We start from the raw sequence: 144,179 nt of genomic DNA on the forward strand, positions 1-144,179 counted from the left end.
TACAACTGCACTCTTCCCATTGCAGCCAATGGGAACACAGCGTACAACTGCACTCTGCCCATTGCAGCCAATGGGAGCACAGAATAGAGGGGTTTGCAGCCTGGTCCCATGCAAGCAAGGATAATGGCCAAAAGGCTAAAATCAGATTTACCTCCGGTTTTGTACGGTCTATTTGAAGTTTTATGTGAGTGCTTGCCATTACATATGCCGACACATTGGAAATGTGGTCCAACAAACTAATAATTTATTAAACCCTTTGATATACATTTGCACCTGCAATGTGTAGGAAACTCGCCATCTGCAGTGCAAAGCAAAACCTAATCACCATAGTCACATTTTTTATATTTTGTGGAAACCCTTTGAAATGAGAACATTCATTTGCAACCTTTTATTTTTATTTTTTTATTTTTTTTAACTAGGAAAAATAAATGACCAACGAAGAAAATCTTTGCTTTTTAATAATGGAATATAAAATGGTTTGTGAATCTTGACCTCATATTTTGTTACCATAAAATATATCGCTCCCTGTCCTTTTATATTCTCCTTCGATATCCTGCGTGTGTATCCTCTCCGGATTGGTAAAAACCTGCCAGATATAGCAACCTCTTTATACTATTTGTCAACATGGTCTTAATAAAAGAAGGCATTACACACCGTCTCATTCATTTTAAGACTTTTAACTTTTTTTTTTTTTTAATACAACAAACTATTGAAAAGGGAATAAAACCTAAAATAATGAACAAAACAACCCCCCAAATAATATAAAATAAAATATTAGGTGGGTTACTGTTGCATCACTACATTCTGCAGCCAGTTTCCCGTATAAAAGAATCGATAATTAGTAAAGAAATGAAGAGAACGGTTTATGTGGCTCAGCTTGTAAAACAGAAATGGTCTGTGTAAAGTTTGGGATTGTGGAGTTTCACGTAGGAATAATATATATTGTTCTTGTGATAAAGTAAAAGCACTCAAAGATGGAACATCTCCAAATCAAGGCTGCTGTCCACCAAACAGGCTTTCAGGATCTCCCTGACAGCAAAGCGGAATTCCATGCAGCATGCTTGAACTGTTGGTCAATGATAAAAGTTTTTACATTCACATGCAAGGCTTGACGGCCCTGTGCGTCAGCTTCTGGAAGGCCCCATTGACGTGACGACCGGTGGCTCTCACTAGCTGATACTTCGTGCTCCCACGTCTCCTCATAGCCGTCTATGACCTTCGCCCTGTGGTTTAATGGGCAGCAGAACAGGCGAGTAGAGAGGCACTGCATGCGCGAGAACAGCATGTTGTTGGATGCTCACGTGAAGTCACGAGCAGCTGCTCAAACGCCTGCGTAAGAGTGCGACGGGCTTCGTCTTCTCATCCTCCTGGTCACTTTCACACTGCCGCTAAAAGGAGGGGGGGAGAGTTGACAAGTGACTAGATACATGTAAAGTAACATAAGCACACACAGATGTTTGGGGTTTTAGATAAGTAAAATGTTTGACGGGGTTAGATAAATATTAGGGTAGATGTCACACTCCGCTACCTGTTGCGGTCTACACTCTCTCAGTAGTGACTGTTTCATAATCTATTAGAATTCCATTGTATGGAACTGCTCATTTCAGAAAGCAAGGGACTCACGAGGCCATCAAAGAGCCGACTATTCGGAGTTTCGAGTCTCTGCGGCACTAACACCACAACCAAGATGGCCCCAAGAAATACCAGCTGTAAGTGCGCAACGTATCGCCTCCTGTCATTACATTACGCATTGTGCGAATAATATAGGGCTGAGTGGGTGAATGTCTCGTCACGCACATCAATAGGAGGAGTAATGCCATCTTCAGGTTTAGTATAGCTTTTCACTGGTACTTTTACCTACATAGGAACTCTCGGGCAGGTAAGGAGGTTGGGGGATCAGGGAGCAGCTCAGTGTGGGGGTGAACCTAGAGAAAGGGTTGTAAAGATGTGTAGTCAGTTTAGATTTAGCAAAAGATTTTTACAAAATTGGGGGAAGAGGTAAGAAATATTCATGCATATAGATTACATACTAGGACGGTTAGAGAAAGCGATTGCAATCTGGAATATTAATAAATTAATTCAGGCTATTAAGCCATGTCTCTGGGAGGCTGAAATAGGCTCTCAACGAGTAGGAGAAAAGGTTTCTGGGAGTTCTGCCTTATCAAAAAGGGGAGAGACTTCATCCACAAAAGCCCTACATTTTGATGGAACCACATTAGGAAGAAGATCCATCGGGTAAAAGTTGATTGATCCAATATTGTGGATTTATTTTACATAGCTAAACAAGAAAAGTAATCAAAACATGACCTCTCCCCGTGGCTAGAGAGTCTGCCGAAACTGATTATCTGCAAGCCGAACCCCAATGTCAGACAAATAATCAATCTACGGATTGATACGAACAGGGCTTATTATGCAGTCCTTCTAGTAATTATCATCATAACATCACAACATGCTCTTACCAGTTCCTCTTCATCTTTGCTGGGGTTACACAGCAACTTCATTCGGCAGAGTCGGTTACACGCAGACACCATATTGTATGACAGCTGGGAGATAAAGAAAGATATGTCATATGGCAGACACGTGGCAAGTACCCAGGATAGACTCCAAGCAGATATTCACAATAAATCCCAATAGAACCAAGTGTTCCCATAACGGGGTACCATGGGGGTGAACAATTTGGGGCTTCCCCAATACTGATGAATTCACAAAGTGCTCACATGTGGCTCCTGCTCGATCACAGGTTCTTGGCACAACGAGTAATATTCATTTATAAGGATATTGTTATTTAGTTGGTATTTTTTCCCTCCATTGATGAGCAGTGCAGTAAACTCTGTAACGTACTAACCTTCCATTTTCTCCGGGCGTTGAATTTTTTGAAGTTTTTCATGTTGATGGAGGATCGACTCCTGTTCATAGCTTGCTTTCTTGTCAATGGCTGAAAAGACGTAAAAAATTAATTAAAAAAAAATCAATAATCCAAAAAGCAATAATTCAGAATTTTGACCCTTTTTAATTTTTTATTTTGTGATGGTAAATCGGATACTACTTAGGACAGATTTTCTTTTTATATAATAATATTAAAGGATCATTATAGTGTCAGGAAAACAAACCTTTTTTGCTGGCACTGTCATCTTTGGGGGACCCCCGCCCGTGGTGCTGAAGGGGTTGAAGCCCCTTCAGCAGCTTACCTTAATCCAGCGCCGGGCTCCCTCGGCGCTGGAGACCTCTCCTCCCCCACCAACGTCAGCTCCCGAGCGGCTCATTTTAACAGTCCATAGGAAAGCATTATCAATGCATCACTACAAACCGCTGTGCCTACCCCTACCCTCTACGACATGGCAGACAATAACTCCGCATTGGTAAGTTAGCGGAAAGTCCGAACCCTCATCAGGGAGATAACATTATCACACAAAGTACACACACCAAGCATACCGCTAATGGATTCAAAAGAAAAATAGGAAGGCTCTAACTTCCGAAGCAATATTGACATTCCCTTACTGAATGATAAGGCAGAATAGTTCCAAAAGCCACCAATATGGCGATACGTCACTGGATTTCACTTCAGCCTTCCGATCACATATTGCAACCAATGACCTACTGCAATCCCACGCATTTCGAATAACAGACGTAAACAGAGTGGAAGATACATGTTATTTGATAGCAAGGATTAGTCGCTCACCTTGATCCACGGGTGAATGAGACATTCCACCGCCGTCAGCCGATCACTGCAACAAAGTCAAAATAAAGATAGCAATTAGCAAATAACACCGCTGATTGCAAAGCACCGTTACAGCAAGCTCCAGATAAGGCAGAATCATAAACATCTATCCAACTCCTCCTGTACAGGTCTCTACCATCTCTGCTCATCTATAAAAAAAAAACAGTCCTGATTACCTTCAAACTTCCTCTACCATCAGGATACGTCCCTCTGGTCTTTAGAACAGCAAAAGGATGGGGAAGAACTTGCAGAAGGATTTACTAAACTCTACAGGGTCCTCCCATTTCTCTAGGGACAGATTTATGGGACATTCTTTTATTATCAAGTAAGACTTTTGGACAGTAACACAAATCTCAAATGCCAGCACTGAGCTTTTATTAGATAATTTTTGGAAGGATAGTAATCCTGGATGTTACCACAGGATTAGGGAAGACCGATAAAGACATACTGAATTTAATACAATTTGTTTGACTAGACGTGAAACACCATAGCGACCCTGAAACGCTAGTCCGATCCCTGATGCTTTCCACCCCCGCGATAAGGATACACACCTGGGCTCTTTTAGCAGAAGTTGCCGTATGAAATCTTTGGCCATCTCGCTGGTGTCTTTGAAGAAACGGTCATCAAACTCATAGTTTCCCGTCACGACATTCGTTAGTGTCTCCGCGTCGGTCTCACCTTGGAAGGGAGATAAACCGCTGAGTCTGCAGTGAATAAAGGTGAAATGTAAGCAGACAATACAGCAGGACCCAATTAACTGCAACAAAATGGTGGATGTTTTCATCCTGGAGCAAGCTTCATTTTCAGAGACTTTACAGGAATCGAAGGCTTTCTCAATGATAGAAACCGTCTATCTAGCCATCACGATCAATTTAAAAAGAATGGCAAATATTTATAGGGGAAAAAATCGAAACATAAAAAAAATTTCGGCTGTACTTTCAACGCACTGTAGTAACGCAGGCCTACGCTTGTGGGAAGAGAGAACTGGCCAAGCTAAGCCCCGCTGCGGGCAACACCGTGATAAAATACAGCAATTTACTAAGTGTTTATAAACTGGAGAACACAAAACATTACACTGAATAGAGGAGAGTATTTTAATGAAAATTGGTGAAGAGTTACTCACAGGATGTAGGTGATCACACCGATACTCCTAGAACAGAAAAACACAAACGAATGAACAGAATGACAAATCTCATTGTGTAACACAGCTATATAGTATCCATGTACGGACCGGGCATTGTGTAACACAGCTATATAGTATCCATGTACAGACCGGGCATTGTGTAACACAGCTATATAGTATCCATGTACAGACCGGGCATTGTGTAACACAGCTATATAGTATCCATGTACGGACCTGGCATTGCTATATAGTATCCATGTACGGACCGGGCATTGTGTAACACAGCTATATAGTATCCATGTACGGACCGGGCATTGCGTAACACAGCTATATAGTATCCATGTACGGACCGGGCATTGCGTAACACAGCTATATAGTATCCATGTACGGACCGGGCATTGTGTAACACAGCTATATAGTATCCATGTACGGACCGGGCATTGCTATATAGTATCCATGTACGGACCGGGCATTGCGTAACACAGCTATATAGTATCCATGTACGGACCGGGCATTGTGTAACACAGCTATATAGTATCCATGTACTTACCGGGCATTGTGTAACACAGCTATATAGTATCCATGTACGGACCGGGCATTGCTATATAGTATCCATGTACGGACCGGGCATTGTGTAACACAGCTATATAGTATCCATGTACGGACCGGGCATTGCTATATAGTATCCATGTACAGACCGGGCATTGTGTAACACAGCTATATAGTATCCATGTACGGACTGGGCATTGTGTAACACAGCTATATAGTATCCATGTACAGACCGGGCATTGCTATATAATATCCCTGTACGGACCGGGCATTGTGTAACACAGCTATATAGTATCCATGTACAGACCGGGCATTGTGTAACACAGCTATATAGTATCCATGTACGGACCGGGCATTGTGTAACATTGCTATATAGTATCCATGTACGGACCGGGCATTGTGTAACACAGTTATATAGTATCCATGTATGGACCGGGCATTGTGTAACACAGCTATATAGTATCCATGTACGGACTGGGCATTGCTATATAGTATCCATGTACGGACCGGGCATTGTGTAACACAGCTATATAGTATCCATGTACGGACCGGGCATTGTGTAACACAGCTATATAGTATCCATGTATGGACCGGGCATTGAGTAACACAGCTATATAGTATCCATGTACAGACCGGGCATTGTGTAACACAGCTATATAGTATCCATGTACGGACCGGGCATTGCTATATAGTATCCATGTACGGACCGGGCATTGTGTAACACAGCTATATAGTATCCATGTACGGACCGGGCATTGCTATATAGTATCCATGTACGGACCGGGCATTGTGTAACACAGCTATATAGTATCCATGTACAGACCGGGCATTGTGTAACACAGCTATATAGTATCCATGTACAGACCGGGCATTGCTATATAGTATCCATGTACGGACCGGGCATTGCTATATAGTATCCATGTACGGACTGGGCATTGTGTAACACAGCTATATAGTATCCATGTACGGACCGGGCATTGCGTAACACAGCTATATAGTATCCATGTACGGACCGGGCATTGCGTAACACAGCTATATAGTATCAATGTACGGACCGGGCATTGCTATATAGTATCCATGTACGGGCCGGGCATTGTGTAACACAGCTATATAGTATCCATGTACGGACCGGGCATTGCTATATAGTATCCATGTACGGACCGGGCATTGCTATATAGTATCCATGTACGGACCGGGCATTGCGTAACACAGCTATATAGTATCCATGTACGGACCGGGCATTGTGTAACACAGCTATATAGTATCCATGTACTTACCGGGCATTGTGTAACACAGCTATATAGTATCCATGTACGGACTGGGCATTGTGTAACACAGCTATATAGTATCCATGTACGGACTGGGCATTGCTATATAATATCCCTGTACGGACCGGGCATTGTGTAACACAGCTATATAGTATCCATGTACGGACTGGGCATTGCTATATAGTATCCATGTACAGACCGGGCATTGCTATATAGTATCCATGTACGGACCGGGCATTGCGTAACACAGCTATATAGTATCCATGTACGGACTGGGCATTGCTAGTATCCATGTACGGACCGGGCATCCATGTACGGACCGGGCATCCATGTACGGACCGGGCATTGCGTAACACAGCTATATAGTATCCATGTATGGACTGGGCATTGCTATATAGTATCCATGTACGGACCGGGCATTGCTATATAGTATCCATGTACGGACTGGGCATTGCTATATAGTATCCATGTACGGACTGGGCATTGCTATATAGTATCCATGTACGGACTGGGCATTGCTATATAGTATCCATGTACGGACCGGGCATTGCTATATAGTATCCATGTACGGACCGGGTATTGCTATATAGTATCCATGTACGGACTGGGCATTGCTATATAGTATCCATGTACGGACCGGGCATTGCTATATAGTATCCATGTACGGACTGGGCATTGCTATATAGTATCCATGTACGGACTGGGCATTGCTATATAGTATCCATGTACGGACCGGGCATTGCTATATAGTATCCATGTACGGACTGGGCATTGCTATATAGTATCCATGTACAGACCGGGCATTGCTATATAGTATCCATGTACGGACCGGGCATTGCTATATAGTATCCATGTACGGACTGGGCATTGCTATATAGTATCCACGTACGGACCGGGCATTGCTATATAGTATCCATGTACGGACCGGGTATTGCTATATAGTATCCATGTACGGACTGGGCATTGCTATATAGTATCCATGTACGGACCGGGCATTGCTATATAGTATCCATGTACGGACCGGGCATTGCTATATAGTATCCATGTACGGACCGGGTATTGCTATATAGTATCCATGTACGGACTGGGCATTGCTATATAGTATCCATGTACGGACCGGGCATTGCTATATAGTATCCATGTACGGACTGGGCATTGCTATATAGTATCCACGTAAAGCACAATGCTGAATGACAATCTTGAAACAAAATAAACAGATACAAAAATTAAACTACAATTTTGTTTCCAGTATTTAACAAAATCCTCCTGGTCCCATGTAGCTGGCCCCTATTTGTGTTTAAACAATATAGCTCTTTCCTTTAACACACTTCTCATAATGATGTCAGACATTTTGCACAATCCCCAGGCAAGATACAAAAAAACTGTACTTAACAAAAGTTTGGAAACTCTGTTTAATGCCCCAATGATGGTGGACAATCAGCCGGGAGATCTGTAGGGGCAGCAGCGCAGCATTTTATTAGCCGATCAGAAATATAATGTTGAGCTGTGTCCTGCACTAGTGCCAATTTTCACCACGTGCCACTTTACAGGGATACAGGTAAGGATGTGAATTCATTACACAGATACGGAGCCAGGTCATCGGACGTACTTACCACATGTCTGTCGGGGATCCCAGCGGCTCATAGTTTATAACTTCGGGAGCTGCAGCAGAGAGAGACATGATGGTTTGTTAGTGAAGCTGTGTGACGTCACGGGACATGCTGTATGGGGGAAACATTCAGAGGAGCAAGATTGAACTTGTTTTAAACATTTAGCTGTGGGATCATTGCTGCATTCCTGGTTCGGAATCTGGACACGGAATCTGGACACGGCTCTACACACACAATCTGATAGCTTATTGGATTTTCACACAGTCCAGATATTTGTAATAACCCACAGTGAAGGAAGTGGGGGAGATGGAGAGCGGAGAGATCCACGCTTGGAACGCAATGAAAGACTGTAACCAGCTGTATAGAACATGCTTACCGATATACTGGGGGGTCCCACACAAGCTTTTAAATACGGCTCCGTCCTCAATCTTCTGGGCCAAGCCGAAATCAATGATCTTAACTTTGTGGTGTGGCGTATCTTTTTCTAGTAACATCATATTTTCAGGCTGAGAAGGGTGGAAAATAAAACAAGACATTTTATAAAATATATTTTTATGCATTTATTTCAGTGGGTCGTGGAAATTCACTATGCCGTCAGTCATTCTCATCAACCCTCTCCACGCTACCGATTCCTGCACCAGTTGTACGGCCAGTGTGAGAGGTAGCAAGGTGCATGCTGGGAGTTATTTTGTACGTGGTTTAAATGATGTCAAATCGGTTTTGTGTAGCAGGACGTGCTGACTTCATGCTGTCTTGCGGCTGCCATTGCTTTATTCCTGCTCGCATACTTTAACGTTTACTGACCAGGTGCATTCTAAAGAGTTTGATTTCAACGCGGCTTTCAGTGATACGGCAAATATCCAGCTTTTAAACACATTGCACATTCTATAATATTATAGGAACTATATTTCTCCATCACTGGGTGACTGTAAGATGGTGCACATCTTATTGTAACCAGCAGGTGGCAGCATACATTGTGAAATGGTAAATCTCCATGTGACTACAATAACCGAGCCGAGAACACCCAGCATCCTCAGCCTGGGATCACGTGTCTGGTTTAGGAAAAGACGATCACTGTCTCTTTAAATGTAATATGAAGCCACATATTGTGTCGGTATACAGAGAGCAACGCCAGCAGTAACAGCAGCTGGTTACAATTACCTACATATACAGGTAGGTAGCCTCAGGCACAAACACTGCCAGCTCCCTCTGTATCTTCACAATGGTTAATGAGCAGAGTGTGGGTCGGACGGGACCGAGCATGGACTCTAGAATACCCACCTACCTTCCAGCATACCCCCCTCTATAAAACCCACCTACCTTCAAGCATACCCCCTCTATAAAACCCACCTACCTTCCAGCATACCCCCCTCTATAAAACCCACCTACCTTCCAGCATACCCCCCTCTATAAAACCCACCTACCTTCCAGCATACCCCCCTCTATAAAACCCACCTACCTTCCAGCATACCCCCTCTATAAAACCCACCTACCTTCCAGCATACCCCCTCTATAAAACCCACCTACCTTCCAGCATACCCCCCTCTATAAAACCCACCTACCTTCCAGCATACCCCCCTCTAAAAAAACCACCTACCTTCCAGCATACCCCCCTCTATAAAACCCACCTACCTTCCAGCATACCCCCTCTATAAAACCCACCTACTTTCCAGCATACCCCCTCTATAAAACCCACCTACCTTCCAGCATACCCCCTCTATAAAACCCACCTACCTTCCAGCATACCCCCCCTCTATAAAACCCACCTACCTTCCAGCATACCCCCTCTAAAAAACCCACCTACCTTCCAGCATACCCCCTCTATAAAACCCACCTACCTTCCAGCATACCCCCTCTATAAAACCCACCTACCTTCCAGCATACCCCCCTCTATAAAACCCACCTACCTTCCAGCATACCCCCTCTATAAAACCCACCTACCTTCCAGCATACCCCTCTCTATAAAACCCACCTACCTTCCAGCATACCCCCTCTATAAAACCCACCTACCTTCCAGCATACCCCCTCTATAAAACCCACCTACCTTCCAGCATACCCCCCTCTATAAAACCCACCTACCTTCCAGCATACCCCCCTCTATAAAACCCACCTACCTTCCAGCATACCCCCCTCTATAAAACCCACCTACCTTCCAGCATACCCCCCTCTATAAAACCCACCTACCTTCCAGCATACCCCCCTCTATAAAACCCACCTACCTTCCAGCATACCCCCCTCTATAAAACCCACCTACCTTCCAGCATACCCCCTCTATAAAACCCACCTACCTTCCAGCATACCCCCCTCTATAAAACCCACCTACCTTCCAGCATACCCCCCTCTATAAAACCCACCTACCTTCCAGCATACCCCCTCTATAAAACCCACCTACCTTCCAGCATACCCCCTCTATAAAACCCACCTACCTTCCAGCATACCCCCTCTATAAAACCCACCTACCTTCCAGCATACCCCCTCTATAAAACCCACCTACCTTCCAGCATACCCACTCTATAAAACCTACCTTCCAGCATACCCCCCTCTATAAAACCCACCTACCTTCCAGCATACCCCCCTCTATAAAACCCACCTACCTTCCAGCATACCCCCCCTCTATAATACCAACCTTACAGCTAACCCCTGAGAGGTAAAGCTCGAGGAAGCTGCCTAACCCAGAGATGACCTACCTTTAGGTCAAAGTGCGCAATGTGACGGCTGTGCATGTAGGCGACTCCTCTCAGGATTTGCTCCAGAAATTCAATGGCTTCCTCTTCAGAAAGGGCCTCTTTCTCTGCTATAAAGTCAAAGAGTTCTCCACCTCGAATTCTGAGTAACAGAGGACACACATTAAGCAGAGTACCACCAGCAAGCATGGACCTACCTACAGCCAGTATCACGGCATCCTGCTACAATGAACACTACGTACAGAAACACCAGCATTCCGGAATCGCTCGTATTATACGGGTCCAATAACTGGCCGTAATAAAGGGCTAATGGGGCGATTCCAGCTACAATAAATTAAACCATAACCAGGATGTATAAAAATCAGCATTTATAGAATTCTTTTAATAGAGTAACACACTCACAGCATCGTCTGGGGAAACGTGACAGATTGCTCCTGTGTGAGTTACCCGTTTAACGGATTTTAAAGGAATTAAATATATGTTGATTTTTATACCTGTGGGCGAGAGGTTTTCATTAGTAGTGCAGGAAAAGCAGCATTTAGCAGAACGAGAAGCGCTGGGATCTGTTACACCTGAGGACAAGCATCTTAATGGACATTCCAGGCTCAGTGTCTGAAACTGGACACTTTGTGGTCAAAGGTTAGAAAGCCAAACCCTAGGCCATCAGTGTACTGGGGCAGGGCATTGAGACGTGATGGAATATCCAACATGCTTTTAAATATACCGCTATTTCAGTCAGGTACGATATGTTTCCCCGTAGATAGAATATGATCAGACCTTTTTTAGAGGGGAGGGGAGGGGAGGGGGGGGGGGAGAAAATGAAAAATTTAGGACACAAGAAAGACACTTAATCTGTCCTTAAATCCATCACTTTTTATACCTTTCTCATTTGAAATTGCTTCCATTACAAACTATTCTTCTTCTCAAATTCCGAGTAAATACGAGGCCACCCACCTCACACCCAGCTGTGTATACAGAAACAGGCATTCTTTTATTTTATCTCCGAGCGGGCCAAATGCAGACGAGAAATCTCAAACTACAGTTCTCCATTATTAGCCTTTGATTAGCACCTCGGAATGCACAGCTGGACCTTTATACCAGACTAGATACAAGTAAACAGCTTTTATCGCCCTATCCTCACACAGATCCGGCATAAAACATGTGCCAAAATTAATCCAAATTCATCTGTAGTCCATTAGGACTAATCTCAGCACTAACACGTTTGCATTGTGTTTGTAAATGTCACTTGGAGACAAGGCGGCTGAACGAGTCTTGCAGTCCTCACAAACTGGGTTAATAGTCTGGACTCTTCATGTCAAAGCAAATTCTGAACCATACGCTCTGTCACAAAGACTATACTGTATTCAAAGATCAATCCTTCACAAAATTATGGGTGATCACAATATGCGTCTGTCGACATATAAATGATAGTAAGAGATGATGGAGAGGAAAGAAACGGTAACAAAAAATGTTTACCCCTCTCCCCCCCAATCACGACCATATCCCCAGCAGCCCCATCCGGGGTTAAACCGTGCTGTACTAAGCAGAGATCCAGACAGGGCCAGGTCATGCCTCCTACACTAACTATTACCCACAGCGTGGTCTCCAGAAGTATTGGATACTCACAGCTCCAGAATTAGCACCATCTCGGCTCTGCTTGCGAAGACGTCGTGCAGCTTCATGATGTTGGGGTGTTCGAGCTGCTGCAGGATAAAGACTTCTCTCTCAACCTGCTCACGATCCAAACCGAGACGACTGCCTTTGCACTTGCGTGTCTTGATGAACTTGCCGGCATAGAAAGTCCCAGAACTCTTCTCTCTACATCTCTTCACCTCGCCAAAGTGGCCACTGTTGAAGGGGAAAGTTGAGAAGATTATGAAGATTATTTATCTATATAACTAATAGAACAGAAGAGTTGGACAGAATTATCGAACTTTCTTAATAAAATGCACCAATAGTGACATTCATTACTTACACTTTTAAATTGGATCTGCCAATATCATGAGATGTTTTATCAAAATCTACAACCAACTTTTCTCCATCGCCTGGTGTTCCGATTCACCCAGTTATTAAAGGACCACTCTAGGCACCCAGACCACTTCAGCTTAATGGTCCAGCTAGGGTTAACTAATTGTTTTATAAACATAGCAGTTTCAGAGAAACTGCTATGTTTATCAATTAGTTAAGCCTTCCCCTATTTCCTCTAGTGGCTGTCTCATTGACAGCCGCTAGAGGCGCTTGCGTGATTCTCACTGTGAAAATCACAGTGAGAGCACGCAAGCGTCCATAGGAAAGCATTATGAATGCTTTCCTATGTGACCGGCTGAATGCGCGCGCAGCTCTTGCCGCGTCTGCGCATTCAGCCGACGGGGAGGATCGGAGGCGGAGAGGAGGAGGAGAGCTCCCCGCCCAGCGCTGGAAAAAGGTAAGTTTTAACCCTTTTCCCCTTTCCAGAGCCAGGCGGGAGGGGGACCCTGAGGGTGGGGGCACCCTCAGGGCACTCTAGTGCCAGGAAAACGAGTATGCTTTCCTGGCACTAGAGTGGTCCTTTAAAACCGTGACCGCTCTAATAACTTGTCTTGTAATAACTCATCTTTAATGTGTTCTAGAACAGAACACATTCACTGAAACGGTTACTACTCCTGTGAGATACCCACAGCGACTGCCAAGCCCTATAGCCATACTGAGTAGTGGCACATCACAAATACATACAGCCAGCGCACACACACAAAGCATGTCTCAGTCTTTCACAGCTATTTAAAAAATCATCTGTCTCATGTATGGGGCCACAAGAAAATCTCCTTAAAAAGTTCAGCCTGACACCATCACTGTAAGTCTTAACACTTTGTAAGTGGGCAGACTCACCGGCTGACGGAACCCCACTCACCCGGCCACCTAGTCTTCAATGACACTGGGTTAATATTACCATCCTTTGCTTGTGGCTCCCCCTAGCTGCCCAGTATCATACACCACCCATTGTTAGGGTAAATGCTCTTGTAGAAAAAGTACTTGAGGTAAAGTGACAATTGGCACAAAAAAGATTCTATTTATAGAAAATAGAGGCTTTTAAGATGTTTTCGTTACTGACTCTTGGAAGGAGGCTGTGCTATTAATGTCCCCAAGATCCAAGATTAGGCAATCTAACAAGTCCTTCCAGATTTGCAGGTACTCCGTGAGCTCCAGAGTAATTCAATGAATAACCAGTTACTCAGCTAGCCTTGTGTATAGTCACCACAAAGCCTTTTTCAATTAAGAATAATCTCCCCTGGAGAACTGGTTGGGCAAGATAACCATTACTCAACAGAAACTGTAGTTCGTTAAAACGAATTCTCTGAATCGTACAAATGTGAATACACCTAGTCAGCATATATAAATAGAACCTTTATAATTATTATAATATTTAGATAGCGCCAACAAATTATGTAGCGCTGTACAATGGGTGGACTAACACACATGTAACTGTAACAAGTTTGACGCACAGTAACAGAGGGATTGAGGGCCTGCTCAGTGAGTTTACATGTTAGAGGGAGTGGGGTATAGTGACAGTAACAGAGGGATTGAGGGCCTGCTCAGTGAGTTTACATGCTAGAGGGAGTGGGGTATAGTGACACAGTAACAGAGGGATTGAGGGCCCTGCTCAGTGAGTTTACATGTTAGAGGGAGTGGGGTATAGTGACACAGTAACAGAGGGATTGAGGGCCTGCTCAGTGAGTTTACATGTTAGAGGGAGTGGGGTATAGTGACACAGTAACAGAGGGATTGAGGCCCTGCTCAGTGAGTTTACATGTTAGAGGGAGTGGGGTATAGTGACACAGTAACATAGGGATTGAGGCCCTGCTCAGTGAGTTTACATGCTAGAGGGAGTGGGGTATAGTGACACAGTAACAGAGGGATTGAGGGCCCCGCTCAGTGAGGTCACATGCTAGAGGGAGTGGGGTATAGTGACACAGTAACAGAGGGATTGAGGGCCCTGCTCAGTGAGTTTACATGTTAGAGGGAGTGGGGTATAGTGACACAGTAACAGAGGGATTGAGGGCCTGCTCAGTGAGTTTACATGTTAGAGGGAGTGGGGTATAGTGACACAGTAACAGAGGGATTGAGGGCATGCTCAGTGAGCTTACAGGTTAGAGGGAGTGGGGTTTAGTGACACAGTAACAGAGGGATTGAGAGCCCTGCTCAGTGAGCTTACATGTTAGAGGGAGTGGGGTAAAGTGACAGTAACAGAGGGATTGAGGCCCTGCTCAGTGACCTTACATGTTAGAGGGAGTGGGGTATAGTGACACAGTAACAGAGGGATTGAGGTCCCTGCTCAGTGAGTTTACATGTTAGAGGGAGTGGGGTATAGTGACACAGTAACAGAGGGATTGAGGGCCTGCTCAGTGAGTTTACATGTTAGAGGGAGTGGGGTATAGTGACACAGTAACAGAGGGATTGAGGGCATGCTCAGTGAGCTTACAGGTTAGAGGGAGTGGGGTTTAGTGACACAGTAACAGAGGGATTGAGAGCCCTGCTCAGTGAGCTTACATGTTAGAGGGAGTGGGGTAAAGTGACAGTAACAGAGGGATTGAGGCCCTGCTCAGTGACCTTACATGTTAGAGGGAGTGGGGTATAGTGACACAGTAACAGAGGGATTGAGGTCCCTGCTCAGTGAGTTTACATGTTAGAGGGAGTGGGGTATAGTGACACAGTAACAGAGGGATTGAGGGCCCTGCTCAGTGAGTTTACATGTTAGAGGGAGTAGGGTATAGTGACACCGTAACAGAGGGATTGAGGCCCTGCTCAGTGAGTTTACATGTTAGAGGGAGTGGGGTATAGTGACACAGTAACAGAGGGATTGAGGGCCCTGCTCAGTGAGTTACATGTTAGAGGGAGTGGGGTATAGTGACACAGTAACAGAGGGATTGAGGGCCCTGCTCAGTGAGTTTACATGTTAGAGGGAGTGGGGTATAGTGACAGTAACAGAGGGGTTGAGGGCCATGCTCAGTGAGTTTACATGTTAGAGGGAGTGGGGTATAGTGACACAGTAACAGAGGGATTGAGGGCCTGCTCAGTGAGTTTACATGTTAGAGGGAGTGGGGTATAGTGACACAGTAACAGAGGGATTGAGGGCCCTGCTCAGTGAGTTTACATGTTAGAGGGAGTGGGGTATAGTGACACAGTAACAGAGGGATTGAGGCCCTGCTCAGTGAGTTTACATGTTAGAGGGAGTGGGGTATAGTGACACAGTAACAGAGGGATTGAGGGCCCTGCTCAGTGAGTTTACATGTTAGAGGGAGTGGGGTATAGTGACACAGTAACAGAGGGATTGAGGGCCCTGCTCAGTGAGTTTACATGTTAGAGGGAGTGGGGTATAGTGACACAGTAACAGAGGGATTGAGGCCCTGCTCAGTGAGTTTACATGTTAGAGGGAGTGGGGTATAGTGACAGTAACAGAGGGATTGAGGGCCTGCTCAGTGAGTTTACATATTAGAGGGAGTGGGGTATAGTGACACAGTAACAGAGGGATTGAGGGCCCTGCTCAGTGAGTTTACATGTTAGAGGGAGTGGGGTATAGTGACACAGTAACAGAGGGATTGAGGGCCTGCTCAGTGAGTTTACATGTTAGAGGGAGTGGGGTATAGTGACAGTAACAGAGGGATTGAGGGCCCTTCTCTGTGAGTTTACATGCTAGAGGGATTGAGGTATAGTGACACAGTAACAGAGAGGTTGAGGGCCCTGCTCAGTGAGTTTACATGCTAGAGGGAGTGGGGTATAGTGACACAGTAACAGAGGGATTGAGGGCCTGCTCAGTGAGCTTACATGTTACAGGGAGTGGGGTATAGTGACACAGTAACAGAGGGATTGAGGGCCTGCTCAGTGAGTTTACATGCTATAGGGAGTGGGGTATAGTGACACTGTAACAGAGGGATTGAGGGCCCTGCTCAGTGAGTTTACATGCTAGAGGGAGTGTGGTATAGTGACACAGTAACAGAGGGATTGAGGGCCCTGCTCAGTGAGTTTACATGTTAGAGGGAGTGGGGTATAGTGACACAGTAACAGAGGGATTGAGAGTCCTGCTCAGTGAGTTTACATGTTAGAGGGAGTGGGGTATAGTGACACTGTAACAGAGGGATTGAGGGCCCTGCTCAGTGAGTTTACATGCTAGAGGGAGTGTGGTATAGTGACACAGTAACAGAGGGATTGAGGGCCCTGCTCAGTGAGTTTACATGTTAGAGGGAGTGGGGTATAGTGACAGTAACAAAGGGATTGAGGTCCTGCTCAGTGAGTTTACATGCTAGAGGGAGTGGGGTATAGTGACAGTAACAGAGGGATTGAGGGCCCTGCTCAGTGAGTTTACATGCTAGAGGGAGTGGGGTATAGTGACACAGTAACAGAGGGATTGAGGGCCTGCTCAGTGAGTTTACATGTTAGAGGGAGTGGGGTATAGTGACACAGTAACAGAGGGATTGAGGCCCTGCTCAGTGAGTTTACATGTTAGAGGGAGTGGGGTATAGTGACACAGTAACAGAGGGATTGAGGGCCCTGCTCAGTGAGTTTACATGTTAGAGGGAGTGGGGTATAGTGACAGTAACAGAGGGGTTGAGGGCCATGCTCAGTGAGTTTACATGTTAGAGGGAGTGGGGTATAGTGACACAGTAACAGAGGGATTGGGGGCCCTGCTCAGTGAGTTTACATGTTAGAGGGAGTGGGGTATAGTGACACAGTAACAGAGGGATTGAGGGCCTGCTCAGTGAGTTTACATGTTAGAGGGAGTGGGGTATAGTGACACAGTAACAGAGGGATTGAGGCCCTGCTCAGTGAGTTTACATGTTAGAGGGAGTGGGGTATAGTGACACAGTAACAGAGGGATTGAGGGCCCTGCTCAGTGAGTTTACATGTTAGAGGGAGTGGGGTATAGTGACACAGTAACAGAGGGATTGAGGGCCCTGCTCAGTGAGTTTACATGTTAGAGGGAGTGGGGTATAGTGACACAGTAACAGAGGGATTGAGGCCCTGCTCAGTGAGTTTACATGTTAGAGGGAGTGGGGTATAGTGACAGTAACAGAGGGATTGAGGGCCTGCTCAGTGAGTTTACATATTAGAGGGAGTGGGGTATAGTGACACAGTAACAGAGGGATTGAGGGCCCTGCTCAGTGAGTTTACATGTTAGAGGGAGTGGGGTATAGTGACACAGTAACAGAGGGATTGAGGGCCTGCTCAGTGAGTTTACATGTTAGAGGGAGTGGGGTATAGTGACAGTAACAGAGGGATTGAGGGCCCTTCTCTGTGAGTTTACATGCTAGAGGGATTGTGGTATAGTGACACAGTAACAGAGAGGTTGAGGGCCCTACTCAGTGAGTTTACATGCTAGAGGGAGTGGGGTATAGTGACACAGTAACAGAGGGATTGAGGGCCTGCTCAGTGAGCTTACATGTTACAGGGAGTGGGGTATAGTGACACAGTAACAGAGGGATTGAGGGCCTGCTCAGTGAGTTTACATGTTAGAGGGAGTGGGGTATAGTGACAGTAACAGAGGGATTGAGGGCCTGCTCAGTGAGTTTACATGCTATAGGGAGTGGGGTATAGTGACACTGTAACAGAGGGATTGAGGGCCCTGCTCAGTGAGTTTACATGCTAGAGGGAGTGTGGTATAGTGACACAGTAACAGAGGGATTGAGGGCCCTGCTCAGTGAGTTTACATGTTAGAGGGAGTTGGGTATAGTGACACAGTAACAGAGGGATTGAGAGTCCTGCTCAGTGAGTTTACATGTTAGAGGGAGTGGGGTATAGTGACACTGTAACAGAGGGATTGAGGGCCCTGCTCAGTGAGTTTACATGCTAGAGGGAGTGTGGTATAGTGACACAGTAACAGAGGGATTGAGGGCCCTGCTCAGTGAGTTTACATGTTAGAGGGAGTGGGGTATAGTGACAGTAACAAAGGGATTGAGGTCCTGCTCAGTGAGTTTACATGCTAGAGGGAGTGGGGTATAGTGACACAGTAACAGAGGGATTGAGGGCCCTGCTCAGTGAGTTTACATGCTAGAGGGAGTGTGGTATAGTGACACAGTAACAGAGGGATTGAGGGCCCTGCTCAGTGAGTTTACATGTTAGAGGGAGTGGGGTATAGTGACAGTAACAGAGGGATTGAGGTCCTGCTCAGTGAGTTTACATGCTAGAGGGAGTGGGGTATAGTGACACAGTAACAGAGGGATTGAGGTCCTGCTCAGTGAGATTACATGCTAAAGGGAGTGTGGTATAGTGACACAGTAACAGAGGGATTGAGGGTCCTGCTCAGTGAGTTTACATGTTAGAGGGAGTGGGGTATAGTGACACAGTAACAGAGGGATTGAGGCCCTGCTCAGTGAGTTTACATGCTAGAGGGAGTGGGGTATAGTGACAGTAACAGAGGGATTGAGGCCCTGCTCAGTGAATTTACATGCTAGAGGGAGTGGGGTATAGTGACACAGTAACAGAGGGATTGAGGGCCTGCTCAGTGAGTTTACATGCTAGAGGGAGTGGGGTATAGTGACACAGTAACAGAGGGATTGAGGCCATGCTCAGTGAGGTTACATGTTAGAGGGAGTGGGGTATAGTGACAGTAACAGAGGGATTGAGAGCCCTGCTCAGTGAGTTTACATGTTAGAGGGAGTGGGGTATAGTGACAGTAACAGAGGGATTGGGGGCCCTGCTCAGTGAGTTTACATGTTAGAGGGAGTGGGGTATAGTGACAGTAACAGAGGGATTGAGGGCCCTGCTCAGTGAGTTTACATGTTAGAGGGAGTGGGGTATAGTGACAGTAACAGAGGGATTGGGGGCCCTGCTCAGTGAGTTTACATGTTAGAGGGAGTGGGGTATAGTGACAGTAACAGAGGGATTGAGGGCCTGCTCAGTGAGTTTACATGTTAGAGGGAGTGGGGTATAGTGACACAGTAACAAGGGATTGAGAGCCCTGCTCAGTGAGTTTACATGCTAGAGGGAGTGGGGTATATATTACACCATTTAGGTTCTGTTATTTACTCTAGTTACCAGAGGTCCTGTGTGGGTGGACAAGGCTAACTCTTCACTTATAGGAGGTCCTAGAACCCCCAATATGTTAGGGGGGTGGCAATTCATACTTTAGGTAAAAAGTTCATTATCACCGAAAAGTAGCTTTGTGCCGCGGCAAAATAATGGATTAAGTGACATGTTATTTTCTATAAACCAGAATAATACACATTTATTATATCCAGAAAGGTTTGTGACCCGACCTGCCCAGTTTTTCCAGCAGTTCGTAGAGATCTTCCACATTCTCGTGCTTGAATGAAGTCATGTTTGGATTGAATACTTCGTCCTCTAAATTCAGTAGCTCCTCTTCTCCTTTACAACATCTGATATCATCCTGGGAAGACTTGGACAGAAAGCAGACATAAGCATTTATTAAACCGGAGCAAAGGCAGCTTTGATCACCAAATATCTTGCGTACAAACGGTCAACCTTAACAGAACCAACATTCTACATGATCGAAAAAACATTTAAAATCACACTGCCATAATCTATTCTATTCAATGCTAACCACGTGGCCGGGCTGTGGCGGTTGTAGCCGACATAAAATGTTACGTCCCGTGCCATGTTTTTACTAGTCTAAATGCATTGTTGTGCTTTTACTTATATAAAAGAAAAATGTAATTAAAATGTTAGAGATCATTTAAAATATCCATTTATGACAAATGCTTCGCTTATTCGGGAAGAGGGTGAAAGTAAAGTTCTTACAAGGTAATAAATGTCAGAAAAGGGAAGTCGATGTAAATATGGGAGAATTAAAGGTTTAGGAGGAACAGGAAGGAAATAGGAAATATACTAACAAAGCTACAGATGTAATAAAAACGAATACATTCTATGCAGGACACTGGCGAAAGGCACATCAAGTATGAAAAATACCCTTCTACGTCTGGTACAAGATTAGCCCACTTAAAGGAGAATTTAACTGGTTTTATTGTATTATTTTAAATGGCTATAGCTTAGTACTTCTCAACTCTGTCCATAAAGTCCCGTTCTCAATGTCCCCGGTGGAACAGAACAAGGAAATCCCCAAATTCTGCATTAACGAGGGTAAGGGCTGGGTTGGGAACCACTGGTCAAAATGTATGAACGGCTAACGTTTGTCACCTTAACAGGGTTATTCACCAATATGTGAATTCAAACTGGCCGAAGTGAAAAAATTCTTGAAGTCAGATACACTTTAATTTTCTAGGTACTCGGGCATTACATTTGAAATTCATTTTGATTTCCCACTTTGCTGCAAGTGTGGACTACAATTTACAATAAGGTTTTTGAACATCTTATGGACTCGTCCTCTAAACCGCCAGTCCATCAGTGCTCTAAACAATCATGGTTGGGACATCTCAGACACTTTATCACGTTTGGCCCCAACATATCCAATACTATCTGGACCTTTCCAGAAGGGTAAAGTTAATTTAGTGGATTACTCCTTTCTCTGCAGACGTTGCTTAGTCTCTCCTCATGTTGATTATACAAGCTGCGAAGGGTAAAAAGCCCAGCTCGCCTTCCAGCTTTGAGTTAGATCTATATATTCTAGTTACAAGCTTCCGATACCTTCTACAGGGGGTAAAACCCAATCTGGACATCTTCCTAGCTTCCGTTACCTTCTACTGGGGGTAAAACCCAATCTGGACATCTTACTAGCTTCCGATACCTTCTACTGGGGGTAAAACCCAATCTGGACATCTTCCTAGCTTCCGATACCTTCTACTGGGGGTAAAACCCAATCTGGACATCTTCCTAGCTTCCGCTACCTTCTACTGGGGGTAAAACCCAATCTGGACATCTTACTAGCTTCTGATACCGTCTACTGGGGGTAAAACCCAATCTGGACATCTTACTAGCTTCCGATATCTTCTATTGGGGGTAAAACCCAATCTGGACATTTCAGAGTTGCAGGAAGGCAGTAAACCTGTCTGGGGACAGTGTGCTTTATTTATATTTATAGGCGCTCAGTCTCCAACACAAAACGCCATTCAAAGCATGAGAATGGAATTAGAGTTTGAGATATTAAGGATGCCTGGGGGAAGGGGGGAGAGACCTCTTTTTCATACAATCTTTACGGAAGCATTCTTGCTGACTATGTAAACCTTTGTTGTGAAGTCTGATGTTTTGTAACTATTGACAAACCAACACTCCTCCGACCTACAGAACATCTACAAGAAGAATTCACAAATAACTAAATCGAGAAATGGGAAACAGCTGCCGAGTATTTTTGTACAAAATATGTTTATACGCCAAGGACAATAATATTTAGAGGTAATTATACTCCTTTATTAAAGAGGAAAAGGGGAAAAAAACAAAGTGTTTGACATGGACAGCCTGGCATTATCATGATAAATAGACAAAATAAATATATTGTTTATTTTCCATTAGGAGGGGGAAAAAAAACAAAATTAAACAAGGAGTCATCTTGTAAATTTATGTTAAGTAAAGCACAGTCTGCAGCGAGCCGTGCCAGAGGACGAGGATTTTCCTGGCAGGTTCCAATCGTCTGCGTTCTCCGAACCTGCTGGGTTTTAAAGTAGAATTAAAGGAAAGCAGGGCAGTGACGGCTATAAAAGGAGAATCGTCTCCTGCATGCAGGCAGCGCAAAGCAGAGATCACAGGGAATACTGATCAGGAAGCAGACTCTCATCATGTAAGGCAGCAAAGCTGGATTGTGGCAATTTCAAAGCTTTTAGATCAGCGGACAAGCAAGCAGCGGCAACCACAACCGTGACAGGAGAGCGTGCACAGATCGTAATGCAGTCTCCGGCCACTACAGAGAGGTGGCAGTCTCCGGCCACTACAGAGAGGTGGCAGTCTCCGGCCACTACAGAGAGGTGGCAGTCTCCGGCCACTACAGAGAGGTGGCAGTCTCCGGCCACTACAGAGAGGTGGCAGTCTCCGGCCACTACAGAGAGGTGGCAGTCTCCGGCCACTACAGAGAGGTGGCAGTCTCCGGCCACTACAGAGAGGTGGCAGTCTCCGGCCACTACAGAGAGGTGGCAGTCTCCGGCCACTACAGAGAGGTGGCAGTCTCCGGCCACTACAGAGAGGTGGCAGTCTCCGGCCACTACAGAGAGGTGGCAGTCTCCGGCCACTACAGAGAGGTGGCAGTCTCCGGCCACTACAGAGAGGTGGCAGTCTCCGGCCACTACAGAGAAGTGGCAGTCTCCGGCCACTACAGAGAAGTGGCAGTCTCCGGCCACTACAGAGAAGTGGCAGTCTCCGGCCACTACAGAGAAGTGGCAGTCTCCGGCCACTACAGAGAAGTGGCAGTCTCCGGCCACTACAGAGAAGTGGCAGTCTCCGGCCACTACAGAGAAGTGGCAGTCTCCGGCCACTACAGAGAAGTGGCAGTCTCCGGCCACTACAGAGAAGTGGCAGTCTCCGGCCACTAGAGAGCTGCAGGGTTCACTATAGCTATACAGAGCTACAGGGTACACTATGGGCACACAGAGAGCTGCAGGGTACACTATGGGCACACAGAGAGCTGCAGGGTACACTACGGGCACACAGAGAGCTGCAGGGTACACTACGGGCACACAGAGAGCTGCAGGGTACACTACGGGCACACAGAGAGCTGCAGGGTACACTATGGGTATACAGAGAGCTGCAGGGTACACTATGGGCACACAGAGAGCTGCAGGGTACACTATGGGCACACAGAGAGCTACAGGGTACACTATGGGCACCATGAGAGCTGCAGGGTACACTATGGGTATACAGAGAGCTGCAGGGTACACTATGGGCACACAGAGAGCTGCAGGGTACACTATAGGCACCATGAGAGCTACAGGGTACACTATGGGTATACAGAGCTGCAGGGTACACCGTAGGCACACAGAGAGCTGCAGGGTACACTATGGGTATACAGAGAGCTGCAGGGTACACTATGGGTATACAGAGAGCTGCAGGGTACACTATGGGTATACATACAGCTGCAGGGTACACTATGGGTATACAGACAGCTGCAGGGTACACTATGGGTATACAGACAGCTGCAGGGTACACTATGGGTATACAGACAGCTGCAGGGTACACTATGGGTATACAGAGAGCTGCAGGGTACACTATAGGTACACCGAAAGCTGCAAGGTACACTATAGGCACACAGAGAGCTGCAGGGTACACTATAGGTATACAGAGAGCTGCAGGGTACACCGTAGGCACACAGAGAGCTGCAGGGTACACCGTAGGGTTCAGACCGTAGGGTTCAGACCTGCCAAGTTCCTCTGATGAATTTGTGATTGTGGTTATAATGAAGCCCCCTGGGTTTGGACTCTGAGTGGATACCAGCTTGCCCCAGGTTGGAGCCATTTTGCCGTTTTGCTAACTAACAGAGCTTAGTGAATAGCGCACGGATTTGATCTCCGCTCTATGTCACTCCGGACTGGTTTCAGAAAGCCACATTGTAGAAGCACAAGGAATAGAATTTAGGAAAAGTAAGAGTGGAAACCCCATTTGCAGCCAGTGACAAAGCGTGTGATTAGAGCGCAGTGTAACCCCTTCAATGCTCCCTCCGGCAGCGACCCAAGCCACCGAACATGCCTTTACTCCCTAAACATCTCGCTCACCTTCCGGCCTCCGGCAGGTCCCAGTGTCCCCATACTGGTGACATCAGGAACCCTGAGCTCCTCTGCCATTGGCTGGAAACACAAAAGACGGATTGTTAAGCCGCAATGCTACATAAACGCTGCGACATCGGCCATTACACACAATGGGTGCAGATATACAACCATTGCTATAAAATGTGATCTGTAGGTTATGGCAAACGGTAAAAAGCCAGTCTATGGGAACGTTCACTTACCTGACAGACAGAGACATAGCTGGACAGACAGACAGACAGAGACATAGCTGGACAGACAGACAGGATACACAGACAGACAGAGACATGGCTGGACAGACAGACAGACAGGATACACAGACAGACAGAGACATGGCTGGACAGACAGACGGACAGGATACACAGACAGACAGAGACATAGCTGGACAGACAGACAGACAGTTATTTTTGGGGGGGTATGTCAGCAATCACATTAATCTGTTTCTCAAACTCTTACGACTTTACTAATTGTATTGACATTTTTTGTAACTTCATTTTTATAGACATTTCAAGGTATAAACAGCACATTTCTAGCAAATGTCGAAGTTACTTTTCAGACACACACACACAAAAAAAAAAAAGGCTGGCTGGCTCATTAGCCGAGTGCCCACTGAATTAAAAATCGGACCAGCACCATCAAACAAACAGCACATGCACTCCGACACAATTATTCCAATTTGCATGACGTGCCCTGAATGTGCCTTTACCAGATCAAACATGGCTGCATTTACTCATAGGCTGGCTCCTCCCCTCACAGCAGATAGGAATGCCCTGAATGTGCCTTATCTCCTGGTAGATGTCAGATCACGGTATAGTTTTATTATGGGGTAATAAATACTTTTACAACCTGGAATCAAAAATACTCCAATTGCAAAGTCCCTCTTTTAGCGATTTGCCTTTCGCTAGGTCATCAGACAGTTACTGCTAGGTTTCAGCATCATAGAAAGAGTAAGAGTAGGTTCTGTCTCTATAGCCGCCAAAGTCCGATATAAGATTGATCATCACTAGAAAATGGCAGACACGAGAGACAACACAGACCATGAGCCAAGATGGCGGACAAAATGGCTGATGCAACAAATCTAACTTTATCACATTGTGTTAGAAAGGGTATTAGCAGTCCGTGGTACAAAATAAATGGAGCCCGAATACACTGCACATGAAATCAATCAGTACATGGGCTTCCTTGATAAAGGGGGATCCATGTAATCACCAGACATTGGTGTTACCAGTTAATATTGTTTGTGCAATACTGGTCCCATTTCATGCACGGACTATCAGCAGCCTGGGGTTAATAACACGTTACAGTAACGCAAAGTGGCACTGCAGAGCGATTTAATTATAAGGGCTAGTAAACCTGAAACTGCTAAATCCTATTCAGAATCTCAGCAGAACAAACGGTTCTACATTTTATATATATATATAAAACAAAAACAAACATTGTTTATACTGTGACTAAAAGCAAAGTTAGGGATTCAATATTAAATACATTTAGTTTAAGGCAAACACATCGCCCTATAAGGTGGAACTTTGAGACTAGCGGTCACGAAGCTTGCACTCTAATATACAGGCAATATGTTTGAATCAATACACTGTTATTGAGTTAAATAATTACGCTCCCGATTTAATATTTTTGGAAAGCTTTTAAAATATTTAATACTATTCAATAAAAACTCTTCAACAATTTAACATTTAGATATATTGATATATGATAATATAATACAATTTCATATAAAAAAAAAACCATTTTAAGAACTTATCCAAAAATGGTAAATTGAGGCCATAATTAATGAACAAATGTATATTGATACAAACATATGCTTGTTATATAATAACTTTTAGTAAATCGTTCAGAATGTATCACCTGCCCTCTGGCCTGAGGCATTAAAGATAAATTCTCACACCTACACCCTACCCCCTGCTCCCCTTCCTTCACTATGCATTTAACAAGTTGTTTGGCAAGAATCAGTAAAACAAATCCAGACATTTCTGTAGAAAGAGCGGGTAATGCTAAATCAAAGAGAGACTGAACAACTGCGAGTTAAAAGAGAAAAACCCCATCATTGATCAGCTAGCTACTTACACTTGGAACGCCTCCGAGCTATTCAGAACATGATGGAACAGTTTCCCTCCTGCTGGCCTGCGCCTGGCCCACTGTCCGGGAATGCAGGAGTGATCTGCGCGTTCTGTGCTGCGTTCGTCACAGTGATCTGAAAGGAAGACGGTGTTATCTGTACGTTAAATGCTGTTCTGAGTGGAACAGAGCCACGAAGATCGTGCAGCTTGTTTGAAGGTAGCTGTGGGTGTGCCATGATCACACAGCTCGCTGCCAAGTCCGACTCCAATCTGGTTTTGGGTTACGCAACTATTTTTATTTTTTATTCTACCAATCCCATCATGACAAACGCAGGGTTAAACACTCTTCTAAAATTACAGGGTAGGTAGAACAAACAAGAGGCTGCGCAAAAAGTTGCTATGTGCACACCAAGGTGCTACTGGTATTTGAAGGACAGAATATCACACAGTTGTGGGTATTCCCTTTCTCAATGCACCATGTCCCTCTTCTAAAATTAGTTGGGGGTTATCAAGCTGGAGAAATACCATAAATGATGTCTCAGGACGGTTCCCAGTAAATGGGCGTTCAAAGTATAAATATGGCGGATGGAGTTGGATTGCAAGCTCTGTAGAAAATGCTATTCTAGATCAACATTCTAAAAGTGGAGCAGTCACCATGCAAACCGATAGAATGTTGCTGCTGATTGCGCCAGACTTAGCGCTTTACCCCCATGTTTTACAGATTGGCCTAAATAGTGAGTGTGTGTTATTAGCAGGTAGGCTACCTCTGCATGAGGACGCGATCCCCTCGTCAGCGCTGCCAGAGAAAGACGACTTGTGTTCAGACAACAGCAACTCTGTGAAAGATAACAAGAAATGTTCAAATATTAATACAAACAGGTTAAACATTACAGTATTATACAGCCTATCAGGAAACCAGCATGATCACACTGGAATTCATTCAATATGTGATTTGTCAGAGAGATTTAATTTCATTAACCCCTTAAGGACACAACTTCTGGAATAAAAGGGAATCATGACGGTGTATTTCCATCATGTGTCCTTAAGGGGTTAAACAACTTCCTCAACTGTGCAACACAGAATGTGCCATAGAGAATCTGCACCCACAGAGCTTGCACTCAGAGGTGCAGGAATACAGGACTCGCAAATCAAGTAAAGATCATTCACTGTAAAAAGTGGATTATTCAACTGCAACAGGTTAGTCACTGCCAGGGAAGGGAGGCCGAAGGGCTATTTTCTTTAGGGACACAGTACAGAGTGAGTGCAGTGCCCACCATGTTCCTGGAGGCACCTGGGCTGTAATCCAGCACTCAATGAGTTAATCCTGCAGCTGAGACCAAGTCTTCCTTCAAAATCGCTCTTTATAAATGGTTCCTCTGTCTTTCCCTGAAAACAGATTCTTTTCTGCCCCCCCCTGCTCTGTCTATCTGTATCCTTCTCTTGTGATCTGTGATCTGTGCTCTAAAGTGGGAACATGAATAGCGGCCATTGTATGTAGAGTGGTCACTTGACTGTTACTTTGTATTTCCCAGAGCTGGACAAATCCCAAAGCCATCACCTCCAAACAGAGGGACCGGCCAAATATCAAAATACACAGAGTCACAGAATAGGGACATCCCAAAGCCATCACCTCCAAACAGAGGGACCGGCCAAATATCAAAATACACAGAGTCACAGAATAGGGACATCCCAAATCCATCACCTCCAAACAGAGGGACCGACGAAATATCAAAATACACAGAGTCACAGAATAGGGACATCCCAAATCCATCACCTCCAAACAGAGGGACCGGCCAAATATCAAAATACACAGAGTCACAGAATAGGGACATCCCAAATCCATCACCTCCAAAGAGAGGGACCGGCCAAATATCAAAATACACAGAGTCACAGAATAGGGACATCCCAAATCCATCACCTCCAAACAGAGGGACCGGCCAAATATCAAAATACACAGAGTCACAGAATAGGGACATCCCAAATCCATCACCTCCAAAGAGAGGGACCGGCCAAATATCAAAATACACAGAGTCACAGAATAGGGACATCCCAAATCCATCACCTCCAAACAGAGGGACCGACGAAATATCAAAATACACAGAGTCACAGAATAGGGACATCCCAAATCCATCACCTCCAAACAGAGGGACCGGCCAAATATCAAAATACACAGAGTCACAGAATAGGGACATCCCAAATCATGGCTCTGTCCCAGCCCTCGTCCTAACGAAAGCCAGAGGCACCATCTTATCCCCTTGCACATATTTAGCAGATTTTTTTGCTTTATGTTTGCTTTATCTTGGCAGCAAAGCTTACACTTTACAGCCATACAGCGATACTGAAAAGTCAATTCATGTGGTTTGGGGCACAAAGCTGGGAGCTTTGTATTTGATCATTATATCTATATATAAATCATTGCTCTTCAAGTGCACATAAACAAAGCGTCCCATCATCCTCAGCCATCCTCTCGATCTAAGAACAGGCTCGCCATCGTTGGAAATTTAATTCACGAAAATCTGCATTGCCATGGTTACGGCTGATATTTTAAATAAAGGAATCTGGGCCACTTACAAAATAAAAGATCAAATAATAAGCTCTAGACGCAAGTAATAAAGCCACAGTAATTGGAAACTACCCGCCGACTCTTTGTGCCAGGACTTCCTTCTCAATGTCTTTATTCACACGCGGAGCACTGGGCACCCAAGAATACCAGACACAAAGAAAGATTTATTACACGCAGATATAAAGAGAAAAGAAACGTAGGACAGGGAACTTAAAGAAAACAGAGCCGATACACACCAAATTTACTACAATTAGAAATCGATCCATGTTTGGGATTTTCCCAGATCCGTTAATTTTGATTTCGAGATTTTATAGCCGTGATTATCACGGCTATAAAACTGCAGCGAATTGAAAATCTAAATTACAGAATTCAGGATAAACATTTAAACTAAGATATAACGCAGTTGGACAATTTGTCCAAATCAGAACTTTTTGCTTAAATATTGCAATTCAGTTTCCAAAAACAGTTCAGTGTTTAGTGAATATGCCAACGGGCTAGGTAATCGTTTAATAAATATACAAATCCACAAATCTGCCGCAACAAGTGGCGGGCACTGGAATCCGAACAAATAAAAACATTTTTAGAAGTCTGAGGGCCATTCTCCTCAGTGACTACATTTGTTCACTACACAAATCACATGACACACATTAAAAGGAATCTATTATAAATATATATTATTCATTAATTATCTCGCCACCTTTTCTTTGCCAAAAAGCGTGGATTTCATAAAATAAAGAGCTACGTTAACAGAGCCAACCGTTCGCTCCTACCGGTCTGTTCCACAGAGGTGGTCATCGGCTGATTGTAAAACAGGAAGCAAACAAAAACCCATTTCCTTACTCATAAAAAAACAAAAGTTGAAGTGGCTGTTAATTTACAGGAAACTATAAAATATAATGGCATTTGCCGTTTGTATCTTTAAAGTAATTGTACCAGGTGTATTTTAACATTTTAAGGATTCGTGTATGCGCAGAGCCATTTTGTGTCTGTAAGATCACGCCCATTTTCCCCAGAGAAATAACAGAATCTGCGATGAAGCCAATGGTACCCCTGGGCCGATTGGAGACATTAATAAATGTAGAAAGAATTAAGCATGCTAAAAAAACACCTGTGGGCTTACAACAATTAAAAATAACTTTTAGAATGGAGTGCTAGCCAAAATGATTGCAAGCATAAAAACGGGGACATTCAATAGAGTTTAAAAATTTGAATATGTCCCCAATCAATCAATCAATAAAGTTTGCTGTTTGTTATATTAAAGGGACACTATAGTCACCTGAACAACTTTATCTTAATGAAGCAGTTTTGGTGTATAGAACATGCCCCTCAGCCTCACTGCTCAATCCTCTGCCATTTAGGAGTTAAATCCCTTTGTTTATGAACCCTAGTCACACCTCCCTGCATGTGACTTGCACAGCCTTCCATAAACACTTCCTGTAAAGAGAGCCCTATTTAGGCTTTCTTTATTGCAAGTTCTGTTTAATTAAGATTGTCTTATCCCCTGCTATGTTAATAGCTTGCTAGACCCTGCAAGAGCCTCCTGTATGTGATTAAAGTTCAATTTAGAGATTGAGATACAATTATTTAAGGTAAATTACATCTGTTTGAAAGTGAAACCATTTTTTTTTCATGCAGGCTCTGTCAATCATAGCCAGGGGAGGTGTGGCTAGGGCTGCATAAACAGAAACAAAGTGATTTAACTCCTAAATGACAGAGAATTGAGCAGTGAAATTGCAGGGGAATGATCTATACACTAAAACTGCTTTATTTAGCTAAAGTAATTTAGGGGACTATAGTGTTCCTTTAAAGCCCGTTTGAGCAGGGCCTGAGACACCCTCTGCTACTGTGTGTCCAACTCATCTTCTTGCAAATACTTTTCCACTTTTTGTACAGCGCAGTGGGGTTTGTTGCCGCTTTAAAGAGAATAATAATAATAATAATAACAATAATAATAATAATATCTATAAGAAAAGCAAACTAAACTAGTAAAACAGAATCAGATTTTAGAAAAATAAGATGATTTTGGCTAAGAGCTACAGACCTAGAGAAGACATTGGATTTTCCGCAGCGTAGCTCCTACGTGAGACAAAGCATACGCAGAGCGGCTTTTAAACCACGCACGTTTATATACAATCACGTTAGCGGTGGTTTTACAGGTCTGAAGAGGAGACTACAAAATGTTCAAACACTTTACAATTATTTATACCAAGATCCTTCAATCTTTGCCCTCTAGCTATTAACTACGTTTAACGGGATTCTCTGGCAGCCTCCTGGATACTCGCTCTTATTTTGTTACACGTGTGTTTTGCTTAATGATTGTTCTGCGCTACAGACTATGTTGGTTCTTTATAAATAAAATTTGTATTCAAGGAAACGGTATTTGTGATTCTTACCTGTGTAACACATTACAGGTTTTTTGTGGGTTCCAAAAATTCGTAAAGGGATGGTGTTGGCACCATAACCACTACATACTGATGACATGCTCAGACAATTAATGATTTAAGACATCGTCTAGTGGTATAAGGTAAACGTATACCTATAGTGGAGCGCTAAAGTGCAAAAAACATGGTTACCATCCCTACCCTCCAAGACTTCTCTCCAGCTACTGAACAGGTGGTGGCTGCACTTCTCCTTCCTCTCGTCCCACCACACATCTCCTTGATCCCATCCCGTCCCACCTCATCAGATCTCTTGCCCCTTGTCTGGTGCAGTCGTTAACACACATCTTCAACTGCTCTCTTTCTTCTCTTCCTTCCAGCTCCCCTTAAACATGTTGTACCTGTCCTCAAAAAGCCATCTCTTGACCCTACCTCCCCTTTCAACTATCGTCCCATATCCCTGCTCCCTTCTCCTCAAAACTTCTGGAAAGACTTGTCTTTACGCGTCTGACTTGCTTCCTCAATTCCAACGCTCTCCTTGATTCTTTTCAGTCTGGATTCTGCCTCCTCCACTCCGTAGTCGCTCTGACTCCAGTTGCAAATGATCTAACTGCAGCTAAGTCCAAAGGCCACTACTCCATTCTAATTCTTCTTGACCTCTCTGCTGCCTTTGACAATGTTGACCATGGCCTCCTTCTCCTAACTCTTCAATCTCTTGGCCTCTGTGACACAGCCCTCTCGTGGTTCTCCTCCTGTCTCTCTCAATGCTCCTTCAGTGTCTCTTTTTCCAAAAACACCTCCTCTCCTCATCCTGTCTCAGTCGGAGTCCCTCAAGGTTCAGATGGTCCCCTTTTGTTCTCTCTCTATACTGCCTCTCTTGGCAAACTCATTAATTCATATGGATTCCACTACCACCTGTACACCGATGACACCCAGATATACCTCTCCTCCCCTCTCCCCTGCTGTCCTACAACGGGTCACAAATGAGGTCACCAGCGCTGAGGGAGCCCGGCGCTAGAGAAAGGTAAGTGGCTGAAGGGGTTTTAACCCCTTCAGCCCAGATGGAGAGGGGGCCTGAGGGTTGGGGGGACCTAAGGACTATATAGTGCCAGGAAAACAAGTTTGTTTTCCTGGCACTATAGTGGTCCTTTAAAATTTCTCAGAACAGCCCTGCACCCGACAACACCCCCATTGACACCCCTAAATTCAAGTGTTTCTCTTTGTACATTCAAAATGTTGTTAAGTATGACCATAATCCCTACATCAATGTGCAGTGGTTATGGTGTCTAGTGACTGCGTCACCATCTAACCACACAGTAATGAGATGCACATTGCATTAATAGGTTAGTGTCCCTTTAAGTGCTGTGTCCCAGTAGCAGTTGGCCTGGCCTGCAGTGTGCTGCTCAGGGTACTTAGAGAGGTCACAGGTACTTGGGAGATTCTTAGCAATATGATAGAACATGGCTCTCTGCCATCATTACTTCGTTATCTTCCCTCTGGGGGTCTCAGTGACCTAAATCCATGATTTTACGCTTTCTGCATTGTATTACCGGGTCTGCCAAGTCCAACGTTTATAAATATATCTATCAGCCGCCAGAACGCTGAATGGGAGGCTGTCACAGCAAGAAAAAGTAAGATTTTTAATATTGAGCAATTCATGCAAAGCTACAGCCTTCTCCACGCACACAGCAAGGGGTGATGGGGCAGCGTGGTGGGGCGATGGGGCAGCGTGGTGGGGCGATGGGGCAGCGTGGTGGGGCGATGGGGCACCGTGGTGGGGCGATGGGGAGGGTAATCACACAAAATTCTGTGAGGTGCGCTGGGCATTACAGCTGGTCAGGTTCGCCATGTTCTATTGACCCCATCACTTCTTCACAGTCACAGGCAGTACAGGAAAAGTGATGCCCTACTGTATGCAGGATTCACTCACACACAGCCCAGCAATACGCAGGATTCACTCACACACAGCCCAGCAATACGCAGGATTCATTCACACACAGCCCAGCAATACGCAGGATTCACTCACACACAGCCCAGCAATACGCAGGATTCACTCACACACAGCCCAGCAATACGCAGGATTCATTCACACACAGCCCAGCAATACGCAGGATTCATTCACATACAGCCCAGCAATACGCAGGATTCATTCACATACAGCCCAGCAATACGCAGGATTCATTCACATACAGCCCAGCAATACGCAGGATTCATTCACATACAGCCCAGCAATACGCAGGATTCATTCACACACAGCCCAGCAATACGCAGGATTCACTCACATACAGCCCAGCAATACGCAGGACTCACTCACATACAGCCCAGCAATATACAGGATTCATTCACATACAGCCCAGCAATATGCAGGATTCATTCACATACAGCCCAGCAATACGCAGGATTCATTCACATACAGCCCAGCAATACGCAGGATTCATTCACATACAGCCCAGCAATACGCAGGATTCATTCACATACAGCCCAGCAATACGCAGGATTCATTCACATACAGCCCAGCAATACGCAGGATTCATTCACATACAGCCCAGCAATATGCAGGATTCATTCACATACAGCCCAGCAATATGCAGGATTCATTCACATACAGCCCAGCAATACGCAGGATTCACATACAGCCCAGCAATACGCAGGATTCATTCACATACAGCCCAGCAATACGCAGGATTCACATACAGCCCAGCAATACGCAGGATTCATTCACATACAGTCCAGCAATACGCAGGATTCACTCACACACAGCCCAGCAATACGCAGGATTCATTCACATACAGCCCAGCAATACGCAGGATTCACATACAGCCCAGCAATATGCAGGATTCATTCACATACAGCCCAGCAATATGCAGGATTCATTCACACACAGCCCAGCAATACGCAGGATTCATTCACATACAGCCCAGCAATACGCAGGATTCACATACAGCCCAGCAATATGCAGGATTCATATACAGCCCAGCAATATGCAGGATTCATTCACACACAGCCCAGCATTACGTAGGGTTAGTGATGACGATGTAACATGAGCGATTTCAGACATTAACACAGTAAAGGCACAATAATGGCATTTTAAAGATCCCCTGAGCCCACCAGCGGCATTACAGGAGACAGTGACAATCTAAGCATGCATGCATAAGTATTCTACAGCATAAACTACAGTTTATTCAAATTCGTCTCCCCCTGGGATTCCCAGATACAGAACGAGAGCGAGTGATTCAGCCGAGCTTCCTACAGAGCGAGAGAAGAGTGGGATGGAGCGAGGCCACAAGCTGAATTAGCTACCAGGATCCAGGAAAAAAAGATTCAAAACCACTTTAACTGAAAGCATGCAGACTTTGGGTTAGTGGCTTAAATGGAGTAGTCATGGCAAGGAATTGCCTCCCAGTAGAAAATAATATTGTGACAGACAAGAGAATCAACGCTAGATAACACGAGATATGCAACAGAGAATGGGGCTTATTCACTAAACAGCAAACTGCGGGAACTTGGGAACAAACAAAATGACACTATCAGAAATGCATCCTCTCTCCCTGCTGCTTAAATCAGAAGATTAAATATTTGCATTCATTTTGTAAACTATCACAATCTGTTAAGCGTTACGGTCCTCAGTTCTGGGGCTAGAAGGGGCGTCTTATGTTTAATCATCATAGCAGGTCACTAAGCAGCAAAACAAATAAAACAGCAGAACGTCAAACATTATACAAGGAAACCCGAAAAGGAATCTGTAACATTTAAAGGGACACTCTGGACCCCTAAAGCACTTCAGCTTGCTGAAAAGCTCTATTTGTCAAGAGTTCGTCCTATTTTTTTCATTTAACAAAATATGCAGATTTTAATAGAAATTTTTACTTTTATAAATTAACCTGGTTACACCCACTAGCTGTCAATCAGATGACCGGTCATGTTACTTCCTGGTTTGTTTAGATCAGTGGAGATAACCTCAAGAGGCCGTAATAGCCCAGAGCACCTGCCTTGCAAAGACTTCTCATTGAGCTGCATTGGGAAGTCTGTGATTGGACAGCCACAGAAAGTCTGGGCGGGGTTAGAAGGGGAGGGCTAGCAAATTATGCAGACAAGAGATCTGTAGCTATTACAAGCTGGATTTAGATATACCAACAATGGAAAAAATATAATCAAATGCATGAATGTTTCCATTGTGGATACATTGTAACGGACCGTTTGGCTCACAAGGGGATAAAAAACATTTAGGCGATAATCCCCTTCCAGATAGACCAGCAGCTACTGCAATCACCAATCTCCCGAACTGCAAACTACACGAATTCACCAACTCCCGAACAAGAGACCCACGAACACTGGAAGCAGCCGAACAGGAAAAGCCCTACGAACAGCTTACACTCCTGGCAATCGGCATACAATCACATTCCCCCAAGAATGAGACGACACTTCAGCTTCAGGGTTAAGCAGCAACACACGTTTATTAACACAAGTGGCTTATAAAAGGATTCTCCCATGCAAGGGAGGGATTTACAGTACACCAATCACACATGCGTTACCTCCCACACATCTCCTCCCCTCAGCATGACACATAATCCCCTTAGCCATGTCCATTACTTCCCCACTTTCTGGATGTACCCCAAATACCTAGAGTACACTCCTAAATAGGGGATCCCCTGATAGCCCTGATCTGGGTGAGCAACATACTCAAAAATCACCCAGATCAGACTAGGGGTTCGGGAGCTATGGAGGTTTAAAGTTTTGACCGACCGCACAGGCAAAGTAACCGAAAATAGTTGCATGAGGTTTGGCCTTGTGGTCGGTCTCTGTTAACGTATTAAAAAGTCCCGAATGGCTTGCCATCCGTGGGTTTCCTTGTGTTCGTTAGACTCCCCATGCGAACATTAGTCTATCTACCGAACGGCGGCTCGTTCGGTAGTTGCGGCACGAATCCACGGAAGTCTGGAGGTCTCAGCGGTGTTTGCCTAGTCGAGTGTCCGATTTTAGTTCCAGACACTCGACGGCAAAACACAGCTGTTCGGGAGTTTAAGATGGCCACCGCCACGTGTTCGTTCGACGAACAAAGGCCACCCAGCGTTCGTCAATTAAGCTGTGGTTAACCGCAGCTGCTGGGTGGTCAATTGATGGCACACTCCAGTTCCCAGGTGGTCCTTAGATCGGTACTTTGTTCGGTAGATTGAATCTACCGAACACCCCGGCAGAAAGGCACAAATAAGCCTTCCTGCAGGGAAAATAAAGGTTTGAACTGCAGGGCCATAGTCTAAAGGGAGCAGGCGAGCAACCAGGCTTCTCCAGTGTACAGCGGTGAGGTTGGTTTCGCCACATACATCTACTAAACAGTGATTTATTTATTTTATTTGGACATCGTTGTATCCCTTTAACCCCTTAAGGACCAAACTTCTGGAATAAAAGGGAATCATGACATGTCACACGTCATGTGTCCTTAAGGGGTTAAATAAAACAGCAAACGTACACTTTGATTTCTGTTTTTAAAACATAAATAGCCCTTACGTAAACATATGTCTATTTCTCCATGACCCGTTTAAAGGGACACTTCAGCTTAATGTAGTGGTTTTGGTGTCTATAGCCTGACCCTGCAGACTTTTCAATGTATACACTGGCTTTGCAGAGAAAATGCAGTGTTTACATTGGTGCCTAGTAACACCTCTAGGTGCAGTCACTCAGACGGCCACTAGAGGTGCTAACTGCATCAGTGCAGCTCCTACATTCAGCGTCTCCGCTTGATTCAATGCATCTCTATGAGGGGATGCTGATTGACACAGCATGCGCAATAGCCACCAATACTTTCCTATTCGAAAGCCTTGGATTGGCCGAGATTGATGATCTCAGCCGTGGAGGTGGGGCCAGCCGCAGTAAGGCCAGTGCTGCGATGAAGAAAAATTAGGTTAACCCCTTAAGGACCAAACTTCTGGAATAAAAGGGAATCATGACATGTCACACATGTCATGTGTCCTTAAGGGGTTAAATACCTTTTCCTCCATTCTAAGGGGGGCGGGGAAGTCAAATACTATAGTGTTCCTTTAATATATAAAAATATTAACCCTTTAAAGGCACTCCAGTTTCTATAGTTCGAGGGTTTAGCCGCGTCCACTTGTAGTTACCCTTAAAATGAATTAAAATGTAATTTAACCCCTTAAGGACACAGGACATGTGTGACATGTCATGATTCCCTTTTATTCCAGAAGTTTGGTCCTTAAGGGGTTAAAGTGAATTTCGAATGGAAGGACAAAGCAGCTGAAATGAAAACATTGCTGACTCAGATTTATTTTACAAGTTTGGCTATTTTGGTTTTATGTCTGAAATTCAGCTTAGTAAATAGCCCTGAGGGTGTTAAAGGCGGAATAGCAAACAGGAGTAGAGTGAAAGCTGGTTAAATACAGAGCTGGGTGTGAGAACATGAAATACCGCGTCTCATACAGAGTGCTCGGCTAGAAATCAGGTAACCAAGTCCCCACTGGAGAGAGTCATAGAGCTAGGAGTCTGGAGTCCAGCCACCAAACAGCACATGGGTTATCCTACTAGCTGCCACATAGGACGTCACTAGTCATTACAGGAAGAGGGCTGCACGACCGCTGCTGGGCAAACGGCAAAGAAAATCTCTCTAGCACCCCATTTGTAATTAACGAAGGGGTTTCCTCACACAGATATCGATTCGGAATTCTTTGTTCACATGACGCCCAGTCCCGGCATAAAATCATAAGTAGATATTGGTTAAATAAAAGAGCCTTTATAGTACTCCCAGCCAGAGCGTAAAATTCAAACCGATAATGTCATACGTTTCTCCAGGAGATCCTGGGGAGAACGTTCCCTCCTGGGGTCAGCGTAGCCGGGTCCTTTCCCTCCATTGATTCACACAATTTTGTTACCTGCCCCAATTTCTCTGAATGTCTCCTCTGCGAAAGCCATCTACAAGTCTAATTGAAAGGATTGTCTACTGACCAGAAAGGAGCGTCACCCACAAACTTGCCTAGCCATGCGTCCCGTCAGAGTTAATCTAAATACGGAGTTTGGTGAGAGTCTAACAGGCACCCAGGTGGTTACAGAGCCGGACTTTATGCGATTGTAGTCACTGGATTCAGTACAAAGCTTGTGCGTTTAAGTTATATCTGATAGAACACAAGGAAACTTCACGCCATATAGAGTATAAGCTACACAGCGCGACTTTCCTCTCTGCAAGCTCTTCAATGGACTCACTGTAATTAATGGTTAATTATGGCCTAAGATTGACCAACAGAAGACCGTATGATGATACATGGCATTTTACAGCGCGTTTCGCTCCCTATCAGGATAATGACAGACAAGGACAGCAGACAAATAATCCCGAGACGTTGTCAGCAATTGGTGGATTCAGGTGGCTTGCCGATGGTTTTCTCAAAGGACAGGCACAGGGGTTGTACTCGATGCTCCATCCATAACGTTTAAACCAGGGGTGCCCAATAGGTAGAGCCCCAGATGTAGGACTGCAACTCCCATGATGCTTTGCGTGCCTTTAGAATGTCAAAGCATCATGGAAGCTGTAGTTTTAAAACATCTGGGGATCTATTTTTTGGGGAGTCCTTGTTTAAACACAGTCAGTGCACCAGGAGGTTGGGCGTAGCGGACATGGGCCGGCAGCAGGTTTCATAACGGCATGTCGTGCCATGTGCGCTATGGTGTGCATTCTGCATGTCTCATTCTATGTGTTAAACGCCTCCTAGTGTTGGGAGTTACTAAGCCAGAATGTGGGGGGAGGGAAGGGCGGCAGAGATTCCATTGGCGAAGCAATGGCTAGAAAGAGGGGAATCCGTGACTGATATTTAGGGTAAACAGCTTGCCAGAAAGATCTGCCCTCATTCACAGGGACCAAAAGAGCCCCAGCTTTTACCAAACCACTTGGAAGTACCCAAAGACTCTGATCCACAACCACTATATAAAAACTGGACATCGCGCTGCAGTGGTGATGGTATCCCACGGCCTCTTTAAAAGAAAAAAAAAACAGTCCCTGCGTGAGATAAACGTTATATAAAAATATTACATCAATATAAGTGGTTAAACGCTAATTTATTTTTTTTATTTTTTTATTAATAAAAAAAAAACACCCTTTCTGTCTAAGTTGTGGAGTAGATTTTTGCTTTAATTGTAAGAAATATAGGTTTAATGTGACAGCTTGCAGGGCTCAGGAAATGGGAGGTATGTCTGCAGAGTGCTCAGCGCTGTGAACATATTCCAGCCACAGAGGGCCCCCAGCCCAGCGGCCCCCGTGCAGGGCCACAGAGCAGACAATCGCATTACAAGGCGCACTTACAGTACTGCTCCATTCGTTTTACATCTCTGATACGGACTGTTTTCTACATACCTCAATAAAATGCTACGTTTAGTTTAGTGCAAATGTTTATCTTGGATATTTGCCATGTGTGTGACCAAAGAACTGATGTTTAAAAATAAAAACGAAATAAATACAAAAGCACAATCTTCATACACGCAAATCTAGCTTTTAGTAACAAGACTAGCGTTGAGAGTTTAACACGGTATGTTAGAGCAATAAAACAACGCCTGCAAGCTATGTGGCAGCTTTAAAATTGGGCCTTTTGGGCTAATTAGGGATTGCACAGTAAAGAGTCGTTTTCAGCTCTAGCCTCTAACCGTCCCTTTAAACAAACTACTCAATAAAGAAACACATGGTGTTATTATGTAAACCTGAAATGGGCCTCTGAACTGCCAAATTTGGGTCAAATCCCCACAATTTACCTACAATTCCTATTCCGGTATTCAGTAACAGCAATACATAGGGTTATAGACGAACGTGAAATTCCAGGTTAAATCTCAAAGTGTTGGTCTAAATATCTGAATCAGAAACCACCAATAGAGTTTTCCCATTCAGCTATTTAGGAAGATTATAAGAAACTCCCCAGTAAAATAAAGCAGCTCGGAGCAAGCTCGGAGATTAGATTTGCAGTTAGGAGTCATTCGGGATGTTTGTTAATAATAAATAACCCTGGAATGTGAATGTGAGCCGACCCGGAGTTTGGAGAGTTCTGTTTCCTGCGATTTCCCGGTGAAATAGTGAAAACAGGTCAAATATTCTTATTATTACTATTATCACAAATTTTTAGTACTGAAATATTCAGTAAAACTGGGTTGGACAATACAAATTGAACCAGACAAAAAAATAAAACAGATTCCAAAACAAACTTTGCCTCCACTACGCTCTCGCTGTGGTAACTTTGCCGTGTGGCTGCTCGGTGCACATTTGCCGTTTAATTACCCCATATCACGGTATATGGGGACCGGGGTCACGACTATAGGTTCCCCACTGGGTAGTAATGGGGTCTGTAAATAAACCTATAGGCAGTCAGGCCATATCACGGTCTATGGGGACCGGGGTCACTGCTATAGGTTCCTCACTATAGGTAAATAAACCTATAGGCAGTCAGGAGACCGATGTATAGGTCTAACTCGGGAGCTGGCTATATCACGGTCTATGGGGACCAGGGTCACTGCTATAGGTTCCCCACTGGGTAGTAAGGGGGTCTGTAAATAAACCTATAGGCAGTCAGGAGACCGATGTATAGGTCTAACTCGGGAGCTGGCCATATCACGGTCTATGGGGACCGGGGTAACTGCTATAGGTTCCCCACTGGGTAGTAAGGGGGTCTGTAAATAAACCTACAGGCAGTCAGGAGGCCGATGTATAGGTCTAACTCGGGAGCTGGCCATATCACGGTCTATGGGGACCAGGGTCACTGCTATAGGTTCCCCACTGGGTAGTAAGGGGGTCTGTAAATAAACCTACAGGCAGTCAGGAGGCCGATGTATAGGTCTAACTCGGGAGCTGGCCATATCACGGTCTATGGGGACCAGGGTCACTGCTATAGGTTCCCCACTGGGTAGTAAGGGGGTCTGTAAATAAACCTACAGGCAGTCAGGAGGCCGATGTCTCGGTGTAACTCGGGAGCTGGCCATATCACGGTCTATTTCTGGGCAGTTTTAGGTGGATTTAGAAGCAGTTCCAGTGGGGCCCACCGCTTCCTGCCCGGCCTGACCGTCCTAATCACAAGGTGCCAGGGGAAGCGCTCAGGAAACGCTACACAGAGAAAGTACCACAGAAAGTCGCTTCCCTTATTCAGAACTAAGAATGGAAATAAATAAATAAAAGGAAATACATCTCACCTACTTACATTCTGTCAAAATATAAAAAACACAAACGTATCTGTGTAAAGTCTATAGAAAGATATTACACCCCTCCCACCATTTCACATAAACCAAAAGTGACATTGTGTAACAGAGACAGTAACTTAGAGCAAGATAGCAAGATCGAAAACCTCATCCCATTATATTGGCCAAGACCAAAGGAACACAAACAATGGATCTTATTAACACAGACTGATTATAAACACATTTATTGGAGTTTAAATACACATTACTGGGAGTATTATTGCTGTGGAGCTCTGTTATACACTCGGACACATTAGTGGGAGTATTATTGCTGTGGAGCTCTGTTATACACTCGGACACATTACTGGGAGTATTATTGCTGTGGAGCTCTGTTATACACTCAGACACATTACTGGGAGTATTATTGCTGTGGAGCTCTGTTATACACTCAGACACATTACTGGGAGTATTATTGCTGTGGAGCTCTGTTATACACTCAGACACATTACTGGGAGTATTATTGCTGTGGAGCTCTGTTATACACTCAGACACATTACTGGGAGTATTATTGCCGTGGTGGAGCTCTGTTATACACTCGGACACATTACTGGGAGTATTATTGCTGTGGAGCTCTGTTATACACCCAGACACATTACTGGGAGTATTATTACTGTGGAGCTCTGTTATACACCCAGACACATTACTGGGAGTATTATTGCTGTGGAGCTCTGTTATACTCAGAAACACCCACTATAAAAGAGGGAAAGAGATTTGGGCTTGAAATAGGGACTGTCCCTCCTAAATCGGGACACCTGGGAGGTATGGCTTTCGTACCCAATTCTAATGTTAGCGCACGGTAGAATGATCACTATACAAGGACAGAGATTATTTGTGACAGACACCAGAATCGGAGTTTGTTACATTTCAATCCAAGGCGCTCATTTCCTCCTAGTTTGGTATTTTCCAGAGCTCTATGGAACAGCCTTTCAGCAAAGAGGGGTTTTTGTTTTTTAAAGGTTACTATATTAGGAAGTCTCTCCAAAAAGGCCTTCGCTCGTAGTACTCAAGCCATAAATTACACGAAGAGAGTGACACATGCATTTTACAAACCTTCAAAAAATAAAATCTATCGAAAAACCAGCCCTTCGGAAAATGACTCTGTACTGAATTAACCAAACGAATCATTTCCGATTTAAATGCATACTTAAAGGGGAATCTGTGTGACCTGGAATAGTGTCACATCCACATTTCGTGAATTACTGGCCAGGTACAAATGGATTTTGTTAAATACGGCTTCGCCCTGAGGTTTAAAACGATTGTCTGAAACACGAGGAACAAATGGTTTTCTAAAGAGTGTTAATTTTTGCTAGAGAGCATGGTAATGGTTTAAATAGAAGGGACAGGAGATGCAATTTAGTTGTGGTGCTGATTGATGAGCAGTGCGGGAGCATTGATCTGGTGCCCAGGTAAACAGACAGACAGGAAACCAATGATAAATAACTCCGGCCTTGCATACAGTGACCGACTGTAAACCGGCCTGCAAGGACAGATAACACAGAACCAGGGACATAAAAAGCCCGGCAAGCCCTGTGATTAAATGCCAAATACTACAGATCACTAAAAAAATAAAATAAAATGCAGAGCAGCAGTTTGTAAAGTTACCTGTCTTTTGGAACATCAAGAATTAATAACTAAAATAATTATACAATAAATCATTGTTCAGAGTGGAGGCATCAAGTATTGCCCTTGGGTCAGTAAGAAGAAGCGATTTGATGTACAGCGCTACGGAATGTGATGGCGCTATATAAATAATAATAATAATAATAATAATGTACTCTTTGTGTAGTGATTACTGGGGTGAATATTCTTATAGAACACAAACTAAAAACACAACAGTTTCTCTTTAAATCTAAGCGCCATGTGCCAAACTGCCAATAGTCTTGAACTCAGTGGGGCAGTCCCAATATTTGGCCCATTTCCTCTATAGAAAGGGCGCACTTGCAGGGAGCCTTCGCTGCGCACTAGGAGGTACAATGAAACATGCGATTTTAACAAACGCAATTTCTGCGTAAATATTAATAGTTACGGCTCTTTCGTTACAAACATTTCCTAATTTTCAACGTCCAACTACTATAAAACGATATATCGTAAGAGGACCTCAGATTATTCGCAAAATCTGTAAAATAAAAAAATAAAACTGTTTAACTTTCTCACAAAGTGCTTCTTTAAACTACCAGGAAATTCTGTTCAAATCTTATCGGAGTGCGTTTCCTTGGTCGGTTTAATCAGTCACATGTTAAAGAGAAGGAACATCTTGTGATTTCTCATGGCAGACTGGCCTTTTCCATTGTACAGATCGCAGACTGTCAGATCTGTGCCCCCTGGAGGACCGAGCGCTCTCACAAGTAGCTCAGTGCCCCTGGGGGCCTTTCACTGAAGTACAATCTAAACACTAATAGCTCCGGTGTATAAAAACCTGCTCAGCCCAGGTAGGACAAAGTCCTCTTGGAGATCAAACTGAACGGGGTGCTATTCTAATTGAAGACCTTTATCAGGAACGATACTGCGAGAGACAGACAGACAGACAGACAGGCATGATAGATAAGATAGATTAGACAGACAGAGCTCTAATTGGATGGTTTATTTTTCTGCACAGAATGTATCGCCTGTTTAAAGACGATAACCTTCTCGTTAAGTCCCATCCCCTTATAAATCCCAATATTTGTGTCCTGTAAGCCCAGCATACACTATAAATAACTGCAGCCGATCTATAAAAATGTACAAAGTCTGCGAAAACCTGATGTTTCAGAGAGTCCTACGCAGCATATCAATCAGGATTATTAGACACTCTGAAGGTGGGCTAAATGACTAAACATTGATTATTGTAAAGGGGGATTTAGAAAGGGCAGCAGAGAGGGTGCGGGGAAGAGAACACCAATATATTTCTCTACAAACATTTTATCTTCAACCTAAAGCAGTAAAATGTGATTGGATGGTTCAAAAATACCATCAGGTCACGTGGCACCAGTGGAAGTCGGCAGAGAGTTGCCCAATGCAGGGGCAGTTTGGGGGTTTACGGGTGCATGGACGTCCCCAATGTCCACCCACGATGAGGGAGCAAGGAGACGTCTGTCCCAGTGAGACAGGAAGTATGGCAGCCAAGTATGATGTCATGAGTAGGCTTACACTCGTACCAGCTGGGCAGAGGCTCGGGGATGGCCATGTCTCTGCAGATCACGGTTTTACCAAGTCCGGGGGCTTCCTCTGCCTTATTTCATGTCACTCCACTGTTTTGCACAAACATTGATCGTTATAATAGAAACAAGCGTGCCGGGAATCGAGCCGTGCATAGCAGCACATAACTAGACGTCTGTGAACAGAGAGGCAGAGATCACCTGGGGCTTCACCCACACTTTCCCTTCCCTATAGGAGGGTAGAAGATACTGGGCTACGAGGATTCATGTTTGCAGCACTGCCTCGCTCTTTATTTCCCAGAAATACAGATAGTTTTGCTAAATTCTGAATTATTCATTTTCCTTGCAGCCTCATCCTCCCTGTATCATAGTCTCATTACAAAGCAGGCTTCAAAGAGCATCATATCACAGCGGGTAAAGTACACGTTCTGGGTCGGAGCTGCTCCCGCTTAACGCCCACGCTGCTGTCTCGTATGGAGGATAAAACACGCCATGATTAGTATTCGATGAGTCTCTCCGGACCAACAGACACAGCTTGTAACAGCCTTAGAGCAGCATTCCCCCAGATTACCGCATGGTCCTCGCTATATCTAATCTGTCCATTTCTGGAAACGGCCGTGAAAATAAATAAAAAATATCAGACTGTGAATTGAGGGGGCTCCATAAACTGCAGACGCATTCGGTCAAAATAACTCTGGATTCAGAGCGAGAGCGAGAGCGAGAGCGAGCGAGAGCGAGAGAGCGAGCGAGAGAGAGAGAGCGAGAGAGAGAGCGAGAGAGAGAGAGAGAGCGAGAGCGAGAGCGAGAGCGAGAGAGAGAGAGAGAGAGCGAGAGCGCGAGAGAGAGCGCGAGAGAGAGCGCGAGAGAGAGCGCAAGAGAGAGCGCAAGAGAGAGCGCAAGAGAGAGCGCAAGAGAGAGCGCAAGAGAGAGCGCGAGAGAGAGCGCGAGAGAGAGCGCGAGAGAGAGCGCGAGAGAGAGAGAGCGAGAGAGAGAGAGCGAGAGAGAGAGAGCGAGAGAGAGAGAGCGAGAGAGAGAGAGCGAGAGAGAGAGAGCGAGAGAGAGAGCGTGGATGGGAGCCTGCTGGGCCCGACTTTCAATGATCGATCGATCGATCGACACAGTCATTGGATCAGTCCTTACACAGTAATCTATAAAGCAGCGATTTGGGGAAACAGAACCTGAAGGTCCCACAATGCTGGGCTTCATGGACACACGGAGAGGGGAAAATGAAACAATTTCACCGCTCGTTTGAAGTTTACTGGATCTTGGCATTTTCAAATGTGTCCTGGGTCCACAAAACATTGCATTGATACAATAGGGTACAATATTTAAAAAAAAAACAAAAAAAACAATACAGAAATGTAACACATAATAGGTAATACATATAGTGCAAATCCACTACTGCTAATCATCTCGAGAACCTCATCTCTGTCTGGGACACACCAACGCCACAAGCGGGTTCACTCCATTAAAATACATAGGTTGTATTTACCCCAGCAGGGGGCAGTTCCTGTCCATAGGTTGTATCTACCCCAGCAGGGGGCAGTTCCTGTCCATAGTGTGTTTACCCTAGCAGGGGGCAGTTCCTGTCCATAGTGTGTTTACTCCAGCAGGGGGCAGTTCCTGTCCATAGGTTGTATCTACCCCAGCAGGGGGCAGTTCCTGTCCATTGTGTGTTTAAAATGATGCTCATTGCTGGTCAATTGAAGTAATAAATATGGCGGGTTCAATGATGCTCATTGCTGGTCGATGGGAGTAATAAATATGGCGGGTTCAATGATGCTCATTGCTGGTCGATGGGAGTAATAAATATGGCGGGTTCAATGATGCTCATTGCTGGAGTAATACATTTGGTGGGATCAATGATGCTCATTGCTGGTCGTTGGGAGTAATAAATATGGCGGGTTCAATGATGCTCGTTGCTGGTGGATGGCTGTATATGGCGGGTTCAATGATGCTATAGGACATAGAGCGCTATACATTTTGCTTGGCAGGGATGTGCGCCACGAAGCACTGGGTATAGGACCAGCACATAATACGATCCCGCGTCATTAAATAATTCATGGCAGTAACTATCTTTAAACACCACCAATACGTCCTTGGGGGAGCTGACAGCTATTTCTATCTGCGGTGTTTATCTGGAGACGCTGCGGTGAATAAGGATCAGAGCGTGGAGTTTGCAGCCTGACACAATGCTGATCTGTCAGGTCATTGCTCCACACAGACAAATGGCTGTAATTAAAGAGGAGCTCTGTTACCTAAATAACGCAAAAAGCATTAACCCTCCAACTGCCAGAGCGGCCAAATGAATGGAAAAGCAAAATGTTAGCCCAGGATAGCAGAGATGGAAAGATCGGGGTATTAAATGTGACTAATGTCTAGTGTCAAGTTTAGACAAGACAGTCTAGGCACCATAACCACTATATGCAGCTGTGGGCGCCGTCCCTGGGTTCCTCGGAAGCCATCGAGTTCTGTTACGCTCGCAGTAATTGTCAATGCAGACGATCTACTTCCATGTTAGTGACTGGCGAGAGAGGCAGGGCAGATATTGTCACAGCAACGACTGGGTTTGCTCAAAAATAATATGACTAAAACCTGGGGGATTGCACCCTCACCCTAACAGTACACCAGTGTGTAGTGGTTATGGTGCATTCACGCTTTATAAAATAAACCCTACTGGTTCGCTACCTGCTAGTTTAACAAACATACTGTGACAGTGACAACGGAACACATTTCCCAGAAACATAGACGCAGGGGAGAGTGTTTACATTTCAGACTATCTAGGTAACCACCCCTACTAGGCCCAGCCGACAGGACGCTTCAATGAATTCTAAACCAGGTCTTTCTAGGCATCTCTCTGTGCTACCACCGCCATACTACGGAGAATAGCCAAACGTGCGAGTACAGGCTCTGGCTGACAGTGATAGGTGTTGCAGTCCAGCCAAAGCCGGAGATCTGCATAGGCTCAGCCGTGATCAGGGAACAAGCTGGAAATGGTGATGGGTGTCATGGGTCTATCGATGTGTTTACACAATAACCAGTCTGGCAAGTTATACCACCATGGATTGGGGAGAAAGAACGAGCCAGGAATGTGTGATATTACAAAGCCAGCCCGGGTTATCACTAAAGTGACAATTTAATTTCCATTCAAACGGAATTTCAAATTTAAGGTCAGAGTAGACAAACTCAATGCATAGTAGTGCCCAGAACGTAGATCCCCAGATGTTGTAGAATGTGTTTTGAATTTAGATTTAAAATATCTGGGAATCTACCTTTTGGACACTCCAGCTCAAGAGAATTCCTTTTATTTTAATTTACAGACAAGTTAATCAGCCATGAGTCCCCTTTATTCCACTGATTGAGATATAAAATCAGCTTTATAACCAGCGGATTTACCAACACAATTCAGCAATGAATGTATACAGTGTGAGAACACTGGGAGTTACAACCTGCTGCCACCCACCCTCCCTGTCCGCCAGCATCGGATGCTGTTAGCGCTGCCATGGTCACAACACATGAAAAGTGCTGCCCTGCGGTGTAAATCGTGCATTGATAGAAGGAGTCCTCATGGATTGAAACAGCAGCTGCTCAATTCTATGTACTGTGGGGCAGCAGTTTTCCTGTACGGATTATCAATGTGACCTGGAAATAATGGTAGATATGCCAGCCTTGGGAGGTATGGATGTGGGACTGGGGGTGGGAGGACCCCAAGGAAGCAGCCACGCTGGCCTGGACACTCAGGTCTGTATTGCAAAAGGAACACTCTAGTTACAATAACGATTAGAGAGCACCATAGTGGTTATTAATCTGTGTGTACGCAAGCTCCCAGATCTGTCCGAGGTTAATAATAATAATTATTATTATTCAATGCTCTGCACGGTGTTACAGCATTATACACCACATACCGTAACGCAGTACACTGCTAATCAATGGCTTCAGTTTGGTGCCACGGATTTACTGGTCTCCCAAATAAAGCAAACTGTGATGAGAGGGGAACAGAATGAAAGCAGATCTTTTATTATACGGAACATAATGAAGGACAGCGGCACAAAACATCGGTTTTCTCAATAAACACAGTAGGAACGCGTGGGGTCAGCACATGTCATCAAAGGGTGCGGATTCTACTAAAGTACATTTAGAGCAATAAACCCATCCCAACAGAGTACACACACACATTCACACACAAATTATATACACACACAGTACACACACACACACGCACACAGATAATACACCCAAACAGAGTACACACGCACACAGATTCTACACACACTCACACAAAGTACACACGCACACAGATAATACACCCAAACAAAGAGTACACACACAGATTATACACACATTCACACAAAGTACACACACACGCACACAGATTATACACACAAACACACAGAGTACAAACACACACACACAAACACACAGAGTACAAACACACTCACACAAAGTACACACACGCACACACCGGAAATGTGACTATTCTGGGACTGACAGTATGACCATAAATGTTTTTTTTAGACTAATTTTTTTTATTTTAAAATTATTAAAGGCTTTCTCTATAAGCTGTGGTCTCCTCCCCCGTGTCCCTAGTGAATTTCAGGAGAATAAAAAAAAATAGGAGTTTCCAGAGGCTTCAGAAATCGTTCATAAATTCCACAATACAGAGCAAACAGGGGATTTATTTGTGAAAAAAGCTCCCAAACAAATTCATTTAGAATGGATTTAAAGCGATCATGTGGGATCTTCGCACAACGTGGAAGCAAACTAAACATCAGGTATGTATTATTTTAATGCTGTATACCTGTATCTTGGCATGGTCAGGGCATTCCATGCAAGTTAACTTAACTACCACAGTGCCACATGCACCCACATGGTACCACGGAAGGAATACCCCAGCAGCCTGTGTGCACCATGGGAAGATGGTACATAGGTGCCAATAGTCCCAACGTTGCTGGGACAGTCCCGCACGGTTTACTTATCTCCGCTGCACTACGCACTTCTATAGACATCACTGCATGGAATGAACAAGAAACATCCCTCCTGTCCCTTCCAGAGAAGTCACAGGGATATTCAATAAAATTTGAATTGAGGGGTGCGTGGCCGACAGAGCAGCTGTACAGATGTGTTTCCACTGAGCTCTGCACCAGAGACACTAAAACGTCACATTTTTGCCACCCTTGGAGCTTTCAGGGGACACATAACAGACACCCCCCAACAGATGACAATATGGGGCGCAGGCACCGAAAAGGTCATATCCGAGAGAGCCCTAAATTGCCAGATATCAGGCTTTCAAATCGAGAGGCCTACTTGGGTAGAGCCGCCTAAGATGGCGCCCGAGACTCGAGAGGAGGATGAGGCCTCTGAGGAATCTTGCGAAGAATCTTGCAGCTCCAGGCACCCAGACCACTTATGCCCATTGGAGTGGTCTGGGTGTCAATCCCATCACCCTTAATCCTGCAAGTGTAATCATTGCTGTTTTTAATAAATAATAATTACCTTGCAGGGTTAACTCCTCCTCTAGTGGCTATCAGAAAGCCACTAGAGGGACTTCTGGGTTCTTAAAACCCGAAAATAGTATTAAAACGACGCTGGACGTCCTCACGCTATGCATGAGGACCTCCAGTGTCGCCAGAATCCCCATAGGAAAGCATTGAATAATGATTTCCTATGGGGAGGTCTAATGCGCACAAGCCTCCATTGCCGCACATGCGCAATAGGTCCCCCCTGCCGGCTGACATCGGCGGTGGAGGAGCCTGGGCGGAGCCTGACCCAGCGCAGAGGGACATCGGCACTGGATTCAGGTAAGTCACTGAAGGGGTTTTTAACCCCTTCAGCAACATAGGATGGGGAGTGGGAGGGAGAGGGGACCTGCAGGATATGTTTTCCTGGCACTGGCACTTTAATTTGATGAATCTGTTTTTAGGACTCTTTCAATCTTCAGTCTCCTAGTTTTTGGTTATTCCATCTTTAGATACTCAGTGAAAAGCCATTTGTTCAAAGAGACCCTTTTCTCATATACAAACAGTGACCGCAAATACTAATATCTGGTGTTTTAGTTTGTACAGTTAATTTGTTTGCAGCATAGAGTCTTATAATTTAGTTCACACGAACGTAAACTATGACCTCATGGCTGCATGGCTTGGTATGGGGCAACTATCCCTGTATATCACCTCACGTCCTGGTCTGAAGAGACTATACAGAACCGGCATAAAAGCCCTGGTCAGGTTTCTTGACAACTCGACTAACAGAGTGCGAATCAAGAGCCCTAGGTTTTGACATGCAGCGCACGTATATGTGTAGTTTATGAACATAAAGACCCACGGTTTATTTAAAAGACCATACGGAAGCATGACCACTTGGTGTCTTAGGGAAACAACGATAAACAGGCAGAGGGGAGACAGGGACAGGGAGCCCTAACTCTAGTCAGAGTGACGTTCCAGACGCAGAGACGTAGCTCGACGCGACTTTCAATGTGCAGTCCTCCCCAATGCAGACACAGACTCTAGATTAAAGTGACTCTGTATGTATCGGCCTGAAAGACACAATGTCAATATGTTCGCTGTGTTCCTTGCTTTGTACCTACCTCTGCTTGCTGCGCCAAGCCATTATTATTGTGTACCCATGTCTTACTTTGTTACTTTTATGGCCACATAATGATCCAGGAGCATACTATTTGTACAAAGACAAATAAAATACAAATACAAAAATGTTTTAATTGAGCAAGGAAATGAAAAATGTAATCGTTGAGCTGAAGGATGTTCGCAATTCAGCTATATTGTCGTCAGATTCATCATTTTCAGGTCAATTAACTTGTTTAGTGATTAATCCAGAAATTAATATTAAAGTAATTGCACACAAAACACTCCCATTTGACGAGCTACATGAAATCTCATACATACCGTTCCCTAGACCTTGTGTCCGTAATCATCATATCATTCTACAGTTTCTGGTTAATAAAAAAAATAAAAATAAAAAATAAAAATTGAATTAAGGCTTCCGACCAGCCTGGACTACCTGTGGGCACCTTGGGCTCTCTACACCACCAGCCAGGCTGCAATCCCAGTGCTGGGAATCAGTACATGCAGCGGTTTATAGACTGATGACATCTGTTTCTGGAGGTTTTAGAAACATTCAGTAATCACAAGATGGCCGTAAATACAGGTATGCTCACTACAGCATAATTTAGTGGCATTATCACATTCATGGTCCGCGTATTTTGGCAAAGTCCTCCCCACAGGTGACGCATCCACTGCATGGCGGAGCCCAGTGAGAGAAAGGGGAGGGGAAAATAATTGCCCAAACTCCGCCTCCTTCTCAGTGCCACCATTTTCCTTTCTTCACGTGCTGGCACAAGTAGTTCATCACTGTGCCGTGGCACATGCGTACAGAATATGGCCGTAGGGGGACGCTCACACAATACGTCCACAAATCCTGCACACAAGCACGCACACACTATAAACAGGGATTACAACTTCCAGTCAGGACTTGCAAGATATTTGCCACTGCAAAGCCATGGAGGGTCCATGGGACACTCACCAGGGGTGAATTAATTATTTATATTCAATATTCAGGCAACTTTGAAACAATGTGTAAAGCTATATATAAAAAAAAGAAATACACAGACACTAGATAGTTATCTAAATATAAACAAATATATTAATGTTAAGAACTGCAAGTAAACATATAATAACAATAATGTAAAGATCTGTGTGTGACCAGTTCGTCTTGTCTGGCTGTACGAGGTAGTCAGCGATTTGCAGAACGTGTTTATGGCGATTCTCAGGCCTGATCTGCAATCCTCGCTGGAAACCATTAATGTGGAATGTGTTCGGGAATGACAGCTATTCTCTACAGATGTTAAAGGGAGAAGCGTTTGCTCAGCAGCAGATAACAAGGACCATTAGCACATTGATAGGGAGCACTGCACAGACAGGGATGTAACCAACGCACCATAACCACCACAAAGACTCGGAATTATAGTACCCTGTTATAGCGTCATTAGAATTCTCATGTGCTCACAGAGCCTAATAGACATCTGAATGCTAATGTATCAGGGAAATATCCTGCAATATCCTGCAGACATTTTCTCAGTGTAGAAAGTCCGATCGCACTGGTCCAATATACAAACTAAAATGTGTTTTGCTGGGAACTCCCAATGTAATGCTTTCAGAGCCAAACCTGCACAGCACGCATGTCTAACTAGGAAAGTTTCATTGTGAGTGTAACGGGCCCCTAGTCCTAGCAGGGACTCTCCTCCACCTGGTTACACCAAATTACAGTCAGACATTTGGAGTTTTTGTCAGTTAACCCAATACACAAGCCAAGCGACAATACACCGCTTTTATCATAATATTTGCATGAAAAGCAATGAAAGCAGAAAAGCCGACATTAAAGACCTTTTCCTCCCTACTGTTGACTGATCTTTTCCTGATAAGATGCAGACAAGCTCTAGAGTCAGCGAGTAAATCCAGATTGCCCTCCGGCCCGCACCCACCCCTCTTTCATCTCTGTGAAACCCCATTTGTAAAAAGTCCTGAAGCCAGTCATGTAAGAGCCCCAGTATAGAGTTACTGCCCCGGGGCATGTTAAGGGTCAGACTCCAGCAAGGCCAGCATTCCTGATCTAACAGAGCCCAACCATACTAAGACATCACCCAGATAATCAGGGAGAATGCTCCACCCAAAGATAGCAGGGTAACTAACACAGGACGTACAGGATACCCTGTAACCAACCGCTACAGCACCTTGATTCAAATTAGCACCAAGTTCTACTAGAGGAGGGTTGCCACATTTCTTGTAAAAAAAATACGGCGTGCTAACTTGATAAATACATGTACGACGTCACAGGATAGAACGTCGATTGTTACATAACTACACACAAAGTCGCAAAGGACAAGAAAAAACAAATTGAAAGGAAAATTACCTAAATCTTAAAAATAAATTAAAAAAACTATGTATGATGCGTGTGCTATTTCTGACTGCATCAGCATGTACACCATGTTTGTGTGTGTCATTGTGTGTATACTGTGTGAGCGTGTATAAGTGTCAACCTTGTCTCAGTGTGTGCATACTCCTAGTTTGTGTATGTATAACAGTGCGTGTATACTCTGAGAGTGTGAGTGTGTGTGTGTGTGTGTACTCCTAGTTTGTGTATGTATATATATAGCAGTGTGTGTGTGTGTGTGTATATAGCAGTGTGTGTATGCTCAGTGTGTGTATATATACTCCTAGTTTGTGTATGTATAGCAGTGTGTGTATATTCTGTGTGTGTGTGTGTGTGTGTGTAGCAGTGCATGTGTGTGTGTATATGTATAGCAGTGTGTGTGTGTATGTGTACGTGTATGTATAGCAGTGTGTGTGTATACTCTGAGTGAGTGTGTGAGTATGTGTATAGCAGTGTGTGTATGTGTATAGCAGTGTGTGTGTACACTCCTAGTTTGTGTATGTACAGTAGTGCATGTATACTCTAAGAGAGTGTGTGTGTGTGTGTGTACTCTTAGTTTGTGTATGTATAGCAGGGCATGTATGTGTGTGTAGCAGTGTGTGTGTGTCTAGCAGTGTGTGTATATTCTGAGTGTTTACGTATATGTATGTGTGTGTGTATATTCTGAGTGTTTATGTGTATGTGTGTATGTATGTGTGTGTGTGTATAGCAGTGTGTGTGTATGTATGTGTGTGTATATTCTGAGTGTTTATGTGTATGTATAGCAGTGTGTGTGTGTATATTTTGAGTGTTTATGTGTATGTATAGCAGTGTGTGTGTGTGTGTGTGTATGTATAGCAGGGCGTGTATCTGTGTGTAGCAGTGTGTGTGTGTCTAGCAGTGTGTGTATATTCTGAGTGTTTATGTGTATGTATGTGTGTGTATAGCAGTGTGTGTATATTCTGAGTGTTTATGTATATGTGTGTATATTCTGAGTGTTTATGTATATGTGTGTATGTATGTGTGTAAAGCAGTGTGTGTGTGTGTGTGTGTGTGTATTCCGAGTGTTTATGTGTATGTATAGCAGTGTGTGTGTGTGTGTATATTCTGAGTGTTTATGTGTATGTATATTCTGAGTGTGTGTATGTGTATGTATAGCAGTGTGTGTGTATATTCTGAGTGTGTACTCACCTGCCCTCCTCAATCCAACAATGGCTTCCACAGCGCTCATGTGGGACCAGCTGAACCTGAATCATGGGATTTAAAGCCGAATCATTGCATGGACTCGGGCTTCTAAAATCCCAGACGGTTTGTGCTGGCGATACCTTGCAGTAAAGTTCACCCCAGATCGGTCACAAACATGACACAGCAGTTCCAAACCCTGCACCACACTTCACATGGTCTGCTGCAATCCTTTCATTGTCCCACGCATGCATTTCACACTGCGCTGCCACTTAAAGGGACACACCCCCAAAAACAAAAACTTACACGAGGCACAGTAAGGGCATACTTCATGTTCTAAGTAAGCAAGTCACAGAGCTCTGCATGACAGCTCTTTAATAAGGTAAGTACATATCCTTGCAGTATACCAAGGGAGCAGATCTAAATAGATTTTACACTGAATATTAGCCAGACCAGAGGTGGGCAATTCAGCCCAGGTTTGATCAGTATCCTCACTAGAACAAAACTGGGAATGCCTACATTCCGGTACTTCGGTTTTCCTGGTGAATGGCCAACCACAACGGATGCAAACCAAGCCAGAAAATCTCTGATCGCCAAGCTGCTGGGCACGTCTAATCCCAGGGAAGACGGCTGAAAGTTTGGCTAAGCTTTAGGGGACACGTAAACAAATATTATTACACAATGAACATTATATATTAAATGCCAGTGTAGCTGTGAATTACCCAATGTAAAGTCACTTTGAACGACACAAAAAACTCAAAATAAACAGAAGTAGTTACAGCTCACCCAGCATATAAAAAGCAACGGCCATATTGGTGTCTGGAGTTGGCTGCATACCGGCCGCTACTCATCGCTCACCCTGCACTGAGCTCACTATAGTGCTCCTTATCTTGTGAGTGATACAATCTGCAGATATAGTGCTCCTTATCTTGTGAGTGATACAATCTGCAGATATAGTGCTCCTTCTCATGTGAGTGATACAATCTGCAGATATAGTGCTCCTTATCATGTGAGTGATCCAATCTGCAGATATATTGCTCCTTCTCATGTGAGTGATACAATCTGCAGATATAGTGCTCCTTATCATGTGAGTGATCCAATCTGCAGATATAGTGCTCCTTATCATGTGAGTGATACAATCTGCAGATATAGTGCTCCTTCTCATGTGAGTGATACAATCTGCAGATATAGTGCTCCTTCTCATGTGAGTGATCCAATCTGCAGATATAGTGCTCCTTATCATGTGAGTGATCCAATCTGCAGATATAGTGCTCCTTATCATGTGAGTGATACAATCTGCAGATATAGTGCTCCTTATCATGTGAGTGATACAATCTGCAGATATAGTGCTCCTTATCATGTGAGTGATACAATCTGCAGATATAGTGCTCCTTATCATGTGAGTGATACAATCTGCAGATATAGTGCTCCTTATCATGTGAGTGATACAATCTGCAGATATAGTGCTCCTTATCATGTGAGTGATACAATCTGCAGATATAGTGCTCCTTATCATGTGAGTGATACAATCTGCAGATATAGTGCTCCTTATCATGTGAGTGATACAATCTGCAGATATAGTGCTCCTTATCATGTGAGTGATACAATCTGCAGATATAGTGCTCCTTATCATGTGAGTGATACAATCTGCAGATATATTGCTCCTTCTCATGTGAGTGATACAATCTGCAGATATAGTGCTCCTTCTCATGTGAGTGATACAATCTGCAGATATAGTGCTCCTTATCATGTGAGTGATACAATCTGCAGATATAGTGCTCCTTATCATGTGAGTGATACAATCTGCAGATATAGTGCTCCTTATCATGTGAGTGATCCAATCTGCAGATATAGTGCTCCTTATCATGTGAGTGATCCAATCTGCAGATATAGTGCTCCTTATCATGTGAGTGATACAATCTGCAGATATAGTGCTCCTTATCATGCGAGTGATACAATCTGCAGATATAGTGCTCCTTATCATGCGAGTGATACAATCTGCAGATATAGTGCTCCTTATCTTGTGAGTGATACAATCTGCAGCTATAGTGCTCCTTATCTTGTGAGTGATACAATCTGCAGATATATTGCTCCTTCTCATGTGAGTGATCCAATCTGCAGATATAGTGCTCCTTCTCATGTGAGTGATACAATCTGCAGATATAGTGCTCCTTCTCATGTGAGTGATACAATCTGCAGATATAGTGCTCCTTCTCATGTGAGTGATCCAATCTGCAGATATAGTGCTCCTTATCATGTGAGTGATCCAATCTGCAGATATAGTGCTCCTTATCATGTGAGTGATCCAATCTGCAGATATAGTGCTCCTTATCATGTGAGTGATACAATCTGCAGATATAGTGCTCCTTATCATGTGAGTGATACAATCTGCAGATATAGTGCTCCTTATCATGTGAGTGATACAATCTGCAGATATAGTGCTCCTTGTCATGTGAGTGATACAATCTGCAGATATAGTGCTCCTTATCATGTGAGTGATACAATCTGCAGATATAGTGCTCCTTATCATGTGAGTGATACAATCTGCAGATATAGTGCTCCTTATCATGTGAGTGATACAATCTGCAGATATAGTGCTCCTTATCATGTGAGTGATACAATCTGCAGATATAGTGCTCCTTATCATGTGAGTGATACAATCTGCAGATATATTGCTCCTTCTCATGTGAGTGATACAATCTGCAGATATAGTGCTCCTTCTCATGTGAGTGATACAATCTGCAGATATAGTGCTCCTTATCATGTGAGTGATACAATCTGCAGATATAGTGCTCCTTATCATGTGAGTGATACAATCTGCAGATATAGTGCTCCTTATCATGTGAGTGATCCAATCTGCAGATATAGTGCTCCTTATCATGTGAGTGATACAATCTGCAGATATAGTGCTCCTTATCATGTGAGTGATACAATCTGCAGATATAGTGCTCCTTATCATGCGAGTGATACAATCTGCAGATATAGTGCTCCTTATCATGCGAGTGATACAATCTGCAGATATAGTGCTCCTTATCATGCGAGTGATACAATCTGCAGATATAGTGCTCCTTATCATGTGAGTGATACAATCTGCAGATATAGTGCTCCTTATCATGTGAGTGATACAATCTGCAGATATAGTGCTCCTTCTCATGCGAGTGATACAATCTGCAGATTGCATCATATTTTATGCAGATTTTTTACAGATGTGAATATTACTAAATTAAGAGGAAGATTTCCTTTTACTTTCACCGTCTATTGAAGCTTTAGAGGAGCAGTAAAGGGTCACGATCCTGAATAAAACACATTGCATTACAGTTGTTTTGATCATTAAGTAAGCAACAGAATATAGAATACCAAGCCAAGAGACTTTCCAGTCTTCCTCTGACATATCACAATCAGCACATCGCTCCCACTTCATAAAATACAAATCAGCCTCCTTCGATCCAGAGCATTACTTATAAAGGGGTTATTCTTCAACGAGGACTCGTGGGAACTGATGGAATTTCACAAACAAAGCCAAAACATCTCAAATTCCACTCAACTGATATGTTTTTCCATGTATTGTCACCTAAACTCTGCAATACAATTGAAACCTGCAAAATAAGGTTAATAGAGGCAGTCATCTTGCTTGGCAAGAAGACTACACCTATCATTTCAAAGGACAGAGTGAACTCACCTGCTCAGTTTATTCAGTAAACCTCAAATTGTAGTGAATAATAAAACGAATGAAAAATTGGGCAGGAATTTTGATTTTTAATTCACTGCAATTCAGTTGGGGATTTAACCTCATATTTTCGCATATCTTGTGACGACGGTGATTTTACAAGTACGGATGCATATTAGAATTTTTTTTTAAAAATAAGTAGAAAAAAATAGACTAAGAAGAAGTTTATTGAACGAGTGAAATGCACTGGGAATGAAGTGGTTTTGGTGCCCTGTCCTTTTACAGAGGAGCTTGCCAGAGAGAAGGTCAGATTCTCAGTGCTGGTTACAAAGCGACGGGCAAGTTCAGAGTAAGAACTTGCCATTCATGAGATTCGAGTCATCTTCCAAAACAGGCATTTTACGGTCTGACACGCCAAGTTATATAATTACCATTTCTAGCATTCCACGGATATTTATTGGGTTTGCAATATGATGAAGGATCTAAACATGGAATCTGGCAAAACCACAAATACAACTACATAATACACCGCTGATCGAAAATAGAAACACAACTCACCTTCCAAGATCTTAAAACAGCGACACCGAGAGCAGCCGATGACGGGTGCAAGAGACCCGCTCACTGGTGCACGATATCCTGCCTTATTTCAGGTTTAGTTTAAATGACTGTAAATTGTTCCTTAGACCAATAAAGATATCAGATTTCACAGAGTTTTATGGTTTATTGTACATATTGCTTGTGTTTACATGTCTGTATCTCTCCAAGTCCTTGAGATCTGATCAGTCCTTTGTCCTGTATACACATTGTATATATGAGTCACACACTGCCTGCACCGCCGCAGTGACATCACTGGCTATTACCCAGTATATTTAATAATTCCCACCCCCAGCGCCAGCCGCCATCACGCCCGTAACGCACCGTATACAGAATGTTTGTGTTGCCATGACAAGGTGCGTGAGCCAACGATAAGACCAGTATTTAGTACATGGTACACAACGAGCGCATATTTTGTTCCTAATACATTCCAAGCACCTCTTGGCGTAGATCTACGCACAACATAACAGAGTCTGTAACAATAAACAGACATATAGAAAAGCCAATCAGCAAAACATAAAATAATGATTTTTTACATACTGCGTTTTAGAATGGCAAAATGTGCGTCAGGAAAGCTGCCAATTAATTTGTCTTAACACCTTTAAAAGTGCGTACACAAGTTCACAAGGGGTGCCCTCACACACCTCAACAGACGCCCCCACTCCCTCCCCCCCCCCCCCCCAAAGTCTCCAGTCCTTTAAAAAAAAAAAAAAGAAATTGGATTATTGATTAGCTCTTTTCCCTACTGTATATGTCACCAGTCTACAATTAAATATAATAAAATGTTTGTTTATTGCTGAGGACCTCTATATAAAAGTGCCATTTCAGAGAGTACACCAGTCACGGTGATTGTCTACATGTCATCAAACGTTTACACATAGAACCAGGAATCTGAGAAATATCTGAGAATTGCAAATCGTTGTCCAAAATGGGCAAGAACGGTCCTTATAATGCTATTCTCACCTAAAATCTATAACACAATTTCTGTAGTGAATTTTAAACGCGCTATTTATGGGCTAAACAAACTGTATTGTGAAAACGCACCACAGTGTCGGATTAAATTGGAAGCGTTTTATTTGTAAATATTTAGTATCAAGTTGCAGCGTATAAAAACAAACATTGTGTAAGACTGATTGTAAAGCAATCAAACATCCCACTTGTTAATGGCAGGGGTAACATGGTCGGATTTCAGAACGCAGCCGATGTACATGTTTATTGAACACCGTGTATAGCGCACATTGCTGGAATGAAAGGGTTTGCAAACAGAACATTGATTTTCCCTCCCACCATTCTTTGGGATCAGTTCCTGACAGTTAATACAGCAGATATTAGCCTTATAAGCAGGGACCCAACACAGTAAAGGAGGAGACTATATTTAAAAGAAGAAAAACTACCACAACAAGAGGACATAGTCTTAAATTAGAGGGGCAAAGGTTGAAAAATAATATCAGGAAGTATTACTTTACTGAGAGGGTAGTGGATGCATGGAATAGCCTTCCAGCTGAAGTGGTAGAGGTTAACACAGTAAAGGAGTTCAAAGGACCAGGACCACTATAGGCACCCAGACCACTTCAGCTTAATGAAGTGGTCTGGGTGCCAGGTCCAGCTAGGGTTAACCCATTTTTTTTATAAACATAGCAGTTTGTGAGAAACTGCTATGTTTATAATAGGGTTAATCCAGCCCCCAAATCCTCTAGTGGCTGTCTCACTGACAGCCGCTAGAGGCGCTTGCGTGATTCTCACTGTGAAAATGAGTGAGAGTGAGAGCACGCAAGCGTCCATAGGAAAGCATTGTAAATGCTTTCCTATTAGACCGGCTGAATGCGCGCGCAGCTCTTGCCGCGTCTGCGCATTCAGCCGAAAGGGAGGATCGGAGGCGGAGAGGAGGAGGAAGAGAGCTCCCCGCCCGGCGCTGGAATAAAGGTAAGGAAACGAGTATATTTTCCTGGCACTATAGTGGTCCTTTAAGCATGTGTGGGATAGGCATAAGGCTATCCTAACTATAAGATAAGGCCAGGGACTAATGAAAGTATTTAGAAAATTGGGCAGACTAGATGGGCCAAATGGTTCTTATCTGCCGTCACATTCTATGTTTCTATGTTTCTATGTTTCTCATTGTAATAGTCATTCTCCAATTATAAAATTAGTGCAGTGACCTTTTCAATAATAATTATAGTCTGCAAACCCCCTTCATCAGACTCTTCTTGGAGTATGGCGGTCTCTGTCACCCCACGGAGGGCAAGGCTGATACAGTAAGTGTTTATTGGGGGCAGTTACAGGGCTGATACAGTAAGTGTTTATTGGGGGCAGTTACAGGGCTGATACAGTAAGTGTTTATTGGGGCAGTTACAGGGCTGATACAGTAAGTGTTTATTGGGGGCAGTTCCAGGGACTGCAGACAGGGCTGATACAGTAAGTGTTTATTGGGGGCAGTTATAGGGACTGCAGACAGGGCTGATACAGTAAGTGTTTATTGGGGGCAGTTACAGGGCTGATACAGTAAGTGTTTATTGGGGGCAGTTATAGGGACTGCAGACAGGGCTGATACAGTAAGTGTTTATTGGGGCAGTTATAGGGCTGATACAGTAAGTGTTTATTGGGGGCAGTTACAGGGCTGATACAGTAAGTGTTTATTGGGGCAGTTATAAGGCTGATACAGTAAGTGTTTATTGGGGGCAGTTATAAGGCTGATACAGTAAGTGTTTATTGGGGGCAGTTACAGGGCTGATACAGTAAGTGTTTATTGGGGCAGTTATAGGGCTGATACAGTAAGTGTTTATTGGGGCAGTTACAGGGCTGATACAGTAAGTGTTTATTGGGGGCAGTTACAGGGACTGCGGACAGGGCTGATACAGTAAGTGTTTATTGGGGCAGTTACAGGGACTGCGGACAGGGCTGATACAGTAAGTGTTTATTGGGGCAGTTACAGGGCTGATACAGTAAGTGTTTATTGGGGGCAGTTCCAGGGACTGCAGACAGGGCTGATACAGTAAGTGTTTATTGGGGGCAGTTATAGGGACTGCAGACAGGGCTGATACAGTAAGTGTTTATTGGGGGCAGTTACAGGGACTGCAGACAGGGCTGATACAGTAAGTGTTTATTGGGGGCAGTTACAGGGACTGCAGACAGGGCTGATACAGTAAGTGTTTATTGGGGGCAGTTACAGGGACTGCGGACAGGGCTGATACAGTAAGTGTTTATTGGGGCAGTTACAGGGACTGCGGACAGGGCTGATACAGTAAGTGTTTATTGGGGGCAGTTACAGGGACTGCGGACAGGGCTGATACAGTAAGTGTTTATTGGGGGCAGTTACAGGGACTGCAGACAGGGCTGATACAATAAGTGTTTATTGGGGGTAGTTATAGGGACTGCAGACAGGGCTGATACAGTAAGTGTTTATTGGGGCAGTTACAGGGCTGATACAGTAAGTGTTTATTGGGGGCAGTTACAGGGACTGCAGACAGGGCTGATACAGTAAGTGTTTATTGGGGGCAGTTACGGGGACTGCAGACAGGGCTGATACAGTAAGTGTTTATTGGGGGCAGTTACGGGGACTGCAGACAGGGCTGATACAGTAAGTGTTTATTGGGGGCAGTTACGGGGACTGCAGACAGGGCTGATACAGTAAGTGTTTATTGGGGGCAGTTACAGGGACTGCAGACAGGGCTGATACAGTAAGTGTTTATTGGGGGCAGTTACAGGGACTGCAGACAGGGCTGATACAGTAAGTGTTTATTGGGGGCAGTTACAGGGACTGCAGACAGGGCTGATACAGTAAGTGTAATTCGTCATATTTTAGTATGATAAATACAACAGGTTTTTTCAAACAATTGCGTACACACTTTAAATTGCCTCGGGGGCCAGGTGTGGGATATGACCCCTGGGTTTAAAAAAAAAAAAAAACACAACAGGAAGAATTTGCTTTTCAATATTCAAAGTGTTATTATGCAAGACATCTGCAAACAGAAACTCAGTGTCCAGCATTTAAAAATGACATAACCTGCTAAAACATGCAAAGTTAAAAAAAACAACAACAGTCAGTGCACAAACTTTATCTACATTTTATTTTCCCAAATTTAGAGTGCAGACCCCCACACTAAGCTCTGTCTGATATTATGAGAGTGCAGACCTCCATACTAAGCTCTGTCTGATATTATGAGAGTGCAGACCCCCATACAGAGCTCTGTCTGAAGGATTAGAGTGCAGACCCCCATACAGAGCTCTGTCTGAAGGATTAGAGTGCAGACCCCCATACTGTCTGATATTATGAGAGTGCAGACCTCCATACTAAGCTCTGTCTGATGGATTAGAGTGCAGACCACCATTCTAAGCTCTGTCTGAAGGATTAGAGTGCAGACCACCATACTAAGCTCTGTCTGAAGGATTAGAGTGCAGACCCCCATACTGTCTGGTATTATTAGAGTGCAGACCCCCATACTGTCTGGTATTATTAGAGTGCAGACCCCCATGCTGTCTGGTATTATTAGAGTGCAGACCCCCATACTGTCTGGTATTATTAGAGTGCAGACCCTCAGACTGTCTGATATTATGAGAGTGCAGACCACCATACTGTCTGATATTATGAGAGTGCATACCCCCATAGTAAGCTCTGTTTGATATTATGAGAGTGCAGACCACCATACTGTCTGGTATTATTAGAGTGCAGACCCCCATACTGTAGATATTATTAGAGTGCAGACCCCCATACTGTAGATATTATTAGAGTTCAGACCCCTATACTGTCTGGTATTATTAGTGTGCAGACCCCCATACTGTAGATATTATTAGTGTGCAGACCCCTATACTGTAGATATTATTAGTGTGCAGACCCCCATACTGTAGATATTATTAGTGTTAAGTAAATGTCTGCTATAATTCGATATTAAACTGACTGTATAAGAAGCTGTAGCAGTAAGACAAGCTGTTGACCCATTAAGCACAATACAGAACCCATGGTAGATCTGTCTGACTTACCCCAGCCCTGGTCAGAGAGCAGCTTGTGATGTGAAGAGGAGTCAGTGAGGATCCACTCCTTAATTCCTGGAATTTGGGGAATAGAGGGGGTGTGTTTACAAACATGTCCCCTCCCAAAACGGTCTGCCGTGTCCAGAGCTGCAAGTATTGTGCAACAGTATCAAACCCACCTCCCCCTAATCACTTTCACCTGGGAAATTCCTCCCTGTCCCAGGATTGGGAGGGGGAGGTAGGGGTCACTGTGTGAAGCGGGATCCCCCCAGGGTAACAGAGAGGCAGGGCAGGTAAAGCTGCAGTAAAAGGTGGAACTGATAACATTGATATCCTGTCTTCCCCAGAGTGCTGTGCCAGGGGGCAGTGGAGTTAAGTGGGGGTTGTGCCAGGGGGCAGTGGAGTTGGGTTGGGGCTGTGCCAGGGGGCAGTGGAGTTGGGTTGGGGCTGTGCCAGGGGGCAGTGGAGTTGGGTTGGGGCTGTGCCAGGGGGCAGTGGGGGCTGTGCCAGGGGGCAGTGGAGTTGGGTTGGGGCTGTGCCAGGGGGCAGTGGAGTTGGGTTGGGGCTGTGCCAGGGGGCAGTGGAGCTGGGTGGGGGCTGTGCCAGGGGGCAGTGGAGTTGGGTTGGGGCTGTGCCAGGGGGCAGTGGGGGCTGTGCCAGGGGGCAGTGGAGTTACCTGATCAATGCCATGGCTGGGCTCCCCATGCTCACTGCAGCAGGCTGTCAGATAGTCCTTTTTGTGTGAATGGTTTGGAGGGAAGGGGAGGAGGTACTGCATTGTGATGTTTATTAAGAAACCAGGAAGGGACTGAGCTCTTAAAGGTGCAGCCTCTTACCTTCTGTTTATACGTAAGGGCTGGTGATAAATGGCATTTAATGTTCTGGGCTAATCAAACTGTGTGCACTAAGCTGGTATACCACTAGATTGCAAGCTCTGGGGGCAAACATCGAGAGCACACCACTAGAATGCAAGCTGGTTTGTTTCCAACTACCGATAGCAGGAGTTACCTGATACTATTAGAGTGCAAGCTCTTTGGGTCAGGGCCCTGTCTCCCATTATTCCATTAGAATGCACTCTTTGCACATGGCTATCATTCTACCACTAGACGGTAACCACAGACAATATATAATAATAACATGCCATTAGACTGCAAGCTCGGTGGGACACTGTCTCATTATACCCTTAGTTCTAAGCTATGTGGGACTTTTTATTCACATTATTCCATTAGACTGCAAGCTGTGTGGGACAATATTTCTCATTATTTGGAATGATTAAGCTCCCTGGGGTAATTTTTTGTCATTACATTGTAAGCTCCTTGACACAGTCTCTATTCTATTAAACTGAATAATAAATTAGGATGGTGTCTCTCAGCTCCTCGGACAAGCCTCCTGGTATGCAACCTTTTTATAGCTGCAAGAAAACGTTGATCATTAGATTGTAAGCTTTTTGCATCAGAGTGGACGCTATACTCCTATTAACTCATCTGACCCCTCCACCGATACAGAAAACACTGGCTTTATCCTAATTCATTCCAGACCTCACTTGTTTTCCCCTTTCAGCAAATTGAGCAACTGTTTTGTTCCTAAAATACCAGAAACACATCTGGATCAGTTAACCATTTCTGAACCGCGTCTGGCCAATAAATCCTCCTTTAGATCCTGCACAGACATATCCCAAAAAGGCTTTCAAAGGAGTACAATAGTTTTACAAAAGGCGGTATGTTATGTAGCGTGAAATTATACGCAGTGCCATTGCAAATAGTGTGTAAAAGATCATTGTTTCCTGACCCCTTCACATTGCGTCATTTGTGTTTTTACTAAAGATAATAGGGGCTTATTCACTAAACTGTTAAGTCTAATAGTCAGCAGTCTGTTTGTGTGTATTCTGCACTCTGTGTGTTACATAGTTACATAGCTGAAAAGAGACTTGCGTCAATCAAGTTCAGCCTTCCTCACATATAAAACCCAGTTTGAAGCACAATTTTGCAACAAACTAGGAAAAAAATTCCTTTTTGACCCCAGAATGGCAGTCAGATTTATCCTTGGATCAAGCAGCTATTACCCTACATTGAAAGATGATATCCTTGAATATTCTGTTTTTGCAAGTATGCATCTAGTAGCTGTTTGAACATCTGTATGGACTCTGATACAACCACTTCTTCAGGCAGAGAATTCCACATTCTGATTATTCTTACAGTAAAAAAAACCTTTCCTTTGCCTTAGACGAAATCTTCTTTCTTCCTATGTTATCATATCCCCTCTCAGGCGACGTTTTTCTAAACTAAATAGGTAAATTTGTTAACCTTTCTTCATAGCGGATATGTTCCATTCCTTTTATTAATTTTGTAGCCCGCCTCTGCACTTTTTCTAGTGCCATAATATCCTTCTTTAGAACAGGAGCCCAAAATTGCACAGCATATTCAATATGTGGTCTTACCAGTGATTTATAAAGAGGCACAATGATATTATCATCCCAAGAATGAATGCCTTTTTAATGCATGACAATACCTGTGGCAGAACCACCCTCGCTACCGGGCACTGGAGAAGCCTGGTTGCTTGCCTGCTCCCTCTGGACTATGGCCTCATGTTAAACACTGTTCTTTTCCCCTTTAGAAAGGCTTGTTCTTTCCTTTCTGCCTGGGCGTTCGGTAGATTGAATCTACCGAACCAACGCACTAATGGGGGGACCACCTGGGCAAGGAGTTTGCCAGTGATTTACCTCCCAGAGGCTGAGGTTAACCGCAGCTTAATTGGTGAACGCTCCCAAACGGCCAGCGGTGTTCAGCTCCAAATCAATGAACTCAAAATGGACACTTATTTGCACGAGCACCGCTGAGCCGCCGACCTCCCTTCTCCTGCAATTCATACGAACGCCGTCCGTTCGGTACTTTCCCTATGTGAGCAGTGTTACCCCAGATAGCTATGCCATGGAGCCCATTCGTGTAACAAAAGACTATGTGAAAGACTTTGGCGTTTTGTGTGTTTCCAGTTTGGGAGTTGGAGAATTCGTGTGTTTCCAGTTTGGGAGTTGGAGAATTCGTGTGTTTCCAGTTTGGGAGTTGGAGAATTTGTGTGTTTCCAGTTTGGGAGTTGGAGAATTTGTGTGTTTCCAGTTTGGGAGTTGGAGAATTTGTGTGTTTCCAGTTCGGGAGTTGGAGAATTTGTGTGTTTCCTGTTCGGGAGATTGGTGCTTGCAGTAGCTGCCTGTGTATCTGGAAGGGAATATCCTCTAAATGGCTGCTTAACCCCTTGTGTGCCTGGGGGTGCCGTTACAATACCTTACTAGCCTTAACCACTGCTGATTGACATTGCACATTGTTGCATAGTTTGTTGTCTATAACAATTCCCAAGTCCTTTTCGTGTGTTGTTATCCCTAATTCGCTTCCATTAAGGGTAAATGTTGCTTGTGTATTCTTTACGCCGAAGTGCATAAGTTTGTATTTTTCAACATTAAATTTCATCTGCCATTTGAGTGCCCAGTCCTCCAGTCTATCTAAATCTCTATGCAGCAAAGTAGTACCTTGCTCACATTGTATTACTTTACAGAGTTTTGTGTCATCTGCAAACACTGAAACATGACTTTCAATGCTGTCTTCAAGATCATTTATAAACATGTTAAATAGAAGGGGTCTCAGAACAGACCCCTGAGGGACACCACTTGCCACCTCTGTCCAGCTTGAAAATTTACCATTAATGACAACTCTTTGTACTCTGTCTTTAAGCCAATGTTCTACCCAAGAACAAGCATTTTCATCGAGACCGATTTCCTTGAGTTTGAACACTAATCTATTGTGAGGAACCGTATCAAATGCCTTGGCAAAATCCAAATAGATCACATCCACTGCAACACCCTGATCTATACTTCTACTTACTTCTTCGTAGAACACAATCAAGTTAGTTTGACATAACTAACATAAAACCGTGCTGATTTTTGCTGATAACCATGTTATTCTCAAGGAATTCTTGAATATTATCCCTTAATAACCTTTCAAATATTTTCCCAGCCACAGAAGTTAAGCTCACAGGTCTATAATTTCCAGGCAAGGATTTTGAACCCTTTCTGAATATAGGAACCACATCTGCCTTCCTCCAATCCTCCGGAACACTTCCTGAAAGAAAAGAATCTTGAAAGATTAAAAACAGAGGTTCACTTATTTCTACACTTAGTTCCTTAAGTACACGTGGATGGATACCGTCAGGCCCTGGAGCTTTGTTTATATTAACTTTCTTTAGTTGCTGCAGCACCTTGTCTTGAGTTAACCAATTACAATTATTCTGCAAGTTTTTAGTAGCAATCATTTGCACATCTATTGCCATGGGTTCTTCCTTAATATATACTGAGGAGAAATAGTTATTTAACCCCTTAAGGACCAAACTTCTGGAATAAAAGGGAATCATGACATGTCACACATGTCATGTGTCCTTAACCCCTTAAGGACCAAACTTCTGGAATAAAAGGGAATCATGACATGTCACACATGTCATGTGTCCTTAAGGGGTTAAAATTCCTGCCTTTTCCTGGTCTTCATTAACTAACCGTTTCAGTTTTTAGTGTACCTACACTTTCATTTTTTGTTTTTTAGAATTTATGTACTTAAAAAATGCTTTGGGGTTGGTTTTGCTCTCTTTAGCTATCATTTTTTCATTTTGAAGTTTAGCAAATCTATTCGCCTTTTTGCACGCATTATTTGCTTCCTTATATATTTTATAAGATGCATCTGATTTGTCCGATTTAAATGCTTTAAATGCCCTTTTCTTATTTTTAATCTCTTGTTTTACTTCTCTACTAAGCCACATTGGTTTCACTTTGTTTCTTTTATATTTATTACCCAATGGTACATACTGAGAAATGTACCTTTCTAATATTTGTTGGAAGATGTTCCATTTATCCTCAGTGTTCTTTTCACTAAAGAGTTTATGCCAGTCACTATATTGTAAAGCTGCCCTTAACTTATAGAAATTGGTGTGTGCGTATGTATTCGGCAGTCTGTGTGTAGTCAGCAGTCTGTGTGCATGTATTTGGCAGTCTGTGTGTAGTCGGCAGTCTGTGTGTGTATTAGGCAGTCTGTGTGTAGTCGGCAGTCTGTGTGTGTGTGTGCGTATTTGTCAGTCTGTGTGTGCGTAGTCGGTAGTCTGTGTGTATTCTGCAGTCTCTGTATGTGTGTGTATTCAGCAGTCTGTGTGTGTATTCGGCAGTCTGTGTGTGTGTGTGTGTGTGTGCGTATTCGGCACTCTGTGTGTATTCGCCAGTCTCTGTGTGCGTATTCGGATTCGGCAGTCTGTGTGTGCGTATTCGTCAGTCTGTGAGTATGTATTCGGCAGTCTGTGTGTGCGTGTGTGTGTGAGTGTGCGTATTGGGCACTCTGTGTATGTATTCGGCACTCTGTGTGTGTGTGTATTCAGCAGTGTGTGTTTTCGTCACTCTGTGTGTGCGTATTCGGCACTCTGTGTGTATGTGTATTCAGCGTACACATTGTAAGCTCCAAACAGTAATAAATTTAATGTATTGCATTTACAAGAGTTAGTTGATAGCAGGCTCTTATCAGTATCTTTATGCAAAAGGGCCTTCTTTTTTCTCTCTTTACACATTAGTACGTGTAAGGGAAGAAAGGAGACACCAACATAGTGCAGAAAGTACTTAAAAAGAAACATTTTATTTAAATTGCACTCACAAGATGTAAACATATAGGTTGCACCTCAAGATATCCAACATCAAAGCACAGGTCTTGTCCCACATCGACAGGAACCAAATGATGACAATAAAGTCAAAACCTAAAAATTTGGGTGCAAATAATAAAATAATAAAAAAAGTCCAACTTGCGATAAGAAGTTCAGCACTTGTGTAGGGCTAGCTAGAAATGAAAGATACCGATAAGAGCCTGCTATCAATTTAACTCTTGTGAGTGCAATACATTCTCCATTACTGTTTGGAGCCTTTGATATTACACTATTGCGTTCTATTTCTTTCCATTTTAGATTGTATTTCTATACATTTGCTCAGAAGACAAGAGGAGTCTTCTTACAATCTATCGTCCCTTCTAAGGGTTAAACATTACGTTTATCACCTTATCACAATATATCCACTATTGGTGTACACCTTGTTATATAGAGTGTATTTTAATATTGTATTTGGCAGTCTGTCTTTGTGTGTATTGAGTAGTCTGTGTGTGTGTACTCAGCAGTCTGTGTGTATGTATTCAGCAGTCTGTGTGTATGTATTCAGCAGTCTGTTTTTGTGTGTACTCAGCAGTCTGTGTGTATGTATTGAGCAGGCTGTGTGTGTGTGTGTGTGTATTGAGCAGGCTGTGTGTATGTATTGAGCCGGCTGTGTGTGTGTATTGAGCAGGGTGTGTGTGTGTGTGTGTGTGTGTGTATTGAGCAGTCTGTGTGTGTGTATTGAGCAGTCTGTGTGTGTGTGTGTGTGTGTATTAAGCAGGCTGTGTGTATGTATTGAGCAGGCTGTGTGTGTGTGTATTGAGCAGTCTGTGTGTGTGTATTGAGCAGGCTGTGTGTGTGTGTGTGTGTGTGTATATTGAGCAGTCTGTGTGTATGTATTCAGCAGTCTGTGTGTGTACTCAGCAGTCTGTGTGTATGTATTTAGCAGGCTGTGTGTGTGTACTCAGCAGTCTGTGTGTATGTATTGAGCAGTCTGTGTGTATGTATTGAGCAGGCTGTGTGTGTGTGTGTGTGTGTGTATATTGAGCAGTCTGTGTGTATGTACTCAGCAGTCTGTGTGTATGTATTGAGCAGTCTGTGTGTATGTATTGAGCAGGCTGTGTGTATGTATTGAGCAGGCTGTGTGTATGTATTGAGCAGGCTGTGTGTGTGTGTGTGTATATTGAGCAGTCTGTGTGTATGTATTGAGCAGTCTGTGTGTATGTATTGAGCAGGCTGTGTGTGTGTGTGTGTGTGTGTGTGTGTATATTGAGCAGTCTGTGTGTGTGTACTCAGCAGTCTGTGTGTATGTATTGAGCAGTCTGTGTGTATGTATTGAGCAGTCTGTGTGTATGTATTGAGCAGTCTGTGTGTATGTATTGAGCAGGCTGTGTGTATGTATTGAGCAGGCTGTGTGTATGTATTGAGCAGGCTGTGTGTGTGTGTGTGTGTATATTGAGCAGTCTGTGTGTATGTATTGAGCAGTCTGTGTGTATGTATTCGGCAGTCTGTGTGTGTGTGTGTGTGTACTCAGCAGTCTGTGTGTATGTATTGAGCAGTCTGTGTGTATGTATTGAGCAGTATGTGTGTATGTATTGCATTTGTTGGGAGTACCAATAAATATAAGCTTTATTAGGAAGCAGGGCCTGACTGGGGATATAAAGCAGCCCTGGAAAAAAATCTATGCCAGCCCCAGAAGTCATTGTGCTATGTAGTGTGTGTTATATATATATATAAAATCTGTATATTTATTTTTCTAATTCAAAATATTAGTCATTTCAGGGTGATTAAATGATACAGTAAAGCATACTCACATACAGACACAGACAATCTTACTGATGCACACAAATATGCTCATTGACAGACAATCTCAAGACACACACAGACAAGGTTACTGGTACACACACAAATTTAGTACAGACAAACACTGATACACATAATAGGTCGCGCTGTACAGAAATAGTACAATTTAAGGATAAAATGAGAGATAAAAAATAAATAAAAATTTACTCACATATAAATATACAATAAAATAAATATAAGGATAAGCTTAATAGTCCCAATATGTAGTGGATTCCAATAGACTGATGGAAACTTGATACTGTAGTCAAATAAAACGCTAGATCTTCTATGGTATAGGCAATCTTGACTCGATGACCATGCAAATAGAAAGACAGGGAGACTCCAATAGTGCAGACTGTATTGGCATAAATAAAATAAAATAAAATGGGTGTAGGGGAGGTATTTCACTCACCTATGCAAGAGCATGTACTTGCTCAAGTGTAATCAGCATTCAGTGGCGTTTATCCCCCACTGGCGGGACATAGATGTGGGTAATTCCTCGAAGTAAAGGAAAAATAAAATATAGTGCTCACTGTATATAAAATATAAGAGTAAGGCTTAAAAAATAGAGAACGTACTCACATTTGAATGAGCAGGATATACTGCTCACTATGATGGCGTGGGTGGTATAATCCCCACCTAGGATTCTTTAGACAATAGTCAGCTCCAAAATGACGTGTAACCAGGTTAAGAGAGAAAAAAGTAATATAATATAAAATATAAAGATAAAATAAAAATAAAAGGTATATGGCAAATGTATGGTGAAAAAAGCCAATATTCCTTTATTAGTACAAATATAAAATATATATATATAAAATTAGCCAAAACGCGTTTCGCCACACAGGGCTTTATCAACTGGCAATAATATACAATAACCTGGTAAAATGAAGCTTATATAGACTTGAAGAATACATGATAGTTTGAATTATGGCGCCAAAATGACGTCATCAATACAATGAGAGAAATACAGAAATGTTAAAAAGCATAAACATAACTTAAAAGTAACGAGTATTGATTAATAATAGAATTTTTAACTGGATGCTATACAAATCAATTAAAAACGAGTGGTTATAATGTTGAAAAAGAGTGAAATAGATGGTCATGTGATCGCGAGCTGCCTGGATCACATGGTACGTCCCAATGCTTATTGGGACATGTAGTACGTGTGATGGTGAGCTGGGGAGACCGGAAGGGTAAGGGACACGTGACCGCGATCGCTCGCGGTCACGTGATATAACATGGGACTTAGAGAGGGTGTGACGTCTGGACGGAGGCTGGCTTGTGAGGGCACACCTCCGTCCAATGGTAGCCGGTAGGGAGGTGGGACACGTGATCGCGAACGCGCGCGGTCACATGTTGTGACACAAGGCATTATGGGAAATGTAGTGTCCAGAGATGCAGCCCTTGATTAAAGTAAAAACGGTCAAAAAAGTATATATTATATCTTAATGGAAAAGAAAAAGAGATATAATATGGTAAGGGAAAAAAAAAGGGAAAAGATATGTATATAAAGGGAAAAAAAGGGGGCTCAATGCTGAATAGCTAAAAAAAAAATTTTGTTGGGAATAAAACCAAAAAGAAAGGAACTATACACATGTAAAAATAAAAGGGGACAAAAAATATAAAAGAGAGAGGAGTATAGGGTACAAATAATAATAATAATGGGTAAAAATAAATAAAAATGAATAGAGTAAAGGAAGGAATGGAACAGGGCAATCTAATATAAAACGAAGGTATCTGATATATATAATAAAAAAGGGGAAGGGAGATAATGAGATGAAAATATATATATATATATATGGAAAAAATAACACTAAGATATATTTACTTAATTTAAAGGGGCAGAGGTGATACAAATAGTAATAAAAAATCAATTATTATAAAAAGTTAAAAAGATCAAATTCAGCATTAAGTCCTTTTGGGGAGAGGGTTTTTAATTGAAAAACCCAATACATTTCCCTTTTTCCTAAAACATTTGTGATATCTCCACCTCTCCAAGGAAGGGTAACTTGTTCAATACCAATAGCTTTTAAAAGAGTCGGATCTTTGTTATGATTTATGAAGTGTTTGGAGACTGAGTGATTTTCATAGCCTCTTTTAATGTTACGGCAATGTTCTGCCAGTCTCACTTTCAAACATCTTTTGGTCATGCCCACGTACTGTAATCCACATGGGCATTCCAAGAGGTATATGACCCCTTTTGTGTTACATCCAATAAAGTCTTTTATGGGGTAGGAAATTTTAGTGGCGGTGGAAGAAAAATGGGTGGATTTGGAATTTGTAGTGTTATTTGTAGTTCTACATACAATACATTTATTGCATTTAAAAAACCCTTTAGGCCTAGATAAAAAATGTTCTTTTTGATGTCCATTTACTTTAGTATAGTTTTTGGTCAAGATTGATCTAAAATTAGGGGCTCCTCTGAATATGACATTAGGTCTGTCTGGAACATGGTCTTTTAAAAGGTCATCCTGTTTAAGAATGTGCCAGTGTTTATTTATGATTTTTTTTTAAATTTTATTCTTATTGTTAAAATCTAAAATAATAGGGAGTTGTCTCTCCTGTCTCTTCTCCTTTAGACCACCTAGCGCTGATCCTATACCCCCTTTTCACTGATACACATAAGCTTACTACAGACAAGCTCACTGTCACACACCCATGCTCCCTACAGACAAGCTCACTAACACACACACACACACACACGATCCCTACAGATAAGCTCACTGACACACATACAAGCTCACTCACTAGCAGGCACACACACACAAACTCCCTAGCAGACGCACACAGCAGACACTCCCTCAATAGCAGATGCACACACACACAGAAGCTCACTCACTAGCAGATGCGCGCACACACACACACACACAGAAGCTCACTCACTCACTAGCAGATGCACACACACAGAGGCAGACAGTCACACACACAGAGGCAGACATCCACACAAAGAGGCAGACATCCACACACAGACAACCACACAGCCACACACACACAGTCAGACAGTCACACACACACACACACACAGGCAGACAGCCACACACACACACAGGCAGACAGCCACACACACACACACACAGGCAGACAGCCACACACACAGGCAGACAGCCAAACACTCACAAACAGGCAGACAGTCACACACACAGGCAGACAGTCACACACACATACACACACAGTCACACAAACACACACGCAGACAGTCACACACTCACAGGCAGTCACACACACACACACACACACAGGCAGACAGTCACAGTAAGCTCTCCCGCATGCTAAGCTCTGCCCCCGCTGCAATATTTTAAATGTTTTTCTAACCCCGGCCGGCCATGTGCGAGCTGTGTCGGCTGCCTGGCGCCCCCTGCTCCCACAGCTCGCACATGGCCGGCCGGTATTACAGGAGCCTGATCAGTGATGAATGTCATCCCAGCCCCAGGTGCCGCAGTCCACCTGGAAATTTCCCAGTATCCCGGTGGGCTGACCTTTAAACCTCACCAAAAGGCCATGGAACGGGATCTTCTGTCACATCTTACGTTATCGGTTTTAGTTTAGCTTGCACTCGTGTATATCAGTCAGACTCGTATAAATCAGATATAAATGTGTTTCACCCGATAGATGAGTGCCCTGTAAGCCGCACGTTCTCCACCATAAGGTCAATATAACGACAATGTTTGCTCACATAACAGTCCTGAAACCACTAATGAATCATCAAGTTTTTTATAATAAACCTCAAGAACCATTTTGGCAGCAAGGATCATTCTTTTATTCTGAATCCATTCCAAGAAATACTGAAAATATCCTGAATTTTACTGGGCAGTAGCTTCTACAGGGAATCTCTCTCCTTCACAAATACATGCAGTGTTCTTTATATCGGGACACATGGCAGATTCCTTCAGATTCCTTGCAGGGAGTATTGTCCTGGTAAGATCCAGAGTGTTTTTAGTGTTTGTGAAACGCATGGGTTACAACTGAAACATTGTGACGGGTCCACAGAACATAAAAAGAAAGGAATATTTAGTTAGAGATTATCACGGTACTTGCAGCCACGATGACGTGTGTGACGCCATATTTATATTGTCTCTGGCCTGCTTGCTTGGAGTGTCATTACATGATGAGATGCTGAGAACGTTATAATGTCAAATAACGCCGAACAGAGGCTTCGCTGGCTTTCGGAATATTTATGCCCACCTACTGCTGCGTCCCTAAAAACACATAGAGTAACACAGAGCCCTAGGCCACGCTTCGCTAGTGGGAACTGGTGCTGTGGTGATGGTCTGACAGCCCAGTACACAGAATATTTATGGTTTATTTTTTACCTGCGCGTTTCGCCTGATCGGCTTCTTCACACTTCACTACAATCCCATGCCCACATGTGTTGGAACATGTTGCTCTATGCTTGTGAGTGCTCCTCTACATATATAGCATTCTGCTTGGGAATAGCAATATTACTCTGGGAATATATCTTGATATCGTGTAATACATGGATTAAAGCACTTTTCACTTAATTATTTTCTCTATGTTATCGTATTGCACTGTAATATAGTGTGTCAACACTACATACAAGATCTTAAAGGCACAGCGCACCTTTTTGTTTATTATATGTTTGAGGGGTCTATTTGCAGCCTATTCAAGGAGAATACGTGGCATAATGTGAGGTTGGCATTTTAACAAGCATTATCAATATGAATTTTTTTTAAGGGGGCAATATTTACATAGACCCTCATTTACATGAAGCTCCATGGGACAGAGAGATCGGGACGCTAGACTTACAGCTACTCTCCATGAGACGGGATCCCACACAAATATCGCACACAGGAATCAGAAACATACCACGAAATGCAAAGAATTCATAAATAATGACTTGTACTAGAGGTTTACACAAAGACAATGTTAAAGAAGTATTGCGTTTTCACTCAAACCATATTTAAATTAATCATCAAAAGTTGGCGACATGGTTTATATTTTGTTTCTTTCATTTTTGATTTGTGTTCTGTTTTAAACCGAATTCTAGTCCTGTGTTTTTATTATCAAGATTAAAATTCACAAGGCAATATGTATTGTAAAATAGCTCATGTGGAATAACTCTCCGATTTAGCTCGGCAATTTGTCGATTTCGATTTCTGTAGGCTCCAATTCGGAGTTTAGTGAGTAGCCGTGTCTGTACCATGTTATCAGTATGTGGTTTTATCATTTTATAGATCCGGAGATTCATTTTAGTCTGAACTGCAAATCGTCCAAATACGGCCGAACAGGTAATTGGTCGAATTCCCGAACTCCGAACTGAAATGTTCGTGAAAACAAACCGAAAAGGCCGGGCAATGGACAAACATGTTGGTTTAGATTCATGATTCAGAATTCCTCCCATGGCCAGAAAAATATTAAAGAAATGATTGATGAGAAGAGATGACTAATGGCTGGTGGGCCGTCTCTATATTTATATTTTATTCACAGATGAAGTGAGAAATGAGCAACAGAGAGAAAACATCTAATAATCTATATTTTTAGATGACTATATTATATATTTAATAAATATCTATATGCTTCTCCAGTTTTTCCCTAAAATGGTTACTTTTTCTCACTTGATCTATGAACCAAATGGTGAGAAATTGCTGCTAACCGCAAGATAATATTGCTGCTAACCGCAAGATAATATTTATATTGAAGGGACAATTCAGGCACCATAACAACCTAATCTAACAACAGTTGTTATGGTGCCTGTAGATCCCAGCCTCACTCCTACCTCAAGGGGTTAAACCGTTCTCAAAGAGTTTAACAATAAAGTTGCCCCAGCCCGATCTCAGCTCCCCCCACGCGGCATTCGACTTCTGAGTGGCGCAGGGCAGGGGCGCCGCTGATTGGCTGAGAGCGGTCCCCTGACACTCTCATCCAATCAGTGACTCCACATTCACAAAACTGGCTTGGAAACAAAGGTAACTTTTTCATATCAATCCCTGACTAATCTAACAGGTGTATTCACTAAGGGCTGAGCTTCATCGGCAAACAAGGAGAAACATTGTGTCCCAAAGTACGGAACAAACTAATTCTAATATTGTTACTAATTCGCAGTGAATCACAGTAAATCTATCGCAAATATATCTAATTACTTCATTATATCACTAATTATGCTTTCAATTAGAGGACTTGCGGACTAAAATGTGTAATTTAGTACACCTAGCATTGGGCTCCCTCTAGTGTACAAATTGTAATACTGCAGTTACAATACACAATGCCTACAAGGGGATCACCATACATCACTGGCTCCCAATGTATTATTCATCAACGAGACAAACTCTCCTTTTACCTTCAACTATTATTATTATATTTAAATGGTCTTTTCAAGATATTCAGCATAACCTTATAGCTGCAGTTATAATACACTGTGTGCGGGGAGACAGGGGGCCTCCTTACACCATATCCTTATAGCTGCAGTTATAATACACTGTGTGCGGGGAGACAGGGAACCTCCTTACACCATAACCTTATAGCTGCAGTTATAACACACTGTGTGCAGGGAGACAGGGGACCTCCTTACACCATAACCTTATAGCTGCAGTTATAATACACTGTGTGCGGAGACACAGGGGAACCTCCTTACGCCATAACCTTATAGCTGCAGTTATAATACACTGTGTGCGGGGAGACAGGGGACCTCCTTACACCATATCCTTATAGCTGCAGTTATAATACACTGTGTGCGGGGAGACAGGGGACCTCCTTACACCATAACCTTATAGCTGCAGTTATAATACACTGTGTGCGGGGAGACAGGGGACCTCCTTACACCATAACCTTATAGCTGCAGTTATAATACACTGTGTGCGGGGGAGACAGGGGACCTCCTTACACCATAACCTTATAGCTGCAGTTATAACACACTGTGTGCAGGGAGACAGGGGACCTCCTTACACCATAACCTTATAGCTGCAGTTATAATACACTGTGTGCGGGGAGACAGGGGACCACCTTACACCATAACATTAAAACTGCAGTTATAATACACTGTGTGCGGGGAGACAGGGGACCTCCTTACACCATATCCTTATAGCTGCAGTTATAATACACTGTGTGCGGGGAGACAGGGGACCTCCTTACACCATAACCTTATAGCTGCAGTTATAATACACTGTGTATGGGGAGACAGGGGACCTCCTTACACCATAACCTTATAGCTGCAGTTATAATACACTGTGTGCGGGGAGACAGGGGACCTTCTTACACCATAACCTTATAGCTGCAGTTATAATACACTGTGTATGGGGAGACAGGGGACCTCTTTACACCATAACCTTATAGCTGCAGTTATAATACACTGTGTGCGGCTGCAGTTATAATACACTGTGTGCGGGGAGACAGGGGACCTCCTTAAACCATAACCTTATAGCTGCAGTTATAATACACTGTGTACGGGGAGACAGGGGACCTCCTTACACCATAACATTATAACTGCAGTTATAATACACTGTGTGCGGGGAGACAGGGGACCTCCTTACACCATAACTTTATAGCTGCAGTTATAATACACTGTGTGTGGGGAGACAGGGGACCTCCTTACACCATAACCTTATAGCTGCAGTTATAATACACTGTGTGCGGGGAGACAGGGGACCTCCTTACACCATAACCTTATAGCTGCAGTTATAATACACTGTGTGCGGGGAGACAGGGGACCACCTTACACCATAACCTTATAGCTGCAGTTATAATACACTGTGTGCGGGGAGACAGGGGACCTCCTTACACCATAACCTTATAGCTGCAGTTATATTACACTGTGTACGGGGAGACGGGGGACCTCCTTACACCATAACCTTATAGCTGCAGTTATAATACACTGTGTATGGGGAGACAGGGGACCTCCTTACACCATAACATTATAACTGCAGTTATAATACACTGTGTGCGGGGAGACAGGGGACCTCCTTACACCATAACCTTATAGCTGCAGTTATAATACACTGTGTGCGGGGAGACAGGGGACCTCCTTACACCATAACCTTATAGCTGCAGTTATAATACACTGTGTGCGGGGAGACAGGGGACCACCTTACACCATAACCTTATAGCTGCAGTTATAATACACTGTGTGCGGGGAGACAGGGGACCTCCTTACACCATAACCTTATAGCTGCAGTTATATTACACTGTGTACGGGGAGACGGGGGACCTCCTTACACCATAACCTTATAGCTGCAGTTATAATACACTGTGTGCGGGGAGACAGGGGACCACCTTACACCATAACCTTATAGCTGCAGTTATAATACACTGTGTGCGGGGAGACAGGGGACCTCCTTACACCATAACCTTATAGCTGCAGTTATAATACACTGTGTGCGGGGAGACAGGGGACCTCCTTACACCATAACCTTATAGCTGCAGTTATAATACACTGTGTGCAGGGAGACAGGGGACCTCCTTACACCATAACCTTATAGCTGCAGTTAGAATACACTGTGTGCGGGGAGACAGGGGACCTCCTTACACCATAACCTTATAGCTGCAGTTATAATACACTGTGTGCGGGGAGACAGGGGACCTCCTTACACCATAACCTTATAGCTGCAGTTATAATACACTGTGTGCGGGGAGACAGGGGGCCTCCTTACACCATAACCTTATAGCTGCAGTTATAATACGCTGTGTGCGGGGAGACAGGGGACCTCCTTACACTATAACCTTATAGCTGCAGTTATAACACACTGTGTGCGGGGAGACAGGGGACCTCCTTACACCATAACCTTATAGCTGCAGTTATAATACACTGTGTGCTGGGAGACAGGGGACCTCCTTACACCATAACCTTATAGCTGCAGTTATAACACACTGTGTGCGGGGAGACAGGGGACCTCCTTACACCATAACCTTATAGCTGCAGTTATAATACACTGTGTGCGGGGAGACAGGGGGCCTCCTTACACCATAACCTTATAGCTGCAGTTATAATACGCTGTGTGCGGGGAGACGGGACCTCCTTACACTATAACCTTATAGCTGCAGTTATAACACACTGTGTGCGGGGAGACAGGGGACCTCCTTACACCATAACCTTATAGCTGCAGTTATAATACACTGTGTGCTGGGAGACAGGGGGCCTCCTTACACCATAACCTTATAGCTGCAGTTATAACACACTGTGAGCGGGGAGACAGGGGATCTCCTTACACCATAACCTTATAGCTGCAGTTATAATACGCTGTGTGCGGGGAGACGGGACCTCCTTACACCATAACCTTATAGCTGCAGTTATAACACACTGTGTGCAGGGAGACAGGGGACCTCCTTACACCATAACCTTATAGCTGCAGTTATAATACACTGTGTGCGGGGAGACAGGGGAGCTCCTTACACCATAACCTTATAGCTGCAGTTATAACACACTGTGCGCGGGGAGACATGGGACCTCCTTACACCATAACCTTATAGCTGCAGTTATAATACACTGTGTGCAGGGAGACAGGGGACCTTCTTACACCATAACCATATAGCTTAAGTTATAATACACTGCATGCGGGAAGACAGGGGACCTCCTTACACCATAACCTTATAGCTGCAGTTATAATACACTGTGTGCAGGGAGACAGGGGACCTCCTTACACCATAACCTTATAGCTGCAGTTATAATACACTGTGTGCGGGGAGACGGGGGATCTCCTTACACCATAACCTTATAGCTGCAGTTATAATACACCGTGTGCAGGGAGACAGGGGACCTCCTTACATCATAACCTTATAGCTGCAGTTATAATACACTGTGTGCGGGGAGACAGGGGACCTCCTTACACCATAACCTCATAGCTGCAGTTATAATACACTGTGTGCGGGGAGACAGGGGACCTCCTTACACCATAACCTTATAGCTGCCGTTATAATACACTGTGTGCAGGGAGACAGGGGACCTCCTTACACCATAACCTTATAGCTGCAGTTATAATACGCTGTGTGCGGGGAGACAGGGGACCTCCTTACACCATAACCTTATAGCTGCAGTTATAATACACTGTGTGCTGGGAGACAGGGGACCTCCTTACACCATAACCTTATAGCTGCAGTTATAATACACTGTGTGCTGGGAGACAGGGGACCTCCTTACACCATAACCTTATAGCTGCAGTTATAATACACTGTGTGCAGGGAGACAGGGGACCTCCTTACACCATAACCTTATAGCTGTAGTTATAATACACTGTGTGCTGGGAGACAGGGGACCTCCTTACACCATAACCTTATAGCTGCAGTTATAATACACTGTGTGCGGGGAGACAGGGGACCTCCTTACACCATAACCTTATAGCTGCAGTTATAATACACTGTGTGCGGGGAGACAGGGGACCTCCTTACACCATAACCTTATAGCTGCAGTTATAATACACAGTGTGCGGGGAGACAGGCGACCTCCTTACACCATTACCTTATAGCTGCAGTTATAATACACTGTGTGCGAGGAGACAGGGGACCTCCTTACACCATAACCTTATAGCTGCAGTTATAATACACTGTGTGCGGGGAGACAGGGGACCTCCTTACACCATAACCTTATAGCTGCAGTTATAATACACTGTGTGCTGGGAGACAGGGGACCTCCTTACTCCATAACCTTTTAGCTGCAGTTATATTACACTGTGTGCAGGGAGACAGGGAACCTCCTTACACCATAACCTTATAGCTGCAGTTATAATACATTGTGTGCGGGGAGACAGGGGACCTCCTTACACCATAACCTTATAGCTGCAGTTATAATACGCTGTGTGCGGGGAGACAGGGGACCTCCTTACACCATAACCTTATAGCTGCAGTTATAATACGCTGTGTGCTGGGAGACAGGGGACCTCCTTACACCATAACCTTATAGCTGCAGTTATAATACACTGTGTGCGGGGAGACAGGGCACCTCCTTACACCATAACCTTATAGCTGCAGTTATAATACACTGTGTGCAGGGAGACAGGGGATCTCCTTACACCATAACCTTATAGCTGCAGTTAGAATACACTGTGTGCGGGGACACAGGGGGCCTCCTTACACCATAACCTTATAGCTGCAGTTATAATACACTGTGTGCGGGGAGACAGGGGACCTCCTTACACCATAACCTTATAGCTGCAGTTATAATACACAGTGTGCGGGGAGACAGGGGACCTACTTACACCATAACCTTATAGCTGCAGTTATAATACACTGTGTGCGGGGAGACAGGGGACCTCCTTTCACCATAACCTTATAGCTGCAGTTATAATACACTGTGTGCTGGGAGACAGGGGACCTCCTTACACCATAACCTTATAGTTGCAGTTATAATACACTGTGTGCGGGGAGACAGGGGACCACCTTACACCATAACCTTATAGCTGCAGTTATAATACACTGTGTGTGGGGACACAGGGGACCTCCTTACACCATAACCTTATAGCTGCAGTTATAATACACTGTGTGCGGGGAGACAGGGGACCTCCTTACAACATAACTTATAGTTGCAGTTATAATACACTGTGTGCGGGGAGACAGGGGACCACCTTACACCATAACCTTATAGCTGCAGTTATAATACACTGTGTGCGGGGAGACAGGGGGCCTCCTTACAACATAACTTATAGTTGCAGTTATAATACACTGTGTGCGGGGAGACAGGGGACCACCTTACACCATAACCTTATAGCTGTAGTTATAATACACTGTGTGCTGGGAGACAGGGGACCTCCTTACAACATAACTTATAGTTGCAGTTATAATACACTGTGTGCGGGGAGACAGGGGACCACCTTACACTATAACCTTATAGCTGCAGTTATAACACACTGTGTGCGGGGAGACAGGGGACCTCCTTACACCATAACCTTATAGCTGCATTATAATACACTGTGTGCGGGGAGACAGAGAACCTCCTTACACCATAACCTTATAGCTGCAGTTACAGTTATAATACACTGTGTGAGGGGAGACATAGCTGCAGTTATAATACACTGTGTGAGGGGAGACAGGGGGCCTCCTTACACCATAACCTTATTATACAGAGGAGAAGACACAGAAGCGAATCAATGTGTGCCTTGGCTGTGCCAGGGCTGAGATGGATTGTGAGTGTGTTCTATTCTGCAACCTACAGATATTTACCTATATCTATAACCTCTAACACAACAAATGTTAATTGTCCTTGTTCGTTTTACATATATCCCTCGGATGTGTATATCACACAGTAGGCAGCCTATGCATTCCAAATGTTATGGACCAGGGGTCAAGTCCTGGGGAATACAGTGTGGGAACTCACCCGAGTTCCACCCCCACCACCAAAAAGAAAAAAAAAAATTGTATGCATATATAAACGCGTACACACACAATCAGGTGCACACATACACTTACAGACACACACGTACTCTCACAGACACACATACACACACACTCCCAGACATACATACATACACTCACAGACACACACTCACAGACACACACACAGACACCAACACACACAAATACACATAGATACACTCACTTCCATACACACACACACACACTCACAGACACACACTCACAGACATACACACACCCAGACACATACACACACACATACATACACATACACACACCAACACACACACACACTCACAGACACACACTCACAGACATACACACACCCAGACACATACACACACACACATACATACACATACCAACACACACATACACTCCCAGACACACTCACTCACAGACACACACACACTCACAGACACACTCACTCAAAGACACACACACATACACTCCCAGACACACACACTCCCAGACACATACACATACACTCCCAGACACACAACACAAAAATGTCCTCCCTACCTGGAGAGCTGGCGTGGACCTGTCCATGGGGTCCAGTGGGGCTTCAGTGCGGCCGGCTCTTGTCTCGCTGTCAGACGCGGCGAGGGAGCTGTGTTCTCTCTGCTCCCTCTCGCCGCGCGGGCTGTCTGCTGATGCCGGGCGCTGGAAATGACGTCAGATTCCGGCTCCCAGCATCAGCAAACGGCGCACGGCGAGAGGGAGCAGAGAGAACACAGCTCCCTCGCCGCGTCTGACAGCGAGACAAGAGCCGGCCGAGGGGGTCCTTCAGGTGGCCATTAGGCCACCTCTTGGGCCCCCCATGACAGGGGGAACACAGGGGCATTTGGGGGCGGCATTTTTTGCCGCCCCCTGAGTGCCTGCAGGACCACAAACGGGAACGGCGTTCCTGCTCTAAAAAAAAGTGCAGGAACGCCGTTCCCACGCGTTCCTGCAGGACTCGAGCCCTGTTATGGACTGTATCTCCTGTGACGAGACCAATCTTGCCACTGTGTATTCTGTGTCTATGGCCCCATGTTGAAACGCTTGATTTTCCCCTGCAAAGACACGAAAGCCGGGTCATTCGGTACTTGCGCTATTTGAACAGTGATACCCCAGATAGCTATGCCATGGAGCCCATTTGTATAATGAAAGACTATGGGAAAGACTTTGGCTCCATGACAATTGAACTGTATGTGTGTGATCTGAGCACCATTCAGTAATAATGTGCGCTCAGATCTAAGCTATCTGGGGATATGTTGAATGTACCTGTTTTATGCAATAGCTGCACAGTTATATATTTTTTTGTATTTTGCTACCATGTGTTCAATGGAGTTTTGCCTCTGTCCTTGGAGATAATTGGATTACTTCCCAATTATCTCCAGGATAGAGGACTCTGTGGAACTGGTTTGGGCTGGAAAAGCCATGCTTCATTTGGTCACAAAGGACTTCGATCTATCTTTTGAACCACTGGACCAATTTGGATGATTTTGACATAGGTTTGACATATGTTTGTATTTGGAGTATGCTGATTATGAAAATGTAAGTTTATGTGAATGTGATGTATACTTTTAAAGTTATGAATAATGTGGAAAAACTATTTCTCTGCCTGTGATAATTACATTACCCATTGTGTCAGGTAATTGTATCACAGGCAGAGGGGAGGATTTTGTGTGGGAGTGTCTGAGTGTATTACGTGTTTATTGGTTGCTTTACAAAACCCTGTGGGTGGTACTAATGTGTAAGAATGTGTATATATGAACAATAAACCCACAGCTCTGTCAGATCACTGCTTGACCCTCAACACGGAGCCTTGTCTCGTTCTTGGGGGGGGGGGGGGAGATTTATTGTATGCTGTTCCAGTTTAACTGCTAGGAGTGTAAACCTTTCGTATGGTTTTTCCTATTCGGCAGTTTACAGCATTCGTATGGTTCCGGTTCGGCTGTTTACGGCATTCATATGGTTTCCTGTTCGGGTGATTGGTGTCTTCAGTAGCTGCCTGTATATCTGGAAGGGAACATCTCCTAAACGACTGTTAACCCCTTTTATGCCTGGGGATGCCGTCACATCTCCCATGATGCTTTGCTTGCAGTAAGAGTATTATGGGGAATGTACATGAATACACAATATATTTGTATTTTTTAGGTTAACAGAGTATCATGTCCAGTGTATACCTAATAATTGTTTGTTGTTGTTCTAATGTTAACGTTTGCCGGTAGTTGAAAGGCACAGTTGGGTGCTTCATGAAATATTAACTTTACCATTTTATTATAATATTGCACTTCTATTTATAGTGCAAATGTTTTTGCACACAGCACTTTATTTAGAGGTTTTACCCAAATGTGTATTTATTTGTATTATAGGAGATGCAGTACACAATATCCGCAGTGCTGAAGCTTGCATACTCCTGGAGTATGTGATGCATAAGCTTTGAAAAATAGTGAAACAAGTTTAAAAAGGTTAATGCATGTTATAAGTGATTTTAAATGTTTTCTTTTCAATGCAGTTATTTCTAACGAAGGTACAGTTCCCTTCGCTGAACAGATATTGCTTTTTGGCGAGGAGAGAGAAGTTCAGAGTGTGAGTTTGTCCGATTCAGGGATCTACGTGGAGAGATCACCAGATAGACCAAGTGTTTTATTCTGATTGCATCCAGCGTCCATCAAGTCCTCCCAGAAGCCATACTGCCCCCTTCTGATAGTCTGGTTTGTGATGATGGGAGCTTTCAAAATGGAGTCCGTCATGCTACCCCAATACATATTTGCTGAGAGTTCTGCAGGGTTTCTTCTGTGGTCACACAAGGTCTGGTTTGTAACCCATTGTTTAAACCCATTGCTTTCCCCCGCTCGTTACTGATGGGCACATTGCGGTTTTTTATGGCGACACAGAACAAGAAACATTAAACGCCCCTTTCACCCATCTATAGCACAAAAAGCAGGTCAGAGATCAGCCAGTTGACTGTTCCTCAAAGACACTAGTGTACATTTTTCTCACCTTGTTCTGCGTGTGAATTCTCCATGACGTCAGTAGGCAGTGAACTAGTTTTTAGGCTGAGTTTTGTATTTTTTTTCTTGCCAGTATAATGAGTTGTGGTTTGCAGTTTACTTCCTGCTCATGCTACAACATTGCAATTAAAACCAGACTGGATGTCTTGATTGCTCCGAGACTGGGTATGCAGGCATCGATTGGTGACAAATGGACCTTAATATTCCCAAACCAACAGGGTCAGACTATCCGCAAGGTAGGTATTCTGCAACTAATCAGATGTATGAAATAATCGAGCATCTTAGGGTTACTCAGTAAAACTAACCAGCAGATTGCAGTGATAAGACACAAATTGCTGAATTAAAACACATTCTCCATGTATGAAGTGACCCCATGCTAGGGCAGCTTAGAAAAATAAAGTGGCAATTCTGGTGGCTCTGGCAAAGCCCCAAACCTCAATCAATCAATGTCTGTCAAGACCATCAATGAATCTGTCTGATATATTAAATTCAGCTGATCGGTGGGAACAATTATGGAAAATTAATTCAGCAAGAATGCATTAAAAATTACTACATTTCCCAAGAGCCTTTGGCCTTATGAGACCTAATAATACAATGTGACAGATTAGGCGATTCTGTGCCATAACAGGCAACAGTGTACAAAGGACCTTGCAATCTAATGAGCTAAAGGGTGACCTACTCTAGGAAGCTGCAATCCGGTACAATAATGGGATAAACACCTACAATGTATCAATAAATTGCATAACCCTACTCAACAAAAGCTTACATAACAGCAAAATAGGCAACAAAGCTGAGATCTGGGCAGAAGAGCTTATAATTTAATGTTATTATTAAATCTGTCCAGAAGAACTTGTAATCTATGGTTATGATGAGATATATCCAGCAGAGCTTACAATCTAGTGTTATATTTGGTCAGAAAAGCTTACAATCTATGGCTATGATGAGATCCATCCAGCAGAGCTTACAATCTAGTGTTATATTTAGTCAGAAGAGCTTACAATTTATGGTTATGATGAGAGCCATCCAGCAGAGCTTACAATCTAGTGTTATATTTGGTCAGAATAGCTTACAATCTATGGTTTTGATGAGATCCATCCAGCAGAGCTTACAATCTAGTGTTATATTTGGTCAGAATAGCTATCTATGGTTATGATATCTGGTCAGAAGAGCTTACAATCTATGGTTATGATGAGAGCCATCCAGCAGAGCTTACAATGTAGTGTTAATGTTTGGTCAGAAGAGCTTACAATCTATGGTTATGATATCTGGTCAGAAGAGCTTACAATCTATGGTTATGATGAGATCCATCCAGCAGAGCTTACAATCTAGTGTTTTCAAGCAGTATAGGTTAAGACCCTGTGAGCCGTGGTATACCTGCAGTGAAGCAGAGAGGATTCCCCAATATTATTGTGAGTGGGATGTACACCTACAGATTTCCTTCATTTAAATTAACCTTTTTACCAGAGTAGCACAAGGTCCCCATTAATGCCGGTATATCTGTGTTATTTAACTGGTTGGCAGAGTTAGCATGGTGGTGAGGCAGGAGAGCCCTGTGTGAGTGGGGTGTCTGACAGAATAATGAGTGATTATGTGTGAATTAATAAGTGAGAAATGTACACCCAATTAACGAGGGTGGAACGGAAAGAAACACACCGTAGAATGTGATAGAATTGTGCAAATAGTTGAAAAATGTCATTGTACATTTACATTGTATGTCATTTTTTTTTGTATGACATTGTATGTCATTTTTTTTTTTTTTTTTTTTTTTTTTTTTTCTTCTGTACAATTTTCCAATATAGGTGTTATGCACCAATCTTTAGCCCTTTAAACATCTTTTCTATAGAGTATACATTTTAAGCGGATTGATTATTTAGCCCATTTAAGTCCATGGCAGGATTTCTCACTAACAAAGTAGACCACAAACAATGGTGCTCAGATGCGGATGCCATTTTTTCCACTAATTCTCCACCCAAAACGTTACCTCCAGTAGATATACAGAGTGGTTTTAACAAATTAACTAAGGTCTTCAAACAACAAATTAAAACAAGTTGGGAGATCTCAACTTTGGAGACATATATTGCTAAAAAAAATCATACCTAGAGGTCTAAGAGTTCTGGTTCCTCCATCTAGGAATATTGAAATAGAAGGCTTTAATCAAGAATGGGAGGATGCAGCAGCTAAATGCTCCACCACGTTTATGTCAATTATATGTAAATATGAGACATTACATCTAGCTAAAATTCAACAAAATCTAGATGAGGAGATTGAAAACATTCAAAGGTTCAAAGATGAACCTCAGTTCCAAACTCTAGAAGTAAAGCTCAAATCTAATTTGGATAAGTTTTCTTATCAAATAAAAATTAAAAAACATCATAAATTCGTAAGAGACACCTCAGATTTTGAGACAGGCAGAGTTTATCGCCAGACGAAAAGGAGAACTAGAGTTGATTCAGACCATTTTAGCACATCTGAATATGAGTCAACAGACAATGAAGGGGACAATTTAACCAGTAACCCTGTACCAGCAGCACCCAAGAGTATATTGAGAAAAGGGGTGGATTTTTTAGGGTTGCGACAGGCGGACGAAGTACAACGTCCCAGAACGAGGCAGTCACAGAGAGGCAGGGGTCGGAGACCATACCGACGCTAACCACTAGTGATCTAAAGGTTATAAATCTATCCTCACTAACCCTAACAGATGTACAAACTAAAATACTCTCTAAAGGTTTGTCCTTTGTACCCACCCCAATTTTCAATAAATTCATGTGGACAAAGGATTTGCATCTGTTCGCCCGTAAGCTTGCCTTACACAAGTATCACACACATAAAAAAGAAGTAAAAGCATTGAGTCTAGGTCTGACAGTCACAGATATGGACTGCCTAGACACTTTGATCGAACTCCTTGACTCTAATGATCCTGTAGACAATACTCCAACCACAAATCTCGCACCTAAAAGTCGATTTACCCCTCATCTGAAGGACTACAAAAATATTGCAGTCTTTCTAGATATGGTTTGTAGGGACATTGAAAAAGCAGATTTGGGTGATCAGAAAATCAAAATCTGCAGCAATATGACTAATAAAGAAAAAATTGCATTAAAACAATTTACTGAGTATGATGACCTGGTGATTAAACCATCCGATAAGGGCGGGAATGTAGTGCTTATGGACCGGTCTAACTATATCCAAATGGCACAACACCTTCTGGATGATAGGGAAACCTATCAGACCCTTAGTCATGATCCCACCTCACAATACTTTATTGAAATTAAAACTCTGTTGAACCAAGCCTTATTAGATCAAGTAATTACTAAAAGTGAGTTTGACTTTATGTTGGTTAAACAGCCAGTACTCTCAACATTTTACAGCTTGCCAAAAGTCCACAAGTCTCTAGACAATCCATCTGGGAGACCAATTGTGTCGGGCTGTGGCAACCTGACTCAGAATTTGAGTATATACCTTGATAAAATCTTGTCACCTTTGGTGTCAAAATTACCATCTCACATTAGAGACACTAAGCAGATGCTTAATTTTCTGAAGGACCTATGCATACCAGAGAAGGCATGTCTATGTAGCCTAGATGTGGAATCTTTGTATAGTTCCATCCCACATGTGAAGGGCATTGATAATATCAGAGCCATTTTGGAACAAGAGTCCCAGTTCTCAAATCTCCATATTGATTTTGTTTCAAATGTACTCAGAATGGTATTGTCACAACTAGTAATGTGGTCCAGCACGCAGAACTTATGTAAACATATACATAAGTAAGAAAAGGAAAATAATAGGATAGAGCGTAAACCGGACCTTAGAATGGCCGGACTAATACGCTAGAGACAGAGAATGGTCAAAGGGAAAGCCGAGGTCAAGGAAGCCAGAAAATACTCAATACCGATAAAACAAGCCAAGTCAGGGAAACCAGAGATCAGAATAACCAGGGAAACGCCAAGGATCAGGATACCAGGAAATCAGAAACACAGAATCAGCACTCTCAGGAAACCAGGAAACTGAAACCACGACATGGCAAAGTACTAGGGTGAATTAGGGGTTTAAATACCCCTCTCTAAGCTATGATTGGTCAGAGGGCGACCTCTGACCCCAGAACGTGCGTGTGCGTTGACGTCGTGACGTCACGCACACGTTAGTATAATTCTCGGGGGCGGGGCTATCCTTAGACGCGACCACGTGGTCGGCGCCATATTGGATTCGGGCGTGATGCCCGGAAGAACTACACGCGCGGTTCCCGGCTCGCCGACGAGCAGGTAAGCTCGTGTAGTCGGAGCGGTCGTGCCGGTCGGGCACGACCGTGAGGCTCGGCGGGCCGGTGACCGCAACAGTACCCCCCACTCGAAGACCGCGCACCGAGCGGGAAGGACCCGGCTTAAGAGGAAAGCGGTTGTGAAATGACCGGATAAGACGGGGCGCATGGACCCGGTCAGCAGGAACCCAACAACGTTCCTCGGGACCATAACCCTTCCAGTCAACGAGATAGGACAAGACACCTCTGGATAATTTGGAGTCCATGATAGAACGGACTTCGTATTCCTCTTGATCACCCACTACCAAGGGCGGAGGAGGAGTGGATACCCTTGTGTAGCGATTGCAAGTAAGGGGCTTGAGCAGAGACACATGGAAAGTATTCGCTATTCTCATATGAGCCGGTAGTGCCAAAGTATAGGTCACTGGATTAATACGTTGGGTAACTCGAAAGGGACCAATATACCGAGGGGCAAATTTCATGGATGGGACCTTAAGCTTGATATGTCTTGTGGAGAGCCACACCCTGTCACCTGGAATATAGACAGGATTAGCGCCCCGTTTCTTGTCAGCTTGGACCTTCGCTCGTAATGAGGCTTTTTGCAGAGCTGAATGGACGGAATCCCAAGTATCATGAATCGAATCTAAACGGGTGTTCAAAGCGGGGATTTCTGTGTCTGAGAATGCAGAAGGAAAAACAGTGGGGTGATAACCCTGATTAACAAAGAATGGACTGTGATTAGAAGATTCATGAGTGGCGTTGTTTCTGGCGAACTCAGCCATGGGTAAGAGCTCGTACCAGTTAGATTGATTGGCATTTATAAAGCAACGTAAATAGGCTTCTAAAGACTGATTCGCCCTCTCTGCTGCTCCATTTGTTTGAGGGTGATATGCTGACGAAAAGGAGAGTTCGACGCCCAATTGTTTGCAAAAGGAACGCCAAAACCTAGAAACAAACTGGGTACCTCTGTCAGATACTATGCTTTTGGGTACACCGTGCAACCGAAAGATCTCTCTCAAGAATATTTGAACTAGATCTTGAGCAGATGGTAATTTTTTAAGTGGGACGAAATGTGCCATCTTCGTGAATCTATCAATGACCATAAGGACTGTATTAAACCCGTTTGAACTGGGTAGATCCACAATGAAATCCATGGCCAGGTGGGTCCATGGAGCACTAGGTATGGGCAGTGGTTGTAATAGTCCAGGAGGTGACCTGGGAGGAACTTTAGAAACAGCACATATTTGACATGCCCCAACATAATCTTTGACATCGTTTCTAAGAGCAGGCCACCAAAATCTCCTGGAGATGGCAGAGAGAGTTTTATGGACTCCAGGATGGCCCGCTGTGAGGCTGTCATGGAACAAATCTAGTACCTTCTTTTGAAACTGAGGTGACACATACAGTTTGTCCGGAGGTTTTCCCACAGGTGCCTGAGTTTGATCTGCTATTATGGCACAGAAGAGTGGAGAAGACACTTCGGAAACTGTAGTGGCAATGAGGCATTCAGGAGGTACAATAGGATATATCACCTGTTCCGGAACTTCATCTGTCTCAAACTGCCGAGAAAGAGCATCTGCCTTGGTGTTTTTAGTACCAGGTCTGTATGTAATTACGAAATTGAATCGGGAGAGGAACAATGACCACCTAGCCTGACGAGAGGACAGTCTCTTAGCGTCCCCAATATAAGCCAAATTCTTATGATCAGTAAAGATCAAAAGTGGCTCTTTGGAACCTTCCAAGAGATGCCTCCATTCCTTAAGGGCAAGTACAATGGCCAAAAGTTCCCTATTCCCTATGTCGTAATTCCTCTCTGCAGGTGTGAGTTTGCGAGAGTAAAATCCACAGGGATGTAAAGGCGTATCAGGACTCTCTCTTTGAGACAGAATGGCTCCAACTCCTGTCTCTGATGCATCCACCTCTAGGATAAATGGTTTGGATGGATCAGGATGGGTCAGGACAGGTGCTGAGGAAAATAAAGATTTTAATCGTTCAAATGCCTCTCTTGCTTCTTTGGGCCAAGATATACAATTTGCTCCTTTTTTTGTTAAATTGGTTATAGGGGAAATCACGGAGGAAAATCCCCTTATGAATTTGCGGTAGTAATTCGCAAAACCTATAAAGCGTTGAGTAGCTTTAAGGCCCTTGGGTAATGGCCACTGTAAGACTGCCTCCAGTTTACGAGGATCCATTTGGAAACCAGACGGAGATATAACGTATCCAAGGAATTGTATCTCCGTTTGGTCAAACTGGCATTTCTCCAGTTTACAGTAAAGGCCGTTCTGTAACAGGGTTTTCAGTACAATTCTCACATGTTCGTGATGTGTCTCTAGGTCTGGGGAATAGATGAGAATGTCGTCCAAATACACTAGAACGAACATGTGAAGGTACTCTCTTAGGACATCGTTGATAAAATCCTGGAATACCGCTGGAGCGTTACATAATCCAAACGGCATAACCAGGTATTCGTAATGTCCCATTCTGGTGTTAAATGCGGTCTTCCATTCGTGACCGTCCTTAATTCTGACTAGATTGTAGGCACTACGGAGATCGAGCTTGGTAAAGACTCGAGCTCCCTTTAATCTGTCGAATAGCTCTGATATAAGGGGAATAGGGTAGGCATTTTTTATGGTAATCCTATTCAAACCCCTATAATCAATACAAGGGCGTAGGTCTCCTTCTTTTTTAGAGACAAAGAAGAATCCAGCCCCGGCTGGTGAGGAGGACCTACGGATATGACCCTTTCTGAGAGCATCCTTAATATATTCCTCCAAACAAAGATTTTCCTGGGGGGACAAGGCATAGACTCCTCCCTTGGGAGGCATAGTCCCTGGTAATAAGTTTATAGTACAGTCATAAGGTCTATGAGGAGGTAACCCTTCTGACTGGACCTTGTTAAATACCTCTTTCAAATCCATATACTGCTGTGGAATTTGTGTGGTCAAGGGAGGTGTAACAGGAACATTAATGGTGCCAATAGGTTGTGGGATTTGCTTAAAGCAAACACCTTTGCATCTCTCACCCCAACTCACAATCTCTCCTTCAATCCAATCCAAATGTGGATTGTGTTTCAGGAGCCAAGGGAAACCGAGTATTATCGGAACTGTAGGTGAAGATATAATTTGAAAGGTCATTTCTTCAGAGTGGAGAATACCCACTGAAACAGTGATTGGCAGAGTTTCGTGTGTGATGAAAGGCTGGGTAAGAGGCCTTCCATCAATGGCCTCGACTGCTATAGGTTTCTCTTTATGTCTTAAGGGCAGGAGATGTTTTGCAGAGAATTCTTTGTCTAGGAAATTCTCCGCTGCCCCAGAGTCAATCATAGCCTCACACTGAACAGTAGTGTTCTTGAAAGATAAGGTTACTTTGACAAGGAAACGGTTCTTAGTCAATTTAGGGGACATATACATCACACCTAAGGTCGGTCCCCGTACGTGCCTTAGGTGTGCAAGTTTACCGGCCGAACCGGGCATGACGATCTTAGATGTCCCTTCTTGCCACAATACATACATAACCCCTCATTACGTCTGTGTTGTCTCTCTGCCTCAGTGAGTTTAGCGCTACCCAATTGCATGGGTTCAGGTTCCGGAAGAGGCGTTTGGCTACTCACCACTGGGTTAGAGAAACGAGGGGCTATGGACAAATTAGAACGTCTGTTACGTTGTTTGTTTTTCTCTCTCTCTCTGAGCCGGTTATCAATGTCTATCATGTATGCAATAAATTCGTTAAGATTAACCGGAAGGTCTCTAGCTGCAGTCTCATCTTGTATACTCTCAGCTAGACCCTCAGAGAAAGCAGCCACCAGACCACTATTGGTCCAATCAACCTCAGATGCTAATGTCCTGAACTCTATTGCATAATCGGCTACAGAACGACTGCCTTGCTTGATTCTCATAAGGGCTTTGGCAGCGTTCTTCTCCCTGCCTTTAGGTTCAAACGTAGCCTTAAAGGCCGTAAGAAAAGTATTGTAATCACGGGCTACTGCGTCACCACTTTCCCATAAGGGGTTAGCCCAGGTTAAGGCCTTTCCAGTTAATTGGTTCATCAGATAGATCTAAAATAGGCTATCTGTTGGGAATGAACCTGGGGAGGCCTCAAAGTGGTATTCAATTTGGTTTAAAAAACCTCTGAATTCCTTGGAATCACCTCCATAGCGAGGGGGCGGTGACAAGGTTATGGACGGTGGTTTATGTGGTACGGGAACCACTACAGGTGGCGGAACCACAGGTGGTACCGGAGGAACCTCTAAATAGGCAGTCCTCTGGAGCAAGGTCTGAAATGCCTGGGCAAATTGGTCTAACCTGTGGTCCATATCCTCCACCCTACTCTCACATGCGATCATATGCTTGCATAGTTCTGCAGGATCCATGGCCATGTCGTAATGTCACAACTAGTAATGTGGTCCAGCACGCAGAACTTATGTAAACATATACATAAGTAAGAAAAGGAAAATAATAGGATAGAGCGTAAACCGGACCTTAGAATGGCCGGACTAATACGCTAGAGACAGAGAATGGTCAAAGGGAAAGCCGAGGTCAAGGAAGCCAGAAAATACTCAATACCGATAAAACAAGCCAAGTCAGGGAAACCAGAGATCAGAATAACCAGGGAAACGCCAAGGATCAGGATACCAGGAAATCAGAAACACAGAATCAGCACTCTCAGGAAACCAGGAAACTGAAACCACGACATGGCAAAGTACTAGGGTGAATTAGGGGTTTAAATACCCCTCTCTAAGCTATGATTGGTCAGAGGGCGACCTCTGACACCAGAACGTGCGTGTGCGTTGACGTCGTGACGTCACGCACACGTTAGTATAATTCTCGGGGGCGGGGCTATCCTTAGACGCGACCACGTGGTCGGCGCCATATTGGATTCGGGCGTGATGCCCGGAAGAACTACACGCGCGGTTCCCGGCTCGCCGACGAGCAGGTAAGCTCGTGTAGTCGGAGCGGTCGTGCCGGTCGGGCACGACCGTGAGGCTCGGCGGGCCGGTGACCGCAACAGTACCCCCCACTCGAAGACCGCGCACCGAGCGGGAAGGACCCGGCTTAAGAGGAAAGCGGTTGTGAAATGACCGGATAAGACGGGGCGCATGGACCCGGTCAGCAGGAACCCAACAACGTTCCTCGGGACCATAACCCTTCCAGTCAACGAGATAGGACAAGACACCTCTGGATAATTTGGAGTCCATGATAGAACGGACTTCGTATTCCTCTTGATCACCCACTACCAAGGGCGGAGGAGGAGTGGATACCCTTGTGTAGCGATTGCAAGTAAGGGGCTTGAGCAGAGACACATGGAAAGTATTCGCTATTCTCATATGAGCCGGTAGTGCCAAAGTATAGGTCACTGGATTAATACGTTGGGTAACTCGAAAGGGACCAATATACCGAGGGGCAAATTTCATGGATGGGACCTTAAGCTTGATATGTCTTGTGGAGAGCCACACCCTGTCACCTGGAATATAGACAGGATTAGCGCCCCGTTTCTTGTCAGCTTGGACCTTCGCTCGTAATGAGGCTTTTTGCAGAGCTGAATGGACGGAATCCCAAGTATCATGAATCGAATCTAAACGGGTGTTCAAAGCGGGGATTTCTGTGTCTGAGAATGCAGAAGGAAAAACAGTGGGGTGATAACCCTGATTAACAAAGAATGGACTGTGATTAGAAGATTCATGAGTGGCGTTGTTTCTGGCGAACTCAGCCATGGGTAAGAGCTCGTACCAGTTAGATTGATTGGCATTTATAAAGCAACGTAAATAGGCTTCTAAAGACTGATTCGCCCTCTCTGCTGCTCCATTTGTTTGAGGGTGATATGCTGACGAAAAGGAGAGTTCGACGCCCAATTGTTTGCAAAAGGAACGCCAAAACCTAGAAACAAACTGGGTACCTCTGTCAGATACTATGCTTTTGGGTACACCGTGCAACCGAAAGATCTCTCTCAAGAATATTTGAACTAGATCTTGAGCAGATGGTAATTTTTTAAGTGGGACGAAATGTGCCATCTTCGTGAATCTATCAATGACCATAAGGACTGTATTAAACCCGTTTGAACTGGGTAGATCCACAATGAAATCCATGGCCAGGTGGGTCCATGGAGCACTAGGTATGGGCAGTGGTTGTAATAGTCCAGGAGGTGACCTGGGAGGAACTTTAGAAACAGCACATATTTGACATGCCCCAACATAATCTTTGACATCGTTTCTAAGAGCAGGCCACCAAAATCTCCTGGAGATGGCAGAGAGAGTTTTATGGACTCCAGGATGGCCCGCTGTGAGGCTGTCATGGAACAAATCTAGTACCTTCTTTTGAAACTGAGGTGACACATACAGTTTGTCCGGAGGTTTTCCCACAGGTGCCTGAGTTTGATCTGCTATTATGGCACAGAAGAGTGGAGAAGACACTTCGGAAACTGTAGTGGCAATGAGGCATTCAGGAGGTACAATAGGATATATCACCTGTTCCGGAACTTCATCTGTCTCAAACTGCCGAGAAAGAGCATCTGCCTTGGTGTTTTTAGTACCAGGTCTGTATGTAATTACGAAATTGAATCGGGAGAGGAACAATGACCACCTAGCCTGACGAGAGGACAGTCTCTTAGCGTCCCCAATATAAGCCAAATTCTTATGATCAGTAAAGATCAAAAGTGGCTCTTTGGAACCTTCCAAGAGATGCCTCCATTCCTTAAGGGCAAGTACAATGGCCAAAAGTTCCCTATTCCCTATGTCGTAATTCCTCTCTGCAGGTGTGAGTTTGCGAGAGTAAAATCCACAGGGATGTAAAGGCGTATCAGGACTCTCTCTTTGAGACAGAATGGCTCCAACTCCTGTCTCTGATGCATCCACCTCTAGGATAAATGGTTTGGATGGATCAGGATGGGTCAGGACAGGTGCTGAGGAAAATAAAGATTTTAATCGTTCAAATGCCTCTCTTGCTTCTTTGGGCCAAGATATACAATTTGCTCCTTTTTTTGTTAAATTGGTTATAGGGGAAATCACGGAGGAAAATCCCCTTATGAATTTGCGGTAGTAATTCGCAAAACCTATAAAGCGTTGAGTAGCTTTAAGGCCCTTGGGTAATGGCCACTGTAAGACTGCCTCCAGTTTACGAGGATCCATTTGGAAACCAGACGGAGATATAACGTATCCAAGGAATTGTATCTCCGTTTGGTCAAACTGGCATTTCTCCAGTTTACAGTAAAGGCCGTTCTGTAACAGGGTTTTCAGTACAATTCTCACATGTTCGTGATGTGTCTCTAGGTCTGGGGAATAGATGAGAATGTCGTCCAAATACACTAGAACGAACATGTGAAGGTACTCTCTTAGGACATCGTTGATAAAATCCTGGAATACCGCTGGAGCGTTACATAATCCAAACGGCATAACCAGGTATTCGTAATGTCCCATTCTGGTGTTAAATGCGGTCTTCCATTCGTGACCGTCCTTAATTCTGACTAGATTGTAGGCACTACGGAGATCGAGCTTGGTAAAGACTCGAGCTCCCTTTAATCTGTCGAATAGCTCTGATATAAGGGGAATAGGGTAGGCATTTTTTATGGTAATCCTATTCAAACCCCTATAATCAATACAAGGGCGTAGGTCTCCTTCTTTTTTAGAGACAAAGAAGAATCCAGCCCCGGCTGGTGAGGAGGACCTACGGATATGACCCTTTCTGAGAGCATCCTTAATATATTCCTCCAAACAAAGATTTTCCTGGGGGGACAAGGCATAGACTCCTCCCTTGGGAGGCATAGTCCCTGGTAATAAGTTTATAGTACAGTCATAAGGTCTATGAGGAGGTAACCCTTCTGACTGGACCTTGTTAAATACCTCTTTCAAATCCATATACTGCTGTGGAATTTGTGTGGTCAAGGGAGGTGTAACAGGAACATTAATGGTGCCAATAGGTTGTGGGATTTGCTTAAAGCAAACACCTTTGCATCTCTCACCCCAACTCACAATCTCTCCTTCAATCCAATCCAAATGTGGATTGTGTTTCAGGAGCCAAGGGAAACCGAGTATTATCGGAACTGTAGGTGAAGATATAATTTGAAAGGTCATTTCTTCAGAGTGGAGAATACCCACTGAAACAGTGATTGGCAGAGTTTCGTGTGTGATGAAAGGCTGGGTAAGAGGCCTTCCATCAATGGCCTCGACTGCTATAGGTTTCTCTTTATGTCTTAAGGGCAGGAGATGTTTTGCAGAGAATTCTTTGTCTAGGAAATTCTCCGCTGCCCCAGAGTCAATCATAGCCTCACACTGAACAGTAGTGTTCTTGAAAGATAAGGTTACTTTGACAAGGAAACGGTTCTTAGTCAATTTAGGGGACATATACATCACACCTAAGGTCGGTCCCCGTACGTGCCTTAGGTGTGCAAGTTTTCCGGCCGAACCGGGCATGACGATCTTAGATGTCCCTTCTTGCCACAATACATACATAACCCCTCGTTACGTCTGTGTTGTCTCTCTGCCTCAGTGAGTTTAGCGCTACCCAATTGCATGGGTTCAGGTTCCGGAAGAGGCGTTTGGCTACTCACCACTGGGTTAGAGAAACGAGGGGCTATGGACAAATTAGAACGTCTGTTACGTTGTTTGTTTTTCTCTCTCTCTCTGAGACGGTTATCAATGTCTATCATGTATGCAATAAATTCGTTAAGATTAACCGGAAGGTCTCTAGCTGCAGTCTCATCTTGTATACTCTCAGCTAGACCCTCAGAGAAAGCAGCCACCAGACCACTATTGGTCCAATCAACCTCAGATGCTAATGTCCTGAACTCTATTGCATAATCGGCTACAGAACGACTGCCTTGCTTGATTCTCATAAGGGCTTTGGCAGCGTTCTTCTCCCTGCCTTTAGGTTCAAACGTAGCCTTAAAGGCCGTAAGAAAAGTATTGTAATCACGGGCTACTGCGTCACCACTTTCCCATAAGGGGTTAGCCCAGGTTAAGGCCTTTCCAGTTAATTGGTTCATCAGATAGATCTAAAATAGGCTATCTGTTGGGAATGAACCTGGGGAGGCCTCAAAGTGGTATTCAATTTGGTTTAAAAAACCTCTGAATTCCTTGGAATCACCTCCATAGCGAGGGGGCGGTGACAAGGTTATGGACGGTGGTTTATGTGGTACGGGAACCACTACAGGTGGCGGAACCACAGGTGGTACCGGAGGAACCTCTAAATAGGCAGTCCTCTGGAGCAAGGTCTGAAATGCCTGGGCAAATTGGTCTAACCTGTGGTCCATATCCTCCACCCTACTCTCACATGCGATCATATGCTTGCATAGTTCTGCAGGATCCATGGCCATGTCGTAATGTCACAACTAGTAATGTGGTCCAGCACGCAGAACTTATGTAAACATATACATAAGTAAGAAAAGGAAAATAATAGGATAGAGCGTAAACCGGACCTTAGAATGGCCGGACTAATACGCTAGAGACAGAGAATGGTCAAAGGGAAAGCCGAGGTCAAGGAAGCCAGAAAATACTCAATACCGATAAAACAAGCCAAGTCAGGGAAAACAAGCCAAGTCAGGGAAACCAGAGATCAGAATAACCAGGGAAACGCCAAGGATCAGGATACCAGGAAATCAGAAACACAGAATCAGCACTCTCAGGAAACCAGGAAACTGAAACCACGACATGGCAAAGTACTAGGGTGAATTAGGGGTTTAAATACCCCTCTCTAAGCTATGATTGGTCAGAGGGCGACCTCTGACCCCAGAACGTGCGTGTGCGTTGACGTCGTGACGTCACGCACACGTTAGTATAATTCTCGGGGGCGGGGCTATCCTTAGACGCGACCACGTGGTCGGCGCCATATTGGATTCGGGCGTGATGCCCGGAAGAACTACACGCGCGGTTCCCGGCTCGCCGACGAGCAGGTAAGCTCGTGTAGTCGGAGCGGTCGTGCCGGTCGGGCACGACCGTGAGGCTCGGCGGGCCGGTGACCGCAACAGGTATTGACCAGGAACATCTTTCTATTCAATGGCATTATTTACCAACAGATAAAAGGGACGGCTATGGGGACCCCATGTGCCCCGTCCTATGCCAATCTTTATCTGGGGACTTGGGAGAATCAAATCCTAAAAGCGCCACAATTACGGAAATATTCCGAGTCAATATCATGCTGGAAAAGGTACATCGACGACGTACTAATCGTTTGGAAAGGGTCTACCAAGGATTTTGAAGATTTTGTTAAAATTCTGAACATAAATGACTTTGATTTAAGATTCACCAGTGAGCTAGGTGGGAATAAAATTAACTTTCTGGATATTACTATTGAAATTAAGGAAGGGGGAATGGTACAAACGACTTTGTTCAAAAAACAAACAGCTACAAATAGCTTTTTAAACTGGACTAGTTACCACCCTCAGCCACTCAAGGCCGGCATCCCAATAGGCCAGTATCTCCGTTTGAGACGGAATTGCTCATCCACAGAGGACTTTAAAATCAAAGCCTGGGAGCTAAGGAGAGCCTTTAAGAATAAGGGGTACCCGAATAGGGTCCTTCGTAGGGCCTACACCAGAGCCATCAAAACTGACCGCGATACACTTCTCACTGACGAGAATGTACAATCAGGGGATAAAAAACTGATTCGATGCATCGCCACATATGACGCTGGGTGGGACTATATGATGGACTCTCTTAAGCGGTATTGGCCGATCCTTAAATCAGATCCACATCTCAAACAAGTAATTACTCCTTTTCCCTCAGTAACGGCAAGGAGGGGAAGAAATTTCAGAGATTCTTTGGTCCAGAGTCACCTGGCACCAAGAAAAAGAGGCACCAATAACTACTTACCGAAAGGCTCGTATAGGTGCGGGCACTGTAGCGCATGTGAGTTTATGGAAAGAAAGTCCAAGGAATTTACTGATAGCAGCAATACAGAGGTTTTCCCTGTTCGATCATTTTTTAACTGTAGAACGGAGGGCGTGATTTATTTACTAACCTGTTCATGTGGTATCAAATATGTGGGGAAAACCTTTAGAGCTTTTAAACTGCGGATCAGGGAACACATTAACTCAGTTAGGAGACCGTTAGAAACTCCTATATCCCGCCACCTTAGAATACACCATCAAAATTCCTCTAAAAAATTGAGGTTTATGGGAATTGAGCACATCCCTCAGACCCAAAGAAAAGGTGATTGGGATACGAAACTTAAACAGCGTGAGTCCTTTTGGATTTACAGACTGAAGACCCTTTCCCCTGCTGGACTAAATGAAGGCTTTTCATTTACCGCTTTTTTATGATTATGACTACTCTTCGAGATGTAATATATAATTAGGGACATCCCTCATAAGTCCTGTGTATATAGTAAATAAGTTGGACACTTGTATATAGTCACTGTTCAAGTAAATGTATATATCACCCTTTGCATGCTTTGCTTATTAAGGTATCCAGTGTGAGATTTAACAATGGGACTATTAATCTGGACATTTTGTATGTCTCTTCTGGATTTATCAGGTTTATTTGTTATGCTGCCCCCCCCCCCCCCCCTTTTATACTCTCATCACTGGGTCTCTCGTTTTTATGTTTCTGGTTTTTGTTTGGGTATGTTAGGAATACTTGTTATACAGCTATGTTTATTATAGGACCCTATGTATTGATATCTTAGCAATACATTACTATGACATTGTGGCAATAGGACCATTATTCCTGGCTTAATAGCCAGAGGCAGGTCTGATAGACTTATGACCCACCTATTATGTGCCAAACTCCCCTTCAGAGTATTATGATGGGCTGCTCTGGACACATAGAATGTGGTGGGTCCCTTTAAGTATGCCAGTCCGAGTCACCGGAGGGATCCTACGTAAACTGTATGCTGCATGAGGGGCTGGGTTTGGAAAATTCAATGACGTCAAGATTGACGCGATCTAAACCACTCCCCCCCCCCCATATCCCCACATGGGTATTACCCAATTGAATAGCGTTCGCCTGCGGTCACATGGTCCAAGCAGTAACCCAATCACGGACTGTGTGGGCTGCGTTGTGACCAATCAGTGAACCGCAGATGGAAGGGTACTACCCAATCGAACGGCGTCTGCCTGTGGTCATTTGGTCCAAACAGCAGCCCAATCACAGACTGTGTGGGCTGCTTTGTGACCAATCAGCGAACCACAGGAGACGGAATGGGGATACACACGCTGGATACACACCAGCAAACTGTTACAAGTTAATTGTTACAACCCCTATATAAACGAGCAGAAAGCCATGCAAAGGTTCATTACTCCTGACGACGGCGTGTTAGCACGCTGAAACGCGCGTCGAGTTTTCATTTAATTTTATTTTGGTCAGTTTGTTCACTGAGGTAGCACTTATGGATTAGTTTAATTTAAGTTGATTTGTAATTTTAGTTACCTAGCCAGGGAGACAGAAGGGTAACAGGTAGGCACTTGTGGAGTTCACTGTGCCGAGGTAAATAGGGTTAGGACCTCTCTCAGACAGTAGGTTCTTTACTGGGATTGTGGCTTGGGGGGTTTTGTTTGTGGGAATTTTTGTTTTTTTCCCCCTCCCCCCCTTCCCCCCTGGAGGTGTTCCTCCACCCTTACCCTTTACTCCTTCCTCTACCTACTTATACCTTTACACTTTGCAGCTTGGAGGAATTCATACCAACCACTTTGGGTTTGGTTATCTCCCTGTTTAGTAGTTGGTAGGATTTGTATGTGCAATTTTATAACATGACAGGAGGCTTCGTATTTGCTTAAGTCTCTCTTTACTAGAACTCCACAGCAGCACAGAAAACAACCAATCAGAAAAAAGTTAGGTACTATAAAACTCCCCTCCCCATGCATCATTCCCTCTTTCTTTGCTGCTCTGCAGACAGTACAGGTCAGAGTACCACTGCCTCCTGCTTATAGTGGGTGGCTTTGGGATTAATTATGATTTGTTTATGACTTTTATTAATTATGCATGTTTTTTTGGTGATTTACTATCTTTTATTCGGATTTATATTAACTATACATAGTTTTGATGTTTTTCTATGTTTTATTATGATTTATATTGATTCTACATAGTTTTGGTGATTTACTATGACTTATGATTTATATTTATCAGGCTTGGTTTTGGTGATTTACTATGTTTTATTAAGTCTATTAATTTTGCTTAGTTTTGTGGGGTTAATGTGCTTTTGGCTCTTCTTTGATTCCCCTGGTTTTTCTTTGGAGATTTTCTTTATCGTTCTGGGGGTTTATGGGGGTCCCGGGAGATACCTTTCCGGTTACTCTCCCTTGCTTTTACCCTTCCCCCCCCCCCCGCCTACCCCACTCTCTATCACCCTTCTGCTTTGATCCCGCCATTGCTAACCGCGGGCTACACGTGTTTGGCTCGGGGTTTGGGGAGGCTAGCCGTCTGGCTGCCTCCTCTGATTCCCCGAGCTCCTTTGTGAGCTTACCGGCATCCGGGGTACTCCCAGTCGAACACGAGTCCCCGGCGGCTGGTCCCGCTTGCGCACGTGGCAGCCTCACCGCGATGGCTCCCTCTGGAGCCGCGGCCACCGACCGGTTAGAGGAGGGCGCACCTGCTCGCGGCCCCTCCTCCATCCTAAGTGCTCGAGTCTCGGCTAGGGTTGCCCTGCTGGATTTCACCGGCCGACCTCGACAGGTTTTACAGTTATGTTGCCACATATACAGTGTTTAGCTCACAGCTTGCTGTGAGTTTTAGGGCATGTTGTATAACGGATTCTGAGTTCTATGTCTTTGTATATGTCAGCAGACTGAGCTTTCATGTGAGCAGTTTCTGAGTTCTATGTCAGTGTTTCTCTATTTGTATGGCAGTATACATCAGATTAATGGGTGTTTTAATATAGGTGCATATATCACAGCTTCCTGTGTTTTATAGCAGTATACATCACAGATTTATGTGTTTTTAGGATAGTGTATGTATCACAGATTACGGTATGTGAGATTTCCGTGACTAGGTAGATCACAGTACTGTGAGATATATATTTATATATCTAACTCAGTTGTACATGCTCTGGATAGGGGTATACAGAGCCAATTTACTAGTTTGCTTTAGGATTGGGACTACTCCGGTTTAAATCCACTGTCCATGTCCGATATTAAAGCTAAGCAGCTCTGGCTCTGGCTCAATCTGATATGGGAGACCAGTCTACATGGATATTATTCAATTTTGTCACGCTCTAGGGGGAGACTCTTTGAGTTGGTGAGTTGGCTAAGGTTAACCCTACTCCCACAAGAGACCATCTATACAATACCCTTCAGGTGGTATGATGAGCTATGTAAAGATGCGTGATCTCAAAAGATCTGTATGTGCATGGGCATACCAATTCACAGTTTGAGGAAGGTATCGCTCAGTATATCTGGCTTTTATGGACCCTGTAATCACTGGAATAACTTTAACTTATACCCAATACAGCTGAAATCCGCTATTTGCCTGCTGGGCATTTAGGGACTGCCAGTCCCGGTTCAAGTTATTCACACGGCATTACGCTGTCTAAAAGGGTTGATATCTGGGGGCCCTATGTCACAGGGTGCTCTGGGGGTCTACAATTTTTTGGGGAACCCTACCCAAGCTCAGAGATCCCCATTACTCATTCAAGACCCATGGTAAAGCGCTGCTGAATTGGAAGGCGCTATATTATACGTGTTAATAATCTTATTATGATAATACACAACCCATTGATTGGCCTGCTATGTCTGTGCCCCATTGATTGGCCTGCTATGTCCGTGCCCCATCGATTGGCCGGCTATGTCTGTGCCCATAAGATTGGCCTGCTATGTCTGTGCCCATAAGATTGGCCTGCTATGTCTGTGCCCATAAGATTGGCCTGCTATGTCTGTGCCCATAAGATTGGCCTGCTATGTCTGTGCCCATAAGATTGGCCTGCTATTTCTGTGCCCATAAGATTGGCCTGCTATGTTTGTGCCCATAAGATTGGCCTGCTATGTTTGTGCCCATAAGATTGGCCTGCTATGTCTGTGCCCATAAGATTGGCCTGCTATGTCTGTGCCCATGAGATTGGCCTGCTATGTCTGTGCCCATAAGATTGGCCTGCTATGTCTGTGCCCATAAGATTGGCCTGCTATGTCTGTGCCCATAAGATTGGCCTGCTATGCTCGTGCCCATAAGAACGGCCTGCTATGCTCGTGCCCATAAGAACGGCCTGCTATGCTCGTGCCCATAAGAACGGCCTGCTATGCTCGTGCCCATAAGAACGGCCTGCTATGCTCGTGCCCATAAGAACGGCCTGCTATGCTCGTGCCCATAAGAACGGCCTGCTTTTGTCTGTGCCCATAAGAACGGCCTGCTATTGTCTGTGCCCATAAGAACGGCCTGCTATTGTCTGTGCCCATAAGAACGGCCTGCTATGTCTGTGCCCATAAGAACGGCCTGCTATGTCTGTGCCCATAAGAACGGCCTGCTGTGTCTGTGCCCATAAGAACGGCCTGCTATGTCTGTGCCCATAAGAACGGCCTCTGTGCCCATAAGCTCGGCCGGCTATGGCGGTGCCCCATTTATTGGCCTCCTATGTCGGTGCCTATTTGTATGGCCTACTATGTCGGTGCCTTTTGCTTGGCCAACTATTCTGTGTCCATTAGTTTGGCCTGTTGGGCCTGCTCTATCCCCTTTTGGCCGCAGGCCTGGGGGAATATCACTGAGGAGAAGCCAGTGCCCACCAGTGACATGGAAATGGGCGGGTGTCCGGACAAGCACCATTGCCATACTACCCAAGAGGACACCAATATACGGCCATCTGAATATGGTAGGTAGGGTGAAGGCCCTAAACCTCAGACCTGAAGGGCAAGTTTTCTTATTAAGACCCCGGACACACTTCCGCGGTTGCGCCAGTCCGGCGACGGCTCCTCTCCGAGGAGAACTTTGCAAGGACAAGGACCGGTACTCAGACACCTACAGGAGAACGCTGTGTTTTTCTTGTCTTTATCAACTAACTCCGTATCTGTCTCCCGGTGTCCATATAACTATCGGTAGTTATTCCTGCGTAAGGTTAGCTCCTGGCCCTGTTCAGTGGGGCTTACTTGTCTTGCCTTCCGGCCTGCCTTTTGCCTGAGATAGAATTTGCGTTCTACTCGTCTCTACGTTTTTGTTGTCTTTTTCGTTTTCATGACTTCCTTTTCCTTTCGCTCGGGTCGTCGAGAGGCCTGACTTGACCTCCTCCGACCTCCCGGGTGCTCGTGGATTGCGGAGAACGTCTCCAGCTTTCCTCAGACTACCAACGGTTCGCCTGGACCCCGCGCGCGCGCACGGGATCCGGACGGTCAGTTGATAGTTTTTTCCATCGTTTTTCCCGTAGATTGCCCTCAGCCTTATGCTGATACTCGTATTTGGTGTACCCTTTAGTTGGTCACCCTGAGTCCCTAGGGACCCTAGCTTGGATCACAGGAGGGTGCGGCCCTCCATCTCTTCCATCCGAGAATATTTTATCTGCTGGAGCAGAGAGCGAACCCCTCTCAGAGACGTTACCGGACACTGATTTGTTTTTAGAGGGCGCAGCCCCCGCCTCAACCTCAGCCGGAGACTGAGCTGGATACAGGGGTCATGTTTGGAGGAAGCATTCTCATAGAGAGGAACGGTCACGGATGCAGACTCTACTGTTTGGTTATTTACGGGTGCGGCCCGCTCAGGCGATCAGCCGGACGTTAGCATGGTATTTGATCACATTAGTAGAGAGCGCGGCTCTCTCATGCACTCGACGCTCTACGGTGCCATCCATTTGTTCTTCACACAGACTTGTACCTGTGCAAGACACCGATGACTACATGGAGGGGCGTCCCTCCTGCATTCAAGTAGTTCTGACGTCCGTGCTACTGATTTCGATATAGAGGACTGCCTGGTCATGCAAGATATCCATAGGTAGACTGGTTCCCTCTAGTCTATCTCCTGTAATGGAGGGATATTCTCACAGTGGTATAACGAAGGGTGACTCCCACTTATTTATACACGCTCCTGGAGATGGTACGGCTATCGGATGGAACTCAGGTATTATGTGAGTGCAGGTTTGGGTATATTCTGCACCATAACAAGCAGAGGATTGCTTTCTGTTTTTGGATATCCGGACCATTGTGAACAACTGCTCAGACAGTTTCTCCCATATTTAGATGGCAGGAGATACGGGGACCTTCATGGAGCAAACGGGCTCTACCTTGCTCGGGTAACAGGATTAAGGAGAGCCTATTACCCGCTCTGAAGGTAAAAAGCCGTACGTATGGTTCACAGGGTACGACCGGAAACCCCCGTTTTGTCTTGACCTCCCCGGTCCTCAGATCTTGGGATAAGATGGCAGGACTGCCCCGTCTCCTCGAAACGCATACCTGGTGATCAGGGTTCGGAGATGGAGGACCCTCCGTCTATACTCTAGTTATTCCTCACGGGAGCCATCTTGTTGGATTCGCGCTATCCTACTTTTCAACTATCGTCGAGGAGACCTACGAGACCTTATGGTGGTACCTGGTATACCCCGACTCTCACACAGACATCTTTCACTCTGGGACGAGGGCATTTCAGGATGGAAATCTGCGTTCCTGTTTGCACTTCCCATTCCTTTGAAGATTTCTGGGATTCCCTATTCCCAGAATAGTCGACCACCGTTCCTCCACTCAAGTTCAGTTCGGAACCCTGAACGGACGTCTTCTGGAGCTTTTTCTCTACGGCGTCCGAAGTTTACACGGTCTGTTTGGACTATTGGAATCACGTTGTATACGGCTGGTCTGGCCACACTCTCATTGTGTGCGTTATGAATTTATGCTCGCATGAGTCACCCCACCGGGTAGGACAGGAAGGTACGAAGATCCTCCTCGGCTTCTATTGCGATTTTGGTGGTGGTCTTCGGTGCATTCCTTGAGATTGGAGATCTCCCTGCAAGGCCGCATCGCCGAATGGCCCTGGCACGATCGGTGGAGCCGCCTTATGGGTCATGAGTTGAGACTTGGTGTCAGTTTTCTTCTCGCGACCCTAGGTCATAGAGCGGATTTTGAAGTTATACAACTACAGGAATGTGACTAATAGGTCAGCTTGCCAGCTCATGGACCGACTTCTAAGAAACAGTTTGCTACGCCACGTACAATGGATTTACCGACGGAGGGTGCCTTTTTCCGTATTTGAGATACCTTGTCGGTTGGCATCTTCTTTGACCCGTCGGCTGTGATTTATCGTATTGGAATGTCCAATTAGGATTACTCTGATATTTCCTGGAATAATTACCAGCGACACAAACAGCGTTGGATTGGTGAACTGAGCTTTCAAACAGCAAATACGAAGCCTCCTGTCATGTTATAAAATTGTAGATTATGCTAGCTTTAGTGTACCTATAATCTTAATTTTATTAATGACAGGAGGCGAGTATTTCCCACCCATTCTTGTCCCTCCCTTGTTTTATGTTATAGTTTAGATTATCAGGTAAGTATGCAACTCTGTTTGTTGTCTCTGCTACCTGTCGCTTGTTCCTTATGTCTGTTTTTTTCCATTCATAGGGTTGGGATATTTACATATTAGGTTAATTTGGTTGCTACATTGGGTACCTTCATGTTTATTCGGAGTACATTTCATTGGATAATCAACCTGTTCGATTCTGTTTTTTATCTCGTTTCAGTTTACAGTCCATCTACACTATCTAGTTCGACGGTTACACTTGGATGGTGGACATCGTTATATTCATCGTATCTAGGACTTCGTTTCTTCCCCATGATGTTCTCTGCCTTTTATTCTGTTTTGTCGCAGCTTGAAAGAGGAAATGATGCATGGGGAGGGGAGTTTTATAGTACCTAACTTTTTTCTGATTGGTTGTTTTCTGTGCTGCTGTGGAGTTCTAGTAAAGAGAGACTTAAGCAAATACTCGCCTCCTGTCATTAATAAAATTAAGATTATAGGTACACTAAAGCTAGCATAATCTACAATTACACATCTAATCCTTGTACCCTGTCTTTTCTTCCTGTCTATTTTATTCCCCTATATCCCTAGGATTATTAAAGGTAGGGACTCCCTTTTCACCACTACTCTCCCAATTAGGGGCCTTTTGGGGTTCCATTTTTTCATTTTTTGAAAAATGTCATGTTCATACCACACAAAAATAGGCGAGCATAATCCCAAATCCCAGAATGGTACCTGGTACACGGTAACGTGGCACTTACTCATAGACGATCTGTTGTAGTTTTCATAGTTTACTTTAACTACTTTGTTATTTTTTTAATCAGAACACAACAATCGTTCTGCAAATGTAAAAATATTCCTATTGCAGACTTGTGATCTCTCTTCTCTTATAGTCTTACATCTTTTTTCCCACTATGTCTTGTAGAGTTCCCACCGGTTTTCTTCACAACTTTCAAAGCCATGTCTATAGAGAGTGACGATGTCCCACCCTCCAGCCAGCCTAGCCATCCTGAAGAGTCTACCAAGGAGGCCGGTGCTGGACCTCTGGTAAATATATCATTATTTAATATCACTAGGCTTTGCTTTTTAATGTTTTTCATGTTGTTTGTGATGAAATGCCAACATTATAAACACTGCAGATCAGTCTACTGGTTATGATTCAAAGAGGTTATGGGTGGAGTTCCAGTGTGAGCGTGGCTCAAACCAGGCTCACTCATACTCATTGACCACTTGCTTTTCAGCTACCATGATGATATGAACACTACACTTCCTCATTATGAACCAATTATATCCAATGATAGGCTGAGGGGGCCAGTGCCTCAGCTCTTCATTGCCTTTCATGGATGGCCATGGCTTGGATCTGATGGTCACCTGGTGGAAGCAGGGGATCAATGGCGTGGGTTACAACTGAGAATTGCAGAGATGTTCACGAGTATTTAAGGGGGTAGAGGGACAGTTGCTGTAATAACCCAGGCAGGATTTTATTACCAAGGGGATTAGCATTTACTTTGAGTAAAACTACTTTGAGTATTTCTGTTATTCCGTCCTTTATTTATCTTGACTCTATTTCTTGTTGTATTAATACGTTAAGCCCACCCATTCTAAGGCTCGGTAATACGTCTTTCGTATACGTCTCCCATGACAATTTTCAATCAGATGTTAACTTACTTTAAAAGTTTGTATCTCCTAGTCTGTACATTGAACTATAATTACATACAGGAGGCTTCTGTAGGGTCTAGCAAACTATTAGCAGAGCAGGAGATAATAAATTAAACAGACTATGCAACAAAAGAAGTGTAAACATTAGATTACTCTTTACAGGAAGTGTTTAGGAAGGCTGTGCAAGTCACATGCAGGGAGGTGTGACTAGGGTTCATAAACAAAGGGATTTAACTCCTAAATGGCAGAGGATTGAGCAGTGAGGCTGCAGGGGCATGTTCTATACACCAACACTGTTTCATTAAGCTAAAGTTGTTTCGGTGACTCTATGGTCTCTTAAAGTATATTTTACCAGGATCCATTACCTGCATGACTTTACGCACATTGCACAGTATATTGCAATGTTTGCTTACAATATTTGTTTTGCCAGTCTTTTTTTTATGTCTGGATTGGCTTTCCATCCGGCGTTGCGTTAGCTTAATTTTAGCTGCAAGTTTAACACGTTTACATCCTGCCCTGTATCTTCCATCGATAAAACTCTTCTTTACGATACACACTGCAATGAATTCACACCTTTCAGTCGCTATGCAAAAGACAATAAGGTTGGATTTTCTCTGCCTCTCATAATACGCACAGTGTTGTTTTTTTCACTAAACATAAAAGAATTTCTTTCTAACTGACTGCTGTGAACGTAGGAAGCTTAACTGATGTTCTTCTGAACAAAAAGTGTGCTAAATGTTTGACTGTTTGGAGTTCAAACAGCAGAAAAATAGTCACAAACATACAAAGTGTGTATCTTATTTTCTCCAGTCTCTCTCTAATTTGGGCGCTAGAAATTGTGCGTTCATTGCCATAGTGAATCCCAGGGCTGGGATCGTACTGGAGAGTTGTTTCTAAATCAGATATTTGTACCTAAATTTTCAGTGTTTAGCTATTAGAGCTCATTGTTTTAGGCCAGTGTTGTTCGAGGACTCCCAAGAGGCTCAGCCAGCCTTTCTGCTGTCTGCAGGAGATGGTGTGTGCTGACACGAGAGATTCCATTGCTAATTTGCTGTTCATTTTTACTTATTTACATTTATTATATATTATTTATTTACTGGTGCCAAGCGTGCCCGGACACCCTCGCAGGGTATGTATTCAAACCCTTTGCGAACGTTTTGTCAGTGTACCTGGGTGTGACGGTCACCCCTTCTTGTAGCACTGAGCTCCCCGGGTCCTTCTTTATCAGAGAAGAAATGCAGATAAGAGATAAATGATTAAAAATTGGGGGGAGCGAGAATATCATTATATAGATACGTAGATAAATCTAGACATTGCTAGCACTTCTACTGTCACAATATAAATATACAGATTACATTTTATTCTTTATCTTTAGGGCTGTTTAAAAAGTTGTCTGTTCTGTGACAGGTCTGTTAGTTTTCCTCTGTATGTGCCAAGTGTACTTGGAAAACTGAAATGCAGATTTTTCCATTTTTTAATTTCCGCGTGATATTATTTACATTTATTAAATGATTTACACTATTCACAGTGTTTACATTTGTTTTGCAGTTTTCAATATATATATATATATATATTATTACGCTTTCCGTTCTAATGTCATGTTTGGTATGTTTTGTAGCAATTTGCTAAAAGTGGAGCATTCAGTTGGTTTCCGTGGTAACTGCTCTCCTTATAGAAGTTTGCCCCAGAATAGCTTTTTATTTTGCTGATATTTTTTACACTCTAAATTTGGCAAATTAAAAAAAATAAATAAAAAAAAATTGGAAAAGAAAAGCCAACGTGTGCTCCATATGACAAACATCGTTCTTTGAAGGGCTAGGTTATAATACTTTGTGTGTTTCCTCGCAGACTAACCACACAGCCCCTGCCTGCACCCTCCGCAAAGACATGTCTAAGAAACCGGCAAGGCAATTGAAAGAGGAAACTCTGCGATGGTTCCAGAATACTCAGAGTAGAAAGCTGATCATTAATGGGGAATATCCAGACTGGTTTCACGGATTCCTCACACGCAAGTAAGTGGCTTCGCCATGGGGGGCTCGTAGAAAAAACACACAACTCATTCATACTTATTGTACAGCGCTGCGGTATAGGTTGCTGCCTGATAAATAAGCTGTGAGGACCAGAAATCGTGTCAGACTTTGAGTTTATCTCTGGCCAGCTATTCTGTTCCTGTCACTAGTTTATGAACACGATTCCTCCAGTTAGTATTTAAGGGTTAACTAAACGCCGCGTTCAGCCACAATGATCTGACCTCAGAAATATACAACTTGGCCCCGGGCAGGAAATTCTCCAGAATGCTTGTTTGAACTACAAATATTATATACAAATATGACCTGCTTTACATATTTGTCATGTTTGTGTACATTGTCACTTTGTCACCATAAAATGTCAGACCTGTTATTGTTTGAAATTGTTTTTAACCTATTTACCACAACTATCACTAACTGGGGTTTAGTCACTAACCTATAGAAACACAGAATGTGACGGCAGATAAGAACCATTCGGCCCATCTAGTCTGCCCAGTTTTCTAAATACTTTCATTAGTCCCTGGCCCTATCTTATAGTTAGGATAGCCTTATGCCTATCCCATGCATGCTTAAACTCCTTTACTGTGTTAACCTCTACCACTTCAGCTGGAAGGCTATTCCATGCATCCACTACCCTCTCAGTAAAGGAGGCACGGCAGTGTGATCCTGGGGTTGCGTACAAAGAAGAGGAGATCGTCCGCATATGCAGCCACATTGTCTTGTACCCCCTTCCAATCATATCCCTGCATGTCCGGGTTTTGGCGAATTGCCTGCAGCAGTGGTTCCAAGGTCAATGCAAACAGCAAGGGAGAGAGCGGGCAACCCTGCCGGGTTCCGTTGTTAATTGTGAAGTCCGTGGTTGAGGCTCCGTTAATCCGCACTGACGCACGTGGTCTGCTCAGGGCCGGTGCAAGGATTTTTGGGTACATAGGCGAAGATGTATTTTTCCGCCCCCCCCCCCCCATTCAAAAATAACATCTTCACCTATGTGCCTCTTAACCAGCCCCTCTCCCCGTCCATTATTGGTCCCCTCCCTTCCCTGTCCCTTAGTGTTCTTCTGCAACACTCATACAATCACTCACAGACACACATACACTCACTCACGCACACACTCACAGACACACATACACTCACTCACGCACACACTCAGTCACTCACAGACACACATACACTCACGCACACACTCACAGTCACTCACAGACACGCATACACTCACTCACGCACACACTCACAGACACACATACACTCACTCACGCACACACTCAGTCACTCACAGACACATACACTCATGCACACACTCACAGACACACATACACTCACTCACGCATACACTCACTCACACACACACTCACTCACAGTAACACATACACTCACTCACGCACACACACAGAGACACATACTCACAGACACTCACTCTCACACACTGACACTCACACACTGACACTCACACACAGACACACACTCACAGACACACACTCACAAACATTCACTCACACAGAGACACATACACACTCAGACACACAGACACTCACTCACACACTCAGAGACACATACACACTCACAGACACACAGACACTCACTCACACACACACACACACTCACAGACACACAGACACTCACACAGAGACACATACTCACTCACAGACACACACACAGACACTCACACACACACTCACACAGACACTCACACAGACACACACACACTCACTCACAGACACTCACACACACACACACTAACACAGACACTCACACACACACACACTAACACAGACACTCACACACACAGACACATCACATACATTCACAAATTATTTTAATAAATAAATAATATCCACCCAGCCTCCCTACCTGGAGAGCTGGTGTGGATCATTCCCTGGGGTCCAGTGGGGCTGCTGGGCGGCGTGCGGCAGTGCTGCGATCAGGCGCTGCGAGGGAGCTCTAACCTCTCTGCTCTGCTCCCTCGCGGGCTGTCTGCTGATGCCGCGGGAGCCGGAATATGACGTCATATTCCGGCTCCCGCGGCATCACTAGACATCGCGCGAGGGAGCAGAGCAGAGAGGTTAGAGCTCCCTCGCCGCGCCTGATCGCAGCCCTGCCGCACTGGGGGCGGAGATGGTGGCCGGCAGGAGGGAGAGCTTCCCTCCTGCCGGTCACTGAAATCTTGCGCCCCCGGAGCCGGTGCGCCCTAAGGCGGCCGCCTGTGCCGCCTTATGGACGCGCCGGCCCTGGGTCTGCTATATATAGCAGATATCCACTTAAGGAGTCTCTGACCACATCCTTGATGTCGCAATGTCTCCAACATATATGTCCAATTGACACGATCAAAAGCTTTTTCAGCATCTGTCGGCAACAGGAGCAGCCGTGTACCCAGTTTCCTTGTGTGGTGCTGGATAGAGAAGAGTCTCAGCGTGCTGTCCCTGGCCTCCCTTCCTGGAATGAAGCCCATCTGATCTGTGTGTATTAGGGCTGAGAGGAAATGTTTAAGTCGGGTTGCTAGGACTTTCGTGAACAGCTTGGCATCAACATTTAATAGTGAGATCGGTCGATAGCTGCTACATTGTAACGGGTCCTTCCCAGGCTTAGGCAAAACCGTGATGGTGGCTGCTAGGGACTCCGCCCCCAGGGTCCCGCCCTCTCCGACTGCGTTGAGTGCTTTGGTGAGCCAGGGTAGCCGTATACCCGAGAAGTCCTTGTAGTACCCCATAGAAAAACCGTCCGGTCCTGGTGCTTTGCCGGATTTAGATGCATTAAGGGCCGCAGCCAATTCTTCCACGGTGATCGGGGCATCCAACAACGTGGCCGAGTCCTGTGCGATCGTGCTGGTGACCGTGCTGGACAAGTAGTCCTGTATCCTGGCGTGGCGTCTCGCATTCTCAACATCACCGGTAGGTTCATACAAATTATATAGGCGTTCATAAAAGAGCCGGAATTCCTCTGCGATTTTCTGCGGGAACGGGGAGACTTCCCCCGAGGCCAGGCGAATCTTATGTATTTGCCTATGGGGTTGGGGACCTTTCAGGAGTCTCGCCAAGTATCTGCCCCCTTTATTGGCGTGTACATAGTAAAAGCCCCTCGTGCGCTGCACGGAGCGGAGATGTCTTTTCAAAATAAGGTCTTGAAGTTTCCTCGGCTGTTCCATTAATTCTCCGTAAACCGTGTTCAGTTGAGAGTATTTGTGTTGGCGTTCCAAGCTCGAGATCTTACTATATAAATCAACCATGTCATGCATGAACGCTTTTCGCTTTTGGGAAGCGATGCGTATGAGCATGCCTCGAATCACACTTTTGTGAGTCTCCCAAATGTTGGTCGGGGAGGACTCAGGAGTGTCATTTTCACTAAAGTATTGTTCTAATGCTAGGCGGATCTGCATCTTGACATCCGGGTCAAGTAGTAGAGCTGGGTTAAGTCTCCAGGTCCAGTTCTTTGGCCTGAACAGGGGCGAGTTCAGCTCTATCTCGACCGACCCATGATCCGACCAAGTGGCCGGCTCCATCTCCGCTCCGCGCAAGTGAGAGAGGCCTTCCTGTGCAATAAGGATGTAATCTATACGGGAATAACGATTGTGAAGGGCCGAATAGTAGGTAAAATCTTTTGTCGAGGGGTGGAGTGTCCTCCAACAGTCCACCAGTTTCAGGGCTTCAAGCGACTGACGGATAGATCTAATGCTGCGTTGCGATATGCAGCTATGACCTGTGGATGAGTCCAGCGTTGGGTCAAGTGGGGCGTTAAAGTCCCCCCTATTACCAGTATTCCATCCGTGAAGTCCTCCAGCTGTTGTAGAGCGTTGCGCACGAACGGGGCCTGTCTCTTGTTAGGGACATATATAGTCGCAAGCGTGTATATCTTATCCGTAATGGTGCCTTTAAGGAAAAGATATCTCCCCTGTCCTGTATACGATCCACTTCTTTAAAGTCCAGTTCTGCCGCTAGTAGTATGGCTACTCCGGATTTCTGTGCAGTCGGGTGGTTACAAAAATAATTATTGGGAAGTGCCTATTCCGCAGTCCGGGGGTGGACCCTTCCTTAAAGTGTGTTTCTTGTAACATTGCGACCGCGACATGTTTTTTCCTCAATTCCCGCAGTAGGTGTGTCCATCGTTCAGGGATGTTGAGCCCTCTGCAGTTCTGTGTGAGGAACCTCAGGGGTGCGCTATGGTAAGCCATTATCACTATATGTGACGGGTGTATGAAACTAACTGGTTCGGGTCCCAGAGGACCCAACCGCAGTCCACAGCGCCAGAGAAGCCCACGGACCCGGGGCGCAGGCAGGCCAATGCGCGTCAGCAAAGAGAGGAGGTGAAGGGGGGGGGGAGGAGGGGAAGGGAAGGAAGGGGGAGAGGACGAGGTAGTAGCAGACGGTAAGGGTGGAGAATCCGGTGTTTAATAGCCGGGTGTCAGGGCCGGGTGTATCGTGCGAGTGCAAAGAGAGTTGTGTGTCCTTGTGCGTAGGTACCTCCGGGGCTACCGGTGGGGTACCGGATCTAGACCCCCTCTACAAGGGGAGGGGATACTCGCGCGGTGACCAGTGTCAGCAGGAGTGTATTGCTTTATTTTATGTTCCGCTTTACATGTGTTAGAGAGCATTCGTATGCTAGCGGCCCAAAAGCCGCTAGCATTCATATGGTAGTTTCGCAAACAGTGAATTTCAACACTGTTCGTGAAACGAACAAACTACCGAATGGGAGACCACACAAGGGGGTCGTGTGCTCACGAAAGCCCAGCGGTGTTTGGTTGTCGAGTGCCTGGAACTAAAATTGGCTACTCGACTTCATGAACACTGCTGGACTTCCAGACCGTTCGGATGGATTATTCTTTCTGCATATTAAAGCTACCAGTATATTTTCACATTACAAGGTCTGTTCGTCTGAAATCGTAATTCGAATAGCTTTCGTTTAATAATGCAGGGATCTGAGCAGTATTTCACCAGATGTTGCGCTCAGATCCCAGATCCCCTAAATCCCTATGTATATTTAACATTTAGTTACTCCAATGGCCATTGAAGGGAATGCCCGCCTGTCAACGTCAAGGCAGACCCCCTTCAGGCGGGTCCTACTCTGACCTGTCACCTTGCTTCCTTGAGCTTCTGGCAAAGATATCTCCAATGAGACAGAGAGGGGTATTTTTTATATAATCTTATAGATCTGTCTATCTTCCTCACTCTGTTTTTTTTTTTATAATTACTAAATGCTAACTTTTAGTTTTTTGCTAACCTACCACTGCTGCCCAGTAATTGGGGTTTAGTTACTAACCTACCACTGCTGCCCAGTAATTGGGGTTTAGTTACTAACCTACCACTGCTGCCCAGTAATTGGGGTTTAGTTACTAACCTACCACTGCTGCCCAGTAATTGGGGTTTAGTCACTAACCTACCAGTGCCCTACTCATTTCAGTCCTGGTCTGTCCCTTTTGTAACAGTGAAGGTTCTGGTGCAGAGTCCAAGCCTTCGCTCCTGACACTGGGGGTGTTTAAACCACCGCAGAGATTGGTGGTGGCTATTGGGGCTCCTGGCTGTTACCAACCCAAACAAATGAACAGCTAATTATTTAATATTGTGCCTGCTGGGCTTTCAGCTGGTCCAGGTATTTCTGCCCAAGTTGGGAAGCCCATAATAGGGCTTCTTGTACGTTGGACGCTATTCTGCAGAGTCATTACTTTCCTTTATTTAGATATCCGACATTATTTTGTTTCCTTACATTACAGCCACATTCTGCTCGCTTTATGTTAGACTAAATTAACCAGACAGGACACAGAGCAGATATATAGCTATAGCACTGACAATAATTAGATCTCGTTAGAGATAGCCATGCCACAAAACAAATCCAAGATTTATTCTCTGTCTGATAACAAAACCAGGAAAAGAAGCCTAGTCAATAAAATAGTGCCCGTATTTGGACAACAATAATAACCTGAAGATTTAATACGACCCCAAATCAGGGTTAATATCACCCCAAATCAGGTTTAATATCACCCCAAATCAGGTTTAATATCACCCCAAATCAGGTTTAATATCACCCCAAATCAGGTTTAATATCACCCCAAATCAGGTTTAATACGACCCCAAATCAGATTTAATATCACCCCAAATCAGGTTTAATATCACCCCAAATCAGGTTTAATATCACCCCAAATCAGGTTTAATATCACCCCAAATCAGGTTTAATATCACCCCAAATCAGGTTTAATATCACCCCAAATCAGATTTAATATCACCCCAAATCAGGTTTAATATCACCCCAAATCAGGTTTAATATCACCCCAAATCAGGTTTAATACGACCCCAAATCAGGTTTAATATCACCCCAAATCAGGTTTAATATCACCCCAAATCAGGTTTAATATCACCCCAAATCAGATTTAATATCACCCCAAATCAGGTTTAATATCACCCCAAATCAGGTTTAATATCACCCCAAATCAGGTTTAATACGACCCCAAATCAGGTTTAATATCACCCCAAATCAGGTTTAATATCACCCCAAATCAGGTTTAATATCACCCCAAATCAGGTTTAATACCACTCCCTAATCAGATTTTTTTTTTTTTTTATTCTTTATTTTTGTTGTGCACAATATTAACAAATAACCTTGGTGCGCCACAACAGCGACATCAGGGTGAATTGGTGAACATTTGCAATACAAGTTGTGACATTCGCTAAACAGGCACATCTTTATGTTAGAGAGATCAGTATTTCAATAGTTTAGGTTCGCGTTTAAATGGGTTAGCGAGGTGCACATGTCAGGAAAGGGTAAACAGAGGAGTGACATAGAGACGAAGTATGACATGTGCAATCATTGAATGAACACGGCTTTACAATGTAGTATATGTTAGGTTGATTCTATCCTATCTATTGTCCGGCTAGGCTGGGAATAAGTGGTTGCATATTGCGCTAGACTGAAACCATAAATAAGCCTACCGGAAGCATATAACAAGCATGTGTGAAAATACTACTGATGGTTATAGATTTGAGGTGTTCTAAACAAAGGAAATAAAAATAAAAGTGAATGCAATCTAAGTTCTAACATGTAAGCAAGGTAAAGCTGGCTGATACCCTGGCTACACTTGGTTTGGTATGATTCCACACAGGACATTTAGCCAATGCCACTTAGAGTCCAAGTCTGATGAGGTAGCTTGGTACCGGGTTCTGCCCCACCTTCTTGCTCTTTCTGTGTGCGGCGTCGAACTTGGAAAGATGGTGACCTCCATGGGCCGACGTTCTTGTGTGCCAGGCAGCTTAAGGGGACTACCTCTGGGTCATGCTGCCGAGGGAGTCTGGATCTCCATGGTCAAGGTGGGTAGTAGCGACCATGCTGCTGGATTTGTCGGAGGAGCGTTGCCTGCCGCTGTGGCTTCTTGCGCTTTGTCGCTTTGTTAGCCGTGCGGCGGCGGGGGGGGGGAGGTGGTTGTGCATATGCTTGCCGCTTCGCGTAGTAGGATGACCCACGGGACCCGCTTGGCTTTTAGCAGGCGTATAGAGTGACTCTCTGGATTGCTCTCCTTCACGAGATTCATTTGGTGTCGCTTCAATAAGAGCCTCCAATTTGGCCCAGAAATCAGCAAAGGTCGCATCCAGTCGCTCCAGCACATACTCAGCCGCACCTCCTCGTGTCTCCATGGGCTGATTCAGACCCTGCTGGTGGAGCAAAGGCCTGGCCGCCATCTTAGGTGAGTCAGCCGTGATCAGGCGTCGTGGTATGATAGCTGTGTAGGGTCGACAGAGGTGCCAGCCAGTGGATACCGGGATAACCCCCGCCGGTCCAGAGGGGGGGGGGGGGGGGGGGGAGAGAAGATAGCTTTGTTCACCGGGACCACATAGCAAATGAAGGAGCTCGGAGAGCGGCCGTCTCTCCAGAGCTCAGGCTTGTGTAGGCCGCTGGCCACTATCAGGACGTACCGGGTCCAGAAAGGCTCACAACGAGTATCCTCCGGTGCAACGAAGACCCCTTGGCAATATGAGTGCGTATTGCGGTCTGATTGATGGGTGGCCTGGGTGTAAATCTTGATTTATTGGGGCCAGATGCAGGAGCTCTTGCAGAGCACGTCTGGCTTCCTTGGCAGTCAAGCTCCGCCCCCCCCAATCAGATTTAATATGACCCCAAATCAGATTTAATATGACCCCAAATCAGATTTAATATCACCCCAAATCAGGTTTAATACCACTCCCTAATCAGATTTAATATCACCCTAAATGTGAAGCTATGAACGATCTGACTGTGACTCCACATATAACACTCTGTGTATAGCTGGGTGTTTAGCTAAGTGTGAGAAGGTTGGTTGGTGCAGGCTGACTCGGCTTTCTCACAGTTAAAACAGGAAACTGATGCGGTTTCGGAAAATTCTAAAAACAGCATTGCTGTTATATTGATACATACATCGCACATATACCCTGACTGACACAGAAAATGTTATTTTAGTTACCGGCCAAGCATTGAGGTCTGCTGAACTAGAATGGTACTTCTGCAAACCGATCACATCTTCATGGTGATGCGCAGATAATAAAAAGTGCTGCTTTGTAGGATATAAGAGAGCCATTGAAGTGTAACCATTTAGTAGATATACCCCAATTAAAGCGTACATGTATTTTATTATGCATTGTGTTCATTGGAGGTATATTGAAAACAGCTTGCAGTAGCTGCAGATCTCTTCTCCAGCCGTGCCAGGGAATGCTCCAATCAGAGGTTTGACGCTGAGTATTGGCCAGCGCAGTTCCAATACTTCTCAACTAATACAACTCACTGAGAAGCAGGTGTGCTCCAACTCTATAGAGCTAACGGAAATGGAAGAAAATTCCTGGTTATGGGTGACCGATAGTGTGTGAGTGACTGAGCGACCGGAAGTGTCTGAGTTAGTGATTGTGTCTGAGTGACGTATAGTGACTTAGTGATTGTTCATGTATGAGTGACTGTTAGTGTCTGAGTGACGGATAGTGTCTGAGTGACGGATAGTGTCTGAGTGACAGATAGTGACTTAGTGACTGTTCATGTATGAGTGACTGTTTGTGACTGAGTGACCAGAAGTGTCTGAGTTAGTGATTGTGTCTGAGTGATGGAAAGTGTCTGAGTGACTGTTCGTGTGTGACTGACTACTAGTGTCTGAGTGACGGATAGTGTCTGAGTGGTATACAGTGTATATTCAATGTCTGTGACGGTATACGGTGTATATTCCATGTCTGTGATTGTATACTGTGTATATTCAGTGACTGTGACGGTATACTGTGTATATTCAGTGTCTGTGACGGTATACTGTGTATATTCCATGTCTGTGACGGTATACTGTGTATATTCAATGTCTGTGACGGTATACTGTGTATATTCCATGTCTGTGACGGTATACTGTGTATATTCCGTGTCTGTGACGGTATACTGTGTATATTCCGTGTCTGTGATTGTATACTGTGTATATTCCGTGTCTGTGACGGTATACTGTGTATATTCCGTGTCTGTGATTGTATACTGTGTATATTCCATGTCTGTGACGGTATACGGTGTATATTCAGTGTCTGTGACGGTATACTGTGTATATTCAATGTCTGTGACGGTATACTGTGTATATTCCATGTCTGTGACGGTATACTGTGTATATTCCATGTCTGTGACGGTATACGGTGTATATTCCATGTCTGTGACGGTATACTGTGTATATTCAGTGTCTGTGACGGTATACTGTGTATATTCAATGTCTGTGACGGTATACTGTGTATATTCCATGTCTGTGACGGTATACTGTGTATATTCCATGTCTGTGACGGTATACGGTGTATATTCCATGTCTGTGATTGTATACTGTGTATATTCCGTGTCTGTGACGGTATACTGTGTATATTCCATGTCTGTGACGGTATACTGTGTATATTCAATGTCTGTGACGGTATACGGTGTATATTCCATGTCTGTGACGGTATACTGTGTATATTCCATGTCTGTGACGGTATACTGTGTATATTCCATGTCTGTGACGGTATACTGTGTATATTCCATGTCTGTGATTGTATACGGTGTATATTCCGTGTCTGTGATGGTATACTGTGTATATTCCATGTCTGTGACGGTATACTGTGTATATTCCATGTCTGTGACGGTATACTGTGTATATTCCATGTCTGTGATTGTATACTGTGTATATTCCATGTCTGTGACGGTACACTGTGTATATTCCATGTCTGTGACGGTATACTGTGTATATTCCATGTCTGTGATTGTATACGGTGTATATTCCGTGTCTGTGATGGTATACTGTGTATATTCCATGTCTGTGACGGTATACTGTGTATATTCCATGTCTGTGACGGTATACGGTGTATATTCCATGTCTGTGATTGTATACTGTGTATATTCTGTGTCTGTGACGGTATACTGTGTATATTCCGTGTCTGTGACGGTATACTGTGTATATTCCATGTCTGTGACGGTATACTGTGTATATTCCATGTCTGTGACGGTATACTGTGTATATTCCATGTCTGTGATTGTATACGGTGTATATTCCGTGTCTGTGATGGTATACTGTGTATATTCCATGTCTGTGACGGTATACTGTGTATATTCCATGTCTGTGACGGTATACGGTGTATATTCCATGTCTGTGATTGTATACTGTGTATATTCCGTGTCTGTGACGGTATACTGTGTATATTCCGTGTCTGTGACGGTATACTGTGTATATTCAGTGTCTGTGACGGTATACTGTGTATATTCCATGTCTGTGACGGTATACGGTGTATATTCCATGTCTGTGACGGTATACGGTGTATATTCCATGTCTGTGACGGTATACTGTGTATATTCCATGTCTGTGACGGTATACTGTGTATATTCTGTGTCTGTGACGGTATACTGTGTATATTCCATGTCTGTGACGGTATACTGTGTATATTCCATGTCTGTGACGGTATACGGTGTATATTCAATGTCTGTGACGGTATACTGTGTATATTCAATGTCTGTGACGGTATTCTGTGTATTTTCCATGTCTGTGACGGTATACGGTGTATATTCCATGTCTGTGACGGTATTCTGTGTATTTTCCATGTCTGTGACGGTATACGGTGTATATTCCGTGTCTGTGACGGTATACTGTGTATTTTCCATGTCTGTGACGGTATACGGTGTATATTCCATGTCTGTGACGGTATACTGTGTATTTTCCATGTCTGTGACGGTATTCTGTGTATTTTCCATGTCTGTGACGGTATACTGTGTATATTCCGTGTCTGTGACGGTATACTGTGTATATTCCGTGTCTGTGATGGTATACTGTGTATTTTCCATGTCTGTGAAGTGATGATATCACCCGTCGCAGGACAGCGAGATTCCGATGTCCTATAGTACAATATGTGCCTGGACTGCATGATAAAAGACTTTTAAACTCTTATATTGTTTTCTTTACACAGACGGGCAGAGGAGATCCTGCAGGATAAGCCTCTGGGGTGCTTCCTTATACGTTTTTGTGAAAGCAAAGTTGGATACGTTCTTTCCTACAGGTAAGGGTTACATGGTTACATAGCTGAAGAGACTTGCGTCTATCAAGTTCAGCCTTCCTCACATATGTTTTTGCTGTTGATCCAAAAGAAGGCAAAAAAAAAACCCAGTTTGAAGCGCTTCCAATTTTGCAACAAACTAGGAAAAAATTCCTTCTTGACCCCAAAATAGCAGTCACATGTCTCCTTGGACCAAGCAGCTATTACCCCACTAATTAGAAATTATATCCCCTTATGTTATGTTTTTGTAAGTATTTATCCAATTGCTGTTTAAACATCTGTATGGACTCTGATAAAACCACCTCTGCAGGCAGAGAATTCAATACTGTTAAAAAAAAAACTTGTGTCCTATGTATATCCCTGTTTATGAATAGATTTCCAGATAATGGTTTGTATTGGCCCCGAATATATTTGTCAGTGGCATACATACCAGGGTCGCAGGGGTCGCGGCTGCGACCGGGCCCGGCCCACCAGGGGGCCCGGCCGCCCTGCGACCCGGTATGTACCCACTGTGGCCAGCCTCTTCCCCTGGGGGGGCCAGGAGCCGGCCACCTCAGGGCCCCCAGAGGCTGGCCGTGGTATGACCGGGCTGGCGGGCGCACGAGGGAGCACTTTCCCCTGAGTGCTCCCTCTTCAGCTCCCTCGCGCACCGCACTGATACCGGAGCCGGAAGATGACGTCATCTTCCGGCTCCGGTATCAGTACGCGGCGCGCAAGGGAGCTGAAGAGGGAGCACCCAGGGGAAAGTGCTCCCTCGTGCGCCCGCCAGCCAGTTAACCCGCCCAGCAGCACCACCACCACTGGACCCCAGGGAATCCCCTCAGCACTTCTAAAGGTAGGGAGGCTGAGGGAATTAAATAAAAAAAAAAAAATGTGTGTGTGTGTTAGTGAGTGAGTGTGTGTGTTAGTGAGTGTGTGTGTTAGTGAGTGTGTGTGTGTGTGTGTGTGTTAGTGAGTGTGTGTGTGTGTGTGTTAGTGAGTGTGTGTGTGTTAGTGAGTGTGTGTGTTAGTGAGTGTGTGTGTGTGTGTTAGTGAGTGTGTGTGTGTGTTAGTGAGTGTGTGTGTGTCTGTTAGTTTTAGTGAGTGTGTGTGTTAGTGTGTGTCTGTTAGTGAGTGTGTGTGTATGTCTGTCACTGAGTGTGTGTGTCTGTTAGCTAGTGTGTATGCGTCTGTTCATGAGTGTGTATGTCTTAAGCACTTACCTTTCTCCAGCGCCGGACACCCTTGGCGCTGGGGATCTCTCCGCCACTCAGCTCCGAATGCGCATGCAAACCGCCCATAGGAAAGCATTACTCAATGCTTTCCTATGGACGTTCAGCGTCTTCTCACTGTGATTTTCACAGTGAGAATCGCAGGAGCTCCTCTAGTGGCTGTCAATGAGACAGCCACTAGAGGCTGGATTAACCCTCAGTGAAACATAGCAGTTTTTCTGAAACTGCTATGTTTTCAGCTGCAGGGTTAAAACTAGAGGGACCTGGCACCCAGACCACTTCATTGAGCTGATGTGATCTGGGTGTCCGTAGTGGTCCTTTAAGTGTGTGTGCATCTGCATGCACTGGCGTACATACCGCGGTCGCAGGGGTCTGTGACCCCTCTGACCAGGTGTCCACCGCCAGTTTGCGCAGAGTAAGCGCGCGGGGGGGGAGGGGGGGGCACGGATCAGTTTTCGCACCGGGGCCCCATGGGTTGTGTGTATGCCACTGATATTTGTATAATGTTATCATATCCCTTCTCAGGCGCCATTTTTCCAAACTAAAGAGATTTAAATTTTTTAACCTTTCTTCATAACTAAAATGCTCCATTCCTTTTATCAATTTTGTAGCTCGTCTCTGCACTTTTTCTAGTGCCATGATATCTTTCTTTAGAACATGGGCCCAAAATTGCACAGCATATTCAAGGTGTGGTTTTACCAGCGATTTATAAAGAGGCTAAATTATATTTTCATCCCGAGAATTTATGCCCCTATTTATACATGACAAAACCTTACTGGCCTTAGCAACGGCAGATTGACATTACATATTGCTACCTAATTTGTTGTCTATAACAATTCCCAAATCCTTCTCGTGTGTGGTTATCCCTAGTTCACTACCATTTAGGGTGTAAGTTGCTTGTGCATTCTTAACCCCGAAGTGCATAACTTTGCATTTTTCTGCGTTAAATTTAATCTGCCATTTTAGTGCCCAGTCCCCCAATCTATCCAAATCCCTCTGCAGCAAAGCAATATCCTGCTCACATTTTATTACTTTACAAAGTTTTGTGTCATCTGCAAACACTGATACATGGCTTTCAATGCCCATTTCAAGATCATTTATAAAATATGTTAAATAGAAGCGGTCCCAAAACAGAACCCTGAGAGACACCACTTATCACTTTTGTCCAGCTTGAAAATTTACCATTAATGACAACTCATTGTACTCTATCCTTAAGCCAATGTTCTACCCAAGAACAAGAATATTCATCTAGACCAATTTCTTTTAACCATTTCCCCTTCTTTGTACTCGTCCAGTGTAGGGATGGCGAGCGTTTTAGGTTTATCTGAATACAAGTTAATTCTTCATCCCGGGAGCTGCGGGGGGGGAGGGGGGCGGGTAACTTCCTATTTAGTAAGACATTTATTGTCTGGGTGTATAAATATAGTACTAGCTCTCCGAGTGTAGACAGGATTCATACCTCCAGTTAAACACGTTGGATTGGACAGCCCTAATCCAGTCCATTGCCTTGTACAAAGTGGTTTTAGTACTAATGTAAAATAAATGTATTTGGCAGAGGAAGTGAGCGCTGCCGCCATTTTATGTTGGACCAGCTGAAGGATGAAAAGTATGTGATTGAGGGTGAGGACAGTACTCATTCCCGCCTCGAAGACCTGCTGAACCATTACCGCCTGCACCCCGTCAAGCCGTACATAGAATTGCTGACCGCAGCTTGTGTCAAGGTAGGAATGAGTGTTTTAGGCTTGTTTTCTGCATCCAGGCCCCCATATTGCCAACCTGCCCGTGTAAACCTCCCAGCGGCTGTACGTTAGCGGACCTCCAAGGTAACCGTAGCCTTTTCTGGTAATCTCAGTGGTAACGTTATCTGAAGAAACATACAGGAATATCATTCAGATCGCCTTTGTATGAAGTGCTGTATAAGGTCTATCTATCTGCTGCCGTGCATTTAGAACGTCCAAATATTCTCTTCAGAATGTGAGGTATCATCTGCATCACATTGAAAGGTCAGTAATGTTCTTCATGTAACAGCTATGGATGGTCCCAATAGGGTTAAGAGATACATTGCTACAACCCCCATCCAATGACACAGTATTACTGTATGGGGTATATAATACACCCGAGCTGTTACCAAGGACACAGTATTACTGCATGGGGTATATAATGCACCCGAGCTGTTACCAAGGACACAGTATTACTGCATGGGGTATATAATGTACCCATGCTGTTACCAAGGACACGTTATTACTGTATGGGGTATTTAATGCACCCGAGCTGTTACCAAGGACACAGTATTACTGTATGGGGTATATAATGTACCCGAGCTGTTACCAAGGACACAGTATTACTGTATGGGGTATATAATGCACCCGAGCTGTTACCAATGACACAGTATTACAGCATGGGGTATATAATGTACCCGAGCTGTTACCAATGACACAGTATTACTGTATGGGGTATATAATGCACCCGAGCTGTTACCAAGGACACAGTATTACTGCATGGGGTATATAATGCACCCGAGCTGTTACCAAGGACACAGTATTACTGCATGGGGTATATAATGTACCCAAGCTGTTACCAAGGACACGTTATTACTGTATGGGGTATATAATGCACCCGAGCTGTTACCAAGGACACAGTATTACTGTATGGGGTATATAATGCACCCGAGCTGTTACCAAGGACACAGTATTACTTTATGGGGTATATAATGCACCCGAGCTGTTACCAAGGACACAGTATTACTGTATGGGGTATATAATGTACCCAAGCTGTTACCAAGGACACAGTATTACTGTATGGGGTATATAATGCACCCGAGCTGTTACCAAGGACACAGTATTAATGTATGGGGTATATAATGCACCCATGCCGTTACCAAGGACACAGTATTACTGTATGGGGTATATCATGCACCCGAGCTGTTACCAAGGACACAGTATTACTGTATGGGGTATATAATGCACCCGAGCTGTTACCAAGGACACAGTATTACTGTATGGGGTATATAATGCACCCGAGCTGTTAGCAAGGACACAGTATTACTGTATGGGGTATATAATGCACCCGAGCTGTTAGCAATGACACAGTATTACTGTATAGGGTATATAATGTACCCGAGCTGTTACCAAGGACACAGTATTACTGTATGGGGTATATAATGTACCCGAGCTGTTACCAAGGACACAGTATTACTGTATGGGGTATATAATGCACCCGAGCTGTTACCAAGGACACAGTATTACTGTATGGGGTATATAATGCACCCGAGCTGTTACCAAGGACACAGTATTACTGCATGGGGTATATAATGCACCCGAGCTGTTACCAAGGACACAGTATTACTGTATGGGGTATATAATGCACCCGAGCTGTTACCAAGGACACAGTATTACTGTATGGGGTATATAATGCACCCGAGCTGTTACCAAGGACACAGTATTACTGTATGGGGTATATAATGCACCCGAGCTGTTACCAATGACACAGTATTACTGTATGGGGTATATAATGCACCCGAGCTGTTACCAAGGACACAGTATTACTGTATGGGGTATATAATGTACCCGAGCTGTTACCAAGGACACAGTATTACTGTATAGGGTATATAATGCACCCAAGCTGTTACCAAGAACACAGTATTACTGTATGGGGTATATAATGCACCCGAGCTGTTACCAAGGACACAGTATTACTGCATGGGGTATATAATGCACCCGAGCTGTTACCAAGGACACAGTAATACTGCATGGGGTATATAATGTACCCGAGCTGTTAGCAAGGACACAGTATTACTGCATGGGGTATATAATGCACCCGAGCTGTTACCAAGGACACAGTATTACTGTATGGGGTGTGGCGGAACCTACCGCGCCACTGGGCATTGGAGGGGCCTGGCTGCCTGCCTCTTACCTGCTGACTATGGCCCCTGGAAAATTGGTACAGTTAAAGATTTATATTTGGGCATATTGTACTGTATATTGCTGCTACTGGCCCTTTTAACAGCATCTATGGACACATTGGGACTTTTGGGACTACTGTCCCTTTAAGACTGTGAAGCATATTATAGTGTACTGCCTGTAATATTGTATATGTATTCATGTGTTAAGTTTAACCTGGGTGATATGTATGCAGCATTCAGCTGATTGTTCGGTAGAATCACTCCATTCATTATATTGAGTGAAACTACCGAACAACCAGACCACCCAGGAATAAGTGTGCCTCCAATTACAGTTTGCAACAATGTTGCAAACGGGTAATTGGCAATCAGTGCAGTGTGGTCTTTGTCCTCTGGGTGGCCGCCATTCGGGAAACGAACACGTGGCGGCGGCCATCTTAAACTACCGAACAGCGGTGTTTTGCCGTCGAGTGTCTGGAACTAAAATCGGACACTTGACTAGGCAAACACCGCTGAGACCTCCATACTTCCAGGAATTCGTATAGAAACTACCGAATGACCCGCCGTTCGGTAGAAAGAACCCCACAAACAAGGGAATTCATTCAAACCCTCTCCAGGCTCTATAACACAGGCAATTCGCCTGTTTTCATTCCCTTGTTTGTGACCGACCGCAGGGCCAAAATGCATGGAACTGTTTTCGGATACTTTACCCATGCGGTCGGTCAAATCTTTGGAACCCCATATCTCCCGAACTGTTCATCCGAATTACTTGAATTTTGGATATGTTGTCCCCCTGAATAAGGGCTATCCAGCAATGCTGGATTTAAAGGTGTACCCCCTGTTTTTGGGGTACATCCAGAACTTGGCTGCAAAAGTGTACCGGATAATTGGGTTTAATGTTATCTGAGGGGAGGGGATGTGTGGGCTGAACCATGTATGTGATTGGTTATTTTATGCCTCCCCCTGGGTGTGGCCTGTATGTGGATTATTGTAATAAAAGCCAGGCTGGATGAGCCAGTCCAGAGTTCCTGTTTTACCCTCAAAGTGATGTGTCGTCTCATTATTGGGGGGAAGGATTTATTGCATGCTGTTCCAGTTGACTGCTAGGAGTACAAGCCTATTCGTATGGTTCCTATTCAATGGTCTACAGCATTCATATGCTTGGGAGAATTTAAAAGGTTTCTCGGATTCGGTGATTGTGGTGTCTGCCAGAGTGCTTGGAGTCCTCAGGAAGCACTAGGAGCATCCATTAACGGAGGTACCAAGTCAGGGTGCCAGGTGATCCGTTACATGGGGTATATAATGTACCTGAGCTGTTGCCAATGACAGTATTATCGCATGGGGTATATAATGCACCCGAGCTGTTACCAAGGACACAGTATTACTGTATGGGGTATATAATGTACCCGAGCTGTTACCAAGGACACAGTAATACTGCATGGGGTATATAATGCACCCGAGCTGTTACCAAGGACACAGTATTACTGTATGGGGTATATAATGTACCTGAGCTGTTACCAATGACAGTATTATCGCATGGGGTATATAATGCACCCGAGCTGTTACCAATGACACAGTATTACTGTATGGGGTATATAATGTACCCGAGCTGTTTCCAAGGACACAGTATTACTGCATGGGGTATATAATGCACCCGAGCTGTTACCAAGGACACAGTATTACTGTATGGGGTATATAATGTACCCGAGCTGTTACCAAGGACACAGTATTACTGTATGGGGTATATAATGCACCCGAGCTGTTACCAAGGACACAGTATTACTGTATGGGGTATATAATGTACCCGAGCTGTTACCAAGGACACAGTATTACTGTATGGGGTATATAATGCACCCGAGCTGTTACCAAGGACACAGTATTACTGCATGGGGTATATAATGCACCCGAGCTGTTACCAATGACACAGTATTACTGCATGGGGTATATAATGCACCCGAGCTGTTACCAATGACACAGTATTACTGTATGGGGTATATAATTCACCCGAGCTGTTACCAAGGACACAGTATTACTGTATGGGGTATATAATGCACACGAGCTGTTACCAAGGACACAGTATTACTGCATGGGGTATATAATGCACCCGAGCTGTTAGCAATGACACAGTATTACTGTATGGGGTATATAATGCACCCAAGCTGTTACCAAGAACACAGTATTACTGTATGGGGTATATAATGCACCCAAGCTGTTACCAAGGACACAGTATTACTGTATGGGGTATATAATGCACCCAAGCTGTTACCAAGGACACAGTATTACTGTATGGGGTATATAATGCACCCGAGCTGTTACCAAGGACACAGTATTACTGTATGGGGTATATAATGCACCCAAGCTGTTACCAAGGACACAGTATTACTGTATGGGGTATATAATGCACCCGAGCTGTTAGCAAGGACACAGTATTACTGCATGGGGTATATAATGCACCCGAGCTGTTACCAAGGACACAGTATTACTGTATGGGGTATATAATGTACCCAAGCTGTTACCAAGGACACAGTATTACTGTATGGGGTATATAATGCACCCGAGCTGTTACCAAGGACACAGTATTACTGCATGGGGTATATAATGCACCCGAGCTGTTACCAAGGACACAGTATTACTGCATGGGGTATATAATGCACCCAAGCTGTTACCAAGGACACAGTATTACTGTATGGGGTATATAATGCACCCAAGCTGTTACCAAGGACACAGTATTACTGTATGGGGTATATAATGCACCCGAGCTGTTACCAAGGACACAGTATTACTGTATGGGGTATATAATGCACCCAAGCTGTTACCAAGGACACAGTATTACTGTATGGGGTATATAATGCACCCAAGCTGTTACCAAGGACACAGTATTACTGTATGGGGTATATAATGCACCCGAGCTGTTACCAAGGACACAGTATTACTGTATGGGGTATATAATGCACCCAAGCTGTTACCAAGGACACAGTATTACTGTATGGGGTATATAATGCACCCGAGCTGTTAGCAAGGACACAGTATTACTGCATGGGGTATATAATGCACCCGAGCTGTTACCAAGGACACAGTATTACTGTATGGGGTATATAATGCACCCGAGCTGTTAGCAAGGACACAGTATTACTGTATGGGGTATATAATGCACCCGAGCTGTTAGCAATGACACAGTATTACTGTATAGGGTATATAATGTACCCGAGCTGTTACCAAGGACACAGTATTACTGTATGGGGTATATAATGTACCCGAGCTGTTACCAAGGACACAGTATTACTGTATGGGGTATATAATGCACCCGAGCTGTTACCAAGGACACAGTATTACTGTATGGGGTATATAATGCACCCGAGCTGTTAGCAAGGACACAGTATTACTGTATGGGGTATATAATGTACCCGAGCTGTTACCAAGGACACAGTATTACTGTATGGGGTATATAATGCACCCGAGCTGTTACCAAGGACACAGTATTACTGCATGGGGTATATAATGCACCCGAGCTGTTACCAAGGACACAGTATTACTGTATGGGGTATATAATGCACCCGAGCTGTTACCAAGGACACAGTATTACTGTATGGGGTATATAATGCACCCGAGCTGTTACCAAGGACACAGTATTACTGTATGGGGTATATAATGCACCCGAGCTGTTACCAATGACACAGTATTACTGTATGGGGTATATAATGCACCCGAGCTGTTACCAAGGACACAGTATTACTGTATGGGGTATATAATGTACCCGAGCTGTTACCAAGGACACAGTATTACTGTATAGGGTATATAATGCACCCAAGCTGTTACCAAGAACACAGTATTACTGTATGGGGTATATAATGCACCCGAGCTGTTACCAAGGACACAGTATTACTGCATGGGGTATATAATGCACCCGAGCTGTTACCAAGGACACAGTAATACTGCATGGGGTATATAATGTACCCGAGCTGTTAGCAAGGACACAGTATTACTGTATGGGGTATATAATGCACCCGAGCTGTTACCAAGGACACAGTATTACTGTATGGGGTATATAATGTACCCGAGCTGTTACCAAGGACACAGTATTACTGTATGGGGTATATAATGTACCCGAGCTGTTAACAAGGACACAGTATTACTGTATGGGGTATATAATGCACCCGAGCTGTTACCAAGGACACAGTATTACTGTATGGGTTATATAATGTACCCGAGCTGTTACCAAGGACACAGTATTACTGCATGGGGTATATAATGCACCGAGCTGTTACCAAGGACACAGTATTACTGTATGGGGTATATAATGCACCCGAGCTGTTACCAAGGACACAGTATTACTGTATGGGGTATATAATGCACCCGAGCTGTTACCAATGACACAGTATTACTGTATGGGGTATATAATGCACCCGAGCTGTTACCAAGGACACAGTATTACTGTATGGGGTATATAATGCACCCGAGCTGTTACCAAGGACACAGTATTACTGTATGGGGTATATAATGCACCCGAGCTGTTACCAAGGACACAGTATTACTGTATGGGGTATATAATGCACCCGAGCTGTTACCAAGGACACAGTATTACTGTATGGGGTATATAATGCACCCGAGCTGTTACCAAGGACACAGTATTACTGTATGGGGTATATAATGCACCCGAGCTGTTACCAAGGACACAGTATTACTGTATGGGGTATATAATGCACCCGAGCTGTTACCAAGGACACAGTATTACTGTATGGGGTATATAATGCACCCGAGCTGTTACCAAGGACACAGTATTACTGTATGGGGTATATAATGCACCCGAGCTGTTACCAAGGACACAGTATTACTGTATGGGGTATATAATGCACCCGAGCTGTTACCAAGGACACAGTATTACTGTATGGGGTATATAATGCACCCGAGCTGTTACCAAGGACACAGTATTACTGTATGGGGTATATAATGCACCCGAGCTGTTACCAAGGACACAGTATTACTGTATGGGGTATATAATGCACCCGAGCTGTTACCAAGGACACAGTATTACTGTATGGGGTATATAATGTACCCGAGCTGTTACCAAGGACACAGTATTACTGTATGGGGTATATAATGCACCCGAGCTGTTACCAAGGACACAGTATTACTGTATGGGGTATATAATGCACCCGAGCTGTTACCAAGGACACAGTATTACTGTATGGGGTATATAATGCACCCGAGCTGTTACCAAGGACACAGTATTACTGTATGGGGTATATAATGCACCCGAGCTGTTACCAAGGACACAGTATTACTGTATGGGGTATATAATGCACCCGAGCTGTTACCAAGGACACAGTATTACTGTATGGGGTATATAATGTACCCGAGCTGTTACCAAGGACACAGTATTACTGTATGGGGTATATAATGCACCCGAGCTGTTACCAAGGACACAGTATTACTGTATGGGGTATATAATGCACCCGAGCTGTTACCAAGGACACAGTATTACTGTATGGGGTATATAATGCACCCGAGCTGTTACCAAGGACACAGTATTACTGTATGGGGTATATAATGCACCCGAGCTGTTACCAAGGACACAGTATTACTGTATGGGGTATATAATGTACCCGAGCTGTTACCAAGGACACAGTATTACTGTATGGGGTATATAATGCACCCGAGCTGTTACCAAGAACACGTTATTACTGTATGGGGTATATAATGTACCTGAGCTGTTACCAATGACAGTATTACCGCATGGGGTATATAATGCACCCGAGCTGTTACCAAGGACACAGTATTACTGTATGGGGTATATAATTTACCCGAGCTGTTTCCAAGGACACAGTATTACTGTATGGGGTATATAATGCACCCGAGCTGTTACCAAGGACACAGTATTACTGTATGGGGTATATAATGTACCCGAGCTGTTACCAAGGACACAGTATTACTGTATGGGGTATATAATGTACCCGAGCTGTTACCAAGGACACAGTATTACTGTATGGGGTATATAATGCACCCGAGCTGTTACCAAGGACACAGTATTACTGTATGGGTTATATAATGTACCCGAGCTGTTACCAAGGACACAGTATTACTGCATGGGGTATATAATGCACCGAGCTGTTACCAAGGACACAGTATTACTGTATGGGGTATATAATGCACCCGAGCTGTTACCAAGGACACAGTATTACTGTATGGGGTATATAATGCACCCGAGCTGTTACCAAGGACACAGTATTACTGTATGGGGTATATAATGCACCCAAGCTGTTACCAAGGACACAGTATTACTGTATGGGGTATATAATGCACCCGAGCTGTTAGCAAGGACACAGTATTACTGCATGGGGTATATAATGCACCCGAGCTGTTACCAAGGACACAGTATTACTGTATGGGGTATATAATGCACCCAAGCTGTTACCAAGGACACAGTATTACTGTATGGGGTATATAATGCACCCAAGCTGTTACCAAGGACACAGTATTACTGTATGGGGTATATAATGCACCCAAGCTGTTACCAAGGACACAGTATTACTGTATGGGGTATATAATGCACCCGAGCTGTTACCAAGGACACAGTATTACTGTATGGGGTATATAATGCACCCGAGCTGTTACCAAGGACACAGTATTACTGTATGGGGTATATAATGCACCCGAGCTGTTAGCAAGGACACAGTATTACTGTATGGGGTATATAATGCACCCGAGCTGTTAGCAATGACACAGTATTACTGTATAGGGTATATAATGTACCCGAGCTGTTACCAAGGACACAGTATTACTGTATGGGGTATATAATGTACCCGAGCTGTTACCAAGGACACAGTATTACTGTATGGGGTATATAATGCACCCGAGCTGTTACCAAGGACACAGTATTACTGTATGGGGTATATAATGCACCCGAGCTGTTAGCAAGGACACAGTATTACTGTATGGGGTATATAATGTACCCGAGCTGTTACCAAGGACACAGTATTACTGTATGGGGTATATAATGCACCCGAGCTGTTACCAAGGACACAGTAATACTGCATGGGGTATATAATGTACCCGAGCTGTTACCAAGGACACAGTATTACTGTATGGGGTATATAATTTACCCGAGCTGTTACCAAGGACACAGTATTACAGCATGGGGTATATAATTTACCCGAGCTGTTACCAAGGACACAGTAATACTGCATGGGGTATATAATGTTCCCGAGCTGTTACCAGCACTACAATAACAATGCATGTACTCCAATGTCATTGCTCAGTCATTAAAGGGACTCTCCAGTGTCAGGTAAACATACCCCTCTCCCTCCCACCCACCATCCCAAGTTGCTGAAGGGGTTAAAACCCTTTCAGTGACTTACCAGAATCCAGCGCCGATATCCCTCTGCGCTGGGTCAGGCTCCACCCACGCTCCTCCCCCACCGAAGACCTTATGCGCATGCGCGTCAATGGCCGCACCCGCACATTAGACCTCCCCATAGGAAAGCATTATTCAATGCTTTCCTATGGGGATTCTGGCAACGCTGGAGGTCCTCATGCATAGCGTAAGAACCCGTTAGTCCCTATAGTGGTGGTCTGATAGACAGCCACCAGAGGAGGACTTAATCCTGCAAGGTACACTTGCAGTGTGCAGAGTTAAGGATGGTGGGAGTTGGCACCCAGACCACTCCAATGGGCAGAAGTGGTCTGCGTGCCTGGATTGTCCCTTTAAATGTCTGTTTTAAAGTAAATCATATCTATATAAAATATTTTACCAGGAAAGATACATTTGTATCCAGTGTTACCACTCTCGATCTCCCAATAGTCCAACACCCTTGACCTTCATGACTGTGTTTAGTTAGTGGAGGTCATGCCACTTGCAGTCTACAGGAAAAGAGGATTTCTCCACTCTGATCTGATGGGCCTATTACAATATTTATCAGAGGAACAGATTGTTGGTAGATGGCGAGAGACACCTCCCATTTTACCGGACTTAGAAAAAATACATATGAAGGCAGGTACCTGATCTATCATTCTAATCTATATATTGTAGCCAGTCACAACCCCCATCTTTTGTGGATCTGCAGTTACCATCATCTTCTGATTTGTGGTTTGTAGGAAGGACCGTCAGACCATCTCTCTCACGGAATTTGATCTCTCTTTATGTAGACTCCAACAGCAAAGAATTCAGGGGACATGTTGCAAAACTCAACTGAAGTGCCTAGGGGGGATCACAAGTATGGCAAAGTGATCAAGCCATGCCCAAATCTTACCGAGAAACAACCTCAGTCTCCCAAAGAAAGGAAGAACACTCCGCCAAAAGACATAATTAAGGTGAAATACTTTGTATACAATATTTACCAATATTTAGGATTGTTTGTGAAATGCGGAACATGTAGAGGTGGCAGAGCTCACTGGGTAGATATGGTGTGAGGATACTGTGCACGTTGGCCAAATTGAACAAGAATTTTACATGTGGGCCATTCCAATGGGAGGGAAGGAGGGGGAGATTTCACTACAACTGACGTGCAGAGACTGTTTCTGCAGCATTGGTATAAATGCATACCAGCTACAGTGAATATGTTCATCAGACAAATCACGGCCTCTGCTTTTAGCAACTGATTGGAAAATGGTATAAGTTCAAATATGTCTGAACAAATTAATTTACCAACAATAGGTTATCAAAGTATGCATTTAAATAGGTTCTGCCACTAACCAAAAAATTTTTCTTGACTAGCACGACGTGCTTTAATAACTAAAAATCTAATCCAAAGAAATGTGGCTTTTTCCTGAAGGTACGTGTATGACTGGCCAATAGCTGCTAGATTTGAGTTATTAACAGCTCAAACTATAAATAATTGCCTTGTTTACATTTGTAGCCAGTAACGTATAACACAATAGGGTAATGGACCACCAAACATTACTAAGCTCGGAGAATAATCTTCTGAGAAGCATTTTCTAAATCTTTTAATATATACACAAAAATTCACAGGTGGTCCATAAAGCATAATAACCAATTCTGATCTTTTTCCATTAGATTGTCAATGATGCACCAAGCTTCCCTCCAAGTGTCCCTGATGTAAGTGTTAAAGACCACATAAAATCTGGACCTAAACAGCCCTCTGCTGACTACTCACCCATTATAAAGAAATGTTCTGGGTCTCATACCCAAACATCGCGTGATATAGAATATGGCATGATGGAGGAATTCCATACATACTCTGAGCCAGCCATATGTACAACGCAGGACAAAGGAAATGCTATGGAGAGAGAAGATGCCATTGCTTTTTATGCCGTAGGGCGAGGGTCGTGCAAGGAAAGCATGGAGAATATTTATTCAGAGGTGGATAACAACTGCAAAACATCTTCTGGATTCCAAACCAAGACACACAAACAAGCAGCATCAGCTACTCTTCCTCACCCAACGAGCAGAGCACCCCCTAATAAAAAGACAGCCTTCCATTCGTCATTTCGTGCGAACAAGCGTTTAGATCCATCGGCAGAGGGCCGCTCTAAAGCACAGGAAATCGCAAGAAAAGCCTACTGCAAATCGAAGGTAAAAGACGTTCGCACATAACATTTGTTACATAAATCTGACTGGTTAGAACACACAAAAAAAAAAAAAAACTAAACACTGCTTTGTTAAATTCTACACATTTTTATTTCAGTTATAATGTGTAAGGTTCCTTCAGAAAAACGGGTGATTAAAAAGAGGATTGGTTTACCCTGACAGTGCCTTTGTCTATTCTTGTCTATTCCAAATTAAAATGTTTCATTATTTCCTTCCTAGGCAAAGATGCAGTTAGATGATCCATCATACGGTAATTACACACAAGACAACACACACACCAACACGAGAGAGCTGACAGATCTGGAGAACATCTATGAAAGAATTCCAGAAGATCGCATCTCCCGACCAAAGAAAAACCACCGGTCAACTAAAATGCAGTGTGATCAGTGACTAAATCTACAGGACCTACCACCTCATTATTCCTTTCAATGTGAAGAATGCAAAATATTCCTTCAGACTTTAATAAATATTACTTATGGACTCTCGCAGGATATTTCTAGCCAAAAAGACCATTATCATACTACTCACAATAGAACATGCTCACTTCAATAGCCAAATAGGTCCACATACATTAAGAAAGGAATTATCTCTTTTTCTGTCACTAATAATGTCCTCTCCCAGGAAAGTGTGGGAGTGTGAAGCCTGTGTCAGCAGTGACCTATATCTATGAAACATTTGGGAAATTGAATTCATTTATTGAACTTCTGGTGGAAAATGTTGAACATTGGAGACAAATCCATCGAGAGAGAAAATCTGCTTAGTAATTTATTGTTTTGATCGCAGACAATCATTGAACAGGAGACCAAACTTCAGCTTTAATATTGTTGGTTAACCTTTAAAATTATTTTACTCAACATATTAAAATATTCAAAAAAATATCATATATTAAAATATATCAAAAATAGCTAAATATTAAAAAAGTCATGATTTTTCATAATATTAAATATAATAAATAATTTGGAAAATGTTCTATTTGAAATCAAGGCATTGATGTCAAAATGCAGCTATCTGGGAAGAGCTTGCAGTAGACCGAGAAGCTTGCTGCCCAGCAATCGAAGAGCTGGCTTACAAACTTCTATTCACAGCCGGTAGCTTGTAACCGTTACGAATTATCAGCAGAATTGTCGCAATATCTAGGATATCGCTAATAATGGCTGCCAAGCTCATCAGCACCTTGTTGGAAAAAGCACGGAAACCGCCCTCTGTGAATGCTATCTGTCGAACTCTCAGAACAATCCGTAAGCAACCACTACTTGCTCAGCTGCCCATTAAAAAATAAATAAATAGTGGCACAGTTGTAAGTGATTGCTTAATTTGGCTGCTGTGTTTATAGTGTATAGGAATATGCCCACAGTAAAAAACTGAATATATTTATATTGTTACATTTTCATATTCTGCAGCACTGTCAATCCTTGAGATGGAATATTGATAATCCATGTAATAATTAAAAAAAAAAAAAAAAAACCTATATATATTCTTTTTTTTATTTTTGAATGAAAAGCTGTGATGTTTGGCAGATGGTTTTAACAGGACAATTTTTAAAACATTTTAAATAAGGTGTATTCAGCCTGTCGTTATACAAATGTACATAAAATTAGTATTTCTATAAGTTTAAATATTGATGTGTGACACGATCAGTGAACTGTAAGGGTTAGTTATATAAGAGAGTCTTGCCATGTTATGTGTGAATTATCTGAGTGTTTTATGATGTAAATAATATATTAAATGCTCTAAAACAAAACAAGACCCCTTTGCTGGTGGTAAAGTAGTACTGTACCTGACATCACTTTCCCAAGGCCCACGGCCCTGTGAGCTTACAATCCAGTAGGAAGTTGGACAGACTGATAGCTGGGTGTGGGTGGATGAAGGACGGGGTGATTTAGGAATCTGTATGGCAGCATGAATGTCAACACTTCTCGGGTTCTAAAATGCAAAAACAAGCTTGTCCTTAAAGGGTTAAGACCTGTGTGTGTTGGAAAGTTTGTTTTATGATAGGACTCCCAGCTGTACTGTGTTTGGTTAATATGGACTACTTAAGGAATCTCGCCGGATATTGCTAGCCAAAAAGACCATTATCATACTACCCACAGGCTGCCCTTTAACTACTCACAATATAACATCCTCATTTTAATAGCCAAATAGGCCCGCTGTAATTTGTTTGGTTAATATGGACTACTTAAGGAGTTGGCAGAGTGTGAATAGGTAGAGGGTAACTGGCCAGAGCCAAGCTGAAAGGATGGAGTGTGGCTAACAGACTCCAATATGAAAGGAATGGACAGTTTATCCTCATTAGTTGGCATGCTCTACGGTTACCTGTCCGGCTCAGGTTGTGACACTACGTTACAGACATAATCCCCAATTTCGGCACATGTTTATATACCTCTGCTGGGTGGATTGGCAGAAAGGAGGTGGGTGACCATGTCCCAAGCAGAGAGTCGGGAGCAAGCCTAGACTGAATGGTGGGTGAACAATACGTGTAACAACCGCTAAGATGGATCTGTAATGACACATTGGTTCACTAATGCTAATCCTGTATCATGAAACCCAAATCTCCAAAACAATGAGAGGTCCACAAGCATTTCATGAATTAGGCTTTTCCAGTGTATGATCCATGCAGCTGTGAATTTCACCCTGTGCACTATTACATGACAAAGGACTACACCAGCGACAGCACAATGGAAGCAATCAACTCCCATCTTCTTCATGTAGACTGTATTTAATACTTATTCAGCCCTGACCAACGTTCTTGAGTTTTTGTTATATATAGAATCTTTACACTCCATAGCGGTCCTCAGCATCAACGAGAGGTTTTAATATTTTTAGCTGCAAAACGTGACAAAGTTTTCCTGCTTCCAGCCATAATTGCGGCCTCCCACATGTTAATTCTCAGAGCTGGCACTATGCCGGCAGCGTGGCTCAGAAGTCAGTCTGTGATAGTAAATACAGTGACTCCCGGACGTAGCCCGTTTTAGAAGCATCGCAGATAATTACACTGCTGGGATTTCATGCTGTGAATATCGTATATACTAGCCATAGGATGAAGACGTACCAAGCCTGCCTGATCTAAGATTCTGCTAAAACTCTAACAAGTTATCTTCCTGCAATATTTCTTGCCATCGGATTGATCAGATCTCTGACCCAGCCATGTAAATGATGCTTGACTTTGCTGTCATCTCATTGAAGTGGTCTGGACGCACTTTCCCCTTCTCCTCAACCCTGCAATATAACACATTGCTGTTTTAGACAAATTGCAGCGCTAAGACTGCCACCCCTGGCTGTCTAACAGATTTTTTTGTGGCCCAGGCGATATTGTATTTTAATTAGTGTGTCACGATATTATGGTGGCTTTCCTGACCAGTGTAATGGTAATCCCTTCCCCCCCCCCCCTCCCCCCAAAAACAAAAAAAGGAAATCAATACCCCCTTTCTGCGCAATCCCCTCAAGAGGTGCTACATTTGACATTTAATTACAGCTGTAGGCCTGTCCCTTTCCCAGATGTCAGAGAATGAAGCAATACTGAGACTTCATACAGAATGAAAATGCTGCCCAGTGCAGATGGACATATCACATAAACTCCTGCTATTAGACAAGACCAGAATATTCATTACACGTGGGGTTATTCACGTAGTCCATTTGGGGCAGTGCATACAGGGCCAATCAGAGCACTGTGACAGCCCAATCTCACTTCTTTCGAGCCTTGGCTTTCAGGCTGCTCTGATTGGTTGGTTGGTTGGCTTGCTAGTCAAGCAATCAGTGTTCTTACCGATATTCTATACGTGGGAAATTGTACTACTCAATGATAGCTTACAGCCTTTATCATGGCTTTCCCTGCTATGAGAACTCAGTCTACGGCTGACCCTCGTGGAGCAAAGATGGACTCAATTGTATTGCGTCAGGTTTTTGACTCTTAATGTTTTTCTTTTTCTCAGGAATTATGGATTTTTTATTGGCCTTTTATGGGGCTGACAAACAGAGGGATTAAAAGAAAGGAGGCTTATGGTGGTATGTATAAATGTATTATTAACACGTACTCTCCCCCCAGAAACTGCTAGCGGCAAATAGGACTTAAAATTATCATTCACTTGCAAAAACTGAGATATCCCTGAAGAGACAACATGCTGAGATCTCTCCTATATCACAACCAGCTTGCCAGAGTGCCTGCTGGTGGTTGTAGCCTGCGTAGTGTCATGCAGGGTGAGGGCTGATCCACAGATTTCTTCAACTACCCATTTAATTTAACTCTCTCAGTGCTGCAGTGAAGGCTTTGTGCACAGCAAAATAAAAGCATTTCGCAACAAACACTGTAATAATGATCATGTTTTGGGTAAAAAAAAAAAAAAAAAAAAAACAGTAATTTTACTTACCGTAAATTCCTTTTTTCTTAGTATAGTGGCAGTACTTACAAGTGGGATGTTCCTTAGGATTCTGGACAAGAAGCTCCCCCTTCTTTAGAATTTAAATGCTGTGCTCCGCCTGCTGCCTCCATATAAGCTGTAACTCAGAGACACTCACCAGTAATACAAAAGAACCAAAACGGAGACCGAATGATGCATAGAATTTAATCTATTTGAAAGCGGAGGGAAAGCCAGTACTGCCACTATACTAAGAAAAAAGGAATTTACAGTAAGTAAAATTACTGTTTTTCCCTTCGTATAGTGGCAGTACTTACAAGTGGGATATAGCAAGACCCCTGCAAACAACAAAGGGTGGGAACTCAGCAGGCCACAGCTTGTAGCACC

The 144,179-nt window shown here is 44.0% G+C and overlaps 1 protein-coding gene across 4 annotated transcripts; it reads right to left on the reverse strand.

Moving 5' to 3' along the window:
* Positions 1 to 484: 484 nt before the first annotated feature.
* On the reverse strand, positions 485 to 65,012 carry LOC134583097 (death-associated protein kinase 2-like). Of its 4 annotated transcripts, XM_063439868.1 has the most exons (16): positions 64,922 to 65,012; positions 64,255 to 64,320; positions 27,399 to 27,470; positions 26,642 to 26,768; positions 24,533 to 24,604; positions 20,180 to 20,319; positions 12,579 to 12,800; positions 10,956 to 11,094; positions 8,645 to 8,774; positions 8,272 to 8,320; positions 4,842 to 4,868; positions 4,270 to 4,422; positions 3,680 to 3,725; positions 2,846 to 2,935; positions 2,460 to 2,543; positions 485 to 1,388 (listed from the first exon to the last, which is right to left on the reverse strand). In XM_063439868.1, the coding sequence occupies exons 5-16, from the start codon at positions 24,599 to 24,601 to the stop codon at positions 1,308 to 1,310; spliced, it is 1,230 nt and encodes a 409-aa protein (XP_063295938.1). In that variant the 5' UTR covers positions 24,602 to 24,604; positions 26,642 to 26,768; positions 27,399 to 27,470; positions 64,255 to 64,320; positions 64,922 to 65,012; the 3' UTR covers positions 485 to 1,307. The 4 variants fall into 4 exon arrangements, with proteins under 4 accessions (XP_063295938.1, XP_063295941.1, XP_063295940.1 ...); XM_063439871.1 differs by lacking the exon at positions 24,533 to 24,604; XM_063439870.1 differs by lacking the exon at positions 64,255 to 64,320 and having other exon boundaries at positions 64,922 to 64,989.
* Positions 65,013 to 144,179: the final 79,167 nt, after the last annotated feature.

This window comes from Pelobates fuscus, chromosome 13 (assembly GCF_036172605.1).
Source record: "Pelobates fuscus isolate aPelFus1 chromosome 13, aPelFus1.pri, whole genome shotgun sequence".
In the NCBI taxonomy this organism is placed as follows: Eukaryota; Metazoa; Chordata; class Amphibia; order Anura; family Pelobatidae; genus Pelobates; species Pelobates fuscus.

Coding starts and splice junctions, on each gene's coding strand:
- LOC134583097 (XM_063439868.1), bottom strand. CDS start 24,601: ATGGCAGAGGAGCTCAGGGTTCCTGATGTCACCAGTATGGGGACACTG. Junction 8,775..10,955: donor TTGCGCACTTTGACCTAAAG/GTAGGTCATCTC, acceptor CACCCTTCTCAG/CCTGAAAATATGATGTTACT. Junction 4,869..8,271: donor GGATCCCCGACAGACATGTG/GTAAGTACGTCC, acceptor TTTCTGTTCTAG/GAGTATCGGTGTGATCACCT.